At 39.5% G+C, this 113,062-nt stretch overlaps 10 protein-coding genes across 10 annotated transcripts in view; 2 read left to right on the plus strand and 8 right to left on the minus strand.

Moving 5' to 3' along the window:
• Positions 1-13,571, minus strand: part of nprl3 (NPR3-like, GATOR1 complex subunit) — a 21,053-nt gene extending 7,482 nt beyond the window's left edge. The window contains exons 1-8 of the mRNA XM_083896553.1: positions 13,183-13,571; positions 10,713-10,782; positions 8,629-8,761; positions 6,326-6,400; positions 4,918-5,071; positions 3,264-3,345; positions 2,525-2,662; positions 1,697-1,853 (exon numbers count right to left, since the gene is read on the minus strand). Coding sequence (XP_083752679.1) covers positions 1,697-1,853; positions 2,525-2,662; positions 3,264-3,345; positions 4,918-5,071; positions 6,326-6,400; positions 8,629-8,761; positions 10,713-10,782; positions 13,183-13,378 — 1,005 coding nt within the window. The 5' untranslated portion in view covers positions 13,379-13,571. The remainder of the gene's footprint in view (positions 1-1,696; positions 1,854-2,524; positions 2,663-3,263; positions 3,346-4,917; positions 5,072-6,325; positions 6,401-8,628; positions 8,762-10,712; positions 10,783-13,182) is intronic.
• A 1,635-nt stretch (positions 13,572-15,206) lies between these two features.
• Positions 15,207-16,099, minus strand: LOC310932733 (hemoglobin subunit beta-like). Its single transcript, XM_083896078.1, has 3 exons — positions 15,962-16,099; positions 15,516-15,738; positions 15,207-15,419 (listed from the first exon to the last, which is right to left on the minus strand). The coding sequence occupies exons 1-3, from the start codon at positions 16,051-16,053 to the stop codon at positions 15,288-15,290; spliced, it is 447 nt and encodes a 148-aa protein (XP_083752204.1). The 5' UTR covers positions 16,054-16,099; the 3' UTR covers positions 15,207-15,287.
• Positions 16,100-17,164: 1,065 nt separating this feature from the next.
• LOC310932737 (hemoglobin subunit alpha-like) lies at positions 17,165-18,096 on the plus strand. The gene is made up of 3 exons (XM_083896082.1): positions 17,165-17,306; positions 17,390-17,597; positions 17,848-18,096. The coding sequence occupies exons 1-3, from the start codon at positions 17,212-17,214 to the stop codon at positions 17,974-17,976; spliced, it is 432 nt and encodes a 143-aa protein (XP_083752208.1). The 5' UTR covers positions 17,165-17,211; the 3' UTR covers positions 17,977-18,096.
• Positions 18,097-35,830: 17,734 nt separating this feature from the next.
• On the minus strand, positions 35,831-42,776 carry LOC310932736 (hemoglobin cathodic subunit beta-like; the record flags this gene model as incomplete). The annotated part of the gene is made up of 3 exons (XM_083896081.1): positions 35,831-35,983; positions 38,040-38,262; positions 42,685-42,776. The coding sequence occupies 3 exons, from the start codon at positions 42,774-42,776 to the stop codon at positions 35,855-35,857; spliced, it is 444 nt and encodes a 147-aa protein (XP_083752207.1). The 3' UTR covers positions 35,831-35,854.
• A 2,232-nt stretch (positions 42,777-45,008) lies between these two features.
• On the minus strand, positions 45,009-46,448 carry LOC310932735 (hemoglobin subunit beta-B-like). Its single transcript, XM_083896080.1, has 3 exons — positions 46,304-46,448; positions 45,677-45,899; positions 45,009-45,234 (listed from the first exon to the last, which is right to left on the minus strand). The coding sequence occupies exons 1-3, from the start codon at positions 46,393-46,395 to the stop codon at positions 45,103-45,105; spliced, it is 447 nt and encodes a 148-aa protein (XP_083752206.1). The 5' UTR covers positions 46,396-46,448; the 3' UTR covers positions 45,009-45,102.
• A 1,341-nt stretch (positions 46,449-47,789) lies between these two features.
• Positions 47,790-48,831, minus strand: LOC310932734 (hemoglobin subunit beta-A-like). Its single transcript, XM_083896079.1, has 3 exons — positions 48,687-48,831; positions 48,180-48,402; positions 47,790-48,087 (listed from the first exon to the last, which is right to left on the minus strand). The coding sequence occupies exons 1-3, from the start codon at positions 48,776-48,778 to the stop codon at positions 47,956-47,958; spliced, it is 447 nt and encodes a 148-aa protein (XP_083752205.1). The 5' UTR covers positions 48,779-48,831; the 3' UTR covers positions 47,790-47,955.
• A 2,028-nt stretch (positions 48,832-50,859) lies between these two features.
• LOC310932738 (hemoglobin subunit alpha-like) lies at positions 50,860-52,057 on the plus strand. Its single transcript, XM_083896083.1, has 3 exons — positions 50,860-51,009; positions 51,092-51,299; positions 51,815-52,057. Exons 1-3 carry the CDS (start codon positions 50,915-50,917, stop codon positions 51,941-51,943), a joined length of 432 nt encoding a protein of 143 aa, XP_083752209.1. The 5' UTR covers positions 50,860-50,914; the 3' UTR covers positions 51,944-52,057.
• A 2,026-nt stretch (positions 52,058-54,083) lies between these two features.
• Positions 54,084-55,658, minus strand: LOC310933203 (hemoglobin subunit alpha-1-like; the record flags this gene model as incomplete). The annotated part of the gene is made up of 3 exons (XM_083896635.1): positions 54,084-54,212; positions 55,248-55,455; positions 55,561-55,658. The coding sequence occupies 3 exons, from the start codon at positions 55,656-55,658 to the stop codon at positions 54,084-54,086; spliced, it is 435 nt and encodes a 144-aa protein (XP_083752761.1).
• A 12,252-nt stretch (positions 55,659-67,910) lies between these two features.
• Positions 67,911-69,038, minus strand: LOC310932452 (hemoglobin subunit alpha-1-like; the record flags this gene model as incomplete). The annotated part of the gene is made up of 3 exons (XM_083895775.1): positions 67,911-68,039; positions 68,628-68,835; positions 68,941-69,038. The coding sequence occupies 3 exons, from the start codon at positions 69,036-69,038 to the stop codon at positions 67,911-67,913; spliced, it is 435 nt and encodes a 144-aa protein (XP_083751901.1).
• Positions 69,039-73,169: 4,131 nt separating this feature from the next.
• Positions 73,170-92,352, minus strand: kank2 (KN motif and ankyrin repeat domains 2). Its single transcript, XM_083896639.1, has 12 exons — positions 92,273-92,352; positions 86,240-86,322; positions 84,600-85,976; positions 83,170-83,364; positions 82,986-83,091; positions 82,039-82,686; positions 80,303-80,390; positions 79,195-79,414; positions 77,608-77,750; positions 76,382-76,582; positions 76,197-76,295; positions 73,170-75,013 (listed from the first exon to the last, which is right to left on the minus strand). Exons 2-12 carry the CDS (start codon positions 86,274-86,276, stop codon positions 74,957-74,959), a joined length of 3,171 nt encoding a protein of 1,056 aa, XP_083752765.1. The 5' UTR covers positions 86,277-86,322; positions 92,273-92,352; the 3' UTR covers positions 73,170-74,956.
• Between the last annotated feature and the right edge of the window lie 20,710 nt (positions 92,353-113,062).

A 113,062-nucleotide genomic window follows, 5' to 3' on the forward strand; every position in this document is an offset into this window, starting at 1 on the left:
GACACAAATAGACCGCGGGACGCTGCTGCGCGCAGGTGCGCCTGCAGTTATAACACCAATCAACAATTATTAGACTAAAACATTGAAATATGCTAACAATTCTGATATGTTCATACTCAAAACGGACGGAGCAACCTTAGCTTAGCCTTTTTAAATGATATGTCATGTTTGTAGAGCTGTGAAAAGCAAACTGTTGCTTGCAAAGTTTGCGTTCCACTTTTTTACCGTCATCTATTTTTGAAAAATGCTGCCACACTGCTGATGTCTTTGACATGGATGTGACAGGAGGACTGACTGTAGCCTAACATGAAAAGCTCAAAATTCACACGTCTAATTAATGGCAAAGCTAATCTGTCTGTCGCTCATGAGCCACAGAGCGACAACAACCCACTGGGCTGGACTAAACCAAAATAGTGGAAAACAAGGGGGGTGTTCTCTAAAGACGGACTGTTACCTGTGAAGCACGGGTGCTGTAAAACACCCCTATTAGTATGTGGTACTTTCCTCCTAATGAAATTCACCATAAAAAAAAAATAAAATAATAATAATAATTTAGTCGACCAATCACAATTTTGGTCGAGCCAGAGCGTGTCGACCAATTAGTCGACTTTGACTTTACAGCCCTACTGGAAAGTCTTGTTGCGCAAAAGCGAAACTTGGCTGCATACGGAGCAATTAGTAAGTCTACTCGGATCACCTGCACTTCATCACGACTGTACTCTATCCTCATCATAAAAATCATTATTTGTATGTGGGGATAATACACATAGAGAAATCATCCACTCTGCTTTGGATACGAAAGGGACCACTTGGAGACGGAGAAGCACAGATCGCAGTAGCGGCGAATGGCGCAGGAGGGGGAGAAGAGAACAGCGCAGAGGCGGTGCACGGAAATAAAATGTCTATCTGCACCAGATGAGGCAGACGAGGGGGCACTACCACTTTTTTGATTTATAATTGTTTGATATGATATGATTTATTTTTTCATAGGGAACTCCAGCGTCCCAACGTATTAACATGATTAAAAAGTTGCATAACATATCTCATTTAATTTCGATCCACGGAACATACACACACCTGAACCTGTTAAATGGGACTGAACCATGTTTAAATTTAATCAAATGTCTGATACTGACAGAGAGATCATTTTCTGTGACATCGTCAGTGCATCGATTCTTACCTAAATGTAATGGGAACATGCTTGTGATCACCTATCCATCATGAAATATTCAGATTGAGCCTTAAAAAACTGTAGACAGTAAGTTACAAACTGAAGAACAAACTTACAGATAAACCCACCCAGATGGAAACATAACCTCCTTGGTGGTAACTTGGAGCTGTCCATGTACATACATTGTCCATCCAATGGCAATAGGACACCATTAACTGTGACTGTGACTGTGAATCTTTAGGGCTCCAACTAACAATTATTTTACAATCCATTAATCTGTCAATCATTTTCTTGATTAATCGAGTACTCGATATTGCCAAATGGGGCAAAGAAACCAGAAAATATTCACAGTTAAGAAGCCCAAAAAAAAAAAACGGAGAGCTTGTTTTAATTATTACAAAAAAAAGCCTCAAATTGATGAATGGACTCTAAGAATACTTGAAAAATGTAAAAAAAATTGGGGAAAAAGTGTTTCCCTGGTGCTTTACGGTGTGTAAAAGTGTAGTGGTGTTGACTGTGGCGCACCTGAAGCAAGGCCAGGTCAGCGTCCTGGGCGAGCTGCTGAAGGTTCTTCACCGCAGAGCACGTCTTGATGAGGCGAACCATCGCGGGCGAGCAGTCCAGAGGAAGCTGGCTGAGGAGAGCCTTCTCACTTTCCAGCAGCAGCAGAGCGTGGTAAGGTCTGCAGAATCAAACAATGTGTGAACTTGCAGACCCGCTCAATTTAAGACAGCAGAAATCAACCTGACAATTCATGGACTAAAGGATTATTCAATTAATCACTAAAGAAATTAATTGATGATGAAACAAGTGTTCATTAACTAATATAAACAAAATGTGATTTAATGTTATTTGTTTCTTCTCACTTTTCTTCCACTTAAAAAGATACATATATATATATATATATATATATATACATATACATATATATATATATACATATATATATACATATATATATATATACATATATATATATATATATACATATATATATATATACATATATATATATGTATATATATGTGTATACCAATGTTTGACCCTTCGTGGCAGCTATTGGGGATGTGGTCAAAAAAAAGAAAACAAATAAAGCCAACCACAAATCTAATGTACACAAGCAGTATTGACAGTAGGTGGCAGTATTGGCCCACATATAACCCTAAACCCTCAATCAGCGCTTATGGATGATAGGATTCCGGTTCATAATATATTTTTATTTAACTGGAACTGCAGACATTCTGCAAAGCCAGATTAGTTAGTTGCTACATAAAACTATACAAACATCTGTGTAATTGTGATAAAATTCCCCTTCATTTCCTGTAAAGGTCACAGAATAAATTGCAAACACACCTGATAGCTTTAAGACTGCGCTCCAAAGCCTCTGGGGGAATGTGGTTGCCACCAATCCTGTGGATCTTGTGAGGTAAACAGAAACTCACCTCCAGCCAGTTGTTGATATGTAGTCGCACCACGCCAGTTGTACACAGGCTGACAAAAACATCAAAATCACATGAATCAGCTCAACACAAATCCATATTTTACTTGCAGAACAATTGTAAAAAGAAGAGGAAAAAAACTTTTAAATAATTTAACATTTCTTTCCCAACATCCAAGTGGGAGTGTGGATAAATCAGTAAAACAGTTGCTGGGCAGATATTTAGAAAACATGAGGAAGCACTTCTTGCACGGCTGAGCTGTAATCATTTTGTCAGCAATATGAACATTTTAAATATATTCAACCTCAATTTATAAGGGTGATCTCATTGAGACATAGGGTCCTGTTTTCAAGACAGACCAAATAAAATATACAGGCATAGACAATTTTATTGGTTCCCTTGCAGCATAAGGAAGAGATTTTTCATTCTTCCTGAAAAAGACTGGACTGGATGAGACAAAACTGGAGAATTTTAGCATTACAAACAGCAAAAAACAATTATAAACATAACAGGAGGTCAGTTAGTTTTGTCACTTTTCAAGATATTCTTAAGTGATTTCTTGCTTTTATGTGGAAGGGTACAAAAAAAAATTTACCCAAATCTTTACTTCATGTCATGCACAGTAAGAAAAGGAAAAGTGCCTCGTCACACACCTGTCATACGCCTCCTTCAGGTCCTTTGCTAGTTTACATTTGGGAAGAATTTGCCTGAACGGGGATTGAGGGCTTCCATCTGCTGTTGTGAAAGCAAAACAGAGTCCTGTCAAGACAAAGTCTCCTATCTAACAACGATGACACATCAACGAGTTTGTTAAAGCTACAGTGTGCAACTTTGAAATGTTAGTGTTGAGTTTCCGTGTCTACTGCGACAATCCCACACTAGGGCTGAACGATTTTGAATAATTGAATTTTTTTTGCGATTGCGATACAATTCACAATATCCGAGGGAATTTTAACATCATTAAACATATTTAAAATGATAACGGTGTGATATTTGTGCAGATCTGACAATAATTCATCTAAAATGATATTGTGACATTTTTGCATTATCCATCTTATCACTAGGGCTGGGCGATATGGCCTAAAAATAAAATCCCAGATTTATTTAATAAAAATTCGATTTTCGATTTAAAACTTTTTTTTCTAAAGACAAAATTATTATTCATATGATGTACTATGTTTAAATAAAAAGTGGTAGTGCCCCCTCATCTGGTGCAGACAGATTTCTGCGCACCGCCCCTGCGCTGTACTGTTCTCCCTCTCCTGCGCTTCTCCATATCCGACTGGATCATTTCTCTACACGCAATTTTACCCCTACAACTTTGCAATTAAGGGAATAACAGATGCATCAGATGAGCCGATCTCTTTAGTTAACTGCTCAAAGAGAGAGAATGTTCTCTGCTGTGAAGTGAATGTCGCGGGGAGTTCATAAGTTTAACTTTTGCGCAAAAGATGCTGTTCCACAGTTTACTCGCTGTGTTTTGGCCGCCGAATTATCGGTGCATTCCTAAATATAACATCTTTATTGACAATAACAATATAACCGTAATAATGGCGTATTTGATAGTGTGACTTGAGTTTCAAATTGGCACCTGGACAAGGGGACGCTTGCCGGTTACATGTGGGCGCATCGCGCTTGTTCCGCGGCTTAGAAAAATCTGTGGTGTATAAAAAAAGTGTATATAAAGTTAATAAACAAGCAATATGCACTGGGGGAAACCCTGGTCGGGTGAGTGTGAGGAGATGCACGGGTGGTGCCACAAATGAGCGGTCCCCGGAACATTTCCCCAGTGCAAACATTAAAAAAGTGCGCCGTAGTAAGAGGAGAAAATAATCGATATTTTTATTTTTTAAATCGTCGGAACAAAAAAATCTTAAGAAATATTCAAGCTGCCTGGATTTATTTTGATTTTATGGCTGTAGAATTGTCAATGAAATGTTCCATGAGTGAGTTCTTCTCCCCTTTTTCAAAGATAACTTTCACTTTCAATATCTGGAAGTTATTCAACCGTTGCAACGCGCTGGTGAATCTCGCCTGTGATTGGACAGTCGTTCCGCGGAAGTCCTGAGGGGCTTTCAACTCATGGTTGTGGGTTCCCGGCTCCGCTAGTCACTGTGCACAGTGACATATTATTTGTCACGACTGATGGAGGGAAGGCAGAAGCATAACAGCTAAGGAAGTAAAGCAAGAAGACTGTAAATGGAGTCGTCCTTTCAGAAAGCTCTGCATCTTCACCCGAGTAGAGGTGAAAGTCTGATGCCACTGCCCACCCTTCTTGGCTGAAAAGTGTATCTGTGTGTAGCTTACTCTCAGTCATGGTGGTGATCTCATCCTGAACGGCGAGCATCAGCTTGGCCTCTCGGGTCAGATACTGGCAACGCCGCTCCTCGTGCTGCAGGGCTATAGCGATGCGGCGCGACAGGTTGTGCATGCAGCTGATGACGGAGGGGTCAGCGTTTGCCTGTGGATGACAAAAATGGGAGTGAGAGCTACAGTTATTAGACTGTATTAAACATGTCGTTGGTACATATTCGAGAAAAAAACATGCAATGTATGTATGAATGATCGTGGTGGTCGGAGGGGCCGTTTGGCGCACATTGGCAGCCACGCTTCCATCAGTCTGCTCCAGAGCAGCTGTGGCTACACATAGCTTACCACCACCAGTGAGAATGTATTAATTAATAATGGGTAATTTGTAAAGCGGTTTGGGTGTCTAGAAAAGCGCTCTAGAAATGTAATGAAGAATAATAATAATAATATTCAACTCAAACATACGCAGCCCCAATGTCAACATCACTGCTTTAATTTGAAACTCAACATTAGGCATTAGCTCATACTCATCCCCATTAAAAATGCATTAAACTATCAAAATACCTGAGCATATATTAAATTCTATAAATATATATATACATATATGTGTGTGCATATATACGTATATATATATATATATATATATATATATATATATATATATACACACACACACACACACACACATATATATATATATATATATATATATATATAAACAAGTTATGTGACTGAGACTTAATTTAGCAACATTATAAAAAACTTTCAATTTCTACCAAAGTCATTTACTGGTTAAATACTACTTTTACTCAAGTATCCCTTTAAGGCACTTTATACAAGACTGCTCTTCCTCTAGATGATAAAAAAAAAGAACAAAAAAGAAAGAAACAGTAAATCCACTGAATTTGAATAACAAAATCTTTTATAAAATACACTGAAGAATGGCACACACACACACACATCACATTATTTAAATGTTTTAAATTAAAAATGTTTTTCTGTTGGTTGTTGCCAGAGTGAAAAACCACATCAGTGACGAAGCATGATGAGGCTTTTTTTAATCTAAACCCTGCTTCGAAACAGTGACTCAGCATGGGCTGTGCCTGAGCATGATTAAGCAAAAGTAAATGTGGTCACTCCCCCCTCCAAAATCTCACAGATAGAGTACACTGGAACTTAATCAGTCACACACCCGCACACACACGGTAAAGATTAACAGAACGCATGTCCCACCCGCAGTCAGCTGTTTTATTTGTGCCATCATTAAAAAATAAAGAAGCCAAATTATGTTGCACATATATAACATTCATATTCAACGTTTATTATTTTAACTGATTGAGCAAAACCAATCTTCCATTTGCACTCAAATATAACACACACAAAAAAACTATAAAGGTTTTCTTACCCTTAATGCAAACACCACATTGAACAAGATCATTGTGGGCATCTCTCTCTTAGGGGAAGGATCTGTTTTAGAAACCTGCGTGGAAAGAAAACACGTTTTAATTATTTAAATGATACATAAAATGGACACAGATTGCAATAACATAGGCAGAGTGATGCAGCAAATCAGAGGTATCAATCGATTACTAAATAAATCGTCAACTACTTTGATCATCGATTTTTCAATAATTACAAGGAGGTTTCAGATTTTTCCGTTTCTTAAATGTGAATATTTTCTGTTTTCTTTGCTCCATATCACAAAGAAATCATTAAACGTAATAATTCAAAAAAACAAGATATTTGAGAATATCATTTCAAATTTTTCAACATTTCCTGACATTTTACGGACCAAACAAGTCTTCGATGGATCGGTTATGGAATTAATTGTTAGTTGCAGCAGGGCAACATGTTGCGATAGTATTGTAATTTGTAATTGACAAACTTAATTTTTGGAAAACACTGACAGTCCTCATAGGTCTAAACAGTACAATAACAGTATTCTTTTCTATTTGACTGGGGTTTTTGTTTATATTAATGACATTTGTCTTAAAACTCCTTCTATATATTTTAAGATAATCTGGAGCACACGGGCACATATTTTGTTTTTGCATTTTAATTGTACAATTCTCGACAGAACTTTAAGTTCATAATATGATTTAATAATAAGATAAAGTCTGTGTACTGTACATTCGTTATGCCGACCATGCATAGAGTACTTTGTTGTTTTGTATTTGAATATTTACTTGAATCCTTAAGTTTAAAAGACAATAAATAACAGTTGTTTCCTTTAATATTAATATTAATATATATATTATTATATAATATATATATATATATTATATTAATATTATTTAAATTTTAAAGTATATCGGCTTAATATTGATATCGTCAAAATAAAAAGAAAATATAGAGATATATTTTTCCCATTATCATCATCCACCACTACTTGTAACTTGAATTTTGCTGTTGCCATATCTTGATGGAATATCCTGACATAGTTTTTTCTCACCCTGACAAAACAGCTCCTCTGAAATTAGATCAGATAATAACACATAGATTTATAATAAATTTGGGAACATTCGTGAAAAGTTTAGCGAGTGCAGGAGTTATTGCATGAGTGTATCGTCTCTACTCCCTGTGAAATACCTTCATTTTTGCATCACAAACAGCCAAACGTCAGACATGCAGTGAAAGAGGCAGAATAGTCACTAGGAGGCGCTGCCGAGGCAAAGACTATTGCCTTTTGACAGGAAGAAAGAAAAGAGACCACATCACACCTGCACTGCGCTCCCTCCACTCCATTTGTTTTAGGATTGATTTTAAATTTCTTTGGTTGCCTTTTTTAAGATCTTAACAGCACCATGGTTTGGCACCATCTTTATATATTATATTATTATCAAATATTTGTGTATTGAACAGTTGTTTTTTTTCTTCTTAACCCATTGACGCCGGGAAAGCATTGCCGCACTTCTACCATTAACACCGGGAGAGCGGCTGCGCGCTTTATTCTCTCATAGACGCCGGTAAAGCGGATACGTCAATTTTCGGGGGTATCAGGGTTCCTCGTGACATTGTTTTGAAATTACTTCTCACAAACATGGAGGACTTTGACAGCGGAGAGATTTCGACCGGGATTTATGGTTAAGACATAATTATGTTTGAAGACGACGAGGTCGGCGATAATGACGATAAATACCACCGTAATCGACGGAGTGTTTACAACCACACACCAGGGCTGTAAACATCATCACCGTCACATGTGAAGCAGACTGTTACAGTCATTACATGCTGTTCTTGTTCTTCACTCTATCAGGACTAAATCAAGGCACTGACACACGTTGATATTACTTTATTTTCTTACGATTTTTTAGTTGAAAATAGTTATTCACTTTAATTTTACATTTTTGTATCTAAATAAAATAAATTTCACAGCAAAGCCACAGGTGTGAGCTCTCAAATACTTTTTGAATTGTGTTCCTATATCTGCTACAGAGGCTGAGAAATCAGTCATTTAGTAGACATTGAAGCTCAGGTTTTAGAGACATTTTGTTTAGGCGCTTCAGGCCTTAATGGGTTAAAGTCTAGTTAAATCACAGGTGGGAAATATAGTTTACAATCACAATAACAGATAATTCACATCACATTGCAAAACTTTCAAGCAAACTATGAAGCCTTTCAAGGACCTGTGGGAACCCTGAATGAAAAACAACCTCTTTGGTGAAGATAAACAATGACTTCTTTTCATGAGGCTTGTAGAGTATCTACCTGGATGATGGGAGGATGGTGAAGGAGAGTCGGGTGACCCACAAATCGAACGTTGTCTATCTTCAGTTCAAACTTCTTCCCGCACATGTCGGACTTGGTGGCGAGTATGGTGGAGAGGATGATGTCGGAGAACCTAAATGAAGTGATGAGCAGGTGCGATAAGATAAGAGTGCAGGGTGTCAGAGACAGGTGACAGCAGAGGAAAGTATAATAAATTAGCTCAGTTTGTTTGCACTCTTGCTCACATCCCAATGTCTATGAGAGGGTTTGTGTTAATCAGATGCATCTGCCTGTAACGTAATACAACGATTGGAGCACAAATTAAAAAAGGTTGTGTGGCTACCGCAGAGGAGAAAAGAAGAGGAGCTCTCCTTAGAGAAAAAGTGAAGTTACTGTATGAATGAAGAATGTGAAAGACTCATGCTGGTTTGACTTAAGTCACTCATGCTGCGATCAAAGGTAGACAAATTAAGCCTTTGACGTCCAGTAAAAGTAAGCAGACGACAGACTTACCCCACCAACAAGAAAATAATGTGCTTTTGTTGCTTTTATAGCGTTCAATTCGCATTTAGATTTTTCTATAGTACATGCTGGAATTGAAACTGTAATTACATTTTATTGTGGTTTTTATTTAGAGTTGTATATATTTTCAGAAAGGCACAACAGACACAGGAAGGCAACATTGATTCACTAGATCTGCCACAGACAATTTACCAGGATTTTGTTTTATATATTAGGTTTGGGGGATCCCCAAAAAGAAAAGAATGGGATTGGGTTGAAAAAAGTGGTTTAAAATAATTTGGTCTTACCCTGCTACCAACTGTTCGTCAGTTAGTGGAGATTGTTCCCTGAAATGGGAATTGGGCCATAAAAAAAGGGGGGAAAAAGCAAACAAAAGGGAAAATGCAACACACACACACAAAGTTGGGTCGAATGCATACAATGGACATCAAAAATCAAATAACTGGTTAACCCTGTCTGAGTGTTATTAATTGGGGATGGGTATGATTATTTGATCATTTATGCGCTCGATTGTAAAAAGGCTGATCAGTAGGGGTGGGACTCACAGGGTACCTCACCGTACGATAAGATATGCGATACATGGTCCACGATACCAATAATATCATGATACAACTATTCTGTGTTAATCAATATATTTGCAAGACAATCACGTAGGGATGCATCACAATATCGGTCTAACTTTAGAAAAAAAACGTACTGGTGAAAAGTTAAAAGTGCAGGATTTCTCTATTTATTCACAACATAGAGAACCGCCAAGAGGAGGAATGTGGATATTTGCCCTGGCGTATCGATTATCGTATTGCACAGGGAAGGGCGACGATATATCACCAAATCGATATTTTGATCCACCCCTATCGATCAGTTACTGTGGCTATTCTTTATGGAATTAGATTTGAGTCAATACTGTATTTTCAAACAACACTTTTCACAAATCAAATCAAATTGACTTTATTTCTTTGCCCAGCACAGCGAGTGAGGCAGCCAGCAGCAGATGACACACACAGACTGAACTGATCAGTCAATATAGATACGGTTCATATGATTAACCTCTTCTTCCCTGACCCTCTTTTTGGAGTGCCTGCTCGAAAATGACATGCCCAAACTAAATAGAGTAAATCTCTGCAGTTACAAGCTCTATGTGGATTATCTTGGCATCAAAATAAAAATAACTAAAGTTTCACCGTAGATGCCACTGAGTCAGAGTAAATGCACATGGAACACAGCATAAATGAAGGATTTTTTTCTCTCACCTAAAAAAACACATAGAGGTCATGTAACAACATGCGGACATAAACTGTGCAAAGTCTGATGCTGCTGAAGTGAAGCAGATTAAAATTACAGAAGTTTTAGTAAAGAGATGTCTCGGCGTTTAGCACAGTTTGGCACCATCTGCGTACTCAGTTGGAGGAACAAGAAACTTATTATAAAATATCTAATTGAGCCAAATGAAATAATGTTATGTGGGGAAAAACACAAAAAATAGGACAATATCAAAAGAAATATAAAGCTTATGTTGATGTCACGATTTTTTTTTTAAATAAATATATATGAAGAACAAATACCTTGAATCACTATCCTGCTCTTCAAGACCATCACCTGTTGTGTTCAGTGCGTACGGACTTCGTTGTTTAGCTTGTGGAGAGAATAACAAAAATCAGTTCACCTGATAATGTGTTTGATAAAGAACTGATCATCTGAGCTGAATGATGCCACATGTTTTGCGCAGGTGATATGCTACATTTGAAATACTCATGAATGTCTGTTACATTCAAACTACTGTTAAATTAGTTCACACAAATGAAAGCAACGTCTGAAAACTCAAAGAAGCGTCCACAAACAGCTTCACAAGTGAATTCTACTGTTCGTGCTCATTCAGCTACATGACAGGATGAATGCTTCTTGACCTTTCCCTCCCATGTGCTGCCGCTGTATACACACAAACACTCCATCTGTCAGATCTGATAGTTTTGTTTGACTGAGTCCATTTTCAGATAAAACACGAAGCAAACAAACGTTATCTATGCTCGCAGAGTTACGTATTTGCAACTTTAATTATTTGTTTATTACTAGGGATGCACCGATTGCTCGGCCAGTGACCGCAACCAGACGATTTTCACGTGATCGGCCCCAATCAGTCAGAAATATTCCGATTTTAATAAGCCGGTCAAATGCACCCGCATCACGCGGCTACACGCACATGTAGTAGAGCGTAGGGCTGGGCGGTATGCCGGTTCACACCGAATACCTTTTTATTTTTCGTTATGATATTAATTTTTTATAAACCGCCATAGTATTTGATTACACAACATCCGCGCAGCCATGGCGCTGCTGTCTGCTTTGCGAGTGGTCGCGCTCTGCATGTAAACGTTTCATTAATGTTTATATATTTGTTTCAATCGCTGAACGAAGCCTGTCATATTCGGGGCAAGAGTCGGGACCTTAAATTGCTTGCACAAAACTTTCGATCAGCACTCACCATTTGTTTGTTTGTCATTTAAACAAGTGTGCGCAGAGAGCGCAAGACATTGTTGGCACGGGGCGGGAGAGAGAGAGCGAGTGCGAGAGAGTGAGGTCTGCGCTCTTGGTCATTAGTTCATTTACTTATTTTTGTGTAGGTAATATGTTGAGAAATATGTTTAAACTTAAATAAACTTCATATACAGGTTGTTATGTCTTGTTGTATTAGTTTGTCCTGTTACTGACGTCATGCTGTCGTTGCCTGACAGTCTGACTGATTGAAAGCCCCCAGATGCAGCAGATGCAACACACACTAAATGTGCCATGCAAATACTATGAGAATATATTATTATTATTATTATTATTATATATAGGGAACATTCGAATATCATTTTTGAGCAATTTTTAAAAAATTGAAATCGGAATCGGCTAAAATCGGTATCAGCAGGTCACACCTCTTGAAAAATCGGAAATGGCCCCAAAAATGGCAATCGGTGCATCCCTATTTATTACAATCCTAAATCATGCCTTCGTCATTAATATTTAACGTTATCGCATAAAGTATGTTTTCCTAATATAGTGCAACCCTATATTAGCACAGTATTAGGCACACAACACACACAAGTATAAAAGAGATTAAATAAAAAAAATAATAGATATGGGTAGGGCTGCCACAATTATTTGGTTATTACGAGATTAATCATCAGCTTGAGTGTGTTTTTTATTTAAAGAAGCTTTCTGATTTTTTCACTTCTTAAAAGTGAAAATGTTCTGTTTTTTTGTTTCATATAAAAGAGAAATTATGAAAAACTGAATCATTTTGGTTTGCGGACAAAACGAGACCTTTGAGAACATCGCCATTTCCAGGTTTGGGAAACAATGATCAACATGTTCTGACTATTTATGGTCCAAACAAATACTTGATTATTTTCATTATCGATCAATTGTTTTAAATAAAAATTGTTTTTATTGACCTTGTTTTAGTGTTTTATACTTATCTTTATTGTGTTTATAATGCTTTTAGTGTGCAGTGTTTCATATCCTGTCTGTTTTATATATTTATACAATGTCTCCATTGTTTTGAAATGAGCTATAAAAATCTATTTGGTTTAATGTGTCGACTGTTTTCAAGATTAATCGAGTAATAGTTAGAAATGTTCTTGCTTTGTCCACAAACCAAAACTATTCAGTCTAAATGATTTCTTTATTCTATGACGCAAATACATTTTTACAACATTTAAGAAGCTGAAAACAGCCGAGAACCTGCTTTAATTCTATAAGAAATTCAAAACAATGATTTTAATTAATTAATGTTATAAATGAAAAACATGAAGTAGAAAGAGGAGGAATAACATATTAGAATTAAGTAGAATAACGCAGGTTTGATGGAGTACATTATATATTTTGAATATCTGATATTGGACTGTGAAATGTTGTTATTATTATATTGTTTACTATTTAGTGACAGGCCTCAGCCTCTGTTTTCCCAGAATAACCACTGACTATAAGTGAGGACGTGTGATTGACGGTAGTGGGGGAGTGGTCCTCTGGTTCAAATGCTAATGCTAAACCTACCTGTTAGAGATGACGAGCATTCCGCCGCTCTTTGGAACGGGTACCGGAAAAGGAGTCTGTTACCTCGGCTGCCAGAGCTGACCAGAATGACGCTGATGGGGCTGGTTTTGTCGCCACACCTGTGTACGCTACTTTGGGACTGGCTGTACATGGAGCTCCGGTCGTCTGGCAACCCGGCGGATGGGTTTAGCATCATGTTAGCATCCTAGCAAACTAACCCGCTAGCTGGCTAATAACGACGCAACTAAACAGCAACGAACGTTTGATAAAAGCAGCGGATGTTGGGGTGTTTACTGCAAGTGGGGGTTGTTAAGTTAGTGTTTGTCGCACCCATGAGCTTATAAAAAGACACTTCAAACTGGTTGAAAATTTGAGGCCTGGAAAAAAGAAGTGCCTTTCCTACCGCGTTGTTGTTTTGTGTCACACTGAAAGATGTTCGACCGGAAAAGGGCGGTGGCTTCAACATTCCCCCAGCACAGCTTCTTCATGGAGGTCTCCGTTCTTTTTTTCTTGAAATTCTGACTTTAATTTCAGAATTCCTTTTTTTCCTTGGAATTCTGACTTGTTTAATTAAAGGCAAACATTTACTAATTAAAGAGCGGACAAAATAATGTAAACATAATGTGTCAAAATGGGTCAAAGGAAAGGGTCAACTTTCTAAGTCACTCACTCACTCACTCACATTCACCTGTCCTCATCATTCACCTGTCTGCCCTCATCATTGACTGTGTTCAGTGCGTGATTTATTTATTTTTACATTCAGGTGATATTTTTTCACTCAGTAACGGATGTGATTTAAAACATAGCAAAGTACAGTACTTCCAAAACAAAACATACTTAAGTAAAAGTAATAATAATAATTAAAAAGTACAAATAAACAAAAATCCAACTCAATTACAGCATCACGAGTATATGTAATTCATTACCTTCCACCTCTGCATAAAACAAAGTTTCAGTGTTAGTGTTATTTTAATTATTTACATATTTACCAAATTTAAATGATATGATATGTAAATAAGTCTCTTCATTATGAACAAATTTGCTCTTGTCAGAATTTATATTGTGATTCGAGTCACGATAGTTTGCGATCTTTAAAAACAAACATAAAAGTTTGGGGAAGCACTGTGTTAAGTTATCTTTTCCTCACCTACTGTATCACACATACACGTATGACACATTAGTCTGTTTTTACTTGTAGAAAACCTATTATATATAATTACATGCTTTGTTTTATACTTTCTTTGTGTTGATCCACTTAGACTGATTGGTTGCACAAGGTAAACAAATACTGAATTTATGTTTTATGGTTTTTAAGTAAGTGCCCAGTCACTGAGGGCTCACTCACACCGACACCCTTGGCAGTGTTTCCATGTTTCGCAGCCATCAACCCTCATGGTTGGGTTTTTCGATACAGTGGTATCTTTAATTTCAGATAACCACACCCTTTTATATCAAACTGCAAAATGTGCACACGGAGATGGCAAAACAACCAGTAAATGTATTTGAAAACATGAGTCACTGTGAATTTTAAAGTTTATTATCCCCCCCCCCCCAAAAAAAAGGTTTCTAATTAAACGAATATAAAAAATGCTTGAAATGGTTTAGTTTTAATGATATTAGCAGTCTGTTTAATCAATATCAATATTCTTACACCATTATGGGATGATTGTTCTGCCTTTATAAACTTTTATTTATTAACTATTTATGTTAAATTGTGAACTTATACAAGGCAAATACCCATATAGAGGAGAAATATGGAAAAACAAAGCTAGGCAAACTTCTACAAATGTTGTTTATCTGAGTTTTGTAAATTGTGTCTTTATTCGGATTGATTTTATAAAGCTCTTCCCTTATTCTCACAGTGACTTTGAGTTTATAGCACTCAAGTAAACAACCATTATCAGACAATTACCTTGCCGACATTATAACCTTTTATTTATTGACTCTTTGTGTTAAACCGTGCATTTTTGCAAATAGAAATAAATAAAAAATAGAAAAATATTGCAAAGACAGAAATTGACTGTATTCATGTGTGTTTTATTTGGTGTTTGACAACACTCCAATTATAGGTCATTTTTTGCTGGTGACCATTGGTGCTTCACTGGTTAATGGTACTGTTTGCTCAGAGCGGACACCACCACAGCCAAGAACTTCTGCCAGGCCTCCTGAACTTCAGGGGTGCAGACGGTGGGGCCAAACTTAATTCCGGCTTCCACAGTGATGCACTCAGCAAGAAGCTGAAATGAGGAAAAAACATACAGAGGGTTGAATAAAGGAAACTATACAATAAATGATGATAAAAAGAAATATGGCACAGATGAGGCATCACATACCCTGAAGTTGTCAGGATCCACATGGAGCTTCTCAGAGTGAGTCACACTCAGGTTGGAGTATAATTTCTTGATGTTGTCCATGTTTTTCACGGCTTTTTCCAGCTCGGTCATCACTTTGATGCCGTGCGCGGTGACCTTCGCATTCTCAGCGATGGCAGTGTTGGTCGAGATGTTACCGAAATCCTGAAAGTATCTCTGAGTCCATGGGTAAACGATCAAAACCCTGAAATTACATGGCAGGCAAATTCAGCAAAACACTCATGAAATGAAGATACATGAATGTCTTCAATGTCTTAAATGATCTATTTTTACCTAACATTATGTGATAAAATGCACTTTGCTCTTGTCAAAGTGTCTACAGTGAAAATGTAAACTAATTGTATCCATTACAAATAAAATACATTACTGGTTATGACACACAAATGAGTGAATCTTGATCAAGTCACCTGCGCAGAGCCCGGGGTCCAGTGGTCTTCACATCGATATTCTCCCACAAGCACTTAATGGCATCTCGCTCTTTGTCTGACCAATCAACCATGTTGACGAAGGAAAGGTTTTCTGTTTTGACGCAAAAACACAAATATCTGATCACAAACCTGTGGCAAAGACTTATCCTCAGCAGGTTTTTATTAATTACACAAGGCCACACCCCCAATTCACTGGAGGCACCCGATTGGACTAGAGGAGTTGGTTCGTTGCCTGTCACGACTTGTGTTACCGTGCAGCTTCGCCCTGGAAAAAAGCAGATAAGAAGGAAATTGACTTTTTTGCCAAGATTGAAATCTTGATATGAGAAGATTTTTATTTTTATTATTTTTTATTTAAAGGTAACCTCAGCAGCAAAATGAATAGGTTTCAACATAATTGAGTGCGTTTACATGCACCCTTTTATTATATTTTCATCAATCATCTGCAGATTTGAAAAAACAGTTCAAACTATAAATGAGAGGCTATAAAGAGGCTGAATTTAACGTTAATGTGTAACGTGACCACCAATGTGTTATTTCCCATTTTTCATTTTAGTGGTCGAACGATTGTCTACCAGAAAAACACATGAAAAGTTGCAACCTTAAGTGAATAAAAACATGCGTCTCGGATGTTTGTTTTTTTCAAATTAATTTGTAAAACAGTCCAATAAAATATGTTTTTTAACATAATTTAACAAAGTTAACAAAAAAAAGCTTATATTCAACAAATAAAAGCTGAACTGTCTACTCATACTCCCAAGTTATAGAAAAACCCATGATATATATATATATGTATATATATATACATATATATATACATGGTGGGCTGAAAATTATTATTATTATAGTATATATAAGACTTACATGATAAAAGTTACATGGAAAAAAATGAATGACATTGAAAATCAAGAAAATGTATCCCAGGAATTAAGTTTAATATTTTACATTGGATCTGAGGTTAAAATTCAAATTGTTTTATTTATTTTTTTACATTAAGTGAAATAACTGAGTCATGTAATGATGACAGAGAAAGGGAGTGGTGACTTATCTTTGGAAAAACTGCTGAGCAAATTTCTGGCAAATTCTTTAATGGAGGTGTGGTTTTGGTTTGATACAGGGGTGCGGTGCAATTTGGCTTCATATATATAAAAAAAAGCTGTTGCACATCAACTTCACTGGCATTGTCATAGTTTTTTCCTTTTGTCGAACAAAACTAAGCAAAGGCAGACATGAGTCTCTCCGGAAAAGATAAGGCTGTGGTGAGGGCTCTCTGGGAAAAAATATCCCAAAAGACCGACACAATCGGAGGTGAGGCTCTGACCAGGTGAGTTTTCAGTTTATTATATATTATATATATTATATATTTTTTATTCATTTATTGGAGATTAATTATTTCTTTCTTGACAGGATGCTGATAGCATACCCCCAGACCAAGATCTACTTCGCTCACTGGTCAGACCTGAGTACTGGATCTGACCAGGTGAAGAAACACGGAGCAACCATCCTGAAGGCCATCGGAGATGCCGTGGAGGGCATCGATGATCTCACTTACACCCTCAGCAACCTCAGTGACCTGCATGCCTTCAAACTCCGAGTGGACCCCAGCAACTTCAAGGTACGCCACAACATCCGGTCTAATGTGTTTATATATACACAAATATATAGGTTTTTATACATTATGTACATAAGTGTCCTCACTAAGGATGCTGTACAAGGATGTGTGTGTGTACTTGATATTTAGATTTTTGTAGGTCCTCATAACTTTAAAGGGCTTTTTGTATGGTCAAGACTTTAAGGTTTAAGGGTTTGGGAGAGTATGATGAGGTGTCTGTGACTGACTGTCTGTGTTTCTTGCACCTTCACAGCTCCTGGCCCACACCCTCCTGGTGGTGATTGGCATGTACTTTCCTCAAGACTTCTCTCCAGAGGTGCACCTCTCCATGGACAAGTTCTTAGTGAACGTGGCCTTGGGTCTGTCTGAGAAATACCGTTAAACTGGGACAATCCGCGTGCCGGGAGGAGGTATCGGGCTGCGCGTCGGCTACATTATCATCATCATCTTCCACAACAAACGATGGCAAAATCTCTTTAATGAAGGCTAAATAAATGGGTAAATCAAATAAATGTGGAACATCCACATGTCTCCTCTTCCTTGTCTCTCACACTGTTGCTGTGTCTTATTAGTTTAGATCCACACTGTAAAATGTACAATAACAATATTATTATTATTATTATTATTATTATTATTATTATTGATGATAATAATAATAATAATAATAATAATAATAATAATAAATTATAATTAGTATAATAGCAATAATAAAACCTAAGCATAGAGGTTACAAAACATTAACTGTGACATGGCTTACCGCAGTTATAGGCTGCAAACAACAACAATAACAATTCAGGGGCCTAATAAATAAAAATAAAAACTATCGAAACTTGTGTGCTAGTGTGCTTTCTTTTTTTCACACACACAAACTTGTTTCTATGTTTTAGTGAGGACACATCATTGACATAAGGCATTCCCAAGCCCCTTAGCCTAACCTTCACCATTTAAAATATGTGCCTAAATCAGCCCTTACCCTAAATCCTAACCTAAACCCAATTCTAACCGTAACTCTAAAACCTGATCTTAACAATGAAAAAGCAGACAAAATGTCCCCTTAAGGCAAAAATGTCCGCACAAAGATACAGTAGGTGCAAGTGTAACCCAGCTGTAATTTCGGTAGTTTTATGTTATTGTATTAGTATTATTTGTGTTTGTATTATCTGTATGATTTGAGCGTATTGCTCGTTAGGGGTTACGATGACATCACGTAATGGCAGTCTTATGGCGTGTCAGGATGTTTACAATAGCGTTGCTTTACAAATGGTGTAAAGCTGCAACGTGTGTGTGTCACCTGTCTGCTCATGCGATCGGGATATGTCATGTTTCCCTGCTAGGTGGGCATTACTGTTAAAGGTGGCATATTATACCCTATTTCTTCACGTTAACCTAGTTCCCTGGTGTCCCAAAGAACATGTCTTTTGGTCAAAATACCATAAGGATGAAGCACCACAGCAGTTCAATCACCCTGCCAAAACAGCCCTGATCAGAACACTCAGTTTATTATAATAATAATAATAATAATAATAATAATTATGCATTATATTTGGAGGTGCCTTTCATGACACTCAAGGTCACCTTACACCAACAAAATGATAATAACAAGATGACTTTCATTTTCATTATCTAGCCTACTTGCCTAGTTATCAAGGTTGATATTTTCCATTATATAGCTAGGTTTTACTAACCACAATAATGAACTTAAGTTGCTGTAGGATGTTGTACAATTATGATTTATAGTTAGGATAATTGTTAGTTACTTAGTGGAAGTATGTACAATAGAGGTCCTGTTACACATGAACAGTGGGACTATGACATAATGGTATTGCAAGATTGTTGTTGATACAAGGCTTTTTAGAATATGTTTGTTTACACAATCACTGAATGTTTCTGTTTTTAGTGTGGTAATCTTATTCTTAAATTATATACATGCATGCATACGTATACATACGTACAATTACCCCATAAATATGATAATTTAGGTGTGTATTTGTGTGTCTCTCTCTGTGTTTTGGCTTTTTGTTTGGTTTTACAGGACTGATTTTTGCCCCACACTTTTGGTTCCCTTCCACTTACTGATTTACACCACACTGTTTCTTGGGTCTTTTTTTTTTTAATTATTTCTGTCCTTCATGTGTATACCTCCAGAGTAGTCTAGTTCTCTCCACAGGATGGGGATTTCAACATGCAGCATTTCTTGATGTATATTAGTAAAGGGAAATCTTGCACCTTTTTTTTATTGCAAATAAATATCACTTTTCTAAAAACAAGAATATTACTAATTTAATCCAATAATTTCAATTATTACTTGTTTAAACTAAACATGTAATAATTCTAATTATTTTATGATATTAGAAATATTCCTACATAAAAGTATACAAATATCTCATGCCATTCTGTATCCTTGTTTGAGTTTTAGTAGCCCATATATTGATTGAAATACCTTGTGTGTGTACATTCATTGCACCTTTCTGTTCTGTTCTATGTTATTTAAAGCCCATAAATTTCATAAATTGATATTTATATAATTTATACCAAACCAAACTGTTTGAAAATCGGTAGAAAATTGAGCAAGTTATGGTTATTTAAAAAGTTAATGTACCACTACAACACATGTTATGGGTGAGCGAGCTTACTGTGACAAGATGGCCGCCAGTGCGGACGATCTACCCTTTATTATATCTATGGTTACACGTACCACAGCGGCCATTTTGATTTGGTCCGGAAGGGGGCAGAGCGTCACCTTGACAACCTTCACGCCACTTCCTCTCTCCCTCCTTCTTGTTTACTTTTGGTTTTATTTGTTTACTTCCTGGTTCCCACGTTGTCACCAGACAGTTATTCTCTACCAAAAAAGCACTTGGCATTGAAGGTGCAGCTCAACAAAAGGTCCCGTATATGGGGTATATTGAGATGGACATTATGTTCTTTAAAGCTACATGAGGCACAGACAAATGCTTTCACATTCTAGCCTTAGTAAGGCCAGATCAGTCACACAATGACAAGTATCCTCTTCTTGTTGGCAACATACACCTTACGCCCAATGGTTAGAGACTGTCAAAAGCGCGGTGGAACAAAGTTCCTGGAGGTCCTGCCTATCCAGGCCAACTGGGTAATGGCTTATATAGAGTGTTGTAAATTAACTGACAAAACAAAATATGCCAAAGTTTTGCATGTGACAATCAGCAGCAAAGTCCCTGTATGCTTGAAGCGTGGCGAGCTTTGTACTTAAAAGGGTATCCAGGACCTCTTGGCTCGGGGCATAACACAAAGCCCCTATGCATCTCCAGTTGTTCTTGTTTGAAAGAAAATGGAGAGCTGCGAATGGTTGTGGATTATTGCAGACTGAAAAACAACAACAGCCGATTGACCAAAGACAGGCCTTGTGGCAGTTTCGTAGAATGCCACAAGGCCTGACCAACTCTCCAGTGAACTGTGGAGAAAGTGATGGAAGGTAGGTATTAATCTCCAAGAGGTTGCTGCTTTACTCGATGACCTAATAATATTCTCCAGCTCTCTTGAGGAACATGAGGAGAGACTGATGAAAGTTCTCAAACACATGGCTGATTTTGGCCCCAAAATGTCCAAGGACACAAACAGCCCAAGGAATCCAGCCCAATCCTGACAAAGTTGCTGCTGTAAAAGAGTGGCCCTGGCCTCAGACAGCCAAGGAGCTTGGGTCATTCCAAGGTTGCACTGGGTATTACCAACATTTCTTTCAGGATTATTCCAGAATTGTCAGACCTTTAAATGATCTGTTAAAAGGAGACATTCACATCCACTTGGGGCAAGATGGACACCTGCCTAAGAAGCCGCCTTTGCCCACATTATTGAGAAATTAAAGCGGAACTAGACCGGAAGTTCCTATTAATGCTGTTTTTTTGGTGTGTATCTGCGTCATTACCTTGTTTATGGAGCCCTGACGGTTCGAAACAAACAGTTCAGCCACTGCTGAGAACGCTGTGTTTATTGTAATCTCGGGGCTTAACGAGATCACTGAAAATCCCATAATAGTTACGTAAGCAGAGGTTCTCCTGAACAACCGATCGTCCTGCTCCAGGCACTAGTCCGGGCACATCCGGTTGCGTACATTGAACCGCAGAAGAAGAAGAATAACGTCCGTTGTGGAGGTGTTTCACGAGCGACAGTGTCTTCTGACTCTGGGTCTGACTCCAGGTCAAAGTCATAAAAGGGACTGCGGCGGGGAGTCGTGAAGAAGCTATTTTTAAACACTGTTAAAACAATGTTTTGATAATGAGGAGCAGTGCATCCACCGTTCCAGAGGGGGGCGCTGCGCTTCTGAGAACGGATGTGCTGGATAGTACTGGCCAATCACAAGACTCTGTCTTCTGGCGGTGAAAGTTCACTCTGAAATCTCGCAGCAGAAAAACAGTGGCAGAAAATAGGATTTCTATCGGCTCGTTTATAGCAACTAGGAGGTTTTTGACCATAAAAACAAGTTAATATATGTAAGTAGACCTCCATAACTAACATTTATGTGCAACAGGACCACTCTATGTCACCTTTAACATCAGCGTCCGTGCTTGCTTTTTCCAACTGGCAGCTTCCACATGTGCTTCACACTGACGCCAGCATGACTGATCTGGTGCAGTCCTGTATTAGGTTCAGGATGATCAGACCCGAGTGGTGGCTTATGCTAGTCGTGGTCTCTCTAAAAGTGAGAAAAACTACCCCATGCACAAACTGGAATGTCTCACTCTTAAATGATTATTTGTATGGGGCTAGCTTTAAGCTATTGATGGATGCTCTGTCAATGTACAACTTTGACATTTATTATAATGTCAATATAATGTTAAAGGTGCATTTTGTAATACATTTAGAGCAACTGGCCATAAAATTCTCCTAATATGTCACAGAGGATCAGGAATAATGTTCATATAACAAACTGAACTCAGCAACAAAACTAGAGAAAAAAAAATATTTGCATTAAAAAAAACGTTTATGTGTTTGTTTATGTTTTGAAATTATGTTTTGGCATGACGCGCCATCTACCGCCGTCTACCAATCATAGCAGTCAATAGAGTCTCAGCGGTTGAGCAGCCATATTGTAGCTACTGTTGCCAGTAGCTACAATTGAAATTAAACGAAAGGAAACCTAAAAGATCTCGGTATGAATGTCAAAAATGCCAAGATAAAGTTTGCGGCAAAGCGAGGGTCTATATAGGACATGCTTTTGAACGGTGGAGAGAGTTTAAAGCTGAGAGGAATTTCAAAACGGATGCAGAATGGGCTCTTCTCCTAGACAGGTAAGTTCAGCTCGGCTAACTAAGTTAGCATCATAGCTAACTTAGTTAGTCGAGTTCTGTGTGTTGAACTGTTCGCTTGGTTTTGGGGCTGCCGTACTGACGCACTGAAGGGTATGGCAGCTGTTCCCGGCCGCTTCAGTTCGGCAGGGTTGTGGCTCCGGGCAGAACCTGCCCACGGCGGGAAGGTTGAAGGATTGATTCTGGACAGTGTCAATATTATTTACGTTATTATTGTATAAAGCATTAATAAGCTTGTGATGCATAAAATATTCCCATAAATAAATATATTGGGTGTGTGGTGGTAATTTGCCACGATGTCTCACTCTAAGGTTTTGTCAGAAGTTGGCAGCCCTACTGTATAACATTGTAAAAGGGGAGGCAAAAATGAAGGACAGTTCTGTCAAATATCATGCATAAAGTTATTCCATCTGATATATCCATCCCTAGTCAACAGCTAATGTTACCATAAATGATTATACATCTTGATCTTTACTGAGAGAACAGAATTGTGTGTCATAGAGCCACTCATTTATTACAAAACGCACGCTCCTCGCTCGTTGCTGACGGAGTTACATGTCAACCGCTCTGGCAACCTCGACTCTGGAAGGGAGGGGATGGAGTGGGAGGTGGATACGACTTGCCACAGTGTTTTGATTTTGAGTGAAGTAACTGGTTTTGGCCACATTGTTACATAATACACCTTTAATATATAACATTCACTCATCCTGTCACGCTGGCACTGCATCCACCTTGACGCACCTAATTCCCTCATGCAGTTCACCTGGTGCTCCTCAGTAATCACACACACCTGACCTTGAATCCCTCTCCCCTTTATAATGTTCCCATTACCCTCAGTCTGTGCCAGTGCGTCATTTACGCTACCCGAAGAAGTCAGTGATTTAAGTCTGTTCTTACCTGCACCATTGAAAGCAGATGATGTGGATAATAACCAGGTCACTCTGATGTCAACTCCTGAGGCAATTGATGAAGGGGATTTGGCGGACTACTCGTCTCCTGTGAAAGTGGATATAGAATGCGAGCCCCAGTACACGCCTAAGGAGGAGGAGCCTGAACAGACCATTTCTCAGTCAAAAATCTCTCTGATGCCTGATGCCCCTGAATTTATTTCAGACCAGGCAGATTTGTCAAACATTGATGCAGGGGTTAGTCCAGTTCCATCACAGGCTCGGCCTCAGAGAAGAAGGGTACCGGGTCAATGGTGTGATGCAATTTTTGTTGTGTTCCTGTGGTTTAGTTAAATTTAAAAATGTTTAAATTTGAACATCCACGTAGAAACAAGGAGAATGATTGCAGTCCTTTAATGTCCTCCCTTTTTGCAGATGCCCAGGTATGGTTTTTTTTCCATGTATGCAGCTGCAATTTTGTGTTAGGTTCCAAAGTGCTCAGCAAGAAGACTCTTGACTATTTATCAACTTTCTTCAGTCTAAGAATTGCTACTCTGAAACCAACGAGATCAGCGAACAGTTTTTAGGTAATATCTACCTACCTACTCAACAGCAACTTCACTCATTAATTAATCAAAACCTGATATTAAATATTAATGAATTAATTACTGTCAGTGATCACAACTGGCTTTAAAGAGACAAATGTTGGTTAAACTAAAAGTGTTACTAGCGACACACACCAGGAAAGAAATAATCATCACCACCAAAACTACAGCAAAAAGGCTCAAATAAAAGCAAATCATGGACCAAATCACAATTCAAAGCCATTCTGACACATCCTTTAAACATAGTACCGCAGTAGGCTATAACAAATATTTAATTGGTCGTTTTGTCACTCACCATTCTTTTTAATTCTTGGTGAGGAATGTGTTGCCTCTGGTAGTGGTGCATCTTATAAACTTGTCCGCGATTATTTCCAGGTTGTTATTCCTTGAAAATGTCTTGTGACACTTCAGTATCGCAAGGTGTTTCAGCCTTGGTCCATTGTGGACCACAGGTTTTCTGACATCACAATGCAACCCGTTGATAGGTAGTGTTCATTAACAAATCAATGACAACATAATGATAACATTTAATCGAACCACACTCCTATCTGTAATTACATTTTAGATAGCCATAATAGCATTTCTCCTTGTCAAAATTGTATTCTCACTAGTCAGAATGGTAAATAAAGATATCCACAATAACATTCTTACTAGTGGAAATGTATTTCAAGATATCTACAACTTTGATTGTACTAGTCAAAACCACATTTAAGATATCTAAAAATCCTTAAAAAGTGTAAGTGGCCGTTTTATCATTTAATCGCTAGACTGGATATGTATTACAGATATCTGTAATTCAATTCTTCCTCGTCAAAAAGAACATTTCAGATATCCATAATGACATTCTTCCTATCCAGAATTTTAATTTCAGATATCTACAACGTCATTCTTCCTAGGACACTTTTGCCATTCATGTGTATTGGGCTTTCGATTTCAGATATCCACAACATCATTCTGGATATCTAGAATGAACATTCTGGATATCTGCAATAGAATTCTTACTAGAAGAAACTCCCATTTCAGATATCTTCAATCCAATTGTTACAAGTCATCATTTTCATTTACAGAAATTGTAATGAAACCACACTGAAGTGACGTCATTTGTCCTAGGAAGAATGACATTTTGGATAGGAAGAATTGAATTACAGATATCTGTAATACATACCAGTCTAGTTATTAAATGTTAAAACGGCTACCCCTAATTTTTTTACTCATAAGTCTACTCTTAGCAGGGTTCTTAAGAGTAATTCTATAAGACGCTTGATAAATACGACCCCAGGGGTCTGCAACCTGTGGCTCTAGAGCAGGGGTCACCAACCTTTTTGAGATGAGAGCTACCTTAAGGGTAAAAAATAATATGGAGGGCTACCATATAATATTTTTTTGTTTGTTTACCATTTAAATGATTAATATTATGCATTCAACTGCATACACATTCATTCCAGTGCTTACTCCTAACGATTACCAGTTTTTATAAACAATATCAAAGATATTTTACTGAGCAATCATACGGATACATGCAAGTGAGGTGAAGTGAAGTGAGCCCGCGGGCACCATATTGGCTGCCTGCGGGCTACCCGGTGCCCGCGGGCACCACGTTGGTGACCCCTGCTCTAGAGCCTCATGTTGCTCTTCAGCCCCTCTGTAGTGGCTCCTTCGAGCTTTGAAGTAAAAAAAATGTTCATGGTTTTTACACTTTTTTTTGTCAAGTTAAAGGCATAAATAAAAGTGTTTTTGATATTTTGTCAGTCACATCCAATTGAACCCCCCCCCCCCAAAGCCATTAAAGTAATGTGTACATGAAGAAGTCCTGTCCATCTTTAGTTCCATGTACTTCTAGATCCATGCAGAGTTTCTCAGACATAAACTACATACAATTGTACATAAAATTGAATTTCAAAGTCGTTTTTATACACTTTAGAGATTGCGTATCAACTTGCGACAAACTGTAGTGCTTTAAATATAGTATATATGTGTTAAAAAATTTATTTTATCTGAATCTTCATTTTAAAGATCAAATGGCTCTTTTTATCCTAAAGGTTGCAGACCCATGTCCTAGACGGAAGGATAGACCACAGGTTTTGTTGGACAAGCAACGCAGCAATGTCATTTAATTTTGCATAATGTTCACAGCGGTTTGATGGTGAGCTTGTCCCATTTGAGTTCCATTTACAGTTTGCATTACATGAACTGGAGCAACTGTTTCTGCTTAACAACTGGTGGTTGTAGTTTTGGAGCAGACAAACCAGGAACATGAACCTTTTAATGCATTTTATCAGGCACAAAGGTGTTGGCGTAGGGATTTATTTCACTCGCGCCATGAGAGTTGCTCCTTTCAAAATAAGAGTTCATGCCGTTTGAATGTTTTGAGCCACACTGTGACCTGATTTCCAAGACTTGAAGCTTTGCCTTTGTTGCTGCCAGTTCCGTTATGAGCTCAAGTTGCTCCTTTTCTCTCCTCAGCTTTTCCTGTTGCGCTTCTATTTGATGTTTCCTTTTTTGCTCAGCGATGCGCTCCACAAGCGCTGCCTTATCAGCCTCAGCTTTGATGCGTGCAGATGATGTTGATGAAGTTGGTGACAGCCGGGAGCTCGCACTTGAAACATTGGAGGCACTATCTGAGGCGATTCTAGGGTCTGTAGGGGCCCTAAGCAAAAATTCCCAGGGGGCCCTTCCAACTGGTGTTCATCACCATTATGTTATAAATAATCTGACACCAACGAAAAATGTATGAGTTAAAAATATTGTTCTTTTTTTCGAAATGAATGAAATAACATGGAAAAACCTTGTAATTAAAAGTATGTGAAAATATAAATGTAAAGAACAATAAAATACTGTAAATAGCCTTAAAAACTAAATACACTGTAAAGAACCCACATTATACAACAAGATAAATATATAGAATAAAATACTGTAAAAAAAAAAACATATGAACTGAGTAAAAAAGATATGCATTACACTGCAAATAATCCTCTTCATTTTCCAACTTGCAGAACGATAACTTCACACAGGTTAAAGTGAGGTGGGGCCCCTTTAGGGAGGTTTCCTACTGAGATGTCATTTGCAAATCGCCTATTGTTGTTTAAGGGGGACTTGGAGGCGGCTGGTCACTGCACATTTCAGTAAAAACAGCCCTCAGGCTTCGTGTGTCGGGGGCCCCCTATCGACTCGGGGCCCCAAGCAGTTGCCTGCCTTGCCTGTTCACAAGCTGCGCCTCTGGGCACTATCTTCAGGATTTATTCCATCAGCAACTAAGTATCTCATAATAATGACTTAGCATCTGAAAATTATGACTTAGTATCTCATAATAATGACTTAGTATCTCAACATTATGAATAAGTATCTCATAATAATGACTAAGTATCTCATAATAATGACTTAGCATCTCATAATAATGACTTAGTATCTCAAAAGTATCACTTATTATCTCATAATAATGACTTAGTATCTCAAAATTATGACTTAGTATCTCATAATAATGACTTAGTATCTCAACATTATGACTTAGTATCTCATAATAATGACTTAGTATCTCAACATTATAACTTAGTATCTCACAACAATGAATTAGCATCTCATAATAATGACTTAGTATCTCAAAATTATGACTAAGTATCTCATAATAATGACTTTGTATCACATAATAATGACTTTGTATCACATAATGATTTAGTATATCACAATAATGACTTAGTATCTCAACATTATGACTTAGTATCTCATAATAATGACTTAGTATCTCAACATTATAACTTAGTATCTCACAACAATGAATTAGCATCTCATAATAATGACTTAGTATCTCAAAATTATGACTAAGTATCTCAAAATAATGACTTTGTATCACATAATAATGACTTTGTATCACATAATGATTTAGTATATCACAATAATGACTTAGTATCTCAACATTATGACTTAGTATCTCATAATAATGACTTAGTATCTCAACATTATAACTTAGTATCTCACAACAATGAATTAGCATCTCATAATAATGACTTAGTATCTCAAAATTATGACTAAGTATCTCAAAATAATGACTTTGTATCACATAATAATGACTTTGTATCACATAATGATTTAGTATATCACAATAATGACTTAGTATCTCACAATAATCACGTAGTATCTCACAATAATGACTGAGCATCTCATAATAATGACTTGTAACTCACAATAATGACTTAGTATCTCACAATAATGACTTAGCATCTCATAATAATGACATAAATTATAACGAATATTAGAAAACTAAAATTAAAAAAGCGAAAATACACTGTAAAAAAAAGAAGCACTTGCATGATCAACTTACATTAATATATTACAATAGTATATTGTATATATTAAGTAGACTGTATTCATTTTCATTCAATTGTCTTCTTCTGTTTTTTTAATGCACAACTGAAGAAAGAAGCACTTGCCCTTAACTTGGTCTCATACGACAGTATGAGAGCGCCCTCTAAAGGCCATGTAGAGTGCCCGCCTCTTTCCTATCATAGTTGAATAATAATAGTGTTGCTCACGTTGAATAAGTATAACAATTCATACTTTAAATAGATATATATATTAAATACTTGATCTGAGTTTTTTATTTTTTATTTATTTGGTTATTTATTAGTGTTGCTCACTTTATTATATACTTTAAATTGTAAAAAAAATGGTAGTTTTATTAATGTGCTTCAGTGTATTTCATTATGTAGGGTTTTGTATTGTCACCGTGAGTCTGACATGTGGTTTGTTGACAGCTGATATATTCCCCTGCCTGACCGCCAGAGGGCAGTATCTCTATATAATATTCCATGATCATAAGAAAGCTTGAGGGGCTGAAACACATTCCTGTAAGGATTGTGTTTTTTTTTTGTAAACTGCAGTTCACCCTTTGTTACTTATCATTTTTCTCCATTACTAAATCAAAACTAAAACTCACAATTTGTCTCTGGTGTAATCTGCACTTTCTCATGGTTAGACACTTTGAAACATGAAAAACCAATTAAACAAAACAATTAATAAAAAAAATAAAAATAATAATTAACATTAACATCTTGATGCCCCGGTCTATAAACCCTTGCTTGTTTTTTACTTAGGCAAATCTGATTTATGTATATTAAAGGAGACGTTATGCAAAATCAACTTTTTAATAATTTTAATAGTTATATTTGGGACTTCCGCACTCATTGCTATGTCACTCTGAGACATTCCTGGAATTGTTGTCCAGGAATGTCACTTGTTGAGAGTGCAGGCGAGGGCTATAGTATCCGTAAGAGCAGGAAAAGGAACACACCTAATATATTTATTTATAGTAATAGTTTATGCATCCCACTCTTATTAATGCTTTGTACAATATGCTTTACATATTAATAATGCTTAATACTAATAATGCTTTATACAATATTAAGTTAAAAAAATATTAACACCTTTAGGATTCAATCCTGGCACAATCCTGGCACAAATCCACCTACTTAACCACTGGACTATCACTGATATTCGTTTGTGTGGCAGAAGAATATGTATGGATGTATTGGCTCAACCAGAGACAGTTCTCAGTCAGATATATTCGGAAACCGTTTTTAACCATGATGAGGGTTGCCAACTTCCTGAAATATAAATAAGGGACACCTCATTGGCAGGGCCACATTTTTCAGCCCCTCTTTTTGTGAGTGAAACGATTTTTTAACTATTTGACTCGAACCTGAATTAAATAAGATGCATATTTTGAGTGACATGAACACATGGAAAACAAATAATCATCCAGTAATTCACTTTAATACAAAATAACAAAATTAACTGAATAAAATAAGCCATGTCCTGCTTAACTTAAAACTGTATAAATGAATATAAAACAATAGCTAGAAAGCAGAACATTCATCCTGTACTCAACTCAACTTCTCAACTCATCTTTATTTATAGAGCGCTTTAGGCAGCTAAAGCTGGTACAAAGTGCTTAACAGTACAATAAATAAAACATGGCACATAAAACATAGGAGACAAAATAAAAACAATAAAACTATAAAACAGTAACAATGTTTAAATAATAAAAAAACAATAAAACTATAAAACAATAAAAATGTTTAAACAATAAAACACTAAAACAAGAGCAGAGTCTCATGCTGAGTTGAACGCAGAAGAATAAAAATGTGTTTTAAGATGAGTTTTAAAAATGGACAGTGAGGGGGCCTGTCTAATATGAAGCGGGAGGGCGTTCCAAAGTTTGGGACCGGCAATGGAGAAAGCTCTTTCCCCTCTGAGCTTCCGTTTAGACCTCGGTACCTCCAGGAGCAGCTGGTCAGCTGACCTGAGGCACCGAGCAGGAGTGTAAGGATGGAGAAGCTCAGAGAGGTAAGGCGGGGCAAGACCATTTAAAGATTTAAAAACAAATAAAAGAATCTTAAAATGGACTCTAAAATGCACAGGCAGCCAGTGAAGGGAGGCCAAAATGGGAGTAATGTGCTCCCTCTTACGTGCTCCAGTTAAGAGGCGAGCAGCAGCGTTCTGGACCAACTGGAGACGTGAGAGGGAGGACTGGCTGACTCCAAGATAAAGAGCGTTACAGTAATCCAGCCGAGATGTAACAAAGGCATGGATTACTGTTTCAAAGTGCTTTTGTGAGAGAAAAGGCCTCACCTTTGCCAGCTGCCTGAGGTGAAAAAAGCTGGACAGTAATAGTGCACATTTTTAGTGCAATAACAAAAGTGCAATCTTGTCAACATATTTGTGCCTCAAAGGCTATTGAGGTAAAACAACAACTTATGAACTCAACAACTCAATGCCACATTATGTGGAGACAAGAGTCTACTTTTTCCACTTGTATTTCTTCTGAGCTCTTGCTGCAGTGAGGAGTTGTTTGTCTTTGAGTGCTACGGAGTAAAACTCTGAGCAAGACAGTTCATAATTGAGGCTGACATTGAGCTCACCTTTAATTAATCCAGTGGAACATTTGTTCCACACATCAGTTATAATTTTGTAATAATAATCTGACCGTGGTGACAGTGGCCTCATTTCAACATTAATTCCAAAATGTATACCACCCAAGTTTATGGCTTCTTGCTTCACAACTTTATTTAACTATTTGGTCAAAAAAAATAACAATCCTGAGTACTGTGTAAAAGTACCCCATCCCCATATTGTTAAATATCAAATCATCCTAGTAAATAGTAGTAGTCATCAGTAAGAATAATGTACAATGTATTACTGACATCATCTTGTCTGTCTGTCATCTACTCACAAATTAATATATTTAATTATATTCTTCTGTAAACTGTATATTGGACATGAAGTACAGATAACATAAACATATACTGTAGGTTCAATTAGCAATAGGCTATCATTAATATAAGTATAAATAAATTTAAAGTTGAGTGTAATGACTATGGAACTGGTGGGAATTACAATGAATGTCAGATTTGGTTAAATGTTGTCATGCCATTTTCATTTGGCTTTAGTCTTTGGAGATGCATAGCATTAGCCTACAAGGGATATTGTATACTATGTGATGTGTAGATAGGTAGTAATATAGAAGAAATATAGGGGTAATTACATAAATAAAAATATAAAAGTGGTTAGTGAAACATTACAGGTCATATTGGTATTTATTTTGATCAACAATTATATTCTAGCCTCCTTTGAGGACCATTTGGTTTTTGTAACCTGACAGAGGTGACGTCTGATGGTGGTGACAAAAACCTACTCTTTCACATGATTAGCATGAGTTGTTCACATTAGCCATCTTGTATCCCTTCTGTTGCTAGCTACTTCAGACCTCTTCTTAAAAAGTTTACATTTATTGTCATAATCTAATTTAATATTTTTATACGACAGAGACGGTGTTGACATGTTATGGTTGTGACAGTAGCAGTGTCCAAAAATATAAACAAGCTTAAGAGATAAAAGCAAACCTACAGGAGCTTGAGTGACCTTGAAGCATGCAGTAGAGCTGAAGGTTTGAAAATGGGGTCCTCAGGAATGTAGTTGACCTTTTAGTTACCTGTTTTATTGCTTTTTATAAATATCTGACGGTGGTGACGAATATGTGGGACACATTTTGAGCAACCACAAAATAATAGTAAATATTGTTCAAAACTCACTGTTTGTAGATTTTAATACATATTTCAATGTACCCTTTAAAGTGGTAAAGATATTATTCAATTCAATTATTACTTTTTGTTTTTTTTAATCAAGTTCAAATGATTATCTCCTACCCGAGGACAACTGATTTTGCAGGCAGTGGGCCAGCATATAATCATTAAATTAATGAAAATGAAAAATAAACCTATAAAAGGACCTTACATATGTGCAAAGGACTCCCTGATTATGATGTTGATTCTTTTTATTAATGAAAATGTTATTAATTCTCAACAGAATTAGCACTTTTCTTAGTGGGACATGTTTTTGCCAAAGTTTCGAGAATCAGTGATTTATTTTAATTATAGATTATGTGTACAGATCACATTCATATGTGTGTATATATATTTTTTTGTAATGTAAAAGCACTTTGTAAACTGTTGTTTTTAAATGTGCTACACAAATAAAGGTATTATTATTATTATAATCTATAGGTGCATTACTGCCCCCAGAAAATAGGCCCTGTAGTTTCCTGTGACTCATTTGTATTTAAAGAGACAGACACTCAAAACCGAGAGTTCTGAACAGGGCTGATTTGACAGGGTGATTGATTTCATCATTAAAGGAATACTTCACTGATTAGCATATGGCTTTGTATTGCTAGAATAGCATTATTACTTTTTAGAAAGTATGCTTCCCTCCCTCAGTTTTCCCCTGATCTCTAAAAAATATAGTATTTGTGGTCACCTCCGATGACGTAATATGACGCGTTACGCACAACGTCGAGAATTGAACTACAACATTAGTTCTGCACTTTTTGGACTCACCCATAGGGGGACGAGACTTCCCACAATGGACGAGACTTCATTCCCAGAATGTAAACACAGTGTCCGCCATCTTTGCTAAAAGTTACCACCGGCTCTTTAATTTGGCCTTGTAACTTGGTCCGGCCGCGGTAGAGTCTTGAGTCGCCACTCGTTCCAACTCGGCCAGGCGGGCAAAGGGGGAGGGGCGTCGGTCCGGTGGATGAAGGAAACGGGATAAACGGCTGCCTCAGTATAAAGTGAGTATTTTCTTTTATATTTATTTTTACCACCGTATTTATCCATGTTTATATGTAACGCCAGCTAATGTAAGAAGAGATACTTCGATTGGCTAACGCTATAATCATTGTTTTACAGACAGTCATATCACCGAACAGCTTACCGTCACTGAAGTGGATCCACAGACTGGGGAAAGACGATCGTCTTGTTTTACCTGCCTGTGTTGTTCAGAAGAACATACGCAGCTCTTGAAAACATTACTGTGTCTATGACGACTGTTGATAATAAGTCCAAGTAATAAAAGTAATTTTTCTTTTTATGACTATTAATATTAAAAATGTAAATTCATATATGTTGTGGTTTATTTTCTAGCCCTTAGTGTTCCTCCATTACAGTATTATTAGATGAAAAGTGATATAATTTGGAGAAAAGGGTTGATAAACACATCAGAATTAGAGCTACTTTGTTTATTGATGACAACTGCATCATTTTTTATGTGTAAATCTAACTTGTCTAGTATAATAATATAACAAAACCAGTAACTATTCAGCCTCTTTCCACAAGTCTTTACTTTACACAGGTGTACAAATGCATGCAGGGTGTGAAGGTGAAAAAAATTACTTTATTATTCACAAAGGAAAATGTTTTACCATCATATTCAAGAGTACAAATTAAGAGCCAAATCTAAAAGCAAAAAATGCAAACAAAAAATAAATAATGAAACATGTAGGGCGGTGTCAGAATCTGATGTGGGACAACTGGAGGCATCACAGTGGTGAAGAGGAGCAGAGCTGGATGCTGTGAAGAGTTTCTCCAAGACTTGATTAAACCATGCTTCAACTGTAAAGGACAAGGAATACAATTACACATAAAATATGAACCAAGATTTTACTTTTTTCAGAAAAACAAACCTTTCAGCAAAATATACAAACTGGTTGAGCTGTGGACATTATACTGTTGTCTATATAGGCGTCTTGAACAAACATGAATAACAATAAAACATTTGAATAACACTGACATTATTTTCCAGCGAAAGCAAGGTGACTTTACTTTGCTAACAGATTATGTGTATATAACGTGTGTGTAATTTAACTTACCTCTCAGTGACGTCTTCCTGCTCGAAATGGAGCGTGAACCCTCTTCTCAAAAACGCCAAAGAAGCTTAGCATAGCTTAGCATAGCCGACTTGAAGCTTTAACCCATTGGTTCTCAAAGTGCGGCCCAGGGGCCAATGGCGGCCTGCAGAAACATTTCTGGTGGTCCGCAATGAATTACAGTTGATAGTTTTAATCCAGGAGCTACTAAGCTTGTTAAATGTTCATTGGACATTACCGGATACAGACCAATAAGTGTAAACTGTAGAACTGCAATCTGGTCACTAAAATGATTACAAATAGTATTTCTTTCTGTTTTATTTCCTTTTTTTTCCCTTTGGCGGCCCTCAGTCCATCGTTGGGTTCCTAAATTGGCCCTCAGGCATCAAAACTGAGAACCCCTGCTTTAACCGCTCGGACTCTCTGACAGGCAAATAATGGGAACTTACTGCTTGTCCTTTCCTTGTTTTTACTGCACGTCCCGGTAAAATTTAGTAGCATAGAAAAAAAAACCTGTGTAATTTGCAGGTCCGTAATGTACTCGCCAACTAATTCATCAATGTGTAAAGTTTACACAACTCACGCCATCTGCTTCACTGTAGTAATGGAGGCGAGGCAACGCTGCAGTGCAGCGAGAGTTCTAGCCGGAAGTAAGCGTGGCACACAGAGCATTCTGGGAGTTGTTGTTGTTTGTCTACATGAGCGATAAATACATTTTTCTGCCTTTCTCGGCCAAGAAGGCACTTTCTTCAAATATTATTTCACATTTCTACTCTGTAGATGACCCTTTTTAATAGACATTCAACTTCCCAGCGGATGTTCATTAGGACACCAGGGAACTAGGTTAACTAATAGGCTATAAGGAACTCTCTCTCTCTCTGTTTCTCTGTAGTGTTGAGACTCAAACTCGGGCCGCGGGCCACATGTGGCCCCCCAGTCGATATCCTGTGGCCCTACATTTACTATGATAGTCACATTTATTTCATTTATGAAAATGATACATTGAAAACTGGATTATTTGTGAATTTAAATAATAACATAACAATCATTAAAATAATGTTTTTTGTTCTATTTCAGTGACACCACCACAGAAAAAGAGAAGCTGCAGTATTTTCGGTTATTGTGACGGCCTCAACAGTAATAAAAGTTACACATTGGACCTACTATTTAAAATAGTTGGATTGATTGTTCATTATGCACTGAAGAAGCTTTAACATGTGGGTTTTATTGTTTTTATTGTTTCACTGTGTGCTGCTGGCGTCTAAAACATGTTGAGTGGTTCATTTTTTCAGTTGTATTGACTGGTCATTGCTTCGACCACGGCGATCAGAAACTTCTGCCACGTGGCTTGGACGTGAGCGTCAAACACGTTCTTCAGTTTACAGGCAATGGTGATAGTGATGCAGTCGGCCAACATCTGTGGACAGAATAAAGACATATCACGTGTGTGTGGGTGTGTGTGTCACATTGTTGAGGAAAAAAAAGCAGTCTTAATTGGGGTAATTCTTACACACTGGACCTTTTAAAGGGCTGTTTCACATTTTTTCCCACTTGGTCACTTGAAGAATAAACTTAAAATCATTCTGATGCCACTATGTTTGTTTAATTTCAACCAAATTTGACCAGATTTTTAAATGTATTTATTTATTTAAAATGTTCCCAACAATTGTGTTAAGAAGTAGTTTGTTGAGGGTCTTAAATGTAGGCACAAATGGCATTGTTCGGGCAGAAATGGCGTCAATGATGATTTTTATTTTTATCACCACAAGGTATTGATCATCCAGTGCGCATGGTTTAAAAAAATTAGTACAAAAAAAGAAAACTATAGAAACAAAATACTGAATAAATGAAAAAAACTAGGACTATAATCAGTCAAAGTAAATAACGCACTAGGTGCAGCAAGGCTTTACCAAGGTATATACACAATACCTTTTTAGCACTATAGGAACCAGCAAGTATGGCATCACTTCTATTCCCTAATGAAGCTCCACCATATTTATCCCTTTGGGAAACCCACCCTTAAAGGGACACTGCGTAGTATTTAGGGGTTTATATAACCCAAAATCCACTTTTTTATACATATTATGTGCTCCTGCATTGTCTAGTCGCTGTATAATATTCTTTGTTTCATTTTTGTAGTGTTTCAAAAAGTCATGTAAAATAACATGGTCGCGGGCTGCTACTGCATTGCCACGACGCCATGTTTCTACGGGAGCCTGTAAAGACATACGCGAGAAGACAAATCAAGCGTCGCTTTACTTGTTGCGGAAGTCCCGCCTCCTCTCTCTCCGCTTCGTCTGCTACGGCCGCGGTAGCTCGCCCTCTCCCTCGCCTCACGAACCTCATCTGCTGACACGGAGAAAGACGACGAGGACGACATTTGACCGGCTGAAGATACCGTAGCGCTCAGGGAAGGGAGGGGGTGAGCAGAGGAGCAGTTCTTTGTTGTAAGTTTCAGCCTCTCCTCTAGATGGCACTATAAACTACTTACTTCACCTTTAAATGGTACCTACCACTAGGTTTCAGACAGCCAGGGGTGTTTACATTAAATTCCACAAACACACAATAAACACAATTAAAATGGTACTGGAACACAATAAACTACACATTAGGTCTAATAACTAACCTCACTGCATGGATACATGCCATAACATACAGAATACATGGTTAAACAACCCTTATTGATTTAGCGATGATGCAAGTGCGTCATTCGCGAACGCGCCCGTCCATATAGCCCTCCCGTGTTGGGAGCGTGCTTCCTAGACGCACCAGGAAATACCCGGCGAAAGAGATGGTAAGAAGTTTTACCTTTAACACATAAACTATCACATCATTCTTTAACCTCGACAATGCGTAGAGGCTTTGCGGTTCCCCTTTCAATTATTATATTACAGCTACCAAACTGAGTTTTGCCGGCGAGTGAGTGAAATGAAAATGAATGAATGAAATGCGAGTGAATACGTGGGAAAATGTTTGGTCTGCTTCAACGTCATGTATGCATCCATCGGTTAACCCTAACCCAAACTAAACCTAACGCCTAACAAAGTCAATAACAATAAATGTTAACGGGTGAACACATGCACATTGTGAACGCAAATCCATTGCTTTTATAATACGGCATCTTTGGTGCGGCCATTATACAGACGCAACATCCTCTGTTGTTGTGGGAATGAGACGTCTCAAATCCTGTGATGCTTTTATTTTATGAAGCATTTTGTTGCCTGTGGGTTGTTGTAAAGGTCATTTGTACAAACGTACGTCCTTACACAGACACACATGCAGAAATAAAGGTGTTCGACGTGCACTAATCAATTGTAGCTTTAGTTGTTTTGTTGTTCTGTGTCGTTAGAATTTACCTGAACCAAAAATGCAGGAACTGAAAATAACATTAACATTAAAACATTAAAACATTAAAATAAATGATTTTATTGTTATGGTTGATGATGTAGTATGTCTATATTTCGAGGACTCACTCGGAAGTTATCTGGATCCACGTGCATTTCTTCATAGTGACGACGACTCAGCTCGGCGTATGTCTTTTTGATGTTGTCCATGTCCTCCACAGCTCTGCCCAGGGACCGCAGCACCACTCTGCCATGTTCGGCCAACTTGGTGTTTGTCAACACAGCACTAACGGAGAACAAGTCTCCAAATTTACCAAAGTACCGCTCGGTCCAAGGGTAGGTGATCAAAACTCTGTGAATGCGAGGGATTTGTATTACTTTACAATGATTAAATGAAAATTAGCATATTTTACTGTATGTCGTGACACAGGAGTTGCGTCAGTCAGTAAGCTCAAATATTTCAATTCCTGAAGTCACAAAGTAACATATTTAATTACTTACATTTTGATTTACCTTAGTGATATAAAACGAGGCAGCAGTAGACGCTCCTGTAACTCCATGAGCTATAAATATTGATTTTCTCCATGGAATTTGGTACAGGAAATATCTATAGCTCATACAACCGCACTTCCCAAAATCCCTCCCTGTAAATTATATGACTGACTTTGAACAGATAACACTAATAAAATCATGAAAATGTGACATTTGTCAGCTGCTCCCTCCCTGCACCAAAGTCCTTAGAGAAAACGAAAGTTACGTATGTAACTACGGTTCTATGAATCCTGGATGACCGTCAGAGGCGGTGCTTTAGCACTGAATGTCTCCATTTCGCGCATGCGCAGGTCGAGTGTTTATACCAACAAAGACCGGCCAGTCTATATCTTCCGGTGACATCAGAGGATCTGTTCCTGCAGAATCTTCTCACAAGGATTCTGAGTGACAGAACTCTCTGGCAGTCAGCCAGGATTCATAGAACCGTAGTTACATACGTAACTTTTGTTCTATTTCATCCTTACTGACCGCCAGAGGCGGTGCTTTAGCACTGGATGACCCATAACAACAAAGTCATGAGGAATGCCAGTACGTACCTCAGTGAGAGTAAAGGGTAGAGGCGGCAAGGCGCCACATTCATCCTATAGAATCTGGAGAGGGTAGTTGGTGATGCCCACCAGAGCCGCCCATGATGTAGCGCCAGCCCTAATAGTTTGGCACCTCCCCTGGATGGCAGGGGATAACCACTGTTTGTACACCTGAGTGATGACGTCCATAATTCTGTGCGAGAGTCGCTGTTTGGAGGGAGCATGGTCTTTAATAGGACGACATAATAGAGAAACAGCTGTTCTGACCGTCTCAAGCTTGCGGTCAAAGTTATATAGACTCTTAAGGCCTGGACAGGGCACGGCAGTCCTGACCTTTCCTCCCCTGCTGAGGGGATAAACTGTGCCAGGATTAAGGTTTGACGATGACAGAACCTTAGGAAGTAAAGCCCATATCCGGCCACAGAGTGACCCCTGAGCCATCTGAGTCTGAGTTCGACCTCAGACATGAGTCACTCACAGAGAGAGCATGTAGCTCCTCAACACTCCTTGATGAAGTGATGGTGAGGAGAAAGGCAGTTTTAGCAGACATTTACTTCAGCCTTGAGGCTCCCTTTAAGAAAAGGGACACGAGTCTGTGGCACCCCACAGTGTAGTCATTGACTTGAGTGTGTCAAGAGGAAAAGACCGCCACATAAGCCCTCCCGTCCGCAGTTCAGGAGTGGCTGTAGGAACTACAGAATTGTTGTAGTTGTATAGTACACGGGGTAGTCGCCCCTGTCGGAGGCAGAAACAGTTTACACCTGTTCACATACTGCATTTGGGTAGAAAGTGCCTTAGCGTTCAGTATGGTACGTTGGGGTGTGTCTGAACATTCTGCCAGGAGGTCGTACCCTGCAGTGGCCAAACCCAGAGCTGGATGTGATGAGGGTCAGGATGCCAGACCTGGACCCCTAACTCCATCCAACCTGTTGGCAAGACGTAAAATGTGTCATCTCTGGCCAGAAGTGGGGGCCACCAGTAGCAGGCTGTGGCCCTGCTGGAGGACCCTCTGCAGTATTTGAGGAATCAGAGGCTCTGTGTGAAGGCATAGATATGAGCCTCTGGGCAATCGTGGGCAGAGCATCCTGGCCCAGAGGGCTGGCCTTCTCTGTCAAGCAGAACCAGAGGGAGCAATGGGTCGACTCCTCTGTGGCAAAGAGATCTGCCTGCCGAAAACATCCCAGATATTGAGTACCACCTCTACGTCAGAGTGTGTACAATTATGTCAGACATTGTCCGACCATACTAGCACATGCCTCTCTCTCAGGAACTGAAGAAAAAGCTGCAGTGCCATGTGCACTGCCCGTATCTGTGATGGATGCATCTGTTGTGACAGTCTCCCGAAGGGATGTAATGGAGCCCATGGGCATGCCCTGAAGAAGAAACAATCTCCCCCTCCGTGGGGCCAGAGCAGGCAGGAGGCCAAGGAGGCAGTGTTGTGATGCCTTAAGCTTCCTGTGCTGGTGCCGCTTGGCATCCAAGTGGAAAACTGTTCGGCCACCTCTGAAGGGGGCGTAGTGACAGCAAACCTAAGGGAGCCACAGTGGCAGCAGCCGTAAGCTTGCCTAAGAGGCGCATATACTGGACATAGCGCAAGCAGCAGCCCTTCTGAAGAGGAGAAGGAGGTGGAGGATGTCATCCACACGCCGAGGTGATGGACAGGCCCTCATGGCAACGGCATCCAGATTGATATTTCACATTACTCTGTGAGGAAACCAGGTAGCTCATTGTGAAAATCACTCTGAGAGCGAGCTGGGCCACATGTGAGAGGAAAATCGCTGTGTTGGGGGCGTTGGAACTGAAATTTGTACCCATGGGGTTAAGGTGGAATCACCTAAGGGCCCGTGCTGAAAGCAGCCCAGTAGCTGAGCTGCTGCTGGGAAAAAGAAACCGATAATCAGCCCCGGACTCTCACCTGAGATAGCCACTGGTGGCGATTCTGCGGCGCAGTGGGGGAGCTGGGGGCCATGCGAATGGTGGCACCCATGGAGTTGTCCCCGCCACTGCTGGCTGAGGAGCGGGAGCTCGCCCCAGAGGTGTGTGAGGCAGCTTCCTGGGGAACCACATTGGCCCCATAGTTGGTGAACTTGGTGGCTGAAACCGCCACGGAGAGCACATCCTGGGAGCGGGAGTGAGAGCACTGCCTTCACCGACATACAAAACTACAACTGAAGGTGGGTACAAAACGGCGGTGTATCGATTAGGCAGACGCTAGGTCAAGGAAGCAATCCTGACCGCCAGCGCCCTAACTAAAGAACACAAATGTCGGGAGAGAGAGCGCACACGCTGTCTTCACCAACACATGAGAAACCAAAGCGAACGGTACTCACTGTACAGTTACTTACAGATAACAGTAGTACAAATGCCAGGAGAGGGAGCGAGTACACTGGCTTCACCGACATATGTATAATGTACAGATTAAGCAGACGCTAGGTTAAGCAAGCAGTGCTGACACGAGCGCCTGTGACTAAAACACAAATGTCGGAGAGCGCACACGCTGCTTGCACCGATACATGACAGTAAAAAAGAGAGGCAGTACACGTTGTACGGTTACTCATAGATACAGCAGAAGTACGGATGACGGGAGAGGGAGCGAGTACACTTACTTCACCAACATACAACTACAAGGAAAGGCGGGGACAACCAGCTGTGTATCGATTACGCAGACGCTAGGTCAAGCAGGCAAAGCTGACCACTAACGCCCGTAACTAGAGACGCAAATGTCAGGAGAGAGAGCGCACACGCTGTCTTCATAACGTGGGAAAGTAAAGATAAAAAGCGGTACACGTACAGACGCTAGGTCGAGCAGGCAATGCTAACCGTTAGCGTCCCGTAACTAAATACAGAAATGTTTGGAGAGAGAGCGAGTACAAAGCCTTCACCGACCTAATTTATCAGAGAAGACATACTCTCAAAGGAGGCGAAAGACGCCTGGTATACTCAGCCAGTTGTAGCCTTGGCTGATCCAACTTCTATTTCGGGGTGTCCACAGCGAACTGCGAAGAACCTCCAGTCTCCGCTCGTCGCAGCCCTTTGTGGGCGAGCAGCTCGCAGCTCCGACAGATTGTCACAAGGCTACCAGCGACGAAGCGGCAATGAACGCTTTTAGTTCAGCTAGAATTCGCTGACATGCGTCTAACTGCGAATCGAGAAGGTGAAAAGGAACAGATCCTCTGATGTCACCGGAAGATATAGACTGGCCGGTATCATCAGGGGTCAAGGGTGACTTTGTTGGTATAAACACTCGACCTGCGCATGCGCGAAATGGAGACATTCAGTGCTAAAGCACCGCCTCTGACGGTCAGTAAGGATGAAGTAAAATCGCTGATTCTATGTCATGACACACAGATGCTGATGGTCTACTGCTGCCTCCATTACAAAGTTCAAATATACTTGTAATATTTAATTTGAATTTACTGTGACATAAATTTGCTAAATAAGGCAGCAGTAGACCAGCTGCTCCTGTAACTCCATGAGCTAAAAATGCAGATTTCCTCTATGGACTTTGGTACAGGAAGTACCCCCCCCCCCCCCCAACCACCACCTCCACCGCTACCACCTGGGGCCCTTAAAATATCTAGAAGTGCCCCTGAATGATAACATTATTATACACAGTTAAAAAAAAAAAACAGAACACTATTATGCACAATTTAAAAAAAAACAGCAGCTGTAATAAATTTACAATAAAATAATACCTTTTCAATGCTTCGGGTCCGATCTCATCAATGTCAACTTTCTCCCACACAGCTCTGACAATGCTGCGCTCCTGCTCTGTGAACTTCACCATGACATCAGCATCAGTGGGGTACACAAACAAACACAGTCACAGCTGCTGTTTGCTGCGTCACAACATCAACGCTGAGTCAGCAGAATCTGCCCACATCATCATGATGACCATGCTGATAAAGATGATGGAGGAAAAGTTATTTTTTTCTTTATTTTAAACATGGTTTAAACACAAGGTTTTCAAACAGCTATTTTTCCACCTGTACAGGTAAAGTGAACAAACACTTGTATAAAATATCAAGTTAATACGGTAAAACACATGTAATGTGACTGTAAAAAAGTGTGTTTTTATGTCAAATTTTCTGCTCTTTGCTGCCACGAGAAGAAGCTGCCAAACTGAGATTATAACGTGTCATCATTATCTCATTAATTCAGGCTCCCTCCACCCAAATAAATTATCTAACTTAATGTAACAAATGGGGCTAAATGTTCACCTCACATGACCTCACACGACCTGGTTTTTAGAGAAGACAGTTTGTTTTTAAAGCACATCCCTGGAATTTGTGAAAACGTGTCTGTTTACTATGATGACGAGCAGAACTGATGCATTTTATTCCATTCTCTTCAACTTTATTCATCGTGGCGGTCATTTGGTTTTCAGCATGTGTTTCAAACTCATGTTTCAGAGAACCTTAACCTAAAGTTCCCCTTTAACATTTATTTTACTTTACTAATGTTTCAGAGATCTGGGGTTAATTCCTTAACCTAAAATTCCAGTTTAACATTTATTTTACTTTACCTGGGAATTGGGAATAATTCCTTGACCTAAAGTTCTCCTTTAACATTCATATTACCTCACTTATGTTTCAGAGAACCGGAGTTAATCACTTATCTATTTTACCTAAAGTTCTCTTTCAACATTAATTACACCTCAATCTTCAGAGAACATTAGGTTATTCCTTAACTTAAATTTCTCATTCAACATTTGTTTTTTCCCGTCACTCGTTTCAGAGACCCAGGGATAATTCCTTAACCTAAAGCTTAATCTAAAGTAATTTTTCGTCTCATTCATGTTATTTTGTTTTTGATTTATGTTTCAGAGAACCAGGGTCATTTCCTTAACTTAAAGTTATCCTTTAACTTTTATTTCCCCTCACTCATGTTTCAGAGAACCGAACTTAATCCCTTAACCCAAAGTTCTCTTTCACCTAATTCGTTTTTGTTTTAAATGTGTAAATGTGTAACTGTCGAGTGTATCTTGACCAGGAAACTCTTGAAAAAGAGGATCTTAATCTCAACGGGATTGGTTAAATAAAGGCTAAATAAAAGAACTGAAATGAATTAACCGAAATGTTATGAACATTTTAGAATTTTATTTTGTTTCTACTTACTCATGTTTCAGAGAACTGCATTTTTTTTTAACTTAAAAGTTTAATTTCACCTCACTCATGTTTCAGAGAACTGAAAACCATTCAACAAATTTTATTTTGTTTCTACTTACTCATGCTTCAGAGAACTTGCCTTGACCTAAAGTTCTCCTTTAATTCACGTTTCATGAAACCAGGGTTAATAGTTTTACTTTTTACTTTTAGATTTTCATTGTTGTGCTTTAACCTTTATAATTTGCGACCAAAAAATATGTAATGCAGGTGTGTCAAACATACGGCCCGTAGGCCGAATCTGGCCCGCCAGTTGGTCGGTACTACCGAGTATTTGCATAAAATTAAAAGGTCCCAGGAATCCGTACTTGAACGCATCCTTGTAACATTATCCGAGTGGAAGAGTAAGCGATTTCCTAAGCAGACTTGAACGCAGCACTGCTCGCAAAGAGCGTGATGACGTAGTTTGTTAACGTCCGTCATTCATTGGCTGCGACGTTCGAGCGTCATGACACCAATGTGCTGCGTTACCGGCATTTAGCTCCGGTGTGGCTAACAACAGCGCTAAGCAGTTTCAGTTCGTCTGACGTTCTCTGTGCGTTGCTCTTATTTTATCAGCATTGTTGTCCCGTCAAACATAGTTATATGAACTGTTGGCGTGTCTTCGCCGTTATTCATTTCCGTGCCCGGAAAAGAATGACGCCGTTAAACGGAACGTTAGATGGGCACACGGACACTTTTGAGCGCCCATTTTTCGATGAGTTGACTGGTCCGGCCCCCTTGAGGTCAGATTAAGCTGCGGCCCCCGGACCAAAATGAGTTTGACACCCCTGATGTAATGAGTCAAACATGTTTTGGAATGTATTTTATTTTTATTTATTTATTTTGAATCATTCATTTATTTATTTGAAGAGTTGGCAACAGTCACGAGGCAAGAGCATGCGACTCTCGTGAAGCTCATAGACATGTTTTTTGGTTGTTTTTTTTTCCTGTCTGGAGCTTCACTGGTTAGTGGTACTGTTTGCTCAGGGCAGCCACCACCGCAAACAGGAACTTCTGCCAGGCCCCCTGAACTTCAGCGATGAAGAAGGTGGGGCCAAACTTGATTCCCACTTCCACAGTGATGCACTCTGCAAGAAGCTGCAATGAGGGAAGAAACATAGAGGATTGAATAAAGGAAAACAATAAATAAGGAGAAAAAGAAATATTACTCAGATGGTGCGTCACCAGTGTGCGAAATATCCATTAATAACCGGGGGTCCCCATCTCCCATTTGTTGCGCAATACTGTTTCACCACCATTTGGAAAGCAATTATTAAAACATAAAAAATACTAGAAAGAAAATAATCGACATTTCGTGTTATAAAGGATAAGAAAGCATGCAAAGTGTATTATGTATGTAGATCATATATGTAAAACTGAAATTACAAAAATCTTTAGGAAAAAAACATGCTTTCCAATTACACTGTAACATGTTTTGACCCCCCTCAAATTTAGCATTTGAGGCTTTCAGGTGGTCTTGAATGTTAATCAGGGGTCGAATCCCCCCCCCCCCAGACCCCCTGTATTTCGCGTCACATACTCTGAAGTTGTCAGGATCCACATGGAGTTGCTCAGAGTGGAACGTGCTCAGCTTGCTGTATGTATTTGTGATGTTGTCCAGGTTTTTCACGGCTTTGTCCAGCTCGGCCATCACTGTGACGCCGAGCGCGGCGACCTTCTCGTTGGAGAAGATGGCAGTGTTGGTGGACAGGTTTCCGGATGACTTGAAGTATCTCTGAGTCCACGGGTAAGCGATCAGAACCCTGACAAGAAACAAAGGGAGCGGATTTAATAAAGACAAGAAACTAGAGCTGAAATGATTAATCGATGAATCGATTATTAATCATTACTAAATTAATCGTCAACTATTTTAATAATCGGTTTGAAGCTTTTTTCATTATTAAAGCAAGATTTCTGATTGTTTTAGCTTCTTAAATGTGAATATTTTCTTTGTTTCTTTGCTCCACATAACAAATAAATCATTAAAACTGAATTATTTTGGTTTATGGACAACACAAGACGTTCGAGAACATCGTCATTTCCAACTTATAATAATAAAGTATTCATGATAAATACCTAATAATACTTTTTTTTTTAAAATATTTTCTAAACAAACGTATGCATGTGTGTGTGTGTGTGTGTGTGTGTGTGTGTGTGTACAGTGTACCTGATCAAAGCCTTGGGTCCGATGTCTTTCACATCGATTCTTGCCCACAGGGACGTGATGGCGGAGCACTCTGCGTCTGTCCACTCGACCATGACTGCGTGAAAAATGAAAATCACCTTCGACTGAAACACTCAACGCAAACGGCTGTTTTTCTACCTGAACATTATGGACGCCATTCTGGAGTTTTTATTGAACGAGCCGACGGCGACGCCCTGAAGGAATGATTAAACGGAAAATATGTTTATACGAGATAACGACATAACTGATGTTTTAATTAAATAAATACACGCGGTAACCTGTAAACAACAGTTATAAGCTACAATAATAATGATAAAAAATAAATACTTTGTTTAGGTTAATTCTTGTTTTCAATAATATTTCCTTTATTATTCCTCTATATAAGATACAATGCAAAAACAATACAAAACAATTCATACTTAGTTTTTTTAATTATTGTTTTTTAAATGATAGATTTTACTGCACAATAAAATTTGCAGTGACAAAATAACACCAACAAAATAATTTCAATACAAATATAGCCTCACTTTAAAACTGCTTATTTTGACTCTAGTGAAAGTTTTTTAAAAAAGTACACTGTCTGAAAATTATACTGAAAATTTATTAAATAAAAATTGTATTGTGAACTTCAATTCCTGTTTTAGACCCAGTATCAGTGTAATAATTAATTATAATCCAGGACTGTACAAAACTGTATAATGTTTCTTAAAATATAAATATTTTTTAATTAAATAATTAATCATTTTCAACTTTAATTACTGTTTTACAAAGATCAGCAAAATCACAAACGTGTGAAGCACTAAGTGTGGCGATTCTGATTAAACAAGTAAACCAGTTTAATGGTTTTTAAAACTTAGAACAGATGTTTGAATAATACCAGAACAAAACCAAATAACCTAAAGTTTTCCTTTAACATTCATATTACCTCACTTATGTTTCAGAGTACCGGGGTTAATCACTTAACCTAAAGTTCTCTTTCACCTCGTTTATGTTTCAGAGAACTGGGGTTATTATTTTTAACCTAAAGTTCTCTGAAACATTAATTTCACCTCAATCCTGGTTCAGAGAACATTAGGTTATTCCTTAACTTAAATTTCTCATTCAACATTTGTTTTTTCCCGTCACTCGTTTCATAGACCCAGGGTTAATTCCTCAACCTAAAGCTTTTTTTCCCAGCATTTGTTTCTGTTTACTCATAATATTAAATAAAATAAAATAAATGTTTCAAAGAACTGAAATGAATAAAGCAAAATGTTATAAACATTTTAGAATTGTATTTTGTTTATACTTACTCGTGTTTCAGAGAACTTGCCTTAACCTAAAGTTCTCCTTTAATTTACCTCACCCATGTTTCATGAAACCAGGGTTAATAGTTTTACATATTCGCACACATTGTTGTACTTTAACGTTGATAATTTGCGACCAAAAAAAATGTAATGAGTCAAACATGTTTTGAAATTGAATTTATTTTTATTTATTTATTTTTTTAAATGTATTCATTAATTCATTCATATATTTATTTGAAGAGTTGGCAACAGTCACGAGGCAAGAGCATGGGACTCTCGTGAAGCTCATAGACATGTTTTTATTTTGTTTTTTTCTGTCGGTGACCCGCGTGCGTGGAGCTTCACTGGTTAGTGGTACTGTTTGCTCAGGGCAGACACCACCACACACAGGAACTTCTGCCAGGCCTCCTGAACATCAGCGGTGAAGAAGATGGGGCCAAACTTGATTCCCACTTCCACAGTGATGCACTCTGCAAGAAGCTGCAATGAGGGAAGAAACATAGAGGATTGAATAAAGGAAAACAATAAATAAGGAGGAAAAAGTAATATTACTCAGATGGTGCGTCACGTACTCTGAAGTTGTCAGGATCCACATGGAGTTGCTCAGAGTGGAACGTGCTCAGCTTGCTGTATATCTTCTTGATGTTGTTCAGGTTTTTCACGGCTTTGTCCAGCTCGGCCATCACTGTGACGCCGTGCTTGGCGACCTTGTCGTTGGAGAAGATGGCAGTGTTGGTGGACAGGTTTCCGAATGACGTGAAGTATCTCTGAGTCCACGGGTAAACGATCAGAACCCTGAGAAGAAACAAAGGGAGCGGATTTAATACCACGTAATATATTCCCTTATAGGTGCATATTCATCCATTAACCCATTTAAAAAGAAGTAATACACTTAAGTGTAAGGAATATAAATAATAAACAGAGCATTTGACATTACAATGAGCAAATGTTAGCAGCAAGTATTCATGATAAATATGAATAATACATTTTTTTTAAATATTTTCTAAACAAACGTATGCATATGTGTGTGTGTGTGTATGTGTGTGTGTGTGTGTGTGTGTGTGTGTGTGTGTGTGTACCTGATCAAAGCCTTGGGTCCGATGTCTTTCACATCGATTTTTGCCCACAGGGACGTGATGGCGGAGCACTCGGCGTCTGTCCACTCGACCATGACTGCGTGAAAAATTAAAATCACTTTCGACTGAAACACTCAACGCAAACGGCTGTTTTTCTACTTGAACATTGTGCGCTATTCTGGAGTTTTTATTGAACGAGCCGACGGCGACGCCCTTTCGCCCGCTCCCTCGCGCCCTCAGCACAAGGTGGCAGCGCCAATCCACGCGAGTGACGTCAATGGGACGGTGAAGGAATGATTAAACGGAAAATATGTTGATACGAGATAACGACATAACTGATGTTTTAACAAAATAAATACACGCGGTAACCTGTAAACGAGAGTTATAAGCTACACTTTGTTAAGGTTAATTCTTGTTTTCAATTATATTTCCTTTATTATTCCTCTATATTATCTTTCATAATTGATGTGTCCTTCAATGAAAATGTGTATTAAATGTGTAAATACTTTAAAAAAACACAATACAATGCAAAAACAATACAAAAACAATTTTCATACTTATAAAATAACTCCTTTTTAATTATTGTTTTTTAAAATGATAGATTTTACTGCACAATAAAATTTGCAGTGACAAAATAACACCAACATAATAATTTCAATACAAAATATAGCCTCACATCAAAACTGCTTATTTTGACTCTAGTGAAAGTTTTAAAAAAAAGTACACTCTGAAATTATACTGAAAATGTATTAAATAATAATTGTATTGTGAACTTCAATTCCTGTTTTAGAGCCGAAATCAGTGTAATAATTAATTATAATCATAATATAATTATGTAACATAATTATAATCACAATTATAATTATAATCCAGGAACAAAACTGTATAATGTTTCTTAAAACATTAAATAAATATATAATTTTAAACTTTAATTACTGTTTTACCTCATAATTCAGTGATACAATTAATTATAATCCGGGAACAAAACTATATAATAATGTTTCTTCTTTTAAAAATAAATGTATTTTGATTAAATACAAATCTGGATATATTTTTTTGAACTAAATAACAATAACATTTTCAACTTCAATTGTTTAACCCATAATACAGGGTAATAATTCATTATAATCCAGGTATAAGACTGTATAAGGATGTTTCATTGTCACATCCACGTGCATTACAGCCTCTTTTGTTAATGGGAATGACTGGAAAGTATGGTGCAACATAACATTTGTTTTCAACAATACTTATGTTCCTGTGAAACGTTAACGTGAAATATTTGGTTCAAATCCATCATTATAGATATGTTATGGATTTTTCTTCCAAAACCAAGACTTTGACCCAAGGCTCTGAAAGTGGCTGTTTAGTAGTATGTGAAGAAAAAAATAAAATGTTAACATATGAAAGAAATCTAGATATCTTTATGTGTATATATATATATTGGGCAAGTTATTTGGTTTTGTTCTGGTTTTATTCGAACATCTGTTCTAAGTTTTAAAAAACATTAAACCGGTTTACTTGTTTAATCCAAGTACAGTATCGCCACACTTAGTGCTTCACTTCGAATACGGAAATTCAAATTAACAAAAGAGACACGTTTGTGATTTTGCTGACCTTTATAAGGCTGAAAGTGACACTAGTGAGAAAAATAATCAATGCAAAGTGTTACATGGGAATCAATGAGTGATGCATTATTGACAACAACAATAACATTGGGGGGAATATACAGTATATTTTTTAATTTAATTTAATTTAATTTAATCTTTATTTTATTTGCAAAAATAACTACATTTAAAAAAAAAAAAATTGAAGTCTATGAGAAAATGGTCTAAATTTCTTTTTATGAGTTTTGTAAATTTCACAAGACACGGTAAAGCAGATCATTAACGCACATTCAAGCTCATTTAAGTAAAAAGAAATATACGGCATCAGTTGATCAGATGAAATTCAGCTTAGGGCCCCATAAAGTTTTGGGTCGGCCCTGTGTTGGCAGACACTTGCGTGGCACGCGCTTGATATTTGGGGAGCGGTCATTAAATTTATCTCACAGCCTGGCAGCGGAAAGTTCTAGCAGTTTGTTTATCGCGGGTGTGGTGTTGGATTTGATACTCGGGCGTGGTTCAGTTCGGTTTCCATATAAAGACGCCGTGACCGAAAACTTTTGAAACGTCTTTAACGGAGTCTTTAGATACTTTTCAGTTCAGAAACAGGACACGAAGGCAGTAGCAGTCATGAGTCTCACCGACACGGACAAGGCTAATGTGGCGAAACTTTGGGGAAAAGTTGAGGGAAAAATCGCCGAAATTGGTGCCGAATCTCTGGGCAGGTGAGTTGTCATGGCGACGCGTGGTGATAGTGTGATGCTGTCTTCTCTCTACTGACTCCGTCTCTCTCTCTCTCTCGCGCAGGATGTTGGTCGTCTTCCCGCAGACCAAGACCTACTTCTCTGGCTGGGGCATCCTGTCTGTCCAGAACCCGCAGGTGAGGGCACACGGCGAAAAAATCCTGAGGGCCGTGAGCAAAGCCGTGAAAAACATCAACAATCTCAACAGGGCCCTCAACGACCTGAGCGAGCTACACGCGACCAAGCTGCGCGTGGATCCCGGCAACTTCAAGGTAAGATAATAACAATAATAATAACAATAATAATAATAATGATAATAATAATAATAACAATAATAATAATACTAATGATAATGATAATTCTAATAATTATACAGTCCTCAAATTACAGAGTAAAGGATACTTTTTTTTTTATTTAATTGTAATTGTAAATAATACATTTTCTTGTCTTTTATGTGTTAGTTTTGTCATTTTTCTTTATTTACTCGCTGTTTCTTCTACTTATTGTTCAAATGGCATTTGTTCATTTGTAACAATTTAACTGAACACATTCATTATATTAAAAGTTAATGGTTTACATTTTCTCAGATGTCAGATATTATTATCCTTGTTATTATTATTGTTATTATTATTATTATTATTATCATTTATTTATTACTTTTCTCACACTAATGTCCTTGTTATTGTATTGTATATTATTTTATTATTTATTTAGTTTACGAACGAATAAAGAGATCTAATACATTACAGTTAACAAAACAAACCCGCGTGTTGTTGTTCTCGTGCAGTTGCTGGCCCACAGTCTGATCCTGGTCCTGGCCATGAACTACCCTGCAGACTTCACTCCTGAGATGCACGTCGCCTTTGACAAGTTCCTGGCGTTGGTGGCCTTGGCTCTCTCTGAGAGATACCGCTAAACTGCAGCAGCGGCGACTGCCCCCTGCTGGTGACACATGACACCCACGTTGGTGCTTGGTCAATTAAAAAAAAAAAAGAAAGAAAAAAACCCCCACAATTAAACATAATAAATTGAGCTGGTGTCCACTTGTTTTTATTCAGAATTATAGTTTCTCTTTTTTTGGTTTTGTGTTTTTAGTTTTAACAGAATATTTAAGCTAATTTTTCTATTTCATTATTATTATTAGTATTATTATTATTATTTAAACATTTAAATAGTCCTTCGATTAATTTTTCCAGTGCTCTCAATTTGGGGTTGTCCTTATCACTTCACTCTAAGGAGGGAGTGAAGTGTTAGTGTTAGTGGCTCTGTGTGTCTGTCTGTCTGTCTGTCTGTCTGTTTGTTTGTGTTTCCGCGTGAATGGGGTGAAGTCTGCCATCTCTGATTGGGTTTCCTTATACCTTACTATTTATCTTATATATCTAAGTGGAGCCATTAAAATGAAGTGGGTTGTTTTGTTGTTTACATTATGTTTTTTTATGCAGCATTTGACTTATTTCTTAAGTGTTGCCATTAATAAAATTAATTTTCCCATTCCTTAAAATATGAACATAGCAACTTTTAAAATAGCCTTTGACTCTTCACTTAATTCATGCAAGTTAAAGCCATAAAAGTATTTTCTCTTATTTCCATTAGTCCTTAATTTTTTTAATGCTTTGAAATTTTTAAACCAAAAGGTTAAATAAAGGCTCCATCAAAGTTTTTTCTTATTTATTTAAGTCAACCCATAAAAAGTCATTTTTTTCATATTTCTCATTGTGCTTATCTTAAATTGCAAACATAAGGGTTTATATACACACTTTGAATGTCTGCCCTAAATGGAGCCATTCAAAGTATATATACTTTTTAATTTCTCTTAGTCCTTTAACAATGTTTTAATGCTATTCAATTGTAAACATGATGTTGTTTGTGCAGTCATCCAGGTAATCTGCATCAGATTGGTGATTATAACAGATTATAACACTGAAACACATGCTGTAACAATAAATACACGGAACATCTTACAAAGTGGTGTGTAGATCATCTGTGACCTTGGTTTTAAGATAAGTTAAGAATATATTTATTGTATTGTACTAATTCAGATATATTCTTGACTAAAGCGCCACCTGCTGGTGATTTAAGAACTTACACCCACGTCACTGAATTTTGCAGGAGATGCATTGTTTATTTATTTCCTCACATCCTTGTTTTTCTGTCTCTGAGAGAATGAAATGCTAAACACACATATATATATAAGTATATATACATATATATCTGTGGGCATGTGTGTGTGTATAAGTGTGTATGTGTGTGTACTGCCTTGTGTGTGTGCGTGTGTGTGGCCATTAAAAATAGACTTCCTTCTCAGAAAAGACAATAAGTAGAATGGCGACCGTCTTGTCTCTGTCTCCAGATGGTTGTTGTAGTGCTTTTGTTTTTTCATCAACACACACACACGCACGCGCACACACACACACACACACACACGCGCACACACACAGACACACACACACAGGACGCACACATGCACACACAAGGGCCTGTTTTTGGAAATGGAGACAAAGGCTCAAGAAAAAGTGATTTAAAATACATTATGTTTTAAGCTGTTGACATTTCAAATTTAACATGCAAAACCTGGTCAACTACACTTTCAAAGTAAATAATTCATCATAATCATAATTTTGTTGTACATACACTATTTTAAAATGCAGTAAATTGGACATAACTGCCAGATATCGAAAGTTTGGGCAAAATTACTTAGTCCCATGACATTTTCTTGCCCTGTTAAAATGAGCAAGAAAACAAACAAAACTTTTCATTGGCCTCTCACACTGTTTAAGTAGTAGATGTTGTTTCAATTTCTTTTTATTGTGGTTTGTTTTGTTGTCTTTTTAAATATATTTCAGTTGTTTTAGATTATATACCTTCAAATGTGTTTCATAAGTTAAAAACAAATTGACTTCTTATTTCATCACACAACACAAACACAACAAACAGTTTTTGTTTTGTTTTCATGTTTCTGCATTTATTTATTGATTGATTGATGTTATTCATTGCAAAGAGATGGAATGGAAGCTCTTGCTGCAGTCTTCTTCTCCTCCTTCTTCTTCTGCTGCAGTTTAACGGTATTTCTCAGCCAGAGCCAGAGACAGAGCAGCCAGGAACTTGTCCATGGACACATGAACCTCAGGAGTGAACTCCTCAGGGAACAGGATGGCCATGACCACCAGGATGTTGTGGGAGAGAATCTGTGCAAAACATTAATGTCACATCCATGAAAAAATAACATCATTAGACTAAAATAACAGCAGTTTATTATCACAACTATATTATTATTATTACTATTATTATTATTATTATAATAGACCATAATACTATACTATACTATAAAAGTGACAAAAGTAATACAAAATTAATAACAGTAATGAAGACTTTCTGAATCTGATTTATTAAAGGTGCTATATTTATTAAATTATGAAGACTATTACTACTTGTAGTAGTACTACTGCTACTATTACCACTACTTTAGTACTTTAAATCACCTGTCTTATCACATACATGTATTATTTATAATGTTATATATAAAATCATTTTAGCAATATATTAATCTTTAATGAGGTTATTCTGTATTTAAATTTAATTTTATGAATTATTTCCCCAATTCCCCCCCCCCCCCCCTCCCCCCCATATTCTCGTGTTAATACCTTCATTTCATTTCAGGCCCATGAGTATTGTGTATATATTGTATTTTATAGTGTTATTCTCACTGTTTTAATATTTAGATTCAAGTTCCACATTTTTTATAATGTTATTTATTCATTTATTTGTTTGTATTTATTGTTTCCATTTAATATTTATTCTTTTTTTTACATTTAATAACATTTTTCAAATACAAATAGTTTCTGGCTGTGGTTAGTTTCACATGTGAGCCCTGACATGTTTCTACCACATATTTATATTTTACGTGAGTTTGTTTGGAAAATAATGATTAAAAAATGTTTTATTTTCAAATCATTTGGTGTGTTTTCTATTTGAAGTCTGTTTTGACTCAGCTCAGGACCTGGATTTTTAGTTTTCTCCTTTTAATCATTATTATTATTCATCCTATAAAAACTCCAAGACTGAATCATTAATTTTCAAAATAGCTGAAAATGTCAGAAAATATTGATCAATGTTTCTCAGCATCTCGAACATACTATCACCATGTTATTACTGTGAAATAACATGTGGGTGATGACATTCTTAACTGTAACTCTTCTTTAATCCTCTCTGTGTCCACGTACCTTGAAGTTGGCTGGGTCCACTCTCAGGGTGAAGGCGTGCAGCTCGCTCAGAGAGCTCAGTCCTACCTTCAGGTCGTCCAGTTTGGTCACAGCATCGCCGACCGCGGCCATGATGGTGATTCCGTGCTTCTTCACGGCGGCAGAGTTTGGACTCACGTCCTTCCAGTGGGAGAAGTAAGTCTTGGTCTGTGGGTACACGGCGACCATCCTGTGGACGAAAGACAGAAGACACAAACGTGAGTGGAAAATAAACTTGGCAAATTCAGCACAAAACAAATTTCTTTGCATCTTTGGAACAAAAATAAGTCCTTACCTGCACAGAGCATCTTTGCCGATGTCCTCTCCATAAACAGACGCTTTGGCCCAGAAGGCCCTGACTCTGTCCTTGTCTTTGGCAGTAAGGCTGGTCATGTTGTCGGTTTGCTTTGACAAATTGCTGATGAGTCACAAAGCGAGCGAGGGGACACTTTTATGCTGGAGACAGAGCGGTGGACACGCCCGGGACCACCTCCAAGATTAGACTGAACGAGGCGGGTCCAGATACAGCTGGCTTGAGATAAGGGGGAGGGGGGGGGATATTTTTAACCCTAACCCTGACTCTCTCCGTTCCTGATGATGAGGACATGAAGTCAGGGGAACGATGATGGAGACAGCTGAATGATGCTGAGGACAGGTGAATGAATGATGAGGACAGGTGAATGATGAGGACAGGTGAATGAATGATGAGGACAGGTGAATGATGAGGACAGGTGAATGAATGATAAGAGGGCAGGTGACTGATGAGAACAGGTGTATGATGAGGACAGGTGAGTGATGAGGACATGTGAATGAATGATGAGGACATGTGAATGATACTGAGGACAGGTGAAGGATGACGAGGACAAGTGAGTGTTGATGAGGACAGGTGAATGATGAGGAATTTGACATCCTGGCTGGGGTTATGCAAGGAGACACGCTGGCCCCCTTCCTCTTCACCATGGTCCTTGATTATGCGCTCAGGAAGGCAATCAGCGGGCGAGAGCAGGAACTTGGCTTTACGCTAACACCAAGGAGGTCGAGACGACATCCTGCAGTGGTCCTAACAGACCTCGACTATGCGGATGACATCAGTCTGCTCTCCGACAACGTGGAACAAGCACAAGATCTACTGAACAGGGTAGAGCTGGAGTGCGCCAAGGTTGGCCTCAGGCTAAACGCCAAGAAAACCGAGGTCATCTCCTACAATGTTCCACCAGAACACCAACCTCTAACTACAGCAGGAGGCACTGTGCTGAAAGAAGTCGAGGACTTCAAGTACCTGGGCTCATGGGTCAACTCAACTGAGCAAGATCTGAAAGTGAGGAAGGCACTTGCATGAAGGGCCCTGAATGGCATGTCCAGTGTTTGGTACTCCAATCTCCCCCGTCAAATCAAACTCAGCTCCTTCTACGCGACAGTTGAGTCCGTTCTCCTCTATGGCAGCGAATGCTGTACCCTGAGGCCAACGCTGGAGAAGTCCCTGGATGGGTGCTACACCAGAATGTTGCGTGCTAGCTTAACATCAACAAGTGTGCGCATGTAACAAACAGGAGCCTGTACGAAGGAATACCAAGGGTGAGGGAGAAGATTGCTGCAAGGAGAATGAGACTCGCAGGACATTTCCAAAGGCACCAGGAGTTGCCAGCCAGCAATTGCTGCTGTGGGAACCAACGCACGGGCATCGGTCAAGAGGACGTCCCACAATAACATACGTGGACATACTCAAGAAGGATGCATGAGCTCAGAATACAAAGGAACTAGCCAAATGTATGGAGAATAGGGATGACTGGAGGCAACGATGGAGGGCTCGTCTGAGGAAGACCTAGAGAGAGGTGAATGACGAGGACACATGAGTGATGCTGAGGACAGGTGAATGACGAGGACAGGTGAATGATGAGGACATGTGAATGAATGAATGATGGGGGCAGGTAAATGATGAGGGCTGGTGAGTGATGAGGACAGGTAAATGAAGTGGTGAGTGATAAGGACATGTGAATGAATGATGAAGACTGATGAATGACGAGGACAGGATGATGAGGACAGGTGAATGAGGTGGGTAGGTGAGTAATGAGGACAGGTGGATGATGAGGACATACAAATTAATGAAGAGGACAGGTGAATGGTGAGGACAGGTGAATGGTGAGGACAGGTGAATGATGATGAGGACAGGTGAATGATGGTCAGGACATGAAGACAGGTGAACGAAGATCAGGACAGGTGAATGATGATGACAGGTTAGGACAGGTGAACGATGAGGACAGTTGAACCGATGATGAGGACTAGTGAATGATGAGGACAGGTGAATGATGATGACAGGTGAATGATAATGAGGACAGGGCAATGATGAGGACAGATGAACGATGATAATGACAGGTGAATGATGTTGAGCACAGGTGAACAATGATGAGGACAGTTGAACAATTATGAGGACAGGTGAATGATGATGAGGACAGGTTAGGACACGTGAATGGTGAGGACACATGAATGATGAGGACAGGTGAACGATGATGAGGACAGGTGAACGATGATGAGGACAGGTGAATGATGATGAGGATAGGTGAATAAGGTGGGTAGGTGAGTGATGAGGACAGGTGGATGATGAGGACATGTGAATTAATGATGAGGACAGGTGAATGATGGTCAGGACATGAAGACAGGTGAACGAAGATGATGAGGACAGTTGAACCGATGATGAGGACTAGTGAATGATGATAGGTGAATGTTGAGGACAGGTGAATGATGTTGAGCACAGTAGAATTACGAGGACAGCTGAACAATGATGAGGACAAGTGAATGATGATGAGGACAGGTTAGGACACGTGAATGGTGATGACACGTGAATGATGAGGACAGGTGAACGATGATGAGGATAGGTGAATTAATGATGAGGAAAGGTGAATGATGGTCAGGACATGAAGACAGGTGAACGAAAATAATGAGGACAGTTGAACCAATAATGAGGACTAGAGAATGATGATGAGGACAGGTGATTGATGAGGACAGGTAAATGGTGAGGACAGGTTAACGATGGTGAGGACAAGTGAATAATGAGGACAGGTGAACAATGATGAGGAAAGGTCAATGATGAGGACAGGTGAATGATGGTCAGGACATGAAGACAGGTGAACGAAAATAATGAGGACAGTTGAACCAATAATGAGGACTAGAGAATGATGATGAGGACAGGTGATTGATGATGACAGGTATATGGTGAGGACAGGTGAACGATGGTGAGGACAAGTGAATAATGAGGACAGGTGAACAATGATGAGGAAAGGTCAATGATGAGGACAGGTCAATGATGAGGACAGGTGAATTATTATCTGTATTTATTAGGGTTGTTTGTTCAGTTGTTACTTTTATCCACATTTTTCAAATGTCTTTTTAAATGTATTTCAGTTGTTTCATATGTATTTTATTGCCTATTCTATACATTCAAATGTGTTTCATAAGTTAAAAACAAATTGACTTCTTATTTCATCACACAACACAAACAACAAACAGTTTTTGTTTTGTTTTCACGTTTCTTCTGCTGCAGTTTAACGGTATTTCTCAGCCAGAGCCAGAGACAGAGCAGCCAGGAACTTGTCCATGGACACATGAACCTCAGGAGTGAACTCCTCAGGGAACAGGATGGCCATGACCACCAGGATGTTGTGGGAGAGAATCTGTGCAAAACATTAATGTCACATCCATGAAAAAATAACATCATTAGACTAAAATAACAGCAGTTTATTATCACAACTATATTATTATTATTACTATTATTTTTATTATTATAATAGACCATAATACTATACTATACTATAAAAGTGACAAAAGTAATACAAAATTAATAACAGCAATGAAGACTTTCTGAATCCGATTTATTAAAGGTGCTATATTTATTAAATTATGAAGACTATTACTACTTGTAGTAGTACTACTGATACTATTACCACTACTTTAGTACTTTAAATCACCTGTCTTATCACACACATGTATTATTTATAATGTTATATATAAAATCATTTTAACAATATATTAATCCCCCCCATATTCTCGTGTTAATACCTACATTTCATTTCAGGCCCATGAGTATTGTGTATATATTGTATTTTATAGTGTTATTCTCACTGTTTTAATATTTAGATTCAAGTTCCACATTTTTTATAATGTTATTTATTCATTTATTTGTTTGTATTTATTGTTTCAATTTAATATTTATTCATTTATTGTTATTATTTTTTTACATTTAATAACGTTTTTCAAATACAAATAGTTTCTGGCTGTGGTTTTAGTTTCACATGTGAGCCCTGACATGTTTCTACCACATATTTATATTTTACGTGAGTTTGTTTGGAAAATAATGATTAAAATTTATTTTATTTTCAAATCAATTGGTGTCTTTTCTATTTGAAGTCTGTTTTGACTCAGCTCAGGACCTGGATTTTTATTTTTCTCTTTTTTATCATTATTATTATTGTTCCTATAAAAACTCCAAGACTGAATCAATAATCTTTGCCGATTTCCTCTCCATAAACAGACGCTTTGGCCCAGAAGGCCCTGACTCTGTCCTTGTCTTTGGCAGTAAGGCTGGTCATGTTGTCGGTTTGCTTTGACAAATTGCTGATGAGTCACAAAGCGAGTGAGGGGACACTTTTATGCTGGAGACAGAGCGGTGGACACGCCCGGGACCACCTCCAAGATTAGACTGAGTGAGGCGGGTCCAGATACAGCTGTCACAAGATAAAACATTTTTTTTTTTTTAAATATAAAGACCCTGACTCTCTCCTCTACTCTTCATACTAGATTTTCAAATCTGACTTGATTCTAAATCCCCTCAGTTGTTATTTATTTGGAAAAAGTAATGAATTACATTTACTTGCGTTACTGTAACTGAGTAGTTTTATTTTGTACTTTTACTTTTTAAAGCAATTTATTTTTAAAATAAAAAAAACAACATAATTTTACTTTTACTTAAGTACTGTAATTCATTACGTTTAAATCACACCTGTTACTGAATTTAAAAAAATGTTGGCTTGATTGAAGAAAAATCAAATAATCCTTGCACTGAAAATTTTGATGGACATGAGGACAGGTGAATGATGAGAACAGGTGAATGATGAGGGCAGATGAATGATGAGGATAGGAGAATGATGATGAGGACAGGTGAACGATGATGAGGACATGTAAACGATGAGGAGGACAGGTGAATGATGATGAGGACAGTTGAATGATGATGAGGACAGGTGAACGCTGATAAAGACAGGTGAATGATGATGAGGGCATGAGGACAAGTGAATGTGAGGCCAGGTGAACGATGATGAGGACAGATGAATGATGATGAGGACATGTTACGACAAGTGAATTTGACGACAGGTGAATGTGAGGACAGGTGAACAATGATGAGGACAGGTGAATGATGATGAGGACAGGTTAATGATGATGAGGACATGTAAGGACACGTGAATGGTGAGGACAGGTGAAAGATGATGTGGACAGGTGAATGATGAAGACAGGTGAACGATGATAAGGACAGGGGAATGATGATGAGGACAGGTGAATGATGAGGACAGACGAATGATGAGGACAGGTGAATGATGAGGACAGGTGCATGAAGATGAGCACATGAGGACAGGTGAATGATGATGAAGACAGGTGAATGATGATGAGGACATGTCACGACAAGTGAATGTGACGACAGGTGAATGTGAGGACAGGTGAACAATGATGAGGACAGGTGAATGATGATGAGGACAGGTTACTGATGATGAGGACATGTAAGGACTCGTGAATTGTGAGGACAGGTGAAAGATGATGCGGACAGGTGAATGATGATGAAGACAGGTGAACGATGATAAGGACAGGGGAATGATGATGAGGACAGGTGAATGATGAGGACAGACGAATGATGAGGACAGGTGAATGATGAAGACAGGTGCATGATGATGAGCACATGAGGACAGGTGAATGATGATGAAGACAGGTGAATGATGAGGACAGACGAATGATGAGGACAGGTGAATGATGAGGACAGGTGCATGATGAGGACAGGTGCATGATGATGAGCAGATGAGGACAGGTGAATGATGATGAGGACAGGTAAAGGATGAGGACATGAGGACAGGTGAACGATGATGAGGACAGGTGAATGATGAAGACAGGTGAACAATGATGAGGACACACACACAAATGCAGGCCCATAAACACACACCCACATACATACGGTGGTATGCAAAAGTTTGTGCACCCCTGTTAATTTTCATGATTTTCCATTATTCCATCATTTCAGTTAAATATGTCATATAGGAGACAAACACAGTGTAAATCATATAAACTTTATTTCACTTCTCCTATATGATATATTTAACTGAAATTTCTTATCCAAACAGTCAATCATTTACAAAGGAAAATCATGAAAGATGTTTCCCATGAGTTGAGACATCCCAGCCAGCAGCAATCGCAGCCCCCAGCGCAGACGGCTCCCACCGAGGAAACAACTAACCTAAAAAGCCTAAAACTAATGGATATATGGAAGAAAATCATCAACAACTTCATAGACTAAGTATATAAAAATAAATAAATGAAATAAAATAAAATACTACTAATAAAATAGAAAAAATGCAAATAAAATACCATTAAAAAATAGATAAAATTAACTCTAATTAAAGGAAATTAAAAATATATACAAGATATAGGGGGCGTAAAATATAAAAACTGACTAAGAAGATAAGACATTAGTTAAAAGTCAGATTAAATAAGTGGGTCTTGAACCTGCTTTTAAGATTATTAACATTCTCTGCTATTCCACAGATGGGGGCCATAGTACTGAAAAGATGCCTCACTGTAAGGGCCAATTCCAATTCCTATCTTAACCCTCAATCTTAACCCTCAAGCTCAACCCTTAATCTTAACTGGTCCTCAAAACCAAGTGTTGAGGGAATATTTTGTCACTTAGAAATGGGACACCCCTTAAATGCAGATACGTCTTCAGACTGTAGGGGGCAGAATAACGCGAAAGCTGCGTCCAGTCTGTCAACTCCAAAAAAGAAGAAGAGGAACACATTTACGCCACGATTATTCATTTATTATTTTATTTCAGTCAAGTTATTAGGTTGTCAGTTAGTTATAAGATGATACTCATACAAATACCACAACCACGGACATATTCAGCTGACAGTTACCACACACCACGGCTTATTGAAAAGTAAACCATAGCAAACGATCGCTTGTCCGCACCGACCGGCTATTGTCAAAAGATCGTAAAATAAAAATAAATGTTATGCAACAATGACGTCAGTAATCCATAATATGGGCCTAAACTAATATAATACAATGGTTTTCATCATTTTTATATCTCTATTAACAAAGAAAATACTTAATTTGTATCGCACTCGCTTCGCTGCTTTCGACGCCATCTTTGTTATGTGAAAACACGCAATGCATTCTGGGTAGCCCTTGCTCCCAAGGGTGGTCTCGGAAAATCTCAATATTGAGGGCGATACAGCCCTTAAACTTGACCCTCAACTTCATTTTTCTGAGAATCGGGACAGTACTTGCACTAGAGGGAGCGCACATTTTTGAGATTGAGGGTTAAGAGTGAGGGTTAAGCAAGGAATTGGAATTCACCCTAAGTTTGTGTAGCTTTGGGGATTATTAAAAGGCCAGTGCTGGAGGATCTAAGGGTCCGTGAGGGTTCATATGGTAAAAGCAATTCTAAAAGATAAGAAGGTCCAAGACCCCTAAGACATTTAAAAACCATTAAAAGGATCTTAAAATCAATCCTAAAACACAAAGGGAGCCAATTCAGTGATTTTAAAACCGGTGTTATATGTGCCCGCCTTCTGGTCTTCGTCAGCACACGTGCCGCTGAATTTTGTAAAAGTTAGTTATTCTTGGAAGACCAGAAAGCAGGGCGTTACAGTAGTTGATGCGACTGGAGATAAAAGCATGAGAAGGGCGGACTCTGGCTATGTTCTTTAAATGATACAAACCTGTTTTTGTTATGTGTTTAATGTGTGGAATAAAATTGAGCTCAGAGTCAAAGATGATGCCCAGGTTCTTTACGTGATTGGAAGGATTTATGGACAGTGTTTGCAGTTTTGATAAAAGTTTCTCTCTCTGAGCCTTAGGATCGATAATTAGAACCTCAGTCTTGTCCTGGATGAGCTGTAGGAAGTTTTCTGCCATCCAAGATTTGATGTCTAAAATACCATTAAAAAGAGCATCAATTGGCCCTGTGTCATCAGGAGACATGGATATGTACAGCTGAGTGTCATCCGCATAGCTGTGGAAATTGATACCATGCCTCCTGATGACATTCTTCATGGGAGCACGTACTGATTAAAAAGTATGGGGCCTAAAATTGAGCACCACACACCACACTTGATTTCATGGATGCTTGTGGAGCTAGTGTCCAAACTTACAATACATTTTTTATCTGTGAGATAAGAACTGAAGCATTGAAGGGCAGTACCAGAGAGGCCGACCAGGTGTCTTAGTCTGTTTAACAGAATCGGGTGATCAACTGTATCAAAAGCAGCACTCAGATCCAGCAATGCAAGGACTGTAAGTTTGTGTTTTTCTAAAACTTTGCTAAACAGACACTGGTCTGTAGTTATTAACAACAATTAGGATCCAAATTGTTCTTCTTCAGAAGGGGTCTCACTACTGCCGTTTTAAAGGCCACAGGGAAAGTACCCGTCTGAAGAGAACAATTTACAATGTTAGCTGAAGGAGTGTTACGATATCTGTTACAATCAGGGTTTACTAAAAGATTATTATATATAGGCCACGTTTACATGATATATATTTTTAAAGTGGAATTCATTTCTTTTTATTTGGAATTAAAACTCTCATGTACACACGGCCATAGTCTCATCTGGACCTTTGCCTGATAAACTCACATGATGATTGTTGTTTCTTTAATGCTGACACATTTCCTTCTTGTCCTGATGTGTTGCATACTTCCAGTCTAGCCTTCATTAATATTGATTACCACTGTTAGAATGACAGTAGAAGGAGGTCTGATTGTTCTGTTCTGATTGAGCTCTTGCAGGAGCAACATCAGTGCAGACCAGGCAGCACTGAATACCATTACCTGTGATAGATAGAATAAAGCTTTTTGTTTAACTGGTCTTCATAGTTTAAGGGTGAATTCCAATTCCTTGCTTAACCCTCAATCTTAAGCCTCAATCTCAAAAATGTGCGCTCCCTCTAGTGCAAGTGCTGTCCCGATTCTCAGAAAAATTAAGTTGAGGGGCAAGTTTAAGGGCTGTATCGCCCTCAATATTGAGATTTTCCGAGACCACCCTTGGGAGCAAGGGCTACCCAGAATGCATTGCATGTTTTCACACAACAAAGATGGCGCCGATAGCAGCGAAACGAGTGCGATACAAATTAAGTATTTTCTTTGTTAAGATATAAAAAGATATAAAAATGATGAAAACCATTGTATTATCTTAGTTTAGGCCCATATTATGGATTACTGACGTCATTGTTGCGTAACATTTATTTTTGTTTTACGATCTTTTGTCAATAGTCGGCCGGTGCGGACACGCGATTGTTTGCTTTGGTTTACTTTTCAATAAGCCGTGGTGTGTGGTAACTGTCAGCTGAATATGTCCGTGGTTGTGGTATTTGTATGAGTATCATCTTATAACTAACTGACAACCTAATAACTTGACTGACAAACGGATCCTAATAAAAAATCCTGACATAAATTTGTTCTTCTTCTTCTATCTTGACAGACTGGACGCAGCTTTCGCGTTATTCTGCCCCCCACAGTCTGAAGACGTATCTGCATTTAAGGGGTGTCCCATTTCTAAGTCACAAGTGTTGAGGGCCAGTTAAGATTAAGGGTTGAGCTTGAGGGTTAAGATTGAGGGTTAAGAAAGGAATTGGAATTGGCCCTTAGTCTCATCACTTGAACTTGTAAATTGATCCAACGAATTGGGGATGAGGTAGCTTAGGCTTGACCTCAACAATTTCAATAGTATTAAAAAGTATTTTTGGATTACTTTTGTGATCAGTGATTATGTTTGTAAAATAGTTATTCCTTGCATTCCTGGTAGCAGTATTGTAATTATTTAGTTGCTCATGGTATATTTGGTGGTGAACTGTCAATTTGCTTTTCCTCCATTTCAGTTCCGCTATCCTGCAATTTCTTTCCAGTTTTGTGATTTCCTCATTTCTCCATGGGGCTGTGTGCATAGGCAGTACCCTCTTGGTGGGGGACGAGTGTTGATTTAAGTCTATTGATAAAATGTTCAACGATAAAATCACAGGATGCAGGTACGGTGGTTGGGGAGTGCTCACCCAAAATTTCAATAAAATGTGCAGCCACTTCAGGGGTAATGTAGTGTTTCCCGATAGTTCAGGGGAGCTACAGACAGTACAGGTGGATTGTTGATGTTTTGGCATAGGTCTGAGGTCATTAAAATTCACTGAGTGAACATTGTGAAACCTAGTTTGCACGCTGTGATGAGTGATGATGGCAGGAATTGGTGAGTTGTTAATGGAAACATGGTCTCCCCTCGGTTAACCATTTAAAACCAAGAGACACACATTGTTCTCTCTCTTGTTGCTCTTATCTTGTTCCTTCGCTCTTGCTTCCTGCTCTTGTTGCTGCTATGGCTCAGGGCCTCATGGCTCTGGCCATGGCCTCCGGCATGCGGCTCTCCCGTGCTCCACGAACAATGGCCTTTTTTCAAGAAGCAGCCAGCTTCCATCCCTCTGCCCGTGGGGATTGCACCTCAGCCGACACATCCATCCATACCTGACACCTGAACTGCTTCCACTCAGAGACAAAAAGGATCAACAGCTGTCTGCTGCGAGCCAAATAACGGCCCATCCACATTCCCCGCTCCAAAGAACTGGACCGGACCCACGGACGGACCACACAACTTGATATCCGCTTACAGTAAGAGGCAACTTGTTCTGGGCAGAGTTAGATTATGTTTCTGTGTTTGTTAACTTTTCTTTGTGTTGAACGTGTTGGATTGCGCACCCACACGCTAGCATTTGTGTTATCTTCATAGCCACATGTTTCTTTGTTTACGTTTTGTGTTTGTTATTGTGGTTTTACTGTTGAATGTGGAGCACACCACTGCAGCGCTGGTTCTTCCCTGCTGTGAGAGAGCAGGCAGATCACGTGGTGAGATAATGGCTGTATAAACGTTACGACTCACAGACTGGCCTGGCTTCGCCTGTGTTAAGTCTGTGTGGTTTACACTGCCATCAACTCACGTTACACGCGATCCTGTTTCATTCACAGAACACGCTGGGCTCGAACCACACTCTGTGTCTGCACGCAAGATCAATCGTGTACTCCTGCTCTCTCTCTCACTCATTCACTCTCTCTCTCTTTCATTCATTAATTAGGGGTCTCACAGGCACCATCTTGAGTCGAACACACGTGTTCGGTCTAAGATCTGCAGCCTGATGTTAATGTGTTTTTGGCGCCATCTTTGGTGGAGGTGTGCGTTTACAGTCACAGCTACTGTGCATGCCTCACCATCTTGGTCCCAAAAGGGGAGTGACCATCAAACGCGTCACTCCCTTCTCTCATCTTATCTCCTCCTGTTCCACACACAAACACACACACACACACACACACGCACGCACGCACGCACGCACGCACGCACGCACACACACACACACACACACACACACACGCACACACACACACACACACCTACACACACACACACACACCCCCACACACACACACACACACACACACACACACACACACACACACACACATCCACTGGTGTTTATGTTGTAGATAGCTTGTGTGATTTTAGCTTTAGCAAGTAAGATTTATTGATTCAAATGACTAATTTATCATTTATGCTTTAATGTTCATTGACTTAGATCATTCAATTAGCCTTGGATATTTAATGTTGGTGAATCAAATTGTTTGATTGATTCTAGTTATTTGATTTAATAAATTGTTACTTTTGTTCACTTAAAGGAACGGTCTGTGTCTTTTGTACATAAATATTGTGACAAACGGGGGTTGAGAGAGTCAGTGCTCGGATTCATACCTTCATTACTGTTCAATTGGGATATCTTTGATATAGTCAATTACAGTGATTATTTAGACTGATTTTGAAAGGCATAGATTGATTGTCTTTTCCCTGGTGCCCGATTTAAAGTTAATTAATTATTAAAATGAATGAATTAATATTTATTACTTTTATTTTTATCAATCAAATTATTGCCACTATTGTTGATTCTAACATAATGGTGACCCCTTGTAAGGGTGAACCTCAACTTAATGGTGCCCTGTGCAAGGGTTTTAAGAAAATGAATAACATTATTAATTATTAAAAATAATTAATCATTCATATTCATATTCATATTTTCTCACAGGTCAACGATGAGGACATTTAAATGTCTTTTTAAATGTATTTCAGTTGTTTCATATGTATCTTATGTATCTTATTGCCTATTCTATACATTTAAATGTGCTTTATAAGTTAAAAACAAATTGACTTCTTATTTCATCACACAACACAAACACAACAAACAGTTTTTGTTTTGTTTTCACGTTTCTGCATTTATTTATTGATTGATTGATGTTATTCATTGCAAAGAGATGGAATGGAAGCTCTTGCTGCAGTCTTCTTCTTCTCCTCCTTCTTCTTCTGCTGCAGTTTAACGGTATTTCTCAGCCAGAGCCAGAGACAGAGCAGCCAGGAACTTGTCCATGGACACATGAACCTCAGGAGTGAACTCCTCAGGGAACAGGATGGCCATGACCACCAGGATGTTGTGGGAGAGAATCTGTGCAAAACATTAATGTCACATCCATGAAAAAATAACATCATTAGACTAAAATAACAGCAGTTTATTATCACAACTATATTACTATTATTGTTATAGACCATAATACTATACTATAAAATTGACAAAAGTATTATAAAATGTATTAACAGTAATGAAGACTTTCTGACTCTAATAAAGGTGCTATATTTATTAAATTATGAAGACTATTACTACTAGTAGTACTACTGCTACTATTACTACTACTTTAGTACTTTCAATCACCTTTTTATCACATGCATGTATTATTAGGTTGTTTGGAAAATCATTTTACCAATATATTAATCTTTAATGAAGTTATTCTTTATTTAAATTTACTTTCTTTAATTATTATTTTAAGTCTGTTTTGACTATTACTATTATTCCTATAAAAACTCCAAGACTGAATCATTAATTTTCAAAATAGCTGAAAATGTCAGAAAATATTGATCAATGTTTCTCAGCATCTCCAACATACTATCACCATGTTATTACTGTGAAATAACATGTGGGTAATTTTCCTACATTCTTAACTGTAACTCCTCTTTAACCATCTTTGTGTCCACGTACCTTGAAGTTGGCTGGGTCCACTCTCAGGGTGAAGGCGTGCAGCTCGCTCAGAGAGCTCAGTCCTCCCTTCAGGTCGTCCAGTTTGGTCACAGCATCGGCGACCGCGGCCATGATGGTGATTCCGTGCTTCTTCACGGGGGCAGAGTTTGGACTCACGTCCTTCCAGTGGGAGAAGTAAGTCTTGGTCTGTGGGTACACGGCGACCATCCTGTGGACGAAAGACAGAAGACACAAACGTGAGTGGAAAATAAACTTGGCAAATTCAGCACAAAACAGATTTCTTTGCATCTTTGGAACAAAAATAAGTCCTTACCTGCACAGAGCTTCTTTGCCAATTTCATCTCCATAAATAGACGCTTTGGCCCAGAAGGTCCTGACTCTGTCCTTGTCTTTGGCAGTAAGGCTGGTCATGTTGTCGGTTTGCTTTGAGAAATTGCTGATGAGTCACAAAGCAAGTGAGGGGACACTTTTATGCTGGAGACAGAGCGGTGGACACGCCCGGGACCACCTCCAAGATTAGACTGAACGAGGCGGGTCCAGATACAGCTGGCTCGAGATAAGGGGGAGGGGGGGGGATATTTTTAACCCTAACCCTGACGATGAGGACAGGTGAATGAATGATGAGGACGTGAAAGAATGATTAGGACAGGTGAACAGGAGGAGGATAAAGCAGTAGATAATGGATGGATGGAATAATAATAAAAAGCTAAGATGATTATAAAATGGGACCCACGGTTGGTGTAGTGGTTAGCACTCTTGCCTTTGCAGCAAGAAGACCTGGGTTCCTGGGTTTGAGCCCCATTTGGAACAACTTCGGGAACAAGGGCCTTTCTGCAAGGAGTTTGCATGTTCTCTGCGTGTGTGCGTGGGTTTTCTCCAGGTTCTCCAGCTTCCTCCCACAGTCCAAAAACATGCGATATGGTGATTAGGTGAATTGGTCACTCTAAATTAACCGTAGGTGTGAGAGTGTGAGTGAATGGTTGCGACTGGCAAACTAGGGATCCAACTATCTGAGCTAGGCACAGGTAGCAGTCTAGTTTCTGCCCTTGCTAAATCCGGTCAAGCTCAACAGAGTAGATCGCACCAGACAGCAAGTCCGAAACAGAATCAAAGTAAAACACTTCTGCCCCCTTTTAAAATAAAACACAATACGCAGGTCTTAGCCTATCACAACGTATTATACTAAGTATATGAAGATCTTATTCATCCATAATATCAATGTTGTGGGTCCTCCTAAATCTATGTTTTTGCCCATTTAAGTTACACTGCAATCAATTATATGTTTAGGTCTAAAATAATAGACAGTCATTATCTACTGATTTGTTATGATAGAAACAAACAATCAAAAAATCAATTTACTGTGGACACACAGGGAATAGTAGGTGCCAGTTAGTTACCTTGTGTATCAGCCCGTATGCTACTTGAGGACATGAAGACCTCCCTTGGGCCACATGCAAGTGAGCAAACGTAATATGTCTGGAAAGTTGAAAGTTCAATAAAACTATTTTCTTTTTAAAAATCAGCATCATGTTCTAGTATTTGAATATATCACTTAATGATCTGTTGGAACCGACCGTCCACCGCCTAATTTACCTGGCAACAGTTGTATAAGGGGAGTACCAGCACTTATTTTTTTCCCACTTAAAGCACTGACTACATATCACCCAATTCCGTCTTTTACTATTCAAGTGCTGCTGCACACAGCGAGACAAATGTGTCCCCAGCGTCAGTAATCATATCAAATGTGAAATACACTAATCTTTAGTCAGACATGCAGGGACCATGTGATACAAACAGATTTTCAATCCAAGTAATATTTCTTTATCAGTTGGACATTTTCTCATGTGAATGATGACTTTTTTAGTGGTCCATTTTGTGTTTGGTGCCAAACTCTGGTGTGTTTCTAAAAAACCTTATCTGAGTCAGGACACTGCAGCTGTGAGGGCGGATCCAACAACAAGCAGCAGCTAATCTTTCTTCTCCTTCTTCTAGTTTATCTGATATGTTGAGTGAGAATATGCTGCTGTATGACCCTGTGTATATATATATATATATATATATATATATATATATATATATATATATATATATATATATATATATGTACAGTATATATGTGTGTATTTATATGTATATATATATATTATATATATATATATACAGTGGTATGCAAAAGTTTTGGGCACCCTTGTAAATGATGATTTTCTTTTATAAATCATTGGTTGTTTGAATAAGAAATTTCAGTTAAATATATCATATAGGAGACAAACACAGTGATATTTGAGATGTGAAATAAAGTTTATATGATTTACAGAAAGTGTGCAGGAATTATTTAAACAAAATAAGGCATGTGCATAAATTTAGGCACCACAAAAGAAACATGTTGTGCATCCTCCTTTTGCAGAAATAACAGCCTCTAAACACTTCCTATAGCTTCCATTTAGAGTCTGGATTCTGGCTGAAGGTATTTTGGACCATTCTTCTTTACAAAACATCTCCAGTTCAGTCAGGTTTGATGAGAATGGACAGTCCGCTTTAAATCACACACAAATGTTCAATAATATTCAGGTCTGGGGACTGAGATGGTCATTCCAGAACGTTGCATTTGTTCCTCTGCATGAATGCCTTAGTAGATTTTGAGCAGTGTTTAGGGTCGTTGTCTTGTTGAAAGATCCAGCCCCGACACAACTTCACCTTTGTCACTGATTCCTGGACATTGTTCTCCACAATCTGCTGATATTGAGTGGAATCCATGCGACCCCAACTTTAACAGTGTTAAGCAGATTACTGCTTACAATGCAAATTGAATGTCCAGTGCTATCATTTTAATATCATTCAATATTGTATGTATTTTTCTCTACATGTTTGATTTTCTGGGTGTTTTTACACGTATTGTACACGATATAGGCAAAAATAATAAGCCACATGCTTCGGCCCATTCGTTTTCCAGTTATTGGCACATTTTTGTCCAATGATCTCGCTTTATGTTTTACCTTTTCTATGACTGTAACTGAAAAATAAACATATTCATTCATTCAAACTAAACTAAATAAACACAAAGACAGTAAACGGTCAACACAGTGAACTCAGGGTTTGGCTGAATTAAAATTTAATCTGTAATGAGAGGAATTAATGATATAGAGTCAGTGTTGGGTGTAACATCATAAGATACAGAGGCCATGTTATGAAAGCACCCCCTTACATACGCATGAATGCATGAATGTGTGTATATGTGAATGTGTGTATATGTGAATGTGTGTTATCTATGGGCTCCTCCCAAACACAAGCAGCTTGAGCAGTGACTCAGTTTCACTGAGATCTTTCAAAATGATACTTAGTCACTTTAAATCCTGCTTGTTGTGTATTTGTATACATACATATACTGTACATACAATATATTTTTCTTTTCTTTGTCTTTTAATTTTCTCTTAAAGGTTTTATTATTCATTCACTATTCATTCATTTATTTATTTATTCATTCATGTATTTATTTTTAATGTTGCATTAATTTATGTTGTTTTAGGAGTTTTTTTCATTTCTTTTAGTACTTATTTTATCTATTGTCTCTTAGTTTCCAGCTCCATTGTTCTCCACACGGGGGCCCTCCACTCACAGTTCTGTCTGGCCTGCCTGCGGGGCCCCGTCCTGGGAGCTGTCCGGACCTGGATAGTTAGGGAGTCCCAGCCCAGGGAACTTATGGCTGTGGTATGGGCCCCAGGCTGTCTGGGTGGGGGGGGGGGGGGTCTCTGCGGCGGCGGCCCCTGTAGTCATGGCCTTGGACGACTCTCGGTGGGGATGGCTCCCATAGGTTGGTGTTTCCTCACTTGGTCTATCAGTGCTCAGCCATACTCCATTTTATTATGGGGGGGGGGGGGTTGCTTATGTGTCGGTGTAGCGTGTGTGTGTGTGTGTGTGTGTGTGTGTTACATGAGAGTGCGGGGAGTGGGGATGTTTAAGGTGTTTGTTTCATTTTCTTTTCTTTTAATGTAAAACACTTTGTGCTACATTTTTATATGAAAGGTGCTATATAAATAAAGTTCATTAAATTTAATTTAATTTATGTATATACATGCATACACTGCATATAGTGTTATCGCCATATAAAAATACAACATTCTGGTGACATTTTTTATTTTCTGTTTCACTGTATTTATATCTGTAAGAGAAAGTTGTGCAGTGGGATTTATTTATATATTTTTAAAAATTCTGAGGGAGCTGGAGTTTCTAAGAATTGTGAAAATATATAAATAAATCAGCAAAAAAACAAAACCCGTTTTTCTCTCCATGAAATAAAGTGAAAGAATATAATCACATATAATATAGTTTAGTTAGGGCACAAACACCCCACACGACCCTCGTGTGAAGGATAAAGCGGGTGAAGATGGATGGATACATAGTTTAGTAAATCTTGTATCTCAAACCAGTGGATGTAGAACCATGAGTGCACTGTCAGCTTTTAGTTTTTTGCCCAAACAAAAACAACACTGCAAGAGTAAAGAATACAAACATTCAGGAATTGTCAATCACCATTAGCATAGGATTTATTTCAACAGTTATTAAAGTTATTACCCAATAAAATGTCTTAAAGTTCTAGTGTTAAAATACATTTATATTCTTGGCCGATTGTCAACAAATTCCGTTTTCTCTATGTTGGAAAACAACTTTAACAACGAAGACACTGACGATAAAAACAGAGTTTCATTGTGTTGGTGGTTCTGGACCCAGAAAGGATTGTAGTGGATGTCAATAGTCAGCAAATCTCAGCACAAGATAAGGACTTCATCAACTGCTGGTGTTGAGGCGCCCTCTAGAGGATATTCTCCTGTTTTTTGATGGCAGTTTACATTCAAACAAAAAGCAGCACTTAACAAATGCAACAGAAACAGTGTGGTCCACATTTATTTATCTATTTTCTCCCCATAACAAACAAATTAGCTGAGAAGAAAAACTTAAATTTCAGATAAACCTCCATAAAACATAAACTAAAGAGCTGTGCGATTACATTAAGTAGGTGTGAGCTTAAAAACAACAACAACTGTATAAAAAAGTTAGATACTTAAATTAAGAAAACTAATTGAAAATTGTATAAAAATTCAATCAGTTGCTTAAAAGTGATTAAGAAATGTGGGAAAAGTAATAGAAATGTTGACATCAATAGCCTATGCACTCAAGGAATTTAGATTTTAGACGTTAAAACTATCAGTTTATACTGACATATATTATTTTGAAATACATATCTTACACGACACAGCACGTCCTTATCATCACCCCCAATCTGCCACTTCCAGGTTTCCTGACATCATCACGATCGTCATCCTCATCACACCAGCACGACCACAGCGAAGGTGGCGGCAGCCGCAGCGCCTTTCAGCCGCTACTCAACAGTCTTGTCATTAAATCTGTTAATATTACAAACACAGACACGTTCCCATCTTTCCCTAAAAATCATCCAAAACAAAAATATTTTATAAAATAAAAAGTACAAAGAGCAAAAGTACCGCAGACTTCAGAGAACAACAGCTAACCCGTGTCTTTCTCCACATTGATGTTAGCATCTATGAGAGAGTATTGCATTCACCTAAAATCATTTTTATGAGATTTCTCTCAGTTTTTCAGAGTGAATGTGATGGCGGAGAAGCTCACCCGTCTTGATCGCTGAATTGAAAGCAAATAATATCGTACAAACTCACCCTGAAAAAAATGTGAAAAATGATTTTATGTGAATGCGATACGCTGACATTAGCATCATATACAGTGGCACGGAAAATAAAAGAGAAATAACATTCTTTGGGAAAATTGTTTAAAAGACGTGTCGTTAATAAAACAAAAAATCATAATCCTTGGAGTTTGACTTAAAAAAAATATCAAAAATACTCTTGTGTAAATAAATCTCATGTATAAATATTGATGTTGGTGTTACAGTTTTGTAGCACCAATGACTTTGCTAATGCAAGGACACTTATCCAGTAAGGGGCGTGGCTTTTGTTATTCCAAATGACTGTGAAGGACTCACACACAAAATGACCATACACAGATTAAAAATGATGAAGCAACTGTTATGAGATTGTTATGAAATAAACACGTGTGTAATGAACTGTGTATAAACTGATCGCTGTGCGTTTGCAGCTTAAAAACTGTCTGAACCACACAGACAGAAAACAGTCCACACTTTGTGACCTTGTGCTTAGATTATGGAGGGTGAGAGCAAACACACACACGTACACACACATACACAGGGAGAATGTTTGTTTTCTAAACGACACAGTGGAAATGTGACAGTAAAATGCAGACGTTGCAGTGGGTTGTTGGCCGTAGCGCGAGTGTGGTTTTTATTTCATTTCACCAGAGGGAGGTGAGGATCCCAAGAGAGGAGACCTAGGTGAAACCTAGACAGAAGGACATGAACAAGGTATTAGAAAAGAGAAATTCAGGAAAATGATGGTGCCACACAAATGAACTACATACTTGCATTGTTTATTTGTCTGACTAAAATGGGTGTTGCTGAGTCAGGGATCTCTGTTGCTGTGTAATGGACATGTGTTGATCTCTATTGCTGAGCGATGGATCTCCATTAATCTTGCTGTGTCAGGGATCTCTGTTGCTGTGTCACTGTGTCATGGTTTTGGGGCTGCCAGGAAAATTTGTAGTGTGACTTTTGCTGGATTTTGTTTGCATTATTGGTCACAATGCAAACAAATGTTTGGTGACTGTAAAGTATTTTTTAAGAATACGTTGCTTTAACCCATTGACGCCGGGAGAGCGGCTGCGCGTTTTATTCTACGCCGGTGAAGCGAATACGTCAATTTTCGGGGGTATCAGGGTTCCTCGCGACAGTGTTTTGAAATTACTTCGTGCGAACATGGAGGACTTTGACAGCGCAGAGATTTCTGAAGGCAGTGATTTTGATGAGTTTCGTCTTCGATGACGTCATCGCTGATAACTTCGAACGCGCTGAACAAATCGACCGGGATTTATGGTTAAGACGTAATTATGTTTGAAGACGACGAGGTCGGCGATAATGACGATAAATACCACCGTAATCGACGGAGTGTTTACAAACGTGCACCAGGGCTGACAGTGGATTTACCTGCAGATGCCACAGCGCTGTAAACATCATCACCGTCACATGTGAAGCAGACTGTTACAGTCATTACATGCTGTTCTTGTTCTTCACTCCATCAGGACTAAATCAAGGCACTGACACAAGTTGATATTACTTTATTTTCTTACTGTTTTTTAATTAATAATAGTTATTCACTGTAATTTTAAATTTTTGTATCTAAATAAACTAAATTTCACAGAAAAGCCACAGGTGTGAGCTCTCAAATACTTTTTGAATTGTGTTCCTTTATCTGCTACAGAGGCTGAGAAATCAGTCATTTAGTAGACATTGAAGCTCAGGTTTTAGAGACATTTTTTACAAGGAAACAGAGCTAATCTGGCTAGTACTACTAAGGCAAACATAAGTGGATAAACTGAGGAGAAGCTCTTCCTCTTGTTGGACAGATTTCTCTTCTCATTGATGAAAGATGACTTCTGTAAAGAATAAGCATGCGTCAGAGAACTCACAGGTGAAGGAGGCTTTGCGAAGTTTAGGTGAGCGTACAAAAGCACAGCGATGTCGTTCTGGCTGGCCTCCAGGGCGATGGACAGCGCCGTACTTCCGTCCTGTGGAGAAACCAACAGATGCCTGATGTTGAGTCGACGACAAACTAAGAAGAGGAGAGCAGGAATTTCATTTTCAAATGTCCTACATTATCAGTGAGAGTGGCGTCACAGCCTGGCACCGACAGTAGCTGACGCACAATATCCACGTGACCGTGTTCACAGGCACACATGAGCGCTGTGGAGCCGTCGTCGTCGCGCACGTTGACCTGAGCCCCACAGGACAGCAGCGCCCGCACCATGTCACCGCGACCGTGGCTGACCGCCAGCATCAGTGCAGTCTGACCGGCCTGCAGAAAAACACATTCATCACAACATTCAATGTAATCTGTGTTTTTATCTGCCTGTGTATATGCAGAGTAGTAGTTAGCTGCAACTAACAATTATTTTCTTGATTAACACTTAGTAAATTGCCATGGCAATAATACGCAACTCCTTATATGGACATCCTGGGGGTGTTTGTTTATAGATCACACCTTCAGGCCTTTTTTGGTCTTCTTATGCGTTGAAAAGTTATGATTCATTTTATATCACATATATTTGTTTTAAAAACGGAAGAAGCGATAATTGTGCAGCAGTCACAAAATAGACTGTTTTAGAATTTTTTTGAAATTCCCCTGTTATTTTGATAGTTGGTGAAAATTAAAAGAAACAATAATTTAATCAGATTTCCTATAGGATGTGCTGAAAAAAAAAATATAAATATATAATATAATAAAATAAGAAATTCTACATTGCACATTCTTATAGCCTCTGTATATATGTTTTTAAAAAGTAATGGGAAAAAAGCAGCCTGAATGCTCTGTGTTCTAAGAGTTAAAGTCAGACAATGTTGAACATTTTGAAAATGGTTGTCGCATGGCGCAAAGAAACAATAAAATATTCACATTTAAGAAGCTGAAAAGTCTGCTTTCAAACTGTCAAACCGATTAATCCATGATAAAATGAATTAATAATTGATTAATCGCTGCAGGTTATGATAAACAACATGTGTGTTTTATTGGACTGGAGAATATTTGATAACTTGTTTCCGCAGTTAATGCAAATACAATGAACAGGGGAAGGTAAAACAGTTGCATTGAGACAGTTAAACATTTGTTCATTATATAATAGTGTGATTTATACTCGCAGCAGCACAAATTGTGAAAAAAAAAAAAAAACATACTGCCTGTTAGATGAGGTCACATAATCTGATCTGTTGAGCACCTGTAAACACTTATTTTTTTTTTTTATTTTTTTTTTTAAAAGAGGGGAATTCTTAAAATTCAATTAAATTGGAGCTGTAATAGAACCCAAGCAACAGCAGAGAGCGCACCTGGCTGGCCTTGGCGTTCACGTCCCCTGTGCGCAGCAGCTGCAGGACGGTCTGAAGGTCACTGTCAGAGTGGAAGGCAGCCAGCGCCGTCAGCATGATCGCTGTGTAGCCTGCTTTGTTCTGTTTGTCAGCGTTACACAGACCTGACAGAAAACATGGAGACGTCAGTGTGACAGGTCATACAACGACAGCAGCAGCAGCAGCAGCAGCAGCAGCAGCAGCACAATCAGTAACAGGCACGAGCCGAGACACAATGGGATCAGGATTATATAAATGTAACGGGTATGAGATTTGAGATTTCATTTTCTGTTGCAGTGCTGGAATATTATATTCTTATTGAAGATCCTTTACTCATGACACTTCTTATTTTCTTTAAAGGAAGTGACTTTGACATCTAATAGTCAATTTTATTTTATCTTTTCAACACCATCTTCCTCTGTTGTGTTGGCAATGGGAAGTGTGTCTCGGAGCGTTTGATGATCACATGACACATTTATTTCTGAAAATGAGTAAAAGAAAAAAAAAAACTGTATATTTTTGGTGAAGTGTTCCTTTAAAAACTTTTACTTTTAAACAAATCCATTAAAGTATTTTTAATACATTAGAGCAGGGGTTCTCAAAGTTTTGATACCTGAGGGCCAATTTAGGAACCCAACATTGGACTGAAGGCCATCAAAGGAAAAAAACCAGAAAAAAAAACCCAGAAAGAAATCCCATTTGTAATCATTTTAATGACCAGATTGCAGTTCTACAGTTTAGCGTTAAGTAATATAAGCTTTAATATAATGTAATTTAAGTATTTTGGCCATTGTTCTTACCTTCTAATTACAGGTTAATACCAAGTAACACATTTCTGTTACCATATATTTACTGGGTAAATAGCTAGTAATTGGGGGCTGTAGCTACCTGCTTATTACCAGCTTATAACACAATAATACACTAAAATTCACCATATAGAAACCAGGTAAATACCCAGTATTTTTGTTTACACTTATTGGTCTGTATCCAGTAATGTCCAATAAACATTTAACAAGCTAAGTAGCTCCTGGATTAAAACTATCAATTGTAATTCAATGTGGGCCGCCAGAAATGTTTCTGCGGGCCGCAATTGGCCCCTGGGCCGCACTTTGGGAACCAATGCATTAGAGTATTGGAAATAGAGCTGAGGTAATCTAATCAAAATCTTAAAACAGCAGTTTGTCATATGAGTTCATACAATGTAAACAATGCCGACTAAGCTCATGATTGTCAAACTGTGGTATGTGTATCACCAGTTGTATGCAATGGTAAACATGGAGTTACTTCAAGAGCTCAATATTTTCTCAGGTGGTACTTATAAAAGGTTTGAGAACCACTGGATTTAGCTGTAGCTGGCTGCACACAGGAAGTGATTAGTTGATTGGTTTTATGTTGAGACGGACAAAGGCAACGGCAACTCCCTCCATCAGGTCTGGCAATTTTTCAGGCGAAGGACACAACATACAAAGAATGTTCCATAATTTCTGCTAAAGACCAGAACACCAACAAGAACACCAACAAGAACACCAATTTACAAACAAAAAGTTCAACACTGAGGCTTTATCTCACCCGTGTCCAGCAGCAGCTTCACCACGGGGAAGTTGGAGTGGGAGACGGTGTAGTGAAGCGCTGTGTTCCCGTTGCCGTCCGCCATGTTGATCACAAACTCCAGCAGCTGAGGAGAGACGGAGGCGAAGGCGTCCATGTGGGCCCTGACGATGGCCGTATCGGCGGATTTGTGGCAGGACACGCGCAGCCACTCCTGCAGCACGGTGGTGTAGGCCGCCCTCTACAGGCCAGAGACAATGATGAGGACGAAGCTCAGAGTTGAGCAGTGTGAGACAGAAGTGTGACTGTATTTAAAAACGGGGTCTATCTATCTATCTATCTATCTATCTATCTATCTATCTATCTATCTATCTATCTATCTATCTATCTATCTATCTATCTATCTATCTATCTATCTATCTATCTATCTATCTATCTATCTATTATCTATCTATCTATCTATCTATCTATCTATATATAGCTATCTATCTATCTATCTATCTATCTATCTATCTATCTATCTATCTATCTATCTATCTATCTATCTATCTATCTATCTATCTATCTATCTTAGCAATTATTACTCAATCAAACAATTATTAATCAAGTACTAAATTAATTGTCAAGTAATTTCATAATCGATTAATCAGTTTTCTTCCAATAAGTACAATAGGTTTCTCTGATTGATCAGGTTTCTGGTTTCTTTTCCCCTTAACAAATAAATTATTAAAACAGATTCATTTGTTATACAGTTTGTGGACATTCATCCAACATTTTCCAAAATGTTATGACTATCAGCCAAAAATATGCTTAAAGATAGTAAAAATATGAGCTAAAATCTGTTTCACATGTCAAAAGTTCACTTTTTGCATTACTGTATAACTTATAACTGTATAACATCATATTTTGATGGCATGTCATGTGATTGACTGCTCCATCTCTTTCTATAGTTATCTAAATATTGGACTGAGGCAATTTTGCTCAGTGCTACAACAACTCTGATAGAAACTTTGTTGGTGTGAGCTAACGATAAATCAGTTTTCATTACTAACTCCTGGGTGTCCTGAAAAGCAGCATTGACAATGACCGCGTAGCTTAAAAAACAAAGTTGATTAAATTGAACACGTACTGCTCCTTGTTGGCTGAAGGCGTTGGGTTCTCCCAGAGCTTTCTGCAGGGCAACAAGTGCCGACATCAGGGCGTCGCCCAGCTCCAGTCTGACAAAGAGACGAGGACACAAACACGCCGTCACTCTCTGTATGTTTACATGAACATAAATAATGACATGTACGCCTAAGAAATAAAGGTATAACACAGGTATAAAGGAATAAAAATACTTCATGTCAACGCATCATTTCGAAAACTCTTGTCCAATACGACCCATTTGGAATGACAGTTAAACAGTTGTTTGGATCATGACTTCCTGCTTTGGTTATCACTTGTCTGCCTGATGTATTTCCTCTTTCTGATTTTGGATATGGACAGAAACACGGCACGAATGGTCGGATGTAAAACCCCGGTCTGGAAGCGAAATTGTTTTCTTATTGGAGACTTTAAAACAACTGAGGGTTGTACTGTAGGACAGTATAAACTGCTCAGTGTGTAATGTCATGTGAAAAACATAATGTGGGTTCCTTTTTCTTTGAAACAAAACAAAAGCCAGAAACGTGACAAAGGAGGTCAAAGTGCGACAACAGCATCTGTTTTCAATCCAGACGCACGTGACACTTCTCCGACTACCGTTTCCGTACAACTCTGAAACAGTCAAAATGGTTTATTCTGATGCATGTACTGCTGCATATACACGTTATAGTCTGATTTCCCTTTAATTAATTTAATTTTGAATAGATTATCTGGTCAAATTATCCTGTAGTGTGTGGGATTAACAGACACGATTTTAACGTCATCAGACGCATCATAGTCGTCACAATATCAAATCATAAATACTAAACACTTTTGATATTTACAACTGAACAGCGATTCGGGGCATGAGCAGAACCCCATAATAACCAATGAGAGCGAGTTGCCCAGGAAACGGATGTTGCATACTTTTATATTAGAACCGTCCGTGTCTGTTTATATTCTGAAGTCACGTTAAATCACCCTCACGGTTGGTGTAGTGGTTAGCACTCCTGCCTTTGCAGCAAGAAGACCCTGTTTGGAACAACTTCGGAACAAGGGCCTTTCTGCAAGGAGTTTGCATGTACTCCCTGTGTGTGCATGGGTTTTTGCCGGGTTCTCCGATTTCTTCCCACAGTCCAAAAACATGAGACATGGGGATTAGGTAAACTGGTCACTCTAAATTGACAGTAGGTGTGAGAGTGTGAGTGAATGGTTGTTCGTCTCTATATGTGGCCCTGTGATGGACTGGCGAACTGTCCAGGTTGTACGCCGCCTATCGCCCATTGAGATAGGCACAGCATCCTCTCCGGTGGAGGATAAAGCGGTAGATAATGGATGGATGGATGGACGTTAAATCACACGAGTTTCTGTGAGATCCCAAATTCCCTGAATCTGAAAAACGGCACGTGTGTGGTTCTGTGTCTTGACTGGATCACCTAGTCTGTGCTTTCTAAGGATTAAAGCATTGGAAATCTGAAAAAGTCACTTGCTAAAAAAAATTAACTAACAAGATCATTTTCTAATAAAAACCTAGTCCAAAAACATGTCCAGGTTATGTCATTAATTCAGAAAAACAATTAAAATAAAATCATTTTATTTTTGCATGAAAAAAACATTTTGTTAATGCAGAGAAACAGAGTGATATCCAATCCAAACACTGTCAAAGTCTGCACTGCACACACTGGTGTCCTTAATAAGTCACCTGTCAAGTTTGAAGCCTGTCAAGCAAACTGTTCTGCTCACCTGACTTGTTTGGCTGGTGCTGCTGTGCCATCATCCGTGCCGCTGTCACCTGCTGGCTTTGTGTCCGATTGGCTGGAAGAGATGCTTGTTTCCGATTGGACACCGCACCGTTGCACAGTGGCCTCACAGGTCGTCGTGACGGACATCGATGAAGAAGAACAGGAATTGACCGTGGAGTTTTCAGAGCTCTGCTGCTCGGGAGTGGATTCAGAGCTCGTCGACATGGAGGTGACTGTGAGCGTCTCTGATGACAGGCTGACAGATTCTGCAGAAGCAGGAGACATCGCTGGACGCGGAGGAGTCGGGGCGCGGTCAGTGGAGGCCGGTGGCGGCGGCTGTGAGGCACATTCCTGCTGCACAACAGTGTCCGTTGCTGGTGACTGAGAGACTTTGTCTGGCAGTGACGAGTCTACGGTTGCAGACTGGTCGAGACTCTGCTGTGCTTCTGAAGTGACGCTTGGTAGTTGGACTGCCTGCTGAGGTACGATGTTGCTCGTTTCCTGTGGCTGAGGAACCTCGGTGCTGGATGTCTGCTGGTGCAGGACTGTGGCCTCTGGCAGTTTTTCTCGCGCTTCGTGATATTCACTGGAGTCGCTCCCCTCGTCTGAACTCTCGCTGCTGCTGTCGTCTGATGAAGTGGATTCATAACTGTGAGAAGAGAAGATGATTTAGGGGCTGAAAGGGGCATCAGCTTGAAGAAAAGACTGACATCGGGACAATTAATTTCTCTACTAATTGATTAATCGAAATGCCAGAAACTGTTGACCATGATCAACCGGTGTTGAAGTACTGTGACTGATTGACTTAAAATTAACTTTTTACACCCCCATAACCATTTGCACTTTGCTGCTCGATGAAACACCAGTGACTAACCAGTGAAAGCTGCTTGCTGCAGCACTAAGTGGATGGAAATGACTGACTGACAGTCAGCGTTTACTGACACTTACCCTCCGTTGACCCCAATAAACTGTAGGTTTTTCTTAGTGGAGGGAGACCCTGGTTCACCTTCTGCTTTCCGCTTCATAATGGACCTCAGGGACTGAGGAGACGAGGCTGCAAAAGACACCAGGAATCACTGAAACTGCCACAAGACACGTGAGGAGAAGTTAGAGTGGGGTTTTAAACGGTTACCAGTTTTTGTGGCTTCTGTCGTGTTCGTGCGCAGGTGCGTCTCTCCTCCTTTTGTCTGCGTCAAACTAATCTGATTAATGGTCGTGCCAACTACGATGGCAGGACTGGCTACAGGCACCGACGTGGACAGTTCGCTCCTCAGGACGTCGCGCACCTGCTTGGACGTAACGGCGATCGGCAACTCGATGGGAACATCTGTGACAGAGTATGTGGTGACACATAAGTACAAGGTCAGTTTATTAATTTTACACATACAAATCAAACGCAACACAATAAAATAAATGCAACAGTATGAAAAGTCTGGCTTTTAGTTATTTCCGAGCGTCAGTGAGCTGCTGATTCATGCTGAATACACTGTTTTACAAATATCCTCTATTTCTATGTCAAATATATCAATTAGTTTTCCCTCCATTTATTCTAATTTCCCTTAATGGGGTAATTGATAACTTTTTGTTTACTTTTGTAAAGACGCAGCAGGAGAAAAACGCCTGTACACAGAAGACACAGACACTTCTGTTTTATTAAATATCAGATGAATGCTATTATTCCCTGCAGTGTTTTGGTTACAGAATAACACAAGGTCCTTTGATTCTGTGAAAATCGCATCTCGGTGGCCAAAAAAGAAAAACACAGTGAAAGATTTACTGTATATGGGACCAACATAAACACAGTTTAATCAACATACCATTTATTCACGATAAGTTTAAGACAAAACATTGTCTATTTCAGCTTAACTTAAGTCTTTTTGGCCGTGTTTCCTTGTTACTGTGTTGTTTCAAAGCATATTCTTTGTTCTCTTTGCACTGAGAATAACAATTTCTGAGATGCATGGTGATGTGGAAATCGAGGATTAGTCAGTGATCGCACATATTAAAGCCACGTTAACACTGCTTAATGATTTTCCAGGTGCTAGAATTTGCAGCTCGTCTGCAGACGCACTAGTTTTGTTGTTTTTGGGACCAAACATTTACATTTCATATTTATCTGACTGTAGGGACACGCAAGTATTCAATAACGATATATATTGCCACATCATTTTCTGCAATATTTCTCTGTTTAATATGAAAACACACTCCAAACAAACACACATGCCTCAGATTTGTGAAGTGTTTTCTGTCTGCAAATAATTTTAGAACCACAATTAACTGATCCCTTCAAGTTTCACTCAGGAGCAAAACTCAATCTTTCATTATCCAACATTTTATGATGATAATTGACAAATTTGGCAAAAAATCGGTCAAATGTTAAATGAAAAAAGTTACTGTAGATAATTGAGGATGGAAAAATCGAATCATTGACATAATCGTAATTGAATTCAATCATAAGGTCAGTGATCCATAGTCCAGTCCATTGTGAATAAAGAAACGACTTGGCAAAACAACTGCTTGAGTTTGGGTAAAAGTAATAAACTGGAGACTCTGATACTTTACCGGCTGTATCCAGACCTGCAGCGGCCTCTCTGTGGCCGCTCTCTGACCGTCCACCTGCTAGATGAAGCGAGGGGGAGCTGCACGTCTCTGCTCGGAGCAGCGTTCCCACCTCCACCACAGTGGGCTGCTCCGACGTGTACACCTGGATCCCCACAGTCCTCTGTTCCCTCTGCTGCGGCTGCTGTGTGAAGCTGACCAGAGTGTGCAGGCTGCTGCCCTGTGGCTCCTGCCAGCCCATGCTGGTCGCCATGACCGGATGTTCTGCCTGGGGACACTTCTGGACTGACGTGACCTGCTGCTGAGCAGTCTGCAGCTCCTCCAATGTCCTCTGTAGCTTCCCCTCTAGCTGACCCACTTGGTTTCTGAGAACCTCTGTCTCTGGCAGCAGCCCCAGGTCCTGCTCCCGAACCCCGACTCCCACCTGACGGCTGCCCCTCGAGTCCTCTGGTCCAACTCCGATGGTGCGCACTTCCCGCTTTGCATCTGGTCGGGCTCCACCAACAATCACTGTGTCCTCGATCTCGCACCCGGAGTCTTGTTTGGAGGCCTCGGGTGTGGTGGGAGACAGTGGCTCCGCTGATTTGTTGCCGCTCTTCACTCCAATGCTCAGTTCTTCTTCGGGGATGTCGATGTAGAGCTCTCCTCGGGGACGACCTCGACTGAAACCCAGAGTGTGGCCCAGGAACTTCTGGCTCTTCAGCTGGACGCTGAGCTGCCGCTTCTCTTCCTGCAGCACAGAGATTTTCACCTGTAGCACCGGGATGGTCTTCACCTGCTCCTCCAGCTCTCGAATCTTCCTGAGCGCTGCCGCCATCTGCTCCCTGACATGCTGCAGGTGTGCTGGTGTTGGTGTCACTGGCGTGGACAGGCCGGAACTCATTGGAGTGAAAGATCCTCCCCCACCTTGGGCCCGGTTGAAGCTGTGTGCACTGCTGATGGAGGTGTTGGAGCCGGCAACACTGCTGTGCATGCTGCCCAGATTGGAGTATCTACGTCCTTCTTTCTCCTCTTCTAGCTTCCTGCGTGCGTCCAGCAGGGTCTTCTCCACGCGGGCCGTGCTGAAGTTTGGCCTCTGCGACGTGTGGAAGCCTGGAGCACAGTAGGAGAAGGAGGAGTGTCTGCTGTCCATGCTGGTGTTGGAGCACAAAGACTCTGTGGACGTCCACCAGGAGCCGGTATAGCCGTAACCACGGGGCAGCGAGCCATAGCGCGGCCGGCGCTGGACAGGAACCTTCTTGATAGTGTTTCCCTTCTCTATGTCATTTACATATTTGAGGAAGTCCAGGTCCAGACGGTAACCATAGGGGGTCTCCACTGAGTAAGGTGCCTCCTGTTCTTTGCCGTGCAGAGAAGAGGGAGCAGGTGGGTTGAGTTTCCCTGAGGAGGAAGGAAATCAACTTTAAACAAAGGGAAATCTGCGTCTAATCTTGGGCTCAGACTTCAGAAAAGGAGCTTCAAACTCTGGGCTTCTGAGTATTTATGCATTAAACCACCTCTAAATTAGGCACAAAGTGGAACAAAGCACTTCATTAAAACTTTATCTCTTCGGCGTTGAGACAACAACAACAATGATTGTTTTCCAAATAACTTTTCCAAATAACTACATTATTATGTTGAGCTTTAGAAGGAAAAATAAAGACCTGGGAAGCCAGGGTCCATATGCAGCACCTGAGCCATTATGAGCCTGTGGCTGGTTTTCAAATGCTCATCCACCAACTCTCACCTACGGAGACACAAACACATGTTTCATTAATTATGATCAGGCATAGTGGATTGTTCTTAAAGGTCCAAAGTGGAAAAAAAGCAAGTCCAGGTCCAGTGATTACACAATTATATGAACATATTTCAGGGTGATACTTTCCATTTCTGCCAACAGACACTTCCTAAATGTTACACATTAGACCAGGGGTCCCCAAACTTTTTCCTGTGAGGGGCCACATAACTTTTCCATTCTCTGATGGGAGCCGGAGTCAGTTTGTAACAGAAAAAGTGTGACGATCACAGGGGTGCCTATATATATCTATATATAATAAATTAATATAATAATAATAATACTAATATATATATATATATATATATATATATATATATATATATATATATATATATATATACATATACATACATATATATAACCCTCTCTGGGTTCTTCATAGAAAAAAATAAAGTCAGGAAATATATTATAACACTATTTATTTCATTAATGACAGAGAGGGTTATTTGGTTAATAATATAATATAATAATATAATATATTATACATTAATATAATATAATAATACAATAATAATAATAATATATATATATATATATATATATATATATATATATATATATATATATAACCCTCTCTGGGTTCTTCATAGAAAAAAAATCATAATGGTCTCTGGTATTGTTCAGGGGGCCGGGCCAAATGTGGAAGTGGGCCGTATGCGGCCCCCGGGCCGTAGTTTGGGGACCACTGTGCATTAGACCTTTCAAATAGAGCAGCAGTTCAAGGAATTTCAGGGGCCCTACGTTAAAAGTGACCCAGGGCCCCCCAACACCAGACCAAAAGCAAGTAATTCCCCCTTCACTGTCTTTTTTTAACTTCATGAAACACGTTAACCTCAAGGTTACATGTTGTCGCTCTAAAAATACAAATCTTTTAGTAGAGAGTTAGTGGCATGCGGCCTCACAAGGGGATTTCCAAAAATGACCTCATTATTGTCTCGCCTACATGACAGATCGTAAAATTTCAGGAAAAACCCCCCCACACATTCAACCATACACCGACCCACCCTCCCGCCCTCTTTGCCTGTTGCAGCGCCCCTGTGTGGACAGATGTGAGCGCCTAAAAACATGTGGCTCGAATTTGAGCCATAACTTATAACTTTTCTTCTTCATATTACGGTTTAGCAAATAGTTGCAAAAAATATTTTGTCCACGTCTGCACCCTCCTTCCTTCCTTCCTTAAACTACCCCCCCCCCCCTTCCGTCTCTAATTTTACCCGTTCGTTTTTCGGTCACAGTAGATTGTGTGTGTTTGTTTCTGCTCTAAAGAGAAGAACTTTCCTGGCAGCTGAATCCAGGACAGAGGTTTGAGACTGCCAGTTACAACCTTATTAGGAATCATTCGTGCTCGCAAACTTCTCCTCTCAAATCAGGGTTGACACACACACACTCTCTCTCTCTCGCTCCATCTCTATTTTTTCCTCTCTTTATGCTTTTCTGGTGCTCGGCTCAACATCAGCTGACGATCAGGAGGTTTCAGCTGGTCACTCACTCTCTCTGCCTCTTGCTTTCCTTCCACACTCACTCGCTCATTACTTTAACAAAGAAAGCACAGTGAACTGCCAACAATATACTCCAGTGCATTTTTCAAAGCAGAGGTAATGCATGTGAATGCTTCATAAACAAAAGACTGGTGCTCTTTTTTTCTCTTCCCCTTTTTCACACACAGAGAGAAAGTTTGTAGAGACCCGAGTTGCTCGGGATAAAGATTAACTTTCTAGGTCATCACTTTGTGGGAACTGAGGATGTACAGTAATGTTTAAGCCGTCCACAGATTTAGTCGACTGAAACGTCAGCACACTTTTGAGACTTTGACGGGCTAAGATCAGAGGTCTGGACGGCAAACCTACACTTTAATTCTTTTTAGGACATTCTCAAGTCTCCTCTCTCTCGCTCTCTCTCTCTCTCCCTCTCTCTCTCTCTCTCCCTGTATCTCTCGGTCTTGTGACCCTGGTCAGTGCTTGTTCGTTTGTGAAAACTAGGACACATGGAAACACTGACTAAACTGACTTGGTATTTCTGAAGTCCTGCAGTCCCTCTAATGTCTCAGTGTGATTTGGCCTTATCTGTCTCCCCTCATCACCCACTCATACGACGATTGGCACACAAACGCACAAACACACGCACGCACGCTGTCAAGACATGGGAATACTGCGATATTCAGCAACACCTAATCCTTTTTAACAACCTCAAACTAATTTGTGGCAAAAAAAAACCCACACAAACACACTGTAAAAAGTGAAGTAACTTAAAGGTCAGCTGTGGATTGCTTGAAAAAGAGATGATTATTGAGGCCTTATTCTCAACGGAAACAGAACTTTTCCGATACAATCTTTCCCTTTTCCGTACCCGTACTACATTTCTGTAAACACAGCATTGTTTGGAGATAAGCCTTTCCTACACACAAACCCCCCAAAGCCTACTTCTCACTTAATGGTCTCAATCACTAATTTCAGCTGTTTATACATAACCGAAAAATATGGAGTGGACACCGCTGTAGATCCTGCACAAGTGATGAAATTTAACAGGGTTTATTAGCACTAATGTGCTAGAGTTTTCAATGTTTGTCAAACTATTTCTGCCATAAAAGTCCATTCCTCCCCATCTCTCTCTAAACTCTCCTGTTATTGACAACTCCATTTAAATTATGGAACTATTGATCAATAACACAAAAAATATGTTGTCTAGGCCAACTTTAATGATAGTCAGCAACTGAAGCCTAAACTGAGGTCAGTTAAAAAGACGACATCACCAGAAATCTGCTTTTTATCATCCAAGATGTCCAGCAAAAAGTTACTTTAAAACGACTCCTGTCTCCAAGATTTGATATTTTTCTGTTACATAGAGCAAAGCCCTATCAGTCTAGACAAAGTTAATTCATCAAACGTCCAAGATGTAAATTATAAGATCATAAAAATGGGAGATTTGCAGGGGGAAAGAAAAAGTGAGGGAGTGCTGCTGGACAAGAGGATAGAAGCACATGCTTACAGACTTATTTATTTATCTTTTACTGATCTGGCTCTGTTCCACAAAAACATTAAAGAGGGAAGGTTTTGGCTCGCTGCCTTCACAGACAGCACCGTGTAAGAGTCTGTTTATTTCCAGTATGGAGCGAAAGTGTTGGACTGATTATGTGCTGCATGCCACAGGCGCGGGTATGAATACATGTGTGAGAACGTAAGAGCAGGACATGGAACAGGCCAACGAGACAGCCTGAATGTGTCTGTGTCAAAGTGTGAGTGTATTTGAATTTGTTACCTCTTGAGGACCTTTTCTGGCATAAACACTGACCCTGTCAGGACCGTTGTCCTCATGAAGACCAGAAATCTGGTCCCAATGAGGAAGAAGGTCGTTTCTGAGGAAGTGGTTAAGTTTAGGGCTGAGATTTGGGTTAGACTTTATCTGGTTATGGTTAAAGTTAGAGATAACGCTTTTCTAAGTCAATGCAAAGTCCTCAAAAGGATAGCTGCATAAACCTGTGTGTGTGTGTGAGAGAGGCGGGAGGGTGGAGGACAGCGGCTGAGGACAGAGGACAGTTGATGAGATGTAATTAGAGTCTGAAGTTTAGCGACCAAACATCTCAGCAACTCAGACATGACGGACGGCACGGGCAAAACCTTTTGAATTCCCAAATAGAGTTTTCTCCTCTTTCAAATTACATCTTCACTCTCACACTCGTGTCATTATTCTCTAATTCAAATGTCTCCTTCTCCTCGCCGCTGCTCCTCCATGGTGCCATTCCTCCTCCCCACGAACGCCCACAGCAGAGTGCGGCAACATCTGCTTCTCCAACAGTGGCTCATGGGGTGTTTTGGATGTGTTATCCAGTGTGTACATATTCCCCATAAGATTGTGGTGCGGTCGACTTTTCCTCCCTCAGCTCTCAGACAGAGTTCCTTTGAAGCGACATCTGAACAGAAACCAGTGTGTGTGTGTGTGTGTGTGTGTGTGTGCACTTTCATTCTTCAGGCGACTCTATCTGTCCAGCCTCCTCCTGGACTAATGTCCTTCAACCCCCTTTACCTCCCTGTACAGCTGCATACCACACTGAAGGAAGTTACCATCGCCTGGTTTACTCCCTCCATTCCCTGCTATTAAGATTAAGACAACCCTCGGGGGTAAGATGCAGGTCATCCAGCACAAATTACACGTCTGCAGTATGTCCTGGAAACTGTCAGGAGAATAACTGCATCACATGATGTGGCCGACCGGATGATTATGTGTTTTTTAATTTAAATTGCAAAATTTAAACAATCCCATTAGCAAATGGCAATGGCTGTCATTTAACGTTCTATATATGACCTACATTCTATGACAAAATAATAAAAGTGTAAAGCACACACTAGGGCTAAATAAATTGTTGACTATATTGATAATCAGTTTGAATGTTTTTATAATAGAAACAAGTTTCTCTGATTTTTCTGCTTTTTAAATGTGAATATTTTCTGGTTTCTTTGCTCCATATAATAAAGATTATCATAAAAATTAGATCATTCTTTTGGACAAAATGATGAATTATGATCAGAGAAAAATAATCAACAGATGAATCGATTATAAAAATAATCATTAGTTGCAGCCCTAACGCTCACATGTTGGAAAAGAAACAATAATTAACTGAAGCTGGAATTAAAAAACAAAATCGCAAAATTAAATTGGTGTAAAAAACAAAGAAACATTATACCAGGTATGGGACGACATGAATATTTTGTAACAGGATTATCCCAATTCAAAAAAATTCTGATTTACAATTTTATTTTGCAGTAACTGTCTTTTTTAAAATAAAATCTTAAACATCAAGGGCAGTGCCTTATTCTCATAACTTACAGATACAGAAACAGAGAACCTGTTAAACTAATGTAACAAAACAAAAAAACTCTTAAAGGGGAAATAAGTAGTTTATAGTGCCATCTAGAGGAGAGGCTGAAATTTACAACAAAGACCTGCTGCTCTGCTCACCCCCTCCCTTCCCTGAGCGCTACGGTATCCTCAGCTGGTCAAATGTCGTCCTCGTCGTCTTTCTCCGTGTCAGCAGATGAGGTTCGTGAGACGAGGGAGAGGGCGAGCTACCGCGGCCGTAGCAGACGAAGCGGAGAGAGTGGAGGCGGGACTTCTGCTACAAGTAAAGAGACGCTTGTTTTGTTCTCTCGCGTTTGTCTATACAGGCTCCGGTAGAAACATGGCGTCTCGCTGCTAACAGTGGCTATGCAACTGCGGCCCGGGGTCATGTTATATTACATGACTTTTTGAAACACTACGAAAATGAAACAAAAACTATTATACAGCGACTAGACAATGCAGGAGCACATAATATGTATAAAAAAGTGGATTTTGGGTTATATAAACCCATAAATACTACATATTGTACCTTTAAAGTGAAAATCAAGAATCTTATGATCTTATGATGAGAACCCCTGCTCTAGATACTCTACAAGAAGGTTGTGATAGTGAAGTTGAGTTGTCTCCAGGTTGTACATACAAGGAAGAATCATTGAATTACAGCCAGGTTTCTGCAGGCAAGTATATGAGCGATTACAAAAAAAAAAAAAAAAGGGGGGGGGGGGGATTTACAGTCTGTATACACTGCAGATTCTTTGGAGAATCAAGAGGACTGCGACCACCCTGGAGAGCAATCTAAAATGCCAGGCCTCACTCTGCAGGTCACTTCACCACATTCATCAAACTCAACTCTTCCATTCAGTGAATCAGCTAATTATTATTGCCATGACAAACGATTAAACCTCAGTAATGCTAAGTCAGAAATTCTTCCCACCACTCAGAGAAGATCTTTATGAATTTTTTCCACTGCTTCACCGACTCTCCAACTTTGGCGATTGCTATTCTGCTCCAGCTCGGGGATGTTTTGTGAATTAGGAAAAAAAGGGATTTATTTTCCACTTCATACCAGCTGCTCGCACCACAAGGATGGGATCTCTCCTCCCCAGGCTCTTCCTCACTCGCTCTGTCACAGTCAGCAGCAGCAGCACCTGCAGGGGGAGAACCAAGGGAGCGTGAACTTTGGACGCCACAGCTGAGCACAGACAAGTCATCCAGGGCCCAATGTTCAAATAGTAGTATTGGTCAATCCTCACATCTCTGTCTCTCAGCCCATGTCTTTGCATTTTAAAAAAAATGTGGCATTGGGCAAAGTTATAGCGCTTTTCCACTATACAGTCCCGACACGACATGGCACGATGCGGCATGGCACTGCTCAACACGGTTTGGTTAGTTTTCCATTTCTTCATAGTACGTCCTTAACGTGGGCAGGATTGCCGTGACCTTTTTTTTATATACACGACATAAAGACAGTAACTGAACTGAAATACCACTGAACCGATTGTGCTTTCAGCAGTGTTGTCGCTAAATACACCAGACTCCTCTGTTAATTATTGAGATTTTCTTTGCTTAAAGCGGACCTAGACCGGAAGTTCCAATAAACGCTGTTTTTTAGTGTGTATCTGCGTCATTACCTTGTTTAAGAAGCCCTGAAGGTTCTAAACAAACAGTTCAGCCAATGGCAAGAACGCTGTGTTTTATTGTAATCTCGGGCTCAGTGAGATCCCTGAAAAAACCTGGTCCGGTTACGTAAACACCGGTTCTCCTAAACAGCAGATCGTCCTGCTCCGGGCACTAGTCCGGGCACATCTGGTTGCGTACATCGAACCGCAGAAGAAGAATAACGTCCGTTGTGGAGGTGTTTCACGAGCGACAGTGTCTTCTGACTCTGGGTCTGACTCCGGGTCAAAGTCATAAAAGGGACTGCGGCGGGGAGTCGTGAAGAAGCTATTTTTAAACACTGTTAAAACAATGTTTTGATAATGAGGAGCATTGCATCCACCATTCCAGAGGGGGGAGCTGTGCTTCTGAGAGCGGGTGTGCTGAATAGTACTGACCAATCACAAGACTCTGTCTTCTGGGGGTGAGAGTTCACTCTGAAATAGCGCGACTCAGGAACATCGTCAGAAAGGAGGATTTCTTTCGGCTCGTTTACAGCAACTAGGAGGTTTTTGACCATAAAAACAAGTTAATGTATGTAAGTAGACCTCCATAACTAACATATATGTGCAACAGGACCACTCTATGTGAGCTTTAATGTTGTAGATTAATGCAAGTCATTCATGACTCTTCCAGTGACGACACTCCCTGACCATTCAGTGACCGACTGGGTACCAGGTACCATTGCAAATGGAAAAGCACCATCAGCCTCAGAAGAGGGAGTTACCCATTAAAAGGTGTTCATCTCTGGTCGACACAGCGACAAAAACAGAGTTATGACAGGTTACAAAAGAGCGGCCCCTGACAGACTATAAACACAGGTTGCAAAAGCCAGTCAAGCATTCCTGTGGGTTTTGACTGACAAACCGGATGCGAACAATATACCCTCGTGAGACGCCAGAGGACGACCGACCTCCTCGCACTGCAGCATGGATGAAGACTAATCCATGCACCGAGTATCTCTTTCCCTTCCAGCTGTTTACCCCAAAAAAAACCCACCCTCATTCCTTTCTCCGGTTCAAGCCTCTGTAATCAATTCAAGGCTGGGAGTCTCCCTGCCACTTGATTGGGAAATGTTTGGTGTTTTCTTGCCTCACAAATGCAGCGCCACAAAAACAACACACACACACCCTCCAGCATGATGGGAACAGCCAATTCTAGTCATCAAACACACAAATAGTGTGTTACGGGGAAAACATGGGACAATTCAGCATCAATGATGTGATTATCCAGTTGCTAGGTGTTGTGTACTGTGTGTGTGTGTGTGTGTATTGTTGTCTCTCAGGTAATTTTAGAATTATTTTGAACATTTAAATATTTTAAAAATAAAGGATCAAGGGGGATTGTCATTTCGCTTTTTTTTTTTACTCTGGTTCTCTCACTGGATCAACTTGCCTGAGAAGATCAGACTCCCCGTTCTCCTTTAAAGATACCGTACGTAACTTCAGGTTACTGTGAACAGAAACACCAGGGCCGGCCCAAGGCATAAGTGAACTAAGCCGCTGCTTAGGGCCCCGTTTTTTCTCCCCATTTTTACCAAAGCCTTTTCACAGTTTTTACATAGTTGTCAGATGTGATTATTTAACTTTATAATTTATTTATAAACCATTTTTATTACCTTGTTCCGGGTGCCTCTGTTGATTTACATTATTATTTAAGTATTTGTTTGTTATTTATTTATTTATTTTTTTTATTTGTATTTAATACTGTGTTTTTTACATATAAAAGTCAAATCTTTGTATTACAGGAGTGTATTTTGAAATCCCCCCCCCCCCAAAGATTGTGCACATTAACTGAAAGATTTTTCTGTAAGTTTGCAAATCTGGTGTCTGCTTCCACGGAACAAAAACTTCTCACATTTAGTTTCACAAGTGTATTCGTATTTGTGACAGAATACCTTTAGTATAGTAGGTGTGTGCATGATCAATAATCATTATTATTGGCAGTAACAGAGCACCCCAAAATCAAATTTTGCTTAGGGCCCCATGGAGGCTTGGGCCGGCCCTGAGAAACACTATTGAACACAGGCTCTGTAGGCTGAATGATTTAAATGAATATTCTATAATATAGAATATTCATTTAAAATCATAAAATGAGAATAATATATCATATCATATTATTCTCATTTTCATTCAAAAACATATTTAAATTGATTACTGTGTGATGTTTGTGCAAATCTGTGAGAGACAAATGTTCTCTTTAGTCTGAAAAAGATGTGTATAGATCAAGACAATAATTACTCTAAAATTACATTTTGACACATATTTGGCAGTTTGAAAATTGCAGTAGGCCATATTACGATTTTCATAAAATTTTCGATTAATTGTTCAGCCCTACTGCCATGCAATACTATCAGACCTGACTGAGGGAGCGTTTGTGTATACAGCAGCAGCACAGAGGCAGGACAAGGTGAGAGTGTATTGTGTCAAACCGCTGAACCAGCAGGTTTTTACAAGGAGTAGAATTCACTTCTGAAACTTTTCTGTCATAGTCCAACCGGTCTGCAGTTGTCTTCAATTTAATAGCACTTTACAGTCTGGCTCCATCTGTCTTTAACATGAAACAAATCACTTCCTGTGTGCAGCGTGGGAATGTCACCGGCAACACGAGACCTAAACAACACCACAGTGAGAAACCCAGTCATGTTACATACAAATTGTGCTTTTTTTTTTAATAGCATTTAAATGTTCAGTCCTGTTCTGTATCACAATGTTCTTCTCTTAACTTTGTAAACTCTTGTTGCTCCGTATTTGTAATATTTCATTCTACAGCATGATTTGTAGCTTTGTTTTGAAACGGGGCCGTAAAATAATTATATTACTGTAAGACTCCAACACGAGGAAAACACAGACTTCAGTCTTCAGTCTTCCAGATAAGCTGCATGACTTACGTCTGCTGATTCTCATGCTTCGGCAGCAGCTGCTCAAGAGTCAGGCTGATGTGTGTGTGTGTGTGTGTGTGTGTGTGTGTGAGAAAGAGAAGGAGAGCAGATGAGAGGAGGACATTTTGTCGGAGGGTCTCGCAGCCTCAGAAAACACTGTAACCTTTTGCATAACATGATAAAAAGACACGCTGTTGTTCAAATCGTTGTTTCATATTGTTGTCATGCCAATAACATGGGGCTGGGGGAGGGACAGTGAGGTGGGGGAGAAACAGACCTTTAAGACTGGAGCGACGGCCAAATTACAAAGAGCCATTCATTCAGCCTCTGGCTCCACAGCTGGTTCTAATATAAAGCAAGGAGGGGCAACCCAGAGAGGGAGAGAGAGCGAGCGACAGTGTGTGTGTGTGTGTGTGAGAGTGTGTGGCAAGGACATTTGCCTCAAAACAAACAAACAGTTGATAAAGTGCTGTTTAAGGACCAACACACTGACAGAAAGTGGAAATACAAGGAGCGGAGCTGACGTGTGGATTTTTCAAAGCGCCCCTAAGCCTCCAGAAGAACTGCTTATATAATATATACTGATCGCAACACACATACGCACGTACAAATGAATACATCCTCATCACATTATCAAATCTCACACATCAATGCCAGAAACATCTCACAGGAAAGGGATTTAAGACCGACCTGAGAGTGATGTGGACCATTCGGGCCAGAAGCCTGTGCTTGGCTGCAGGACGGGCGAATACATGAGCGAGACAAACGCCAAAGATTACAACTTCAACTCCCCTCGACTCCCACGCAGCACAGATGAAAACACACAGAGCCTCATCACACCACACACACACACACACACACACACACACACACACACACACCGAACACACTCCCAGGCCTGGAGACTCCCACACATATAGACAAACTGAGCTGCAACTTTTAAAGCTGATTTATTCAGGTAAGGGCAGCGATGATGTGACAGAGAAATGATTGAGCTGTTTTTAAATCGTCTGTATTTGCGATGATAAATCGGACTACTTTTTTTTTCTGATGATGGCTCAAAGTAAATGAGCATGTGGTGCATACATCACCAGATAAATGATGTTGTTAAACTAGGGATGATCGAAGATGTGAGTTTTTCCTGGTTCTTGTGTGTCTGACTTGCAGGTATCTGGGCATATTAATTAGCACAACTGGGAGCTTAAGACCTGGCTGCAGGTCTCTGGCACCACGTTCTTTCACATGTCGGGATCAAATTACACAATATTTGTGTCATTCATGATGGTCACCATGTCCACGAATTCTTGTTTGGGGGACTGGCAACACTACAAGTGTGACTCCAACCATTCGTCGTTCATAACACTGAGTGAGTTCATAGGTCTTGAGTGAGGTGGGGCAAGGAGTTGTCAATCATTAGTCACCGGGTTGTGGAAGTGCCTCCGCCTTCTTTTCTTGTTTTTAACTTTGTCGTGGCCGTCTCTTGAGGAGTCAAAGGTGCTGTTGCCAAAGCTCAACAAAACAATTTTTCGGGGTCACTATTCCTTCTTCATTACACTGCATCAGAGCATCTGTTTTCCTGTTTGTCATGTCCAGTAGCACGTCGTCGGAGATGTCAGCAGGCAGGAAAATCAAACATGCTAGACTTCTCGTCAGGGTGTTGTGGAGCGTCCCAGACGCCAAATCCCTGTTCTTCAATTATGTTAGACTACACAGCTGTTCAATCGATCCCGTGTTCATAATCACGTTCTACATAGGACATAGGGATGGGAATCGGTATTGGTATTGGTCTGATACTGGCCAAAATCACTGGATCAGATACCGGACAGATAAAAAATGTACCATCCAATACAATCCAAAAATTCTATATATCATATGCGGTATGAAAAATGAAAATAAATATCAGCAAAAGCATATTAGGATTTTAGTATCTATTGGTGTTGGTAGATACTCGAGTTATATATCGGAGTGATATCGGTATCGGACACAAAAAAGTGGCATCATCCCATCCCTTATTGGAAATGTGTCTGTCTGATGACCAAATTGTTTGTCGTCTTATCCTGGAAAAATGTATCTCAATTGTTTTTGTTATTTATGTTAAGTGCTACTTATTAAAATCTGTTAATTGGAACTTCCGGTCTAGGTCCACTTTAATCTTCCATTAAAACTGTGTGACTCACTTTTTTTTTTTATCATGACTTGTGAGCCGGGTCAGGTATTGACATTTTTATCTCTTACTTGTAAATCCTGTCTCCTGGATGTAGTCATAGTAGTCAAGGTGTAGTTTACATAATACCCAGGTATATGCAGTGTAACCACTACAAAAGGGCCAGGCTTTCTGTAGAGCCACTTATAAAAATGAGCAACGCTATGTTTCAACACCATTCTTTGACAGAACTTTTGCACTCAAGCCATTTGGAAACAACTAAGTTATAACACATCTGCACTGATGAACTTAGCTATGATAGAAACGGCATACCTCTGCAGCCCTCACCTGAAGCATTTACATGATATGTATTTATTCTAATCATATCAGATTTCATTTTTTTCCTTTTCCAATATCTGATCCAGTGGTTTTGACCAGTACCAGAGGTAGAGCTGACAGTTAATATCCTGTTGCCTCATCTCTATGCAGCAGTTTGATGAAGAAAGGGTTACAGGAAAGGCAGCTCCATCTCTCTATTCCCCCGGGATCCAGAAACAACCCAGTCACTTCCTCCCAGCACAGGAGAAAAGAGTAACAGGGAGAAGGAATACGTAAAAAAGAATAAGGAGTGAAAAAAGGAGCAGGAGTAAAGGAGGGAGAAAGCAGGGATCGCAGTACGGTGATGTGAGGGAGGGTGGGAGTTAAAAAAAAAAGGAGTGGGAATGTGAGGAAAGAAAGGCAAAACTCCCAGAAGAGGAGCGGGGAGAAGACAATAGAAATGCTGTTGAGAGTTTAAGATGGAAACTTCTCTGACTGTTTTCAGATCTGAACTCCACCAGAATGAATCACTGCAAACCCCGCTGCTGCAGCCTGTTATGTTAATGCCTGAATCACAGATCACAGAAAACTGCTCACAACAAATAAGATTTCAAAGGAACTCTGCTCATAATCTGAAATGGCTCCGCCTAGAAGATTACCATCATTTGTGCATTCCACTCCCCAAAAATAGACCGACAATAGAGAATCCCACTGAGAAGCTGCACTCTGTTTCATTAAAGAAAGCTCATTCTTGTCCTTCAGAGGTTTCTTCAATCTAAATAAGAGACCTCTCCAAAGCTTTAAGATAGATGTGCAAAAGAGTTTTAAGTGTTTAATCGGCGTCACAACAAGAGCCACGGTTATGGAGTCATCTGTAAAGACTTCTTTGTCTTCCTCCTCCTCACTCCAGAGCACAGATGGCTTCATTCAGCCAACTGGTCATGAAATCAGGAAAAAATTATTACAACAAACTTCTCTCCTCAAGAGCAGCAGAATGCTAAATGCAAGATGCAACAACAGCCGTTTGTCACCAGGCAGAACGTGGCAGAGTCGTGGATATCAGACTCTTTGATAAACGTGGCCTTCGTCATGCATAACCATGACTCAGCCAAATCATGTCACATCAATATACACGCATATACTTTCAACTGGACCCAAACTGTTCCCACCCCCGGCTGTTGATTCTTAAATAAAAGAAGAAGCCAGTACACAGAAGAAAACTGTAGTGAAATCATGACCAGTGCATTTTTGGACTGACAAGAATCTATGCTCCGGGTCATATTTTTGCATGACCATAGACATTTTCTAAGGTCTAGAGCTGCAACTAACGATTATTTTCGTAATCGATTAATCTGTCGATTATTTTCTCGATTAATCGATGAATCATTTGGTCAGAAAATGTTAAAAAACGTTGATCAGTGTTTGTCAAAGGTGGAAATGATGTTCTCGAATGTCTTGTTTTGTCCGCAAACCAAAATGATTCAGTTTTAACGATTTCTTTGTTATGTGGAGCTTGTGCTCGCATACTTGGACCAGGACAGTGGTCCAGTTGAATGGTAAAGACTTAGGCTGGCTTTACACGGCAACGCTCCCGGGTGAAACTGACAAAATATTTTATCAGATGTGCCTTTCGTTTAGACGGCGACAGCGTTTTTGGGGCTTAAAAACGCAAAAAAAAATGAACCCACCCTCCAGAGTGGAAATCTTAAAAACGCTCCGCTGTCGCGTTCCCGTCTAAAGGGTTGTAAACGCAAAAGTGTTCTCTGAGCTGCTCACGCTGGCTATCCTCCTGTACGCGTTGACGTCAGATCCATGTGCTATACAGACAAACAACAACAAACATGTCGGATTATTATCCATCAGTCGGAAATTCAAGTTGCCTTAGCTGCTCTGATACCTATCCAGGAGTCATTTCAGTAATTAGGCCGAGTTAATGTTTTGGTTTTCGACTGTGGGCGACTCAGCGCTACTAGAGAGAAGTAGAAGGACGTTTCAGCGCATGCAAACTACATCAAATTTTACACACTTTTGCGTCACCGCGTGCATGCAGATTTCCACCCAAAGACGCTCGTCTAAACGCAAAATAAAAAGTGCGCTACGCAACGCCACTTTTGCGGTTTGTGTTCAGATCGTTGTCGTGTAAAGCCAGCCTTAAAAGATCCAGTGTGTAAAAAGATTCTTCAGAAATGTAATCGGACATCTGGTAAGACTTCAGAACGTAACAAATGCAGACTCCTTCATTTCCCAAGTGTTTCAGGGAACTACGGTGGCCTTTGAATACCACAAAGGATGCATAATACGCTTCGACTGGTTTGTCAGTTCAGGCTGCTGTAGAAACATGGTAACTATTTATTTTTATTTTTAAGTGATTACAAACGTATACAAACATACTTCGAGGTTTAATTGGCAGAACAATTATATAAAAACTGTAAGAGGTTACACACTGGACCTTTGATTCTAAATGAAAACATACTGGGCGACATAAGGCGTCACAGTCCAATGGGATGTCTCCTCCTGGTTTGTCTGCCCTTTAGGAAAAATCCCTGTTTTTTACATTAAGGAGTGAGTGGTGGTATAAAGGAGCAGACGGCGCTGTGCTGGAGCAGTCTGGTGCTGGGGGAGAGTGTACATGGCCAAAGGGAGGGGCCATGGGAGCTCACATTACCCCTGGAACAGGAGCAGAGTAAACACTTGCACAGTCTGCTATTGGTCATTGTGCTGACCTCTAACAGGAAACTGTGCAAGGGTGGGACTGCAGAGCGGCAAGGAGCGGCACCGGAAAGAGAGAGAGAGAAAATAAAAATGATCGGAGAGAGAATTCCTATTCAATAGTGGAGGTGGGGGATTAAGGATGAAACTCTGTGCTGAACTCGGCACAGGAGCCTAATGGGAGGAAGATGAAGTCCAGACAGCGGTCAGATCTGGTTGAAGCCCCGTGGAGCTAAGGTTAAAGCTCAGGGCAGCGTGTGCCGTGGTACTAAGCGGAGGGCACAGTAGAACACAGGAAGTAATCTCACAAACTGAGGTGGCGATCGGCCTAAGTGGTTCCCTCTCATGGAGCTTATCAATTACTTCCTGATTCTAGGAGAGCTGTTGATCTAAAGACTGAGCGTGTGTCTGAAGTCGACAAAAAAAACATGTTTGTGTCTTTCACTGGACACCCTGTGGCTTCTCTGAGTGATTAGTCTATTAAAGGGCATCAAGTCAGATAATCTAGACCAGGGGCCTCAAACTCAAAATGAGAAGCTTTATTTATAAAGCAATTTAAAAACAACAGCCGAAACAAGGTGCTTTATACCAGAGATAAATAAAATATAGAAAAACGAGACTAAATAAACCTAAAAACAAGTGACAAAAGCCCAAAACTTCGGGGAAAATTAACTGTCTAGTAATTAAGAAGTTTGTTTGTGTAAAAGTTAAAATGATATCTTTATAACCCATCATGGTGTTGCAATAACAAATAGTATGGATGATATTGCACACCAAAGTAAAACCACAGAAATCAATTCAAATTGAATTTTAAAATAAGTGAAGGGCCACAGAACATCCACTGGGGGCCTGATCTAGACAGTTAAGTGATTAATGTCTGAAGCCTGACAGTTAGACAGTCAATATGCAGTAGTTAAGCAGAAGTATTATCCCTCACTGCTCAGATCAAACGAGGCTGATTAGGTGCTTCACTGCGTTTCAACACAAATATCTACTCAGCCAATCACAGTGCAGCAACTCGATGCACTAGAGCATGTAAACACGGTCAAGGCGACCTGCTGAAGTTCAACCTGAGCATCAGAATGGAGAAGAAAGGTGATTCAAGTGACTTTTTCAGTGTTCGTGTCAGACTTGTTGGCATGAGGATTTCTTAGAAATTGCTGATCTACTGGGATTTATACGCACGACTAAGTCTGGGGTTCACAGAAAGGTTTCTGAATAAGTGAAAATATGGAAGCATCATCACAACAGTAACTTTAAAAACTGCTTGTTGCAACCAAGGTATGCAGAAGCAGCTTCCAACAACACTGCAGCACAGGAGAAAAAAAGACAAATATTTGGTGCCAACCATGCAAATATAAAATAAAATGTGAACATAATATATTCATATTTTATTTTGGGACAACATATTATAATATTAACATGTTATGTTATATTATCAGTTATCTCCTATATTAAACAGCACTAATCCTTACACTAATCCACATTACCACAAAACCATTTAATTTAATGTTGTGTTTTCAGGAAATGGTGGATTTTAAGCCTAATTTTCAACATAGACAACACATGGCCTGGAGTACACCAATCCTCTGTCTATTGTTGTAACACAACAGTCACTCCATCGTGCAGTAAAACTGTCCACAACAGCTAATCAGTATTTGACAGTGACAGACAGTCTCATGAAGGTTCAGGGTGTAATTTCATTAGCCCTCACTAAACCATTTAGATGCCCGGCGTGTGGCCTAGTGTGCAAATGGGGTTTACAGCCCTGCATTCCACTGCAGAAGCCCTGTGTCCAAACGCTGGAATGAGACAATCACATTCCAACTCAGGAGAAAAGAAGGTGAAAAAAAATGCAGGAAAACCGGATCAGGAATTCCCCAAATCTGCAGCCTGGGGAGTACGGGGGGTCCCTGTGAGGAAGAGTCAGTTTTCACTGTTATTACACTGTCACTCACTGAAAGTGAAAACAGTGAGGCAGTTCTAGTCGCCACTTTGAGCACAAAATATTACAGAGCAACTTATCCTGCCGCCATTAAAGTTAACAGGTTTAATTTATGGCCTCATTGTTCAGCAATGTGGGGATTAAAGCATTTAGTCTGAGTTCCTAGTCTGAAGTTCAGAGCAACCATAAAGTGTCCTTAACTACTATTGCTAACAATGCTTAGCCCTTGATACGTTTGTTTCCATGTTTTTCAAACTCCCAGTTCCGACTTCGATCTCCATGTAAATGTACCATTATTATTCTGCCTCTGTTTGGTCTTCGTGAACAGAAACAATGGCAACATCATTTATTTGCTGTGTCCTTCTTCTGAAAACTGGCTCTGTCAAGCAAAACTATCAGACTTGACTGAGGGTGCAGATAATCTACTGATTTTTTTTTTACTAAGTGGAATCCAATTCTGACTGTTTTTGTGGATGCAGTAACCCAGGGGTGTCAAACTCATTTTCACTGAGGGCCACATCAGCATAATGGTTTCCCTCAAAGAGCCAGATGTAACTGTCATACAGAAATTATGTAACTAAATGTAACCAAATATAATGTAAAATAAAGGTAACTACTCTGTAAAATATTGCTAAATAACTTTCTTTATTTATTACTTATTAAATTTCACTCGTCACATGATGCATAGCATATACAACAATACACTGTGATCCAGTGGCGGCGTGGTCGCTTTGCTGGTCACACAATTGCCATGCATTGTGGGAAATGTAGTTTATGGTCAACGCACGACTTAAAGCAGCATAGACCTATTTTAACACAGATTTTTAAGACCAATTAATCACTCGCGGTCCACATAAAATGACGTGGCGGGCCACATCTGGCCCCCGGGCCTTGAGTTTGACACATGTGCGGTAACCTTTCTTTACTAGTTGCTGTTGCTTTGGTCTGTCTTAATATGAAACTAATCACTTCCTGTGTGCAGGGTGGGAATGTCTCGTGACACGAAATGTAAACAGAACAATACTGAAAAACACAGAGAGAGTTGTGTAGCAGCTGAAATTTTGCCTGAATTAAGTTGACCCTTGAATGTAGTAAATAAATATTAAATATTACATAAAACATTATCCCATTTTCCAATAAGAATTATATAAATATATGGGTTGACTGACAGATTCTAAAAAGTCTAGGTCATCCATCCATTTTCAGGATAAAGCGGAAAAGAAGGTCCTCTGTTATACTGTTTATCTCACTGTTGTTGGACCTTTGCGTGTGAAATAAGGTGAACTGAGATGAACTGAATTACATATAATACATAATATTATACACATGGTCATAGCTGCAGACCGGACGTTAACGTGACAGCATGAAAGACAGGACAGAGTCCATCCAGAGAGCCAGGCAGCTGCTTCACAATCTACTCTGGTAATTTAACACACACAGCAGCTCATTACACAACAGCAGCACAGTGGCGTATTGTACAGTGTGATGCCGTGTTATCATCCTGATGACTACCCCCCCGCACACACGCACACATCCTGCCAAGTTCTGCATGTCCTTCAATGAAACAACATCTGATGTGTTTACTGATGAATCCACAGACAGTCCGCCACACATGTCACGAGACATCCCGTCTCACAGTGACAAACAGTCGTCTACACTAACGTGAATCTATTGTACGAGTTAGCGGAAGAAACAGTCAAGGAACACATGTACATTTCACTTGTTGATGAGATGTAAAGGCCACATTATACTTCTCCGACTGGGTATGCGTAATCCGACTGCGTCACCACGGAGACGCCTCGAGCCTTTATACTTCTGCGTCGTGGTGACGGATACGCGCTGCAATTTCCCGCCCGATCAGTAGGGGTCGCTGCGCAAGGTTGTTGTGCTTCTGGCTACAGTGAGCAATGGTGTCCGAGAGAGAAAGAGAGAGAAAGACTGTTGTTGTTGAAACAGTGGCAGTTTCTCACTTTTCTGTGTCACGGAACGCAGTTTTAAGATAATTTGAGGCGAGAAATTGGCCATTTAGAGTCTAAACATGTGCTGTGTGTGTTAAGATATGACGTATTTATAGTTTGGCAGCGGCGTTATCGGCGGGGATCAGCCCCGCGTCTGTGGACGCTCGGTGCTCACTGTGAGCCAGCACAGAGCAGCTTAGCTCGGCCTGTCCTGAGGACAAATCGCAGCTCTTGCTATCTCCGTTTTCCCTTGACGGAGTGACGGACACTTAAAAAATATTTCCTGCAATCGGAGACGACGCAGAGGCTCTCTGACAGGCTCTACGTCGACGCAGAGGACTCTGCGTAACCTACGCAGAGCACTTTACGCAGAAGTATAAATTGGGCTTTACTCAGTATCGGTCAGTGCTGATCAAGTGATTTAAACCAATCGATCCTAAACATTTATTGAATGCTTCACGAAGCACAGACTGTGAAAAGGTAAACAAGAGATATCAGATTGATATCGGTATTGAAAGATAAAATTGGTGTTGAGCCATTCTTAATCTTAGTTTGGGATTACTCTTGAATTTGCTGGGCCTGATTCTTATTATAGCCCAGTGATTCCCAAAAACTGGGTTATGGGAGACTTCTTTTTGGGTCCCCAAATAAATCTGCATAACGTTCCCAACTTTTTAGTCCACATTAGAAGTTTAAATAAAATGCATACAATTAAATTTGAATGATCATCTTTTAGGAAATGATCCTTTTTACCAATTCAAAATGATATTAGGTGTTACATATATGGCTGTACATGTTGTTCTTGTCATGATTTATTAATGTGATTTGGGTCAGGACAGTTTATCATCTTCAAGAAGTGAGTCAGTCTCCTGAGAGGAAGTTTGGAAAACACTGATGTAGCCAGTGGGGAGCTCCCAGACAACAACACAACCTTTGGGACTTTTCACTTGTGTTTGCACTGGGACAAATGACATAAGCTCGTCCATCTGTGCAACACAAATTCAGGACAGTAGAATGTCAGTTGATGCTATAAGCGCTTTTGAGTTCAGCCAGTCAGAGCAAAGCTGCATCACTCAAGGTTCTTCCTGGGCGGAGAACGTTCCTTCCCTAAATTAGGATCAAAAAAGGTCCCAGAATTCCTACCTAGAGCTACAATTGATCCCAGTTCCTGTGTGATGGGGATACTCCAAAAAAGGAGGTACTTTTCCAATAGTTCCAATAGTGTGATGGAGACGTCTGGAGACGTTTTCAAGAAATTTCATTCAGTTCTTCTAGTTGCCGAGTACGCTGGTGCTATGGCTAGCGCAAGTCAATGGTACCTGCTAGCATGGCATTAGAAACTCTCATACCGACTCCACAGTGCACCTGAGGCAAATCAGTTGCAACGGCAGACTATCGATGTACAAATCTGAGATTTACTGTCAGAGCCTGAGACTGAAGTCACTAAAGAAATACTGAGTAAAGAACTGTCAGAATATACATTTCTCACAGTTCCTTACTGCTTGCTACACTTACATGGAAAATGATAGCAAACATTTCCACGATATGTTACGTCTAAAGACTTACATATTGCTGATTTCATTCATTTCGTTTTCTTTTTTCCCCTGTAAATGACTGCCTGGAAGTAAATTAGAGAAAATCTGTCAAAGCCACTAAAGACCCTGAAGAAAACGCAGCATTTCCCCTAAACCGTGAATCATTTGTGTTTTCAGTCTTGTTTACTGTCTTCTTGCTGACACACACAATCCTCAACATCTCCTGAGGCTGTAAACACCCTCTGACTGACCACTGACCGGCTTCAGGCGGCGAGACGAGCAACTGTGAGGCAGCGGGAAAGCACATGACGAACATCTGGAACTAATAGAAACTTTGCAGAATGCAGTGCACAGACCCACCCTCTCCCCGGAGTCCTTACAACAGTCTCCAGCTATTCACTTTCTCCTGTTCCTTTCTATTTTCTGGGAGGGGGGGGGGGTTTCTGTCACATTTGCTGCAACACAACATGTGTGAGACTTGAGGCAAACGTTTCACAATGAAGGACAAACACAAGCAAACATCTACATGTGTTTTGCTGGTTTGGACTGGCAGAACAGCGTGTGTGACACACACACACACACACACACACACACATGCTGGTTTGCACAGCTATACTTGTAAGGAATCACCCACTTCAATTCATTTGAACAACCAAACCAAAGCCTTATCTATAACCACAACCAGTTAATGCCTAACCCCAACCACAATTTAAACGATAACCAGCTGTTCACCAGACATGAGGTTCTGCCTCATTAGGACTCTATGAGGATTAGACTGACCCAGACCAGGTCATTGATGTGCCTAAAAGGTCCTCAAAAGGTCACAAATACCAGTGCACACATATTATTTTGCCCAGCATACACAGTGAGGACACTCATAGACATAATGTCTTACCCTTAAGTCTTACCCATAAACAGCTCTTTTAAAGATGTGAGTGTGACACAAAATGTCCAATTTCCTGAGGTTTTCCTGTGAGTCCTCACAAAGATTAATGCAAACACACACACACACACACACACACACACACACACTGCAGCTGCAACTCTGAAACTCCAGCTTTGATCAGGTTAAAAAAAGGGAACTCTTATATGTATATTTGCATAAAAAAAACCAGATTTCTTTCAGAGATTTTTAGGGGTTTGAACCACAATTTAAACCTTAACCCTACACTTAACCAGTTCCTAACAAATTAGGTTCTACCTCATTAGGACCAAGTTTTGCTTTGATTGAGGACTATACTGGACTATACCAGGTCAGTGTGTGTGTGCCTGAAAAAGGTCCTCAAGAGGTCACAAATACCAGTACAGAGAGGACATAATGCATTCACTAACCCCTTATTCTAAACTTAACCATCACAACGTGCCCAAAACCTAATTCCAACCTTTAAACCAACTCAACCCATAAACAGCCCTTTTAAAGGTGTGAAAGTGACACACACACACACGCACACACACACACAGTGGCTGCAACTCTGAAACTCCAGCTTTGATCGAGTTAAAATGTAGTCATTGTTGAAAAATACTAGATAATACTACAAATGTGCATTAACTCCTGTACATGACATTTTTATAAATATGTTGATATAAATATATGTATAAAAAATAAAAACGGTTACTGTCAAAGATAATGTGCATTTTTGGCGAGTAAACCAATTTCTTAACAATAATAATAATAAAGACCCACCTCAGTGTGTCAGAAGCACTTAAAGCTGCATTACAGTGAATATCAGCGTGTTTCTCGCCGTGATAATGAAGGGTTTTCCGTTAACGGCGCTGCTGCCTGAGCCTCCTCCACTGATGCTCGGAACAAAAAGACACGCACCAGAGGAGCGACCATGAGACTGACACTGAAACCTCGGGAATAAAAACACACAACACACTAATGTGAATTTAGAGTAAACAAAGGCAGACCGAGCAGGGAGAGGGAAAACGAGGGGTCAAAGCTGCGGGTTTTGCGAGGATAAAGGAGCCGTTAGTTGTCGGAGAGAAGCCCGGGAGGAATGAGCAGAAAAAGACCCGACGCTTCACAAAAGAAGTCACACTCAGAGGAAGGCGCTCAGCTGCCAAATATACGCTTAGAGACATGGAAAAAAAGACCGAGGCTGCAAATAAATAAACAAGTAAATAAAAGAAATACAAGTTTCTTTGTTTTTCTGGTCTAGTTATTTTTCCCGCTGCTCTTCTTACCTGCCCTATGGAAATTCTTGCAGCCGCCTCGGCCCAGGAGCGCTCACTGACAGGGAGACAAAAACACCGCAGCTAAGATGCTCCGCGCCTCCTCCTCCTCCTCCTCCTCCCGCTGCTCTTAAAGGGCCAGCGACCACCAGCAGCTGCTGTCACAGTCAACAGAGCATCTTCAGACAACTGCAGGACAACAACCCTTCAAGGGCTTTAAAGAGCCTGCAAGACAAGAATCGTCAAGGTCTTTAAATATACAAAATCAGGAACCTTCAAGGTCTTTAAAGAGCCTAAAAGACAAGAAGACCAGGGTATAAAAGAGGCTACAAGACTTCAAGATCTCGACAGAGCCAGTAAGACCTCAACCTTTAAGGTCTTTATAAGGATCCTGCAAGAGCTCAGTCTTCCATACATCAGGAACTTTAAGGGTCTTTCAAAAATCAGCAACGCAGCAACCTTCAGGTTCTAAAGAGACTACAAGGCAGGAACCTTCAAGGTTCTTAAAGAGACAAGTCAGGAACCTTCAAGGTTCTTAAAGAGACTACGAGACAGGAACATTCAGGATCTTAAAGAGACTACGAGACAGGAACCTTCAAGGTTCTTAAAGAGACAAGTCAGGAACCTTCAAGGTTCTTAAAGAGACTACGAGACAGGAACCTTCAGGTTCTTAAAGAGACTACGAGACAGGAACCTTCAAGGTCTTTAAAGAGACAAGTCAGGAACCTTCAAGGTTCTTAAAGAGACTACGAGACAGGAACCTTCAAGGTTCTTAAAGAGACTACGAGACAGGAACATTCAAGGTTCTTAAAGAGACAAGTCAGGAACATTCAAGGTTCTTAAAGAGACTACGAGACAGGAACCTTCAAGGTTCTTAAAGAGACTACGAGACAGGAACCTTCAAAGTTCTTAAAGAGACAAGTCAGGAACCTTCAAGGTTCTTAAAGAGACTACGAGACAGGAACCGTCAAGGTTCTTAAAGAGACAAGTCTGGAACCTTCAAGGTTCTTAAAGAGACTACGAGACAGGAACCTTCAAGGTTCTTAAAGAGACTACGAGACAGGAACCTTCAAGGTTCTTAAAGAGACAAGTCAGGAACCTTCAAGGTTCTTAAAGAGACTACGAGACAGGAACCTTCAAGGTTCTTAAAGAGACAAGTCAGGAACCTTCAAGGTTCTTAAAGAGACAAGTCAGGAACCTTCAAGGTTCTTAAAGAGACTACGAGACAGGAACCTTCAAGGTTCTTGAAGAGACAAGTCAGGATCCTTCAAGGTTCTTAAAGAGACTACGAGACAGGAACCTTCAAGGTTCTTAAAGAGACAAGTCAGGAACCTTCAAGGTTCTTAAAGAGACAAGTCAGGAACCTTCAAGGTTCTTAAAGAGACTACGAGACAGCAACCTTCAGGTTCTAAAGAGACTACAAGGCAGGAACCTTCAAGGTTCTTAAAGAGACAAGTCAGGAACCTTCAAGGTTCTTAAAGAGACTACGAGACAGGAACATTCAGGATCTTAAAGAGACTACGAGACAGGAACCTTCAAGGTTCTTAAAGAGACAAGTCAGGAACCTTCAAGGTTCTTAAAGAGACTACGAGACAGGAACCTTCAGGTTCTTAAAGAGACTACGAGACAGGAACCTTCAAGGTCTTTAAAGAGACAAGTCAGGAACCTTCAAGGTTCTTAAAGAGACTACGAGACAGGAACCTTCAAGGTTCTTAAAGAGACTACGAGACAGGAACATTCAAGGTTCTTAAAGAGACAAGTCAGGAACATTCAAGGTTCTTAAAGAGACTACGAGACAGGAACCTTCAAGGTTCTTAAAGAGACTACGAGACAGGAACCTTCAAAGTTCTTAAAGAGACAAGTCAGGAACCTTCAAGGTTCTTAAAGAGACTACGAGACAGGAACCGTCAAGGTTCTTAAAGAGACAAGTCTGGAACCTTCAAGGTTCTTAAAGAGACTACGAGACAGGAACCTTCAAGGTTCTTAAAGAGACTACGAGACAGGAACCTTCAAGGTTCTTAAAGAGACAAGTCAGGAACCTTCAAGGTTCTTAAAGAGACTACGAGACAGGAACCTTCAAGGTTCTTAAAGAGACAAGTCAGGAACCTTCAAGGTTCTTAAAGAGACAAGTCAGGAACCTTCAAGGTTCTTAAAGAGACTACGAGACAGGAACCTTCAAGGTTCTTGAAGAGACAAGTCAGGATCCTTCAAGGTTCTTAAAGAGACTACGAGACAGGAACCTTCAAGGTTCTTAAAGAGACAAGTCAGGAACCTTCAAGGTTCTTAAAGAGACAAGTCAGGAACCTTCAAGGTTCTTAAAGAGACTACGAGACAGGAACCTTCAAGGTTCTTAAAGAGACTACGAGACAGGAACCTTCAAAGTCTTTAAAGAGACAAGTCAGGAACCTTCAAGGTTCTTAAAGAGACTACGAGACAGGAACCTTCAAGGTTCCTAAAGAGACAAGTCAGGAACCTTCAAGGTTCTTAAAGAGACTACAAGACAGGAACCTTCAAGGTTCTTAAAGAGACTACGAGACAGGAACCTTCACGGTTCTTAAAGAGACAAGTCAGGAACCTTCAAGGTTCTTAAAGAGACAAGTCAGGAACCTTCAAGGTCTTTAAAGAGACAAGTCAGGAGGAACCTTCAAGGTCTTTAAAGACACAAGTCAGGAACCTTCAAGGTTCTTAAAGAGACTACGAGTCAGGAACCTTCAAGGTCTCTAAAGACACAAGTCAGGAACCTTCAAGGTTCTTAAAGAGACTACGAGTCAGGAACCTTCAAGGTCTTTAAAGAGACAAGTCAGGAACCTTCAAAGTTCTTAAAGAGACTACGAGACAGGAACCTTCAAGGTCTTCAAAGAGAGGACGACCATTGTGGGGTTTTCTAAGGCCAATGGCTATTTTATTTTAAACTCAGGCAGCACATGGTCCATAATTGATCCCGATTTCTTTTGGTTCATGGATTTGGCCAATTTGTTTTTAACTGTTTAACTTCAGTAACCAGTTAGAAAACAACACCAACAGTCTGCCCCAATCTACATTTCATAAACAAATTACATATGAACTAAATATTAAAAACATGAGACAGGTCAACAAAAACTAAAATAAATACATTTTTGGATCTAAAAAAAAAAAGTGACCTTTACCAACATAATTGGTGGATTAATAAATAATAATAGACAAAAATGATTATTAAAAAAAAATAACACACAGCAAATATCACGGTCTGCGTCTATATCTGCTGTTAAGTGGAAAACTCCCATTCTTCAGCTCTCTTTGGCAGAACCACCACAGGTCGCCGTGAGGTACCAAACTGTAAACGTGAGGCTCTGGGTAATTACATAAACATTGCAGGCAACTGCAACGTGGGTTGTTCCGGTGTCACAGGAAGTTTAACTGATGGTACAGAAACTAAGGCCTGAGAGACATCTGGATCTGTCAAAGACTGCAGAGAAGTGATGCAGCATCGTGGATCAAAGTGTTGTGGTTGTTCCTGAGGAGAAATGTTCCCACGTTAATTAAATAATCAGTGAAACGCTCACCTCTTCTATCATGGACACAATAACTTTCACCACATACTGTACCTGCTGTTCCTGGAGAAAACCACATTTTAAACATTTACAAAAACTAGGAAAACATGTACATTATCATGCATGTAATATACAGAATATGTATCCATGTGCTCAATGCAAATGTTCCGTATGGTTATCTTTTCAGTATTTCTTCTGTGTGTTTAAATATACATTACATAATCATTGAAAATGCCTCGATGACTAGAACATTTAGCCAAAAACACTGTCATAACAGTAAAAACAAGAAATTGTGCATTATACACAAAATTACCATGTTACAAAAGTATAAAACCACAATTAATGTGCACATACTGAAGTAATAACAGTACTTTCACTGGTAGTATGTACCAGTATAGTCTCACAGCGGCTGGAATTAGCAATTAGACGACTCTGTGTGTTTAGTCTTCAGCTCTGGAGCCTCACAAACAAAAGCTGACCAGAGGCGTAGGAAGAAAAATTTAATAGAAAGCAGTAAAAAAAAAAAAAAAAATAGAAAAAAGTACAAGTGTAAAATAAATTAAAAAAAATTGTTCGATCGAATTGGTAAAAAAAACAAAACAATTTTCAGTTTCATAAAATAACAAAAGCTCAGATATGTTAGTAGGTACAGTGTTAATAATGTGCTGCAGTTCATAGTACTACAATAGTGCAATATAACATACAGTAGTTGGAATATAAATCTTACACAGCCACGATGTGTCGTACATGTGTCACACATCTGGAATGCTGAACGATGTCGGCTTAAAGCTCCACAGACAAAATGTACATTGTTGTTCAGACTGCCGTGTTCCATATAAATTGGAAGTCGGAACTGGGAGTGACATCACTTTGGAGTTAATACCAGTCGACAGCGACGCCCCAACGTGTTAATCTGCCATGGATGTCCATGGATGAAAATGGAACTACTTGCTGTGTACGACTGATTTAATGTAGCCCTCCCGGAATCCTATTTGGTTGGTGAGTT

This window comes from Microchirus variegatus, assembly GCF_963457635.1.
Source record: "Microchirus variegatus genome assembly, chromosome: 10".
Lineage (NCBI taxonomy): Eukaryota > Metazoa > Chordata > Actinopteri > Pleuronectiformes > Soleidae > Microchirus > Microchirus variegatus.

Bases quoted from the DNA above. Each gene is read 5' to 3' on its own strand.
- LOC310932735 (XM_083896080.1), bottom strand. From the start codon at position 46,395: ATGGTCGAGTGGACAGACGCAGAGTGCTCCGCCATCACGTCCCTGTGG. The intron at 45,900-46,303 runs GTACACTGTACA...GTTTCTTGTCAG, and splicing joins GGACCCAAGGCTTTGATCAG to GGTTCTGATCGCTTACCCGT. The intron at 45,235-45,676 runs GTATGTGACGCG...CCCTCATTGCAG, and splicing joins TGGATCCTGACAACTTCAGA to CTTCTTGCAGAGTGCATCAC.
- LOC310932734 (XM_083896079.1), bottom strand. From the start codon at position 48,778: ATGGTCGAGTGGACAGACGCCGAGTGCTCCGCCATCACGTCCCTGTGG. The intron at 48,403-48,686 runs GTACACACACAC...GTTTCTTCTCAG, and splicing joins GGACCCAAGGCTTTGATCAG to GGTTCTGATCGTTTACCCGT. The intron at 48,088-48,179 runs GTACGTGACGCA...CCCTCATTGCAG, and splicing joins TGGATCCTGACAACTTCAGA to CTTCTTGCAGAGTGCATCAC.
- LOC310932733 (XM_083896078.1), bottom strand. From the start codon at position 16,053: ATGGTTGATTGGTCAGACAAAGAGCGAGATGCCATTAAGTGCTTGTGG. The intron at 15,739-15,961 runs GTGACTTGATCA...ATGTAATTTCAG, and splicing joins GGACCCCGGGCTCTGCGCAG to GGTTTTGATCGTTTACCCAT. The intron at 15,420-15,515 runs GTATGTGATGCC...TCCTCATTTCAG, and splicing joins TGGATCCTGACAACTTCAGG to CTTCTTGCTGAGTGCATCAC.
- LOC310932738 (XM_083896083.1), top strand. From the start codon at position 50,915: ATGAGTCTCACCGACACGGACAAGGCTAATGTGGCGAAACTTTGGGGA. The intron at 51,010-51,091 runs GTGAGTTGTCAT...TCTCTCGCGCAG, and splicing joins GGTGCCGAATCTCTGGGCAG to GATGTTGGTCGTCTTCCCGC. The intron at 51,300-51,814 runs GTAAGATAATAA...GTTCTCGTGCAG, and splicing joins TGGATCCCGGCAACTTCAAG to TTGCTGGCCCACAGTCTGAT.
- kank2 (XM_083896639.1), bottom strand. From the start codon at position 86,276: ATGGCTCAGGTGCTGCATATGGACCCTGGCTTCCCAG. The intron at 82,687-82,985 runs GTAAGTGTCAGT...CTCTTCTCACAG, and splicing joins TTTATTGGGGTCAACGGAGG to TTATGAATCCACTTCATCAG. The intron at 80,391-82,038 runs GTGAGCAGAACA...TCTCTTTGTCAG, and splicing joins GCACCAGCCAAACAAGTCAG to ACTGGAGCTGGGCGACGCCC.
- LOC310932737 (XM_083896082.1), top strand. From the start codon at position 17,212: ATGAGTCTCTCCGGAAAAGATAAGGCTGTGGTGAGGGCTCTCTGGGAA. The intron at 17,307-17,389 runs GTGAGTTTTCAG...CTTTCTTGACAG, and splicing joins GGAGGTGAGGCTCTGACCAG to GATGCTGATAGCATACCCCC. The intron at 17,598-17,847 runs GTACGCCACAAC...GCACCTTCACAG, and splicing joins TGGACCCCAGCAACTTCAAG to CTCCTGGCCCACACCCTCCT.